Raw genomic sequence first — 144,179 nt, 5'->3', positions numbered from 1 at the left:
ACATGACATTAATGTAAAGAAAATGCTCCCAAAGCAGAAGGTAAACTAAGTCCTACTTTGAGTAGACCAATTTAAATGAATGAGCCTAAATTAGTTACCTGCCTCAAAGCTACCTGTTTCTTTTGGCTTCTTTTTTTAACTGGAATAGGTGACATTTCTTTGAATGGGAAGAAAATAGAAGTGGCTGCCATTTTCTTTTTCCCAGATAGCCCTATTCTGATGTGCTTATTGGACTTTTGGAAATTTACAATGTCCACCATCATAAACACACCCCACGGCCAGTGGCTGCCTCATTTGCCTTTCACTGGGGACTGTCATTATAGTAATTTTTTGTTTGTTTAGTTGCAAAGTTATGTCTGACCTATCACAATCCATGGACAACATTCCATCACGACCTCATGGACAACATTCCTCCAGGCTCTCCTGTCCTCCACCATCCCTCAGAGTCCACCCAAGCCCACACCCACTGCCCCAGTGACTCCACCTAGCCACCACATCCTCTCCCATCCCCTTCTCCTTTTGCCGTCAATCGTTCCTAGTATCAGGGTCTTCTCCAGTGAGTTGTTCCTTCTCATTAGGTGGCCAACGTATTTGAGTTTCTTCTTCAGAATCTATTATAGTAAATAGCAGTGGACTGTTTACAGAAAAAAAACCACATTTTACTAACTGAAAATGGTGTTAACTCCAGCAGTTCCTCTGAAGGAAGGGCAGCAATTGAATACTGCCTAGTCCAACACTGCCTGTTGACTTCTAGGCAAGACAGGGATGGCTTCCATGAGTGCAGCAGCAATGAACCATGGTGAAAATCTGTACTTTGATTTCAGTGAGTCTTCAATGTGTACAAAAATAAATTGGCTGTATTTTTGCTTTACAGGATGTTTCAAATATTTGTGTGCCAGTAACAGCTACAGGCAGAGGGGAATTTGGTGAATCATCTGGTAAGTAAATGTTAAACTGCACTGTAATTTTAATCCATGAAATACTGCTTTTTATTGCTTAGTTCTCAGAGAATAATGCAAAAGGCTTTGAGATAGATGACACTATTTGAGAAGAATCTGATTTCATGCCCTTGTTAATCAACTAGGTTTTTTTTAATTCTGATATTCCTGATGAAATAAATGGACCTCTGTTCCATTGGAATTAGTGCTCAGCAGTTGCTCTTTTTGCATATGGAGCTCTTTGTAAAGTTAGCTTTCCCTTTTAGTCCGGAGTACTAGTCAGCTACAGAAACCAAACTATGCAAATTAGATACATTGGATTGCTTGGAAAGCTGGGAATGTGTTTTGCTGGTGGATTTATATATGCATGCTTCCTTTGCTCAATGTACATGAGATGGGAGGGCTACGAGTCTACTGTATGAGCCATTCTGGGTGATTTTTTTAAAACATTGCATTTCATTCCTATACTGCCATATGTCCTATCTCCAACCCAACAGTATTTGTTTAGTATCCCATACAACTGATGAGGTGTAGTCTTGCTGAAGGGCCAGAGCCCCCAGCCTACATAAAATGGCTTTGATAATTCATGGGGCTAGTCACATAATGGCTGCCATGAAGGCCTTACTAGTTACAGGTGAGATAAAGAGGCATTGTGGGTAGAGAAATTATAAGGGAATTAATTGGCTGAGATGGACTGAGACATGGAAAGGCAAAGGGTGCTTTTTCCAGAATTAAAATAGGGCACTTTGTGCTTTGATAAGCGGTGAGTTCACTATGGCTTATTTAAACCATGGTATGTATGGTACATGTCAGTGGAGATTATGCATATTCAAGCCAGAGCAGGCTTATTATAATGTCCAAAACTGGCAAAGGGTGAATTGTTGCTGTGTTTAATAAACTGCCTAATAAAATCAGTCCATGGGTGGTTTTTCAATCACAGCAACAAATTACCCTTGCTGGGCTTGGATATTGTGATAAGCTGTGGTGAAGCCCACCATACCTTGAATATTTACAATGGCTGTCAGCATGTACCACAACCCCAGGATGCTGCGGTGGGTTCACACTTAATGCCTTGGGATGCATGCAGCCCCCCAGGTCACAGTCTGTATACTCCTGGTAAAGGGTTAGGGAACATCCCAATGAGACTCGCTTACTGCAAATTGTCCAAGATTAATAATTTGGATAGTCACATTGTTTGTTTGACCACATTAATTGGATGATATACAAACAAAATTGATGAATTCATCCTAGCATTGGTTAGTTGACCAAGATATCTGAGGACTACACAGATCACTGAGGTTCCTCTGAAAGCAACATGTAATAACATTGATGCTGGTGTTTTTACAGAAATCTATACAACTAAGTATGCAGATGGAGGCATGGTGAGTACCGGAGTCGAAGAAACAACAGGACTTGGCACAGCTAAAGGCTATGGAACTACTGCTGGTTATGGAACAACTACAGGCTATGGAACAACAGGAAGAAAAGAAACATTTGGAGGGACAATAAAAGAATACAGAGAAAGTGGAGTGAATATGGCTTTCTTAGACAGTTACTTTTCTGAGGTAATCCATGTTTGTTTGCTTGTTTTTAATATGCTGAAATTAGAATTTTTGCAGTTGACACTGGTTCTTATCACATGTGCAATGTCCATGTTGACATATATATTGGACTGATTTTAATTTTAGCTGAACAGGGAAATATTCAGGGACAGACAAGAAAGGAAGTATTTTCAACCCTGAATGAGGCTGCTTTGCCAAATGGTGTGTGTGTGCGGGAACAATTTATAATGTTCTCCAAGGATGCTGCTGAACCTCAGGAACCACCAGAATGTTTTCTCCAAGAGCTCCTGTGAAATTGTATCTGACTTCCTGGTTGGAAGAGTACAAGATCCCTGCTCTAAATACAGCAGAGCTGGGCAACATGTACAGTCCTATGAGCTGCATATGCTGTTAGGTTGGCAATCATCGTACAGAAAGATCATTGTCTTTCTGTAGGCCCATTTTCGTGCAAGCAAGCAGAGCTCTCTCACTTGCTGGCTCAGTGACTAGGTACATCATTCCTCCCTTCCTGGAAAAGGAAAGAGAGAAATAGAAATTTCCTGCCGCACATCACATGGCACAACTAAATTTAATTACAATGCTCAGCCTTCTTTTCCCTCACCTAAACCAACTGCTTTCTTTTCCTCTCCCTACTGCTAAAGATTGGCAAAATGTCCCCTAACAATTGAGGGTGTGCATCTTGTAACATATCTAACTTTTGCATAAGTCACAATATGCCATTAATAAGACGGCTGTGGTTATTTGGAAGCAAAATATCCCTATTCAATTGTAATGAATACACCATGGACATCGCACGTATTTGTAGTAATGAAAAATTTGTTGCCTTTGATCCCTTGGTTACTCTGTGAGCTAGGCAACTAAGTTACAGCATATCTATTTCATTTAAGGATTCCCATCTCTTTTCAGTTAGTTAACAAACCAGAGATAAAACTACAATTTGGTCATGATTTGTTTTAATTCATTAACTCTGGTTAAAACAAACCCTAGTTTGCCACATTAGTACATAATGGGAAACTGTGGTTTGTTCTAAAGTCCAAGGAGAGCTGAGCACATAAGCCTGAGGTTCATGCAGGCTTCTTTGTGATCACCTGAACCAGGGGGTCAGTGACTTTGGCAAGTGTGGCAGCTCTCGGGGACAACTGCTACAACTGCACTTCCAGAAAAAAATTAATGGCTGCAGCCTGCTCAGTTATGACAACAGTTCCATGGAAGTGCAGAAAAAATGTAACTTGCAGTTTGGGACACAGGATTTAGTTTGCTAGTATTCAGCTTCCTGGGGGTCTTATCTATTTTTTCTTTCTTCTGAACAAGAAGTCCTTAAGCCCACAAAAGTCTGTGGGAAAGTATTCAGGTAATGTCTGGTGAAGAAGACAACATGGACTCTAATTCTATTTTGCCCTTCCTTTATTTTTAGAAAGCCTTTGCCTATGCTGATGAAGATGAAGGCAGACCTGCAAATGACTGTCTCCTGATATATGATCATGAGGGTATAGGTACTCCTGTTGGTTCTATTGGCTGTTGCAGTTTTATTGGAGATGATTTGGATGACACCTATCTGGATACCCTGGGACCTAAGTTTAAGACCTTGGCAGAAATCTGTTTGGGTGTAGAAATTGAGCCTTTCCCAGATGTTAATGCACCTAGGCCCTCTCTGCCCAATCCTGATATTGATTTAAATCTGCCACCACCTGGATCTACCATTGTCATTAATACTTCTTCACCTTTGCTTCCACCTACTGCTGTTGGTGGCACAACCGTTGTTACTGAAAACACTTACACAGCTTCTTCTACTGTACAGCCTCCAGTTAGGCCTATCCCTGACCCTGTGCTCCCTGGTAATGTAGTGGTAACTGAAACGTATACATCAGGGCCAACACTAAAACCTCCCACAATCAGTGTGGATCCTCTCTCTGGCTCAAATGTTGTGGTAACAGAAAGAGTGCTTGCTCCTGCCGCAGTAACTGATTTGCATGGCATGATAGATATACCTGATCTCCCTGATGGGTCAAATGTTGTAGTCACAGAAAGGGTCATTGCTCCAAATTCTAGGATACCTGCTTCTATGAGCATTCCTGATCTAACTGATGGGTCCAGTGTAGTTGTGACGGAAAGAGTGATTCGGCCTGCCACTGGCATACAGGGCAATCTGAGCATTCCTTCGGAATTATCTACTGGACGCAATGTGGTGGTTACAGAAAGGGTGGTGTCTGGGGCAGGAGGAATGAATGCAGGGGTTGGTGGCATGAGTGGTGTTGGCGGTGTAGGTAGCATCACAGGTCATATGCTCGGAACTGATAATCTCCTTAATCAGACAATTGGTTCTGTCTCCCCTGGTACTTCTCGCAGAAGGGTAATGAAGTACAGTACTATACAGTATTCTAATCAGTAAGACCAATTACAGCTAAAAATTGTGGCAAAAGTCCCCAATGTTTTTTTTAGATTTTCCACCAAAGAATATTTTTATTATTTATACATAGCAAATTGCACTAGAGTTAAAAACATGAATGATTATCCTATAAAAGATTGTCTTAAATCTATCCCAAAAACAAATACAGAAGTAAAATTCTGGTACATTCCTCCTGCACCATGAAAAAATATATACATAATTGCAGAAACCATTGCTACAGACCCTTGTAGATCACATGGTGTTGAAGAGCATTGTTCATCTATCCAATCTCCAGTCATTTAATGAAGTCCTCTGTATTTGCTTGCTGTATTGTTGTTGTTAATATTAATTTCTTCTTGTCCGCATGACCAGAGTAGCTTCTAGGAATAGCCTTGAAGCCTTGAAGCAGTGAGCAGTTTTATTCAGTCCTAAAACTGTTTGCCTTGTTTTATAGCAGTTGCAGAGAATCTGTTCCAGATAATAACCCAGTATGTAACATGTAGTTCAGCTACTTCTTAAAGCTCTCTAGCTGGTGGGCATGAAGCAACTATAGAGATAGCAAATGGTGAGCTGAGTGTAGTCTGGAGGGAGAAGAAAACATGGACTACATACATCTCATGTGACTGGAATATAACAGATAGTCAACAGAACAGGTTTTATAAATGGGGAGATTGTGTGAATATTTAACTCCCCATTGCACATCATAAGTAATCAAAACATATTACTATTCTTTAACACCTTCTGTGAAGAAGTGTTTGAATACAAGGTCTTCATAGCTAGCATCGGGAAGACTTTGCAATTTGTCATGGAACTCCTAGTTTCATTAAATTCTACCAAAGTAAAGCTCTACCCAGTTTTTCATGCAAACTATTACCAAGTACATTGCTAGCTTTCTACAAAGTGTACTATAGAATTTACACAGGATATTGGCAGGAAAGAAAAAGCTACTTGGCCTTTTTAAATAACATTGTTATCAAAACAAAAAATGATAGGTAATAAAGGAATAAATGAGACAGTATATAGTAGTTTTATTCTGAAAGCCAATTGGAATATGAAAAGGTATATCAAGAAACCTTCCCTGCCAAATCTTTATTTTCACAATAACATTACATCCCCAAGTACTTGCTATCATGTTTTACATGCTGCTGTAAAGTACCAAGGCTGAAATCCTAAGTATGTTTACTCAGAATAAATCCCACTGAAAAACAGTGGGATTTGCTTCTATGAAAACATGAATTACTCATGGAGTAAGTAATGGATTGCACTGCACAAATCTTTTCTATGTTGTTTACTATTTTTATAGAAGCTTAAAATGCATAAGTTGAATCATTAAAACCCTGAAAATATGTACTATGTTGGCCAGGATCCAAAGACCTGCTTTAGTCAAGTCAGAGTCTTGCTTGCAACCAGCAGAACTTTGAGCTTGATCTTTGCAAAGCAGATCCCTCTGCTTTATCCCAAATGGCAGTTTATCAATATATGATTCTGAAGATAACACTTTTCCTTCCATGCACAGTTAAACCATTACTGGAGAGGATCTTTCTGTTTCCAGTCAGGTTTCCCAGGTGCAAGAGCTTCCAGTTGCTTAAAGGATGCAAATCCAATCCTTGGGCATGTCAAAAGCAGAGACGTAGTTCTTTAGATCCTGCTCTACTCACTTTAGTTATGTGCCATGGATAAACTGCAAGTAACTGCCATGTAGACAACATGCCTTGTGGTTTAAATATAGTTATTCACATTTTTCCCACCAGACCATAATAATCTACTTGTTATACACTTTATGAGCTCATTATTTTGGAAGGCTAACTTAAAAAAACTTAGGGATTTTTTTAAAGGTTTTACAGCTACTTAGATCTGCTTACAATGTTTCATTTCCTGACTTTTGTTTTCAAAATGTGTGCAGGGGAAAATCCAAAAAATAGCTACATGCACATATGTTACTGGTGTCAGAAGAGTCAGATATAAATGCAAAATCCATTTCTAGCACATCTATTTCTGCCTTATCTATTTGTGTTGCTTGTGACCTTTCCAAAGTGTGCACTTCCATTATGCTGCCACTTCCCTACAGACATCTTAAAAACATGAGGAAGATAATGTAACTTCAGAAGCACCTGCTAGTTTCTTATTTTTTTCATCTCACCAACCTTGAAAACAACAGGGGCATATCTGCACAAGCTTTACACTCTAAGTGTAAAGTTTTCTCCCAAACAATCTTGAAAATTATACTAGGACAGGGGTGCTGAGAATTGTGTTTGGTCTTTCTAGCCCCTCTTACAAAGTTTTCTAACCGGTCCCACAAGTACAATTTCTTAAAATTATTTAACTGAATGAGCTGATATGCTGTACCTTGGACGGGAACCACACTTAGCCATACCTACAGCAAACTCCTTATAATCAAGCAGACTTTAGTTGTGACCCGTCATTCCAAAGGACTTGTCATTAATCACTGAAGTGTGATCGAACCCATAGCTGGTGTGTCAGTGATTCCCAGTGTCAGTCCTGAAAAACCACGAATACTATTCTCATTTTGCATAGTTCAGTTGTCAAGATTTTTTCCATAATATCACAATAATACATTGGGTTAGATCCAGACTTAGTTAGACTTGCCCTACTGAAATCAATGGAACAATGTGATAAGTCCCATGGATTTCTGGGGATTTACTATGTCTGTCTGCAACCAATTATACTTAAAAACTTTATTTGGTAGTTTCTTGAATGGGGTATAATTACAAGTGTTGATAATCATCGCTATGGAAACCTAATGGTTCAAAGCCCTGCTCAAATGGACCTTAACTGTACTTATGAATAGTATGATTCATATGTGGCTTTCTGATTTGGTATAACAAACTAACATTCAAGGCACATATTTCCCTTTCAGTAAAAGAAACTGACAGTGAAACAACTTCCCCAAGTATGTATCTCACATAAATTATGATAAACATTAACTATCAGTTTGTCAAGAGCAGCCAAGCTGAAAACATTATGATTTCCATAGGACTACATGGCTGCAATTTACAGAGCCCTCATTATATACATTTTCTTAACACTTTATGAAAATGACTTATTAGAACTAATGTCTGAGAGTAAAATTATTCCAAATAAAAAATGTAACTTTGAACATTTTTGAGGTATAGCAACTTTCTTGTCTTTAGTGTTCACTGATACTCTGTGCAGTATCTTTTCTTTACTGTTTAATAATCAGCAAATATACTTTAACATTTACTTTTCCTCTTATCAAGAATAACTTCATGAAGTTGCATGCCCAAAGCATTTCTGAGAATTAACTCTTATTACCATTTTCTATTGTGATCATTTTGTAAAAGAATTGTTTTGTTTTGTGAGTGAACTATTAAAGCTCTGGGGTTACAATGGATTGGCAGGTCACATCTGATTATGTAAAATAATATTCAGTTAATAAAAACTTCTGATCAAACTATGTTGTTAGATTTATTTACTATTAATAGGAGCTTCAATCTTAAGTACATATTCTAGAAAGCAAGATGTCTTATTGTTATTCTTTCTCCAAGTTCCTTAGAAGCCAATCAGTTCCATTCAGTTCAAAGGCACTCTGAGAAGATGGGCTTTGAGTCATAATGGATGGGTTGGTTTCTTTCCATCATATAAACAAAGGGTGTTATTTCTTTTTGTATTCGATAATGTTATACAAGAATTTCTCAAAAAAAAAAAAAATGAAACCGCGAGACAATAGGTAGGATCCAATATTTGAATAAGTGGAGTTCAGTTAATGTGCAACACTCCACTGAAAAGAGTGGGGAGGCAATTTTTTTCTTATTTCTCTTCCCCTTGTACCCTTGTACCACCCCCCCACAAAAAAAAAAAAACTTTCTTTGGAGGGTTAATATTCCCTTCCTCCTCCAAAAAAATATGGGAGCAGGTAACAAAAAAAGACTGCATTAGGAAAAACCATCCCTCTCAACCTAGCTGGATCTGAGTCACTTCTGCAGATGGAAGGAACCCTTTTATTTGTCCATAGGAGCAATGGGGAGCTGACGCCTCTAGAAGGTGGGATTGCGCTGCCTACAAGCCCCAGCATGTCTGCCAAACTACCCCCTCCATTGGCTCAAGCAACTCAAGGCTTCTACTGCCAGGAGTACCTTTATAACCATAAATTCAAATCCCAGATAGCCATGGTAATAAATGGAATCACCATGATCCAAGGCAGTATTCATCTGGATACAGATGCTGGGACAGGCAACAGAGACACCCTGTTCTCTCAATGAGTATCCCTACCAATAAGCTTTCCAAAGTAGAGGAAACAGCCAGTGGAGGCAACTGGACTAACTGCAACCAGGACCTTACAAGATCATGAATCTACAAAGATTTCCATACACTGAGCATGGGATCCTACTGCTGTGGGAAAGCCAGAAAAAAAGTGCAGTCACTGAAGTATGAGCAGTGTGGGCTTCCAGCACCAAGTTCACACAGCAGAGTGGGAGTGGTTGGAGTTATGGTGGCTTCTTTTTCACACCACCAGCCTACTGAGCCCGCACCATGCAAAATTGCCCATTACGCCATGCTATGCAGGTTGTTTTGTCATCTGAACCCAATGTGGTACACAGCGAAGTGACTACCATACTTCCCCAGAATACCTATCTTGTGGTCACCTAAGCCAAGCCAATGTCTGAAGTATGCATGCTTACAGGAATATTCCTATGTGTTTAAAATAACCAGACCTATAGAATTCAAATCTGCATAAAATTGTATATGCTAATATTATCTATGTGTATAAATCCTTTGCTTCCATTGTTTTGCATTGTAGCATATTTTATTAATTAAAATATTTGAATTTTGTTTGATATGTCCTCCCTTTGCAAGGGAAAACAGAAATGGGTTTGTTTAGGAAAAAAGGTTGACTGAACAGCAGTGTCTGAAGCTGAGTCAAACTAATGCATGAGTGTATGGCTTTCCCTTTCATACTTGAGTGTGTCTGGAGCTCCTCAGCTCTACAATCATCTCTGTGGAATGCCTGCTTTTCACACATCCCACATGGCCTGATTCTGGTGGGTGCATGGCACCTCCTGGCACCAGGGTTACATTAGGCTAGAGAAAAGTGAGAACAGCTGGGAGGATGTTAGGTTTCTTGCTCTTTTGTGGCACCTTAAAGACACATAAAAGTCCTGTGGCATAATAAGCTTTCATGGACTGGAGTCTGCTGTAAAGAAAGTTGAAGGGAGCTGCTTTTCATGTAACTTTTTCAGTTACATGAACTGAGATAAAGATGCAGGAGCTCTGATCCATCTGACCCATCTAGACTAGCTGGCATTTTGCCCACAGGTATTTCCTCTCCTGCTACTGTTCTTTAATCTTTCTGCCTGAGGTCATTTTCTGCTGTTGTTATGTGCCATTAAGTCATCTCTGACTCATGGTGACCCTATGAATGAAAGCCCTCCAAAATGTCCATTCAGCTCTTCCAAGTTCAAGGCAGTCAATCCATGTCATATTTGGTCATCCCTTTCATCTTCAGCTGTCAGCTTTCTCTAATATGATCAGTTTTTTTCCAGTGAGTCTTGCCTTTTCATGAAGTGTCCAAAGTATGACAGCATCAGTTTTGTCCTTTTCTGCCTCTGCGGCTAGAACAACTTGACCACCTTTAAGCAACTTGACTGGTTGGGGTAGCACAGAGAATGACCATTTTCTGTTCTGCCACAGGCTGCATAATCTCTTGAGGTTGTCAAGAGGTGGGGGGGGGGGGCATTCTAAGAGAGTTTACTGGGGGGTTACAATCAAAGGACACTTGTGTTTTTCTGTATGACTGAATAAACCATATGCTCATGTAGGCAGTCCCCAAGGAACAATAAAGATGGAGTCTGTAGGAGAAGATTTTACAACCTACTAGTTACATACAGTTTAGAGGAAGGGTTGGGAATCAGATGGGGGAATGACATAGGCAGATTGCTAATGGCACATCAAATAAAACAATAAGGGATAAATTCTCAGGTGGGGGATGAACACAGTGCAAAAGAGAAGAACCTAAAGAAAAAGGCAGGCATTAGCATGTCTAAGAAGCAAGCCTTGCAACATGGATTCCAGAAGAGCAGGAATTCCATCTTAAGTCTAAAAGCAGTTCTTACAGTGTTGGGTTTTCAGAAACCATTTTAGGGCAAAGTTTTTGCTCATTTTGTCCTGAAAAGGCCTTGCTGAGGGGAGTGTGAGGCCAGTGAATGAGATCCTACAGGAAATTTGCAGGGAATCAACTCAATAAAGAGAGATCTGCGGATAGGAAAATGTGTTCAAGATTACTTCAAATTTACTGTGTAATCCTAAAGTTCACTCAAAAGTCATACTGAGTTCAAAGGAACTTATTCTGAGATAGTTATGTAGGATTAGAGTCTTATTCCTTAGCAAATGCACTGCATTAGTCATCCTGAAGAAAGTTCCAGTATCTGGATCTAGACAGAACCCCGAGTTTTGATGAACACACACACACACACACACACACACACACACACAGAGAGAGAGAGAGAGAGAGAGAGAGAGAGAGAGAGAGAGAGAGTAGGGCATTACCTATATTAGAAATTTTGGCAGGTCCTAATAAAGGGATCCAACCATGTCTTTTGGTACATTAAGAGTTGTATATTGATGAGGCTTCTAAGAACTTAATATTGCAACATTCAGTGTACATTTTAGGATGTTAAGAAGTTAGACCTGTTTTTAAAATTTGTTTTGCAATCCCAGGAACTACAAAAAATGAAGCATTTGAAAAAAATGAGGAGCCACAGTTGGCAGCAGCTCTCTCTGCCATCTCTCCCTGTCCAGGGACCAGGAGCAGCCACCATCCACCAGTCCTAAGGCTTGTGTTCAGTTCTGTTGCACCCCTTGGGGATCTGGGGCAGAGCAAGGGAAGCAAATCGCACTATTTCCAATGGGATTATTGTTCTTGTATTCTATTTACATTCTGCCATTCCCTTTGCAAGAAGCTCAAGCCTTGCATGGTTTTCCTTTCCATTTTATCCTCACAACAACCATGCTATAAGGTTAGGTTAGGCTGAAAGTTCATGACTGGGCCAAAGTCATCACATGAATTTCAGGGGCGAGTAGAGATTAAAACCTGCATCTCCTGAGTCCCAGCCCAGCAATCTTAACCACAGCACACTAGCTCTGACGATTTCTTAGAAATTGTGTAAATTCGCAGTCTAAAACTGTGTGCTATGATAATCAACAATACATTTCCATACTTTCCCATGCCTGGGTATCACATTCAATTTGCAATTAATCAATAAATATTTAAGGTACCACATTGCACCTTACTGATCTCAGACAGTCCATTCTCTCTATCTGGTCTGAAATACCAAGACAAGTGTTAGTACATGGAGAGTAATTTTAAGCAAGCACAATTTAGGACAGTGGACAGTTCTGTCCTCAAAGCAAGTGTCAAGACAAAATGAACGAAAGCTCTGCCATAATATGGCTGCTAAAAGCCTGACACTGTGAGAGCAGCTTTAGATGTAAGATGGGATTCCTGATCTGATCAGGAATCCATGTGGCAAGACTTGCTTGCCACACAGACATGCTAATGACTGCCTCTTTCAGCATCTGGGGAACGGGCAGCTGACTAACTGTGGGCACCAGGACTCGGGCAACTAGGCTAAAGTCCAGGCTTCAATCCCTTTAAAATCCAAATCTTTAACCAACAGTCCAAGGTCAGCACCTGAAGTAGACAGGAGAGCAAGGTAAGTCCAGGCCAATAGGCAAAGCATAATCAAGCTGGCCAGGGGTCAGAAACCAAGGAACCTATGCAAACAGGAACTGGTACCACAGGACTGGAGCACAAGCACAGGTTCCAGGAGACAGGTCAAAGTCCAGGAACCCAGGCAGCAAGAAACAAGGACCACTGCAGAAATCCAGGAAACCTTCATTGCCAAGGCAGCTTCCACAGGCAAGAGCCAGTTCTTACATAGCTCTTCCCCCAGGGTTTGCAGGCAGTGCTCATGAGGGCCCTGGCAACTGCAATAGACCGAGGGAGGAATCCTGCAACTACTAGGGCTGCGATTCTGGTGCTCAGCAAGCACAAGGAGCCCTGAAGCTGCCCTGGACACTGACAGTCTGTCCTAAAACTTCATTTCTTTGAATTGTGTTTGGCCCAATTATTCCTCTTGACTTCCATCCTCCCCAAACTGTGTATGTAACTGATAGGTTACAAAATTATTTTGTACAGACTTCATCTTTGTAGTCCCTTTGGGGGTTTCCTACATGCTGCATGTATTTCCTGTATGTTTGAATAAACTGAAAATGTTCTTTGGATTGCACACCTGCAGCATACAAGGTCTCTCTGCTTTTCTTGCCACAAGCAAGAAATTAATTAGCTTGCCTTCTATGAAAATTAAATTATAGTAATTATTTATAATTGTACTCATATATTTGCATATTTAAATTAAAACAAGCAGATTTGTGCAATTTGTGTTGTCCTGTGGAAACAGAAAAGGTCACAGCCAGAGTAACAGTGCAGTACAGCGGTACCTTCGTTCATGAACTTAACCCGTTCCATGACTCTGGTTGTGACCCAAATTGGTTGTGACCCAAGTCAAATTTCCCCATAACATTCAATGTAAATAAGGTTCATCCGTTCTGTAACTATTTTTTTTTCAACCAGAAAAATTTGAAACAAAGTGACAAAGAACAACAAAGTAACAAATACTGTACAGTACAGTGGAGAACACTAACCTAGATGTGGGGGAGGTTATTGTTTTGAGGGAGAGTTCCCCTTCATAAGGACACTGGGGAGATCCCTTTCAGGGGTTTCCTCTCTTCTTTGTCTCTTAGCTGCAGGGTCAATTTTGGTGAACAACCTGTGTATAGTCACTTGTTTTTTCCTGCGCTGCATAACCCTCCGGAAATGAGAGACCACATTATCGTTCATCAGATTCAACAGTCTGTTCGCTATAGTTTATGTTGGGGTGGTGCTTCTCAAAGAAACCCTGGCATGGGCGTGCTCCTGCAGGAAAGATGAGCCCAATCTCGGCCATCCCCCTGCCCCAGGCAACCAGCACGCTCGGAGCCATCTCCCCCTGCCCCAGGCAACCAGCACGCTCGGAGCCATCTCCCCCTCCCCCAGGCAACCAGCACGCTCGGAGCCATCTCCCCCTGCCCCAAGTGGGGAAATGGCCACGATTGCAGTCGTGTTCGTGCAGGAAAGACGTGTGTGATCATGGGTGGGCTCCTGCAGGAAAGACAGGTGCAGCACAGCACAGCCACAATCACACACGTCTTCCCTGCACGAACATAACTGTGATTATGGCCATCTCCCCCCTCGGGGGGAGGGGGGAGATGGCTGTGATCTTGGTCACCACCCAATGCGGAGTTTGCGACCCAAGTCAAAGTTTTCATGAAATTTTTGTTCACGACCCGATTTGGTCATGAACCAAGGCGTTTGTGAGCCAAGGTACCACTGTACTGGGAACACCACAGAGAACAAAGTGCCATCCAGCCCTAATGGTTAGCACACAGGGACTATGTGCCATTATCAGCTATTATCATATTCAAGAGGTGCAGTTTGATCCCACAGCATGATTGTACAGTGATAAGAGATGCTATACCTGTTGAATTTAAGGTGCAGAGCCTCTGTCAGATTATAACTTAGGCCACCGTTTCTCATTCTCCACACTTTCAATCACTTCCTCTTCTCATAACCATGAGATTTTGAAATTTGCTATTCTTGTAAGGAAGGAAGTGCTAATTTATTTTACAGTAATTTCATCCTGTATCACATTCTGCACTAAAGATTTTGCTGCATGGTTGCCAGTAATCTCAATTCTAGATGTCATTCTAGAATTAGTTTAACCATTTTGACCAAGTTTTTCACTTTTTCACTTTTTCCCAATGGAAAAACAGAATTGTGCAGGACTGCAAAAAGCAAAATGTTAAGTTTGTCTTTAAAAAAAGTCCAGATCTCTCCTCTCTAAGTCTTCAAATCTCTGGTTGAGAAGAGCATACATTGATCTCAGCTCTATTTTTCACATGAGTCCAAAATCATAACCAATCATAACCTGTTATTCTAAGCATGTTTGCAGTTCAATTCTATGTATGTTCACTTGATGTGTGCATTGGATCTCATCCTACCTACGATGGGGCTTAATTCTGTGAAAACATATGCATACATAGTATGTTTAACTGTTTTCTTCATCCACATTTTCCAGCATGGATTACTGGATCCATGATTCATTAAATTAGGAACTTAATCATATTACTCTTAGTGGAATAAGTGTGGATGTTCCAGTGACTTTGCACTGACTTATGTGCCAATTCTTAATAAACAGTTTGTTCCTTGATCCAATTTTTATTTTCTGTTTTTGAGTTCTGAAGAAGTACAACCTGATGTTTTTGTGTTGGCAGGTGCCAATAATTATCAGTTTTTAAACAGGTTACTCAATCACCCAAAGAGGTTGTTCCATTTCTGAGTTTTATAGAAGCACAAGTTGGTGGTTATGTGACTTCATGCAGAGATTTATTGTACTTATTTAAGGTGTAATCCTATGCATGTTTAGACGGAAAAAGGCTCATGCCCCCTGGCATGCTCCATGCAGCACGGCTGCTTGTTTTTCTGTCTAAACATGCCCAGAACTGCACCCCTATTTATGATTCTATGGACCATTTAATATTTAAAATCCCTAAGAGGTTCACATTAATATGTGTTTATAGCACAATAGGACATCCAATAGAAAATAATAAAAAAAACTTAAAACATATGTGTCAGTTTTAAATAAAATAGTGGGTTCCTTGTTAATAATGTGCAATCCAGACTGAATATGAAATCCATGGTCTCCATTTTTCCAGGGTACATATTGTGCATTTGGAGCATAATGTGTTGCAATAATGTGTGCGCATAAGCTCCTGTGAAAAACATGTGGCGGTCATGAGTAATGAGAGGGTATAGCCAGCAGGCGCAATCCAAATGCCAGGGTAGACAGACTCTTGCCTTCTAGATGTCTTGTGGACTTCAGCTTCCATTACACCAGGGGTAGCCAGACTTGCTCAACAAAAGAGCTACATACGGTAAATGTCAGGTGTTTGAGAGCCACAAGACATGAACAAATATTAACTATTACTATTAATTATTATGACTTTATGAAAGTGTACTTATGAAAGCGTTCTTACTCATAAGTGTAAGACTTTTAAATGTGCATAATAAGACACATGGACACCTGGAACACTAACTGTGGGATGCCCTTTCCAAAGAAATGGACCTTTAGAACAAGAAGCAAATGTCATGTTAATCAAAAATAGCAGTGGGGAGAGGTTGTTGTTATCACAGACAGAATCCTGGCAATTATAGTTTAGTAAGAAGTGCTGAGAATTCTTTGTTAGAATTCTAAGTTGAAGAGCATGTCCTCTGAAGGATCTACAGAAGGGTCAAGCAGCAATGGGATAGCCATCTTCACAAATTCTATTGGAGCTGCGACTGGTCCACACTGTGCCCACATTCAGAAAGGGGGTCTTTCGAGGCTTTTTAAAGGTGGCAGGAGCAGTGCAGGGCATGCTGGGGCAAGTTCTTGCAAGGCCACCAGCCCACCCCATTCTCTTCCCGAGGCTCACGAGAGCTCACCCCAGCATGCCCTGCCCACTCCTGCTGACAAGCACAAAAGCACTTGGTAGTTCTACCTCTGCCAATCCAGTAGTGTTACTGGAATTGGTGGCAACGTTGGTGTCTTCAGCAGCTGCCACTTTTGGCTATGACCGTGTTACCTACAGCCCCTCTTCCTCTTCCACCCCAGCACACCACACACTCTCAAAGGCCTGAAGAAAGAACTTGTGGTCAGCCATCTTTGGCTTCTTCATCAGGGGTAGGACTGCAGCAGAGGTGGCTACCACCTCCAATAGCACCATCAGATTTGTGATCTGGAGCAGAGGTAGAACCACCAAAGTGCCTTTGCATTTGTCAGTGGGTGGGGAATGCTGGGAAGAGCTCTGAGCCTCAGGAAGCACGCAGGATGGGCTGGTGGCCTCGGGAGAGCTTGCTGAAATCTTGCCCATGCCATCACTAGGACCCAGACTGGGAGGGAATTGCAGGAGTGCTCCAAGCCCTCTGCAAGCCACAAAAGAAGAGAACTCAGAGCCACATGCAGCTGCTGAGCCTCAGTTTGGCCACCTTTGCATTAGACCCTGCCAGGATGACCAAGAGTCAAGAATTATAGAGGGTAGCCACAAAAGTCTCAAGGGCACTAAGTTGCCTACTGCTCTTCTACACCATGTCTATTCAGTCCTGAAACTGAGTGAGAATCAAAAGCCATTTTGCTTGCACAACTCTCAGAAGCAACCTCCAGGAAAGGGAGATAATGAGTGTACTGATTGCATTTTAATTGATGAATTACTGAGAAGGGTGGAAACAGATGTGCATTTCCCAGGAATTTCAACAGAACAGGATTTTGATGCAGTTCCTTTCCCTTTATGCAAACTAGTAATTGAATAATACTGGGTGGGGTGATGGAGGTTGTACTCTTAAGACATCAGAAATACACTAGGTTAGAAAGGCTGGTATAGAGCATGGGAGGAGCTTTTAAAATCCAGACCATGGCAACATGACATATTTAAACATGCAATAAAAGCTTTGGAACAGATGTGCTTTAAAAAGTGAACACCTTTCAAATAATTATTTTAACAGCCTAAAAACTATGCAATGAATTTTACCTGCCCTCCCACTTTCATGAGCTTCATTCCCACCACTGACAGAGCTATTTGCTTATTTTGGCAAAATAAAACAGCAGAATTTCATATTCAGAGGAACTGATTTATTTATTTAAGAGAGACCTCCCCCTCCCCCACCAAAAATAAAGCATTTTGAAGAGTCCATCATTAATAACATTCAGACCTATAATAAAGTAAGTCTGAAATATATCAGAGGCAGGAAATCAGCTAGGAAGGAAGTTGGACCATTCAATGACAAAAGAATTAAAGGAGTGCTAGAGAAGGATAATGAGACTGTGGAGAAGCTTAATTAATTTGTTTCACCTATCTGACCATCTTAATCCAGTTCTGTCTGGCTTTAGGCCTGGGTTTGGCATGGAGACAGATTTGGTCACTCTGCATAATGACCTTTCCTGGGAGAAAGACAGGGGAAGTCTATCCCTGTTGGTTTTCCCAGACCTCTCAGCAGCTTTCAATACCGTGGACCATGGTCTTTCTGGAAAGGCTGGCCAAGTTGGAGTGGGAGGCACAGCTTTGACTTTTTTCCACTCCTACCTGGTCTGCCATTTCCAGAAGGTGGTGCTAGGGGAGCAAGAGTTAACGCTATGGCTTTAGCACCATGAGTGCTGCGGGGATCCATAGTTTCCCCCTTGCTGTTTAACATCTCCATGGGACCACTGGGAGAGGTCATCCAGAGATTTGGGTTGAAGTTCCATCAGTGTGATGATGATACTCAACTTTACCTCTCCTTTTCATCCGATCCAGTGTAGCTAGCTTGGCTGAACCAGTGACTGAGGTAATGGATTGAATAAGGGCTAATAAACTGAGACTTAATCTAGACAAGAAGGAGGTCCTTTTCGTAGGTGGGTTCCTTGTCCAGTTGGATGACATCTGCCCTCTTCTGAATGGGGTTGCACTCTTCTTAAATGACAGGTTTTGAAGTCTGGGGGTGCTTTTGGGGGGTGCTGACTTTAGAACACCAGGTAAGCTCTGTGGACAGGAGTGTCTTTTATCAGCTTCAGCTGATTTTCCAACTTTGTGTCCTCCTGGACAGGCAAAACCTAGCAAAAGTGATCCATGCCCTGGCAACCTCTTGCTTGATCTGCTGCAACACACTCTGCATAGGCCTGCCCTTGAAAATGGTCCAGAAATTGCAACTGGTTCAAAATAGAGCAGTTCACCATTTAATAAGAACACCAAGCCATGAGCATATTACCCCATTGATATGCACCTTCACTGGCTGCCTGTTGAATTCCAGGCTGCTTTAAGGTACTTACAATAACTTTTGTTGTTGTTGTTCTTGTCGTTAGTCACGAAGTCGTGTCTGACCCATCGCAACCTCAGGGACAACATTCCTCCAGGCCTTCCTGTCCTTCACCTTCCCCCGGAGTCCACCTAAACTCACGCCAACTGCTTCAGTGACTCCATCTAGCCACCTCATTCTCTGCCATCCCCTTCTTCTTTGGCCATCTATTGTTCCCAGCATTAGGCTTTTATCCAGGGAGTCCTTCCTTCTCATTAGGTGGCCAAAGTATTTGAACTTCATCTTCACTATTTATTTATTTTATTTATTTATTAAAACATTTTTATGCCGCCCCATTCGCCGAAGCCTTGGGGCGGCTTACAACACTAAGTTAAAATAATTATAATATAAATTAAAAATATAAACATTAAATTAAAAATACAAAAATACAGTATAAAATAAGCCGCCCTAGCCAGATAAAATCCAATAGTATTAACAGTTAAAATGCCGCTTGAATAAAAAGGTCTTCGCCTGGCGCCGAAAAACAAATAACGACGGCCTTCTTGAGAGCAGTCAGGGTTAATCTCCCCCAGAACTGACTGGTTTGATCGCCTTGCGGTCCAAGGGACTCGCAGGAGTCTCCTCCAGCACCACAATTCAAAGGCCTCAATCCTTTGGCACTCAGCCTTCCTTATGGTCCAGCTTTCACAGCCATACTTTGCAACTGGGAAAACCCTAGCCTTGACTATACGCACTTTGTTGGCAGGGTGATGTCTCTGCTTTTTAGTATGCTGTCTAGATTTGCCATAGCTTTCCTCCCCAGGAGCAAGCATCTTTTAATTTCTTGGTTACAATAACTTATAAGGCCCTAAATTGTTTAGGACCTGGTTATCTAATAGAACATCTCTTCCCATATACACCTGCCTGGACCCTAATGTCCTTCTCCAGGACCCTGCTGTGAAGGGCATAAAGAGGACCTTTTCAACCATGGCACCCTGGTTATGCAACCAGTTCCCCAGAGAGTTGTGCCTGGCACAGACACTATATGCCTTTTGGCACCAGACAAAACCCTTTTTATTTTCATAGTATTTCAATTGTTAAAATTGTGCATTTTAGCTTATGTATTTTACGTGACACTGGGGTTATTTGCTTGTTAAATCTGTTTTGATTCCATTAATTTTATAATTATTTTTATTAGATAATATTTTTACTTTTACATGTTTTCTTATTACTATTAGTTGCTATACTCCTTAGCATTTTCTTTCTTGGGAAATGAAAAGTATATTCAATGTTTCCAGTCTGTGGATCATTGTTTTGTTTTCAATATTTGTTGACATGTTCTTGTTAGTGTTTGAACTGACAAAGTCTCTACAGCTTGACATAGTTATATTGTTATCTTCTTTATTCCAGGTGTTTTGTTCCTTCCAAGTGCTTTTATGACAGTTTGACTTCACTTTCTAGTATTGCAGGTTCTTCCTCATAGATTTGTCTTCAAAGGGGTCTCTTCTACATAGTTCTTCTATGTATTCTTTCCACCTTCTCTATATTTAATCAAGGTCAGATAAAATGTTCTCCTGTTGGTGTTTTACTATTCCCAATCTAAGTTAGACTTTCACTTCTGATTTCTTGGATCTTCTGGAAAAGCTCTCTTATTTTTCCACTTTGTTGTTCTCTTCTATTTCTTTGTACTGGCTATTGTAACAGTTCTTTTTTTTCTCTCTACTTGTCAGTTGCATTCAGCATTCTGCCCCTATTTCTGTTACCTTTTGCTTTTCATCTCTCCTTAGCAATCGTGGATGTTTCTTCTGTTATCCATCTAGGTTTTTCTTTTTAATTCAGGAATTATATTTTTACATTCTTCTCTAATAGTATATCTGATTTCAGACTGATCGCTTCAATAGAACCGATCAACAGAATTCAGGAATGTATATCAGTTCTTTATGTGGACTTTAAAAACCTCAGGAATGTTACTAAAGTTGTATTTTGGCACTATGCTTGCTAGTACTCTTTTCCAAATTTATGCTGATTTTTCATGTTAATAGTTCATGGTCACTAATACAATCTTGCTTTGGTACTAAGGATATACCTCTCCATCTACCACTTCCACTTACATATTCTATTTGATTTCTATATTGGTAATGTCCACATATATAGTCATCTGATCAGTTGCCTGAAGTATATATTTGCAATATATAGATCATTACCTTCAGAGAAGTCATTATCTTGCTTTGTTTTGGACCCTATGCCAAATTCTCCCACCACACTGGATTCTGCTTTGTTTGTACTTTTTTGTTCCAGTCATGTACAATTTTTAGCATGTCTTGTTTCCTATTCATATATGGCCTTTGTTCTTCCCCAGTAGCTGGCTGAGTGCCTTCTAGCCTGGGAGAAGGCACTATCTCGTTTAATTTTGGACTGTTCATCATAGGGTTCACAAGATGAGAAATTTTCAGAAGTGCTTTATAGTTGCCTTATTTTGCACAGTGCCAACCAGAGTTAGTTTGAGCGTAACTGCCATTGTCTGTGAAAAATCAGTACTTGACGGTGACCACCGGTGTCACCTTCAAGTACTGTTCCTGCCAACTAGCTGCCCTTCAGGACTTTCTCTTCTCACATTGCCATCAAAAATATCCCTCCTGTTCTGCTGAAGTGACTGTTGCTCCTGAGGAGGGTGAGTGCACCTTAGTGTGGTATCCCAGCTTTGACCATTCCATCCTGGGTGACCCTGCCAGGAAACCAGCCTAGTGAGGAAGGTTGGACTCCTTGGAACATTGTTCTTGGCTTCTCTGACACTTTCAACCCCCCTCACCACATGAAGGTGTGCATTCAAGAAATGGGGTTGATACACGGATATAGATCAGGTTCACACGATCAGCACACTCCACTGCAGTTAAATAGCTATAGCACCCATTGGTGCCTGATGCTTTTCTGGTTTCTTGTTACATGTGAACCTAAGAAGAATGGTTTGTTTTGTGTTTAACAAGCCATCTAGAACCAATTGGCTGTTTTAGGCATGTGTATGGCTTGTCAACCAAAATTGCTATTATGGGTTCATGCATAATAGCAGTTTGAAGGGGGGCAAATGTAGGGAATTGTCAGGATGACTGCCTACATTTCACCATTCTTTGTATTCTTCCAGTTTTTTTCCAGCTTTTTCCTTACCACAGAAAATTCCTTGTGGGAATGGGTAGATTATGGAATATCTTCACAGTGCTTCCTGAGTGGTGCAGTGAGGAGGCTTCCCTCTGGTAGCACCCCCTTTCTGTCTCTTTCAGTAAAATTGCTCGAATCTTCCTAACATTTAATAAAGATGAAGATGTGGGCTGGGGTGGAAATACTGGCCCTATGTAGGAGGCACTTGTTCAGATTTTTTAAAATAATAATTCTGTTACAGATAATAAAATGCAAATATACCTTGATAAATTGGATAAGTACAGTAATATAGTACAAAACTGGTAATATTCCAATATAAACAGATAGCAAACTGTCCAGTGTTTCTGCATAATGCTTTAAAACAAGAAACAACTAAGTCCTATCCCTAATTGCTAACAATATGTAAATTTCATCCTGTTTTAAGGAGCACCTCTGTAATAAACTAAGCATTTTACATCTTTTCTATTAATTCAAACAAATTAACATACTTTTAAAGTTCCCTGATTTCCTAAGATACAGTGCTCTGCAATGCTCCACCTTTACAAAGAATCTACATTGGAAAACAATGTTGAAAACATTGGAGCAGTTCTAAAGCATACCAAAACAAAGGCAACTCTGTTGGCCTTGAAATATATGGAAAAAAAATCCAAAATCCAACTGAAAGATTAAGCCACCCAATCACCAAAAAAGGTACCAGCTTTCAAGAGCTTGAATTCTAAAGCAAGAGCTGTTGGTGTGAATCATGTCCCAGCAAGTAATGGCATATCTTTGGCTTCCATAATTTCTACGTGTGTATTATCTTTCCCCTTCATATTAAGTGCACAAGTGGAAGGTGGACCAATATGTTTCAGTGTATCATCATTTCCAAATAGCAGGGTTTTTAATCAGGGTTCCAGCCAGTGAACCATCCCTACTGCTAGGTCTTCATAAGTTATAAGGAGGTGAAACAGGCCAGAGGGAGGGAGTGATTCTCCATGTTTTCTTCAGTATTTTGTGGTTAGTCAGCATGGTCTGTACTCATGTTTTCGGTTGAGTGTTGTCTCCTTGTTGATTTTTCAGATTTGTAGTTCTGCAAATCATTCTTTTGTTTTTTCAGCAGCTTCATTTTGGTTTTGACTCCAGTCTTATTGACACTCACCACTGGTGCTCTTTATTATAAGCAGTGATAAGAATTGGCTTGCTGGATGAATTTAAGTTCTCTCAAGGAACATGACTACCTGAGAGCAAGAAAATGACTAACACTGAACATAAGGCAGGATCATCTTCCCTAGAGAAAGAACTAGAAAGGCTGGGGCTGTTATACTTCAGGGAAAAAGGGACAGAAGAGCAGGCAAATAATAACACTTTAAGAAGCAATCCTTAAGGAGCAATCCTGTGGCTCCTAGATGGTCTTTGTGGGACCATAGATTAGGTTGAATTCCAGCCCCATGGTCAAGCACTCCAGTCTTGGAGGGGGAATTGGAAATCCTTCTTCCTCTTAACCCACTTACAGCTAGTGCGGAAAGAATTGTCCTGCTGGCCTCCAAAGTCATGAACTACAGGAAGGAGGAAAAAGAGGTGCTCCAGTGCACAGGGAGGGAGGTGACTGGAGAAACATCTGCCAGCCTTCTTCTTTCCCCCTCCAAAACATGGGCAAAACCAGCTATGTAGCAGGAAATGCTGGACTGAAGGATGTGGGTGGGGTAAAACTTGTCCCTGCAGCAATTCCCACCCTGCATGGGAAGACTTGAAGCCTCCCAGGTCAGGGGCTTGATCATCAAGGGCACAGCCCATGGGATTGCACACTTACAGTGTTAGGACCAGTCAGCCGTGTAAAGAAAGGGAAAACGGGGAGATTCTTCTGTTTCACAGCTCTGGAACTCACTAAATGAAATCTACTGGCAGCAGCTTCAGTGTTGTGCTGCCTCAGATTCACAAACAATCCAGACACTCCTTTGGGTCAGCAATATTTATTTTAGGAGTGGCAAGGGAGCGGCACTCCTCAAAGTTACATTCTAAGAGTTACATCCCAGAATCTCTTTGATCACTTGGGTCAGCAAGGCATCTTTCTCCAGCCCTGAATTCAGGGTGGATGAAAGGAAGCATCGGACTTTACTGGCCAAAAGCTCAAGGACAAAATGCTACACATGTTTAAACACAATAAAGTCCCACAACTCCCAGCACTGCCCAGCCAGCACAGTTGTGGGTCTGTTTTCTGTCTAAATATGGATGGGATTACACTCTAAATGGCTTGTTCAGAGTTGGAAATGGAAAATCCATGCTCACATGACACAGAAAGTCCCCTGACCTCTGGGCTTGAAAGATACCCAAACAGCCCATGGCTTGTGGTAGGTTTTGGTAGCCATCCCAGAGGTTGTTGTGTCATCCAAAAGTAAATACCTCAGCAACCTCTGGGTTAACTGACCTTGCCAAAAAGGCTGCTTGGGTGAGCACCATTGACAGTCACCCCAGTGTGTCCAAGCAGCACTTGGGGGCAGTTGTCAGCAGCAATTGTGCCAAGCTCCCGCTGATTCCAGCAGACATGCTCATCAGCAAACTCACTGGGTCAGCATGGGCTGCCTCAAACTCCTCCTGCTGCTGGCAGAGCCTACTGCATTGGCAACATTGGCACAAGCTCATGGCCAACATAGCAGGCTTCCTTGCAAGCAAGGCTGCCATATCAGCAGTGGCAACAGCCAGCTGCATCCCATCCACCCATGCCTGCCATTCAGTGGGGGCAGCAGTGAATAAGAGAGAGCTCCAGCCAGCTATGAAGAAAGTGAGCTATGCACATAGCTGGCTGGGGCTAACTTCTGTTTCCTGCTGCCCAAGCAGGCAGTTTTGAGCCAGTGGCACCAATGTCTCCTAGTGGCTAATCCAATTACACGAATTTTCCCAAACAGAGAAAGGCATGCAATGCAGCAATATTTTATAGTGGCTATATTCTATTTTGTCTGGAAGTCATTGCTTGTGGATATGTTCCTGCAAGGAAAATAGATGTACATGTGCTTTTAAATTATGTTCATGTGATGTGAGGCTGTCCAGAAAAAGTAGATATTGAAAGCCCCTGCAGTTGCAAAGAGACTTCTATTCCAGACTTGGAAGGAAGTTCATCCAGCACCTATCCCTGAATGGACTGAAGATCTCACTGTTCTTGCCACATTTGAATGCCTCTCCTACAACCATCAAAGTCACATGGATGCCTATTTAGCTATATGGACTTGTGCATATGTGCCCTCACATAGGCACATGTGCAGAAAAAGTTCAATCCTCTTTTTCCCTTTTTTGAGTGGAAGAAGTTTTCTCTTTTTTCTTCTCCTTTCCATTTCAAGAGTAACGTTCATGATTACTATGCATTACAATGTTTTATGATCCCCTTTTGCTTTTGTTGTTGCCACTGTTATTGTTGTGTTGCAAATAAAAAAGATCTTTAAAGAAACAGCATTCACTATTTCAGTTACCACTTTTTAACAGACTTCTGTTTTGTTTTGATTTGTAGTGTTTTTTATGTTCCAGAGATATCCTGGAATTTCATGCATCCCCCACCCCCTCCTGCCGCCACCACACAATCTCCAGCCCTGGTCAGTCATATTGTATTTCTCCTTCTTTCTTCAAAGAATCAGAAAGGAGATAAACTCTGGATAATCTCCCTGACTTCTATGAAGCACAGGTTTGGCTTCACTGAGGGAGCTGCTTTCCTGGGCAAACCCCACCTTCTGATTGCCATTGTGTCCAAAGCAAATAAATGAACAACAACACACCAAGGCAGGCAGGGTGCTACCATTATCAGGAGCAAATGAAAAGCCACAAAGATTTGATCCAGCTGGAAAGTAAGGACAGGTGTGGGCAGGACCAAGATAAGGAATTCCAGGCAATTCTGGGAAGGTGTGAAGCACAGAAAAGATCTGGGGCTCAAGACTGCTGGATAAAAAATACATACAAGTACACCTCTCCATAGGCTAATGCACATATGCTGAAAAGTCTCTCCGTGTGTGTGTATAACGATCTGCCTCCTAAGGGCACCCCTATGTGAAAAGGACTGCATGGACAAGGGAAAAGAGGATTTCAGGCAGAAAGGTACAGGGCTGCGGGGAACAGGAGGTGAAGTACATGAGCACACAAACCCATCTGATCCAGAGGGCTCAGTTGCCACGGAGATCACCAACCTGAACAGCAGGGTGGAGGGGCAGATGGCGTCCCAGCGATTCGGGCCTCAACTGGGCAATTCTGCGCGCAAGCCTTAGGGCCGCTTCAGTTTCCAGGGCAAGATGTAAAACGAAAAAGCACCCCGTTCCTTTGTGATCGTTTGTGAGGAGAGAGGAGGCAGGAGAAACGTTACGCCGAACTTGGGAGATCAAGCCGCGCTGACTGCGGACGGCTCTCAGGTTGCACCCGAGGCTCCAAAGGCGGAGAGCCGGGCAGGCCTCTCCTGCTAGGAAAAGATCAAAGCCAGGCGCAAATCTCCGGAAAGGCTGCCTTCAGGTGAAAGGGCGGCGATACCCCACCCCTGCCTCCGCAGAAGCTCGCTGGGCGAGTAGGCGGTGTTCTCCGCACCCACCTGGTGACCCTCCCAAGGCGGGCTACTCCGCCCCCGAGAGTCTCCTGCCTCTTTCCCCCACGTTTTAAGTCTCGGCCCGCCCATTCTATATTCGCCACCCGGAACAGCAACAGCCATCAGGAATCCCGCAGCGGCGACCAGAGTCCACTTCGGGAGGACACACCGGGCTGGGCTTGCGGGGCTGGCCTTGGTCACCGACATCGGGCTGCGCGCAGAGCGAACGCCAGGGAGAGGGGCAGAAGCGAGGCTCGGGCCATGGCTTGGCCCCTCGGCGCCGCGGGACCAGGCGTCGCGCTGCTCTTGGTGAGTCCGCGGCCGCTGTGCGCCCCGGCGCCCGGGACCAGACGCGCCGCCCGCCGTCGATGGGGGCCGTTCGGGCTCTTCGGGAGGCTGCTTGGTTCGGAGCGGATCAGCCCGGGACGAGTGCGAAGGGAAGAGCTGTGCGAGAGCCAAACTTTCCGCTTCGGGTTGCTACTTTGATTCTGCTCGTTTTGTAGTTGGGTGCGGGGTACGTGGCGCGTGCCCGCCTGGGAAGAAGATCGCACCTCAGGCGAAGGAGAGCGAGGCTGAAAGGAGTTGCGCCGGCGCCCGAGCGCCACGCCCTGTGCCCGAGCGCACTAGCCCCGGCGGGGAGGGCTCGGCAGCCTCGCCAGCGGCTGGGTTCCTAAAAACGCACCTAGGGGAGGGTCAGAAATCTGCATTGGAGGGACACAGATCTACATTGCGCCCCCGCCCCCCCCAAAAAAGCTCAGCTCTTGTCTTTCGTGGAAGTAGAAGCATTGGAAGATCTGGAGGCTTTCGCTATTTTAGAAAGTAATGTGCTACAGACAATCCAAGGCTCATAGCCAGACAAAAACCATGGGTTTTGTTCATGATTCACAGCTGGGTTCTCACATCATGACAACCCAGCTGCAGGGTCAATTTTGGTGAACAACCTGTCTATAGTCACTTGTTTTTTCCTGCGCTGCATAACCCTCCAGAAATGAGAGACCACATTATCGTTCATCAGATTCAACACTCTGTTCGTTACAGTTATGTTGGGGTGGTGCTTCTCAAAGAAATCCTGGCACAGGCACGCTCCTGTGGGAAAGACGGGCACAATCTCAGCCATATCCTGTCCCCACAAGCAGCACAATCACAGCCATTCCTCCTGCAGGAAAGACGGGCACAGCACCACTGTGATCACGCACGTCTTCCCTACACGAATGCTACTGCGATCGGGGCCATCTCCCCACTCAGGGGGGTAGGCCACAATCATGCTGGTTGTGGAGGGGTGGAGATGGCCATGATTGCACCCATCTTTCCTGCAGAAGCGTGCCTGTGATCACACACATCTGGGGGTGGGGGAGATGGCTGCGACCTTGGTCGCCACCCAATGCAGAGTTCACAACCCAAGTCAAAATTTTCATGAAATTTTTGTTCGCGACCTGATTTGGTTATGAACCAAGGCATTTGTGAGCCAAGGTACCACTGCATGTGGGACCACAATCCAGCTGTCACTACAGTCCAACACATCTGGGGTATACTAGGTCAAAGACGGTTGATAGATGGTGTGGCCCATGTGGAATCCTGCATATAATTCTGGTCACCCCACCTCAGAAAGGATATTTGTAGCACTTGAAATGGCACATAAAAGGGCAGTGAAAAGTCTCAGGGGATTATGGATCCTTTGGAAAGTGGCTATTCTGGTAGGTGCTCTTCCACTTGGATTAGTGGAACTTGAATCCAAATTGAAATTGGTTGCCATTAGATTGTTTGGCTATAGATAAAAAGTATTTCATTGTGCAAACACACTGTTAATTTCAACTGTTGGTTGCCAAAGGTACGGTGTGTTGCACACTTCCTTGAGTACCTTTAAAAGTAGTTCAGGTTATCCTCTCCAGAGCTATTGTCCATGAGTGTTGTATGCTATGTTCAGACTCAGAGACTCTGGCCCACTGAAAACTAGCTTCTGGGCATCAACAGCAAGGGGAGAGGGACAGTTTTCTTCATGCCTTGTTGGTGGATTTCCTGAAGGTATGCAACAGGATGACTCCAAACTGTTGTTCAATGAATGCACACCTTCCTCACTTACTATGAATAACAAGTATCATCCTCTGTGATCCTTTCAGGGATGGGAAGAGTAGCTCTCCTTTGGAATATCTAGCCCCTTTCATTTCCTTAAAAGTTTTCATCTGTAGAGTGACCAGGCACAGAGGCAGTGAACATCAAGACATGCATATGAGAACAATAAAGATATCCAGATATCCAGATAGTGACACAATAAAGGACCCTTGGAGGGAAATCTTGAGGTGTTTCAGTACTTTGTTGTTTGTTGGAGATTAGGGAAACAGAAGTGGTTCTAATAACAACAGGAATCTAGGTTTATCTTGGCTGTTCTAGGGCATTTTATTTTATTATTTTATTTTATTTATTTAAAACTTTTCTAGACCATCCCATTACCGAAGTCTTGGGATGGTTTGACAATTTCCAGGATGTCATTTTCCTACACTTAAGGAGTGTTTTCCTTGATCCTCCAAAACATGGTTTTCAGCAGCTTTCCCCAACTTGGTGCCCTCCAGATGTGTCATATGGCAACTGGCCAAGATTACTGGGTGTTGCAGTTAACAACCCTGGAGGACACCAGGCTGGGGGAGACCAGTTCTGGAGGGTTCAGAATATGCCCTCCCGCCCCTTGAGATCGGCAACAGATGCCCTTCTCCGGGAACCCTCCGTGAATGATATTAGGAGGGTGAGTACCCAGAGGAGGGCCTTCTCTGCGGTGGCACCCCACCTATGGAATGCGCTCCCCAGAGAGGTCCACCTGGCACCATCATTATTTGTTTTTCAGTGCCAGGCGAAGACCTTTTTATTTAAAACTTATTTTAATTGTTAACTTATTATGTATTTATAGGTTTTTAAATTTTTAAGCCGAGATGTTACCGGGTTTTTTAATTTTTAATTGTATTAATTTGTTATGTATACGTTTTAATTATGTTGTGCGCCACCCGAGGCTTTGTTGAGATGGGGGCAGCATAGAAATGTTTTAAATAAATAAATAAATAAATAAATACATAGAATGTCTTAGGCTCACCCACTCCCTTTCACCTTTTCTTCCTTTATAACGCATGCCACAGTTTGCCCTTACACCTGAACCAGCAGATTACCATTTGCTTTGCCATTCAAACTATTGTTTGAGAACTGGTGTCAGGGGAGGGAAGTTCCCTTTGTGGTACTTCATTATTGGAAGAACTTTGGAATGAGAAGGCAAGAATATGAATTTTATGAATACTTTCCATTTTTGTTCCTTTCCCCCATATTATTTTGCTTTGGTTTGTCAATCTGCACCATCAATAGCTGAAGAATGGATATCCTTTTTGTTTCTTAGATGGTATAAAAAGTCTTTTGCATATTTGGTGTGCTCAGCTTACATATATACAGACTTCTTTGCAACTATACCCACTTATTCCCAAGAAAGTATGAATAGGATTGTGTCCTTAGGCTGTTTCCTCCAATTAAAAGAGCAAGAGTAATTACCTACTGTTCCACAGGAATGTCCATAGAATCCATTTCCATTACCTAACCAAGATTGCTGGGAAAAGTCTCAGAATGTCTTGGCAATAACTAAACTGGGTTAAATACTACTATCATTGTGGAAGCCATAGTAAGGGAACCTGCCATTGAAAGGGAATTTTTCAGACAGTTATTAATTATTGGTTTGTTCATTCATTCCATTTATAAGGTAAAGCTCTCAATAAATACAAATGCAATAAAAATTAATCTGGTTACAGAGTTGTTTAGGTTTTTATAACCTGTTCATTAGCCCAGGGCTCTCAGAATGGCTAAACAGTAAAACCCAAGAAAATAGTATAACAACAACAATCAATTTAAAATAATAATATCAACATCAACAGTCAATTAAAAAGTAAGTTAAATGAATATTCCCACAGTGAATCTGCTAGAATATTCCTTCATTTAAAATTGTATTTGTGGTATTAAAAGAGCTCCATGGACTTTGCATACCTACCAGGCTGTTTTTATTTTGCTTGCCTATTTGGCAACATTCTGAAAAAAAACATTCTCAGACTTTTGGTCACCTCTCTGTATTAAATGTCATAATTTGATCAATGTGATGCCCAAACCTGGAATGTAAGCTTATCTCATCCCTGAAATGCCAGAGTTGGTTCCCAGCGTAACAAGCCCCACAGAAATGAAATGGGTGGATGCTCGCTGTCACTCAGATGATCCAACTGTTTTTACAATTTTCTTGGGCAATAATAACCAATTATTTACTCAAATAAAGGAAACTCCTAAGGAGGGAAATTTGTTAAGTTACGGAATGCACTCAGAGATTTTCAGTTTCCTCCAAATCTTTACATGAGGGCTTGCAACATACAAAATGTGTTTGATTGTCATCATCTGCTGAATTGAGGAAGTGTAAAAGGAAATGACTTTGCCTTGCATCCTGAGTAATAAAGCATTTCTCTGTCGTTTTATTAGTGTAATGCTCTCAAAATGGTTTAATCCTGCCAAGCCTTTTCTGTAAAGCAATGCTTAATATAACCAAAACTATATCTGCATACTTACCTGGAAATGTCATTCTTGACATGAAAACAACAAACTGCTGCTTTGAGAATAGCTAATCTCTCCTTTCTAAATGTAGGTTTCAAGCAAGGCACCCGTCCTGTTCAGAAATTAGCCCTGCCCACTCTGACCCAAGGGTCATGAGAGCCAGCAGAAGCCTCTGTGCAATCAGGACCTCTGATCAGGACGGGTCTCTGACAGAGGAGATGCTTCTGTTCATGCTCAGCCAAGGTATATATAAGTATTGGGGGTAGTCACAGCACACATGCCCCTCTATTCCTCCATCTGCTGCTCTTGCTTGGTCAGATATAGTGATCAAATGGGGTTGGGTTTTGTGCTGCTGGTCATGGTTTTAATGAAATCAGTATTATGCCCACTGATTACATATAGCCTCTGGTTGGGTCACAACAATCAGATAAAAGCAGATACAATTTAAAGCAGAAACATCAACGAATTACCCACAGACTTATTGAGGAGAAACCCTTCAGTTGGCACTGAAATGAGTGTAGCTTAGTAATCAACCATAGCTAGGAGGGGAGATAATTTCACAATCTGGGTATCACTACTAGGAAAGTGAGTTATCAGATTTTCAAACCTTTACCAGTGATGTCATTCTCAGAAGGACCTCCCCAACCGACTACCTACCTGGTCAGAATCTGATACGAGGAATGCCTTTCCTCCTGATATGAGGAAAGGCATTCCTTTAGGATTTGGCATGCTTCCCAAACCCATATCAGCTACTGTTTTTGCAGGTAGGGATGCTTTTTGTGGTTTTGATATTCAATAGCCTTAAAAAAAACCTTTCAAAAGGAAGACCTCTGTGTTATTGCATAAATTGCTGGAACGGCTGAGGTCATTTTTTATCCAGCAGATGCATGTTATGCAAGACAACAGAGATGTCTTTGTTTTGCTTTGACATACATCCATTTTGCTATAGTGTACAATAAGTGATCCTTCTTAGTCATATTTAATTGAAAATGAGTTTGATTGAAATTAATGAGACTTCCTTCAAATTAACCTGCCCAAGCTACCCATTATGTAGAGTTCCATCACTGTTTTAAAAAACCCAAAGCCACTTGACTATGTTGTTCTGTCCTGAATGAAAAGGGGTATGAAGAAGCTTTTGGCCCTTTTCCAGCTCACTATCATTTCCCTAAGTTTCTTTTCACACCTGGAGAGGAACTGAGATTAATCTTGCTCCTCCATTAGTGGTACTTGCCCTGCCTATGTGGTTGCAAAACTTCAAAACCTACAATAGTGGTTTCTCCCATGGCACATGTTCTATCATGGTAGTGGCATTGTTTTAATGTTTCAAAAATACCTCAGTAAAAGACAAATTGTGTCAAAACAACAGTCTTCTTCATGAATTTCACAATGAAATACAAATAGCAAACATTATTGAATATGTTTCCCATACTTCTTCTGAGACAGTTGTGGCAAACTTCTCTCCATTAATAATGATAATGGCCTCACGTATCTTTCATTGGCCTTTCTAAGTGTGGTGTTTTCCTGATGTGACATGTTGCAACTCTCATAATTCCCAGCCAGCATGGCCATGTTGGCTGGGAATTATGGCATTGCAGTCCAATACAACTAGAGGACATTGGACTGGGGAAGGTGATGTTAGATAGTAGCCAAATTACATTTGCAACAAAGTTTACAATTGACACCCAAAGTGTTTTTGCTGTAATAAACTAACAGGGCTACCCCCATGGAAATTGAATGGTACATGTTTTTGCTTCATTTACACATGTGTTTATCTACATTTGTTTGTATACCCTACTTAGTAATTTCAGGTGGCTTATTTAGGTACAAAGTATCCATATATGCAATGACATATATGACATTTAAACATAAAAGAGTTTCTGTTGCAGATTTAGAATCTAAAACCTAATGGCAAGAACAGAGAGAAAATGGAAAAGGAAGGAAAAATCAGCACTATGATAGAGAAGGAAAGAGTTAAGTTCTTCCTTTCTCTTGATGTGATTCCAATCATTATACTTCCACACCACAGATGCTGCTTGATTTTTAAATATCTGCATCTCAAATGTAAGAATTCCTTTAATTTCAGGACAGATTTGGCCCTCAACAAAAAATAAAGGAAGGGAGTTGGAAGAGGGTCAGACATGCCAATGCCAGGAATTTTCAGTGTGTAAAGGAGACCTTACTATTTAACTGTGAAGCTTATTTCTCTCGTGTTTAAAGCCAAGCTACACATTATTTTGAAGACATAGGAGCTTCATCTTATGTACTTTAAAGCAAGCTGGGGGGCCTCATCTGGACTGGGACCCTAGCAAGAGGGCTTTCACCTTTTGTCCAATCCAGATTTTGCAAATGATTATCCATTTGTAAAAACAGAACACTTTGGCAATGAAAACTACAGGCACTAGCATCCCAACTCTAAGCTACCAATCTAGATCAGGAATATAATGGAGGCAAAGGTTTAAAACCCCACTACCTTCCTACTGTCAAGCTTCCCAAACCAGCTCCATGTCCTTGTAATAGAATAAAAATGACAGAGCATCACAGGAAGTTTGAGCCTTAAGACAGTGGAATTCTATGGGAAAGCAGTTGTGCGTCAAGTGTTATGAACAGCTCGTTTTTGTATCAGTGTTTAGCTACTATATAAAGTGTAATGCTGAATTTCCTGTTAGTTTGGCATAAGGTAATTTGCTTGCTCTCAGAGTTAAAATCCTAGCTCAAGCCGGCCCTAGCTTGGACTCTTGAAGAATTGCTTGCAAGAGAAGGAGTGTCTGCACTGTATTTGTGCAAATGCTGGTGCAGCGCCTGGGCACATCTCTTGGTTTTGTTTCTGCTGTATTTGACTCTTTTCTCTGAAGTTCTTTCTCTCCTGAATATGAAGAGCTTTTAAAATTCTTATCGGAACTGAACTGAAGAAATATTCTCCCCCATTGCACCAGCCAAGCTCAACAAGTAGAGCTTTTTATTCCTAGTTTGGAGGAAACTAGGTTGTACCTGCCTGCTATGAAGCTGTTCATATAAGGGGGGGCCTGTCAGAAAAAAAGAGGTGGCAACTATAACTCAGGCTAAAGCCCTGAGATCCTTGGGCCTTGATGGATGCTTTGGCTTTTTCCACATTCCATTTTTAACCCTCAAGGTGAGGGAATTTGTTTGTTTGTTTGTTTGTTTGTTTGTCTGGACTGTGGAGAATTTTACAGATTTTGGTAAATTCTTATCAAAACTGAACAGAAAGTTTATTCTCACACATCCCTAAGATAGAGATCTTCTATTCTGAAACCAAACTGCCAGACAACCTGTAAGGGATCTTTCTCCTTGTTCATGCTTGTACAGTCCTGAAGGTGTTGAGTCAGGCTTAACCATGCCGTGACAGAACTGTTCGTCATGTAAGGGAAGGATAGACTTTGACACTGAACAAAGCATTTCTTATCCAAAACAAAGATATCTACCCGGAAACAGAAACTTCTCCTGAGCTGGCACACCTCCTAGGAACCTACTAGGACTTGAGAAACAAAGATTTATTGTTGGATACATAGAGCTCTGCCCTGAAGACAGGGAGTGTCTCAAATAAATATTACATACTCTGCTGGATTCCTGTATAACACAGTATTGTCCTATGTCCAGAGTCATATATGGGCATGTATCTTCCCAAGTTAAAACCCAGAACATAAAGCACATTTCCCAACCCCTGAAAATATAGAAGTGGCTGTAAGCTCTGCCTTTTCATCTCAGCATGCTTTTCCTTTTAGTGTATTGTTGTCTATGAGAAATCAGACTGGGTGGAAAAGGAGTTTCATATAAAAAGAAAGGTCAAGAGAATGATTGAAAAAGCAAAAGTATTAACAATATGAACAAATGAAAGCTAATTAATTTAAATCAATTTAAAATATGTTGACCATTTAATCATATTGCTGGTCCTTAAAGGTGAGCAGTGAACAAATGAACATGCTTTTTGTTCTGTTTGTAAAATCTCATTTCATTTAGGTGTCATGCAGGTAAGACGGGCTCACCATAAGGGGCTCCTTGTATGCAGAGTGCAAAGTTGCCAGTTCAGTTTCCTCATATTGGTGCCTTCCAGATGTTTCAACCTCCTAGTTGGCTGGGGGATGCTGGGTGCTGTGGACTAAGGCTTCTGGAAGGCACCAGGTTGGGAAGACTGTGGTAAACTCAGGAATGCTGAGTGGAGCATTTCCTTTTAGTTGTAGGAGAAAGCAGGACCATGTACCCAGAGCCTGCCTGGAGAGTCTCCCATCTCACCTGTCAGCTCTCTGCTGTGAACTTCCAAACCCCCAACTAAAATATGGGCGTAATAAACCTGGCCTCCTTTATCTTATAGGTCTGTGCGAAAGTGCTGTTTCTTTATTTAAAACAGTTTCTTTATTTAAAACAGAACTGTTTAACAGTTAAACAGTTCTTTCTTTAAACAACCTCTGATGGATGACATCTCTTAAGTTCAAAAACAAATAAAACCTAAATCACCAAAATCTATCACTGTCATTAAAATGGCAGTTAGACATTCTCCAGCAATGAAGACAGTCTAGTGCAACAAGTTAAAACACAGTTTAGTGCAGGCGCTTAAAACCATTCACATCCTCAGAGCACCCCTGAAAAGGAAAGTTTTAGCTGTGAAGCAAGATGAGTCTCATTCAAGAGGGGGAATCTAAAACTCCGACACAGCCACTGAAAATCTCTTGTGGTAGTGCAGCTCCAGGCCAGGGTTCATGCCAGGTTCACTGCTTAGTATCTCTAGCTAAGGTAGAGTTTGGAATGTTAGAGGAAATCTTGCTGAGACCTATAAGACCACTGCCAGTCAGAATATACAATATTATACTAAATTAATGATTCTACATGTATGATAGATTCATATGTTAGTATATCTTAAAGCTGAAGCTTACAGAGTTTAATTATTCCAAGGGCTTTACTTTTAGACCTAATTCAAGGTTTGAAGGAGGCCTGGGAAAAAACTGTTCTAGTAAACTTCCCTTCTCTGTCGGAGGACTATGGTGGCAGTGGTTCAAGTGATACTGGGGACTGGGTCTGCCACTCTTTAAATTTTCCACAGAGCCTCATAGGTGAAAGCCATTAAGGGACTTGGTCCAGCTGCCTAACACTACTCAAAGTGCTGGGTCAGAGGCATGGGGTGGCAGGTGGGGGGTGGGGAACCAAACCTGGAAGGCATACCCAGGACAGCAGTTAGCAGTGGGCCAGCTAGGATGCTAGACCTTGGCATGTGCCCAGATATGGTAGGCATTGATGCCAGCCCTGTGTTCTAACAACTGAGGTCTTGCAAATGTTTGCATTGCTTAACATAATTACACTTAACATTGTTCAGAAATCTGATTTTGAAATACTCTTTCCAGGAATTGATTTTAAAACAATGAAGGTGCAGCACAAGTCAACAGACTAGAATGTTCTAGTAGACAGGACAAGGGAAGAGAACAATTCATCCATTTGAACATTTTGGATCATTTCTTTATATTTTCTTCAGTTTATATCCTCTTCAGTGCCATATGCATTGGACACCTGATCAACTTAGTACATCCTTGATCGCACCATTGTATATATAATTAAATGTTCTCAGGGCCTTGTGATCATGTGGGGATTAGGCCCATTTTGCTCAGCATACAACATTCCAAGCTGGAAAACTCATACTCTGAAGGTGAGCTAGAAGGAAAGGAGAGGTTGGATTGTGTAGCTGAAACCCAAGGTTAATGAGCAAAAGGAGCAGCCAGTGAGAACCAGGCTGCCTCTGGTTCATGGGACTGTGTAGAACAAGAATGGTTGCAGGGTAGAGGAGTGAGCTCATCAACCCACTGGTTCCTCATCAAGCCAAATGAAGGGAACAATTAAGTAATGTTTGGCTTTCCCACTGTTTGGCCCATAATCTTTTAGTGGACTGGACACAGAACAAAGATACTTCAGGTTTCTATGGAGCCTGGCCCTTCCTTCTCCCACCTCTTTCTTCCCATTATTTTATTTAAGGTAGGCATGCTTAGGAGTCAGTGACTGGCCCAAAGTGACTCAGTGAGCAGAGTGGTGACAAGAACCCAGATCTCCCCTGTCCTAGTGCAACGCTGCCTATCTAGTGTAGCCTACCTGATGCATTAATACCACTATCCTGACTGTTCTGCCCCACTGCGCCTAAGTGGTTTCTGCTTGCAGGCATGGGAAACCCTCAGTCCCGTGACATCAGAAGACAAAGTAAGCTGTGCTATTCTGTGCAGAGAAGAGAGGAAGAATCTCCACATCAAGCTGCTGTTTTGGCAACAGTTCTGTGTTTATCACAATGTGTAATAAACGTGTCTGTTAGAGAAAAGGCAGAGGTTTGTAGAGGTTTATTCTCAGTGATAACCCAGTTGGGCATTTTGCCTCATTACTATTTCAAATCTAACAGTGATTTGCCTATGAATCAGCTAGTCTTTAATCATAATAGTTTATTTTTAAATTTCTGGGTGGGGGGAATGGGGAGGAAATGCATTTACTGAATCTCATCGCCACAAAAATGATGCATGGTAAGTTAGTTGTCCTGCTTGTTTTGTAACTTGGGTTCTTCGTCGTGGCCTCTGTGCATCACACATATGGGTTCTGCGCCTGCGCAGTGCCTTTGGCCGGAAGATTGATAGCTAACGGTTTCCTTTTCGGCGGGGACTCTGCTCCCCCCCCCCCTTAGCAGTATATAAGGAGCAGAGTGACCACCATTTTCCAGTCTTTGCGACCGCCATTCACTGTGCCTCATGCCGCTTCGCTCTCGCTAAGATTTATTACTTACCTCGTTCCTTGTTCGAAAATCCTTGCCTTTTTTCTCTTATCAAGTTGTATTCCATGTTCTTGTTGTTAGTACTTCACTTATATTTCTTTTAACGTGCACTATTTTTTCTTTCTTCTTATCGTTCCTATAAAAAAAACAAAAACAAAAAAAACCAAAAATATTGCTTTCCCGCTTTACTATCTTCTTTCTCTTCAAAATTTCTACGATGGCGCAACGGGTGGCGTTCCGCAAATGTGGAAAATGCGGCTCGAAAATGCCCGCAGCAGATCCGCATGATCTGTGCCTCCTTTGTTTAGGGGAAGGACACAGAACCGATAAGTGCGGCCATTGTTTGGCCTTCTCAAAACAAGCGAGAAAAAATAGAGAGAACCGCCTTCGAAAACTCCTGTGGGACCAGGCTCTTCTCCAATCGGACTGCCTGGTGGCTAAGTCTTCCACTGTTGTGGCCCCACCTGAAGGCCGTCCAACTTCGGCTGATTTGCCGCAATGCCCGGCCTCCTCCATTGCTCCGCCTTCACGTTCCTCTCAGGAAGGCGCACATGCTATGGCCGACCAGCCTGTTTCCCTGCCGAGGAAACAAAAGGAGAAGAGAAAGCACAGTGATTCAGATAAACACCCTGTGCATAAGAAGGCCAAGAAGGGCAAGACGAGCAAACCGACTAAAAAGCCGAGGAACCCTGAGCAGGCAAAACAACGCCATTCGGGCTCGGCCTTGTCTTCGATCCCGATACCGGTCTCGGAACCGACTCCCTCAGTACCGACCATCCAGGAGGCTATGAGGGTCACCCCACCGGGTTCACCACGCTGGCTGGCTGTCGAACCCGTCATGGAATCGAGGAGGGGTTCCATCTCTGATGGGGAGATAAGAGACTCTCCACCTAGAGCTCGATCACCAACCCCAATGCCGTCGGTACAGATGGATACTGGTATCACCATCTCCCCTCCAGGAAGCCGTAGGAGCCGTTCCTCGGATGCGAGATCGGATGATTGGTACCACTCTAGATACTCCTCCGTTCCGAGATGAGAAGAGTACTACTCTGCAGCCTGCTTCCCGACCAGGGAACGATCTTCGCCACCAGCCCATCGGGAGCGTTTCCCTTCGACTCCCAGAGATGCCCCGAACGCCCCATCTAGAGAATGTGGCAGATCGGAGTCATCGGCTGAATCTTCCTCCAGTGTGCTGGATTCGACGTCGGCAAGAGCCTTTCTTCCTCGAGACAGACGATATGCGATTGCTCATTGCATTACTCGAATTCGGCAAGCAAGAACCGTTCCTGCCCGATCTATTCAAAGCCTTTTGGGGCACATGTCTGCTTCCATCGCTGTGGTCCCTCATGCCAAGCTACGACTACGTCCCCTTCAACTGTTTCTCAACAAACTGTTTCGGCCACAGATAGACCCTCCTACCAAACGAATTCGACTATCGGCTTCAGTTCTCCAATCCCTGCTATGGTGGATGGATCCAGCCAACTTAACCGTCGGTGTTCCATTTCAACCTCGGTACCCTACAGTAACCCTCGGTACCGATGCGTCACTGCTGGGATGGGGGGCCATCTGCTCCAATCTAAGTACCCAAGGGAGATGGAGCCATCGGGATGGCAGGAATCATATCAATTTTCTGGAACTCCTTGCCGTTTTCAAAGCACTGCAAGCTTTCGAGGATCTGCTCCTCCATCAGATCGTTCAAGTGACCTCCGACAACGTGGCGATGGTCTTTTATTTAAACAAACAAGGAGGAACCCGATCCCGCAAGCTAGCCCGTCTCACCATGCAGATTTGGGACTGGTGTGTACCAAGGGGTATCACTATTCTAGCAGTTCACCTTGCGGGCACCGACAACCAATCTGCTGAGCAGACACATGTCATGCTCCCACGAATGGGAGTTAGACCGTCGGGTTCAAAACATGTTATTTCACCGATGGGGTTGACCAGATATCGACCTGTTTGCCACTCAAGGGAACAGAGTGTGCAGGACCTATTGCTCCAGAGCGGGAGTGGGTCAGGACTCCCTGGGCGACGCTTTCATGATTCCATGGACAGGCATGATTTTTTATGCTTTCCCTCCGATCCCACTTATCATGAGAGTGCTTGCAAAGATCATTCACGAAGGAGCTACAAGAATACTAATCACTCCATGGTGGCCACGACAACCATGGTTCCCAACTCTCCTTCAAGTTTCCAGGGAGGATTTTCTTCAACTCCCTCTTCTCCCTTATCTAGTCACCCAGAAGGAAGGCACAGTTCGTCACCCAGACTTGCTATCGTTGAAACTGACTGCATGGCGGATACGGTGACCCGGGGTGATACATCGGTATCGACACCGCCTACCATCCCGACCATACATACCCAGCAGAGCCTGCACCCGGATCTGCAGTATATTCTTGAATCTGCACTACGACCATCTACCAGGAAGTCGTACGCAGCAAAATGGAAAAGATTTTCTAACTTCGCCAATTTACACTCTTTTCCGGCCTCCTCAGCCTCCGTTTCACAGATACTTCAGTTCCTTTTTGAACTACATCAGTCTGGACTCAAACCTTCATCTATAAAGGTTTGTACAGCAGCGCTCTCCCACTACAGAGGAGCTATACATGGTTTTTCCCTTTTTACTCAACCTCTAATAAAAAGATTTTTGAGAGGCTTAAGTAATCTGAATTCCACTGTAAAACCCCTAATGCCTACATGGAGTCTCTCGGTGGTTTTACAAGCATTAACTCGATCACCATTCGAGCCCATGGCGACAATTGATTTACGCCTCGTTTCTTGGAAGACAGCCTTCCTCGTGGCAGTGACTTCAGCACGTAGATCCTCTGAACTATGCGCTCGAGTGGATCCCCCTTTTCTAAATTTTCATAAGGAAAAGGTGGTTCTTCGTATGGATCCGTCTTTCCTTCCGAAAGTTGCTACCTCTTTCCATATGCAACAGGAAATTGTGTTACCGGCGTTTTTTCCGGTCCCTTCGAATCCGATAGAAAGATCTCTACATATGCTGGACGTCGGTCGCTGCTTAGCCTTTTATAGATCCAGGACTGAATCCTTTCGACATTCAAATAGACTCTTTGTGAAATATTTGGAGCACGACAAAGGTTGTCCAGTTACCTCTCAGCGCCTTTCGAAATGGATAGTTAATACAATTGTCCTAGCTTATCAGCTAGCCAAGTTGGACTTACCATCTACTCCAAAAGGTCACTCCACAAGAGCTGTCGCTGCCTTTTCAGCCTTTGCATCAGGAGTTCCGTAGAGGATGTGTGCAAGGCGGCCATTTGGGCTACTCCGTGTACCTTTGCCAAACACTATAGGCTAGATGTCCGTGCCTGACAGGATTGCTCTTTTGGCAGAGCTGTACTTTCGTCTGTCCTTCGATGATGACACCTCCCTCCTCCAGTTGGGGTAAGCTTGTTATTCTACCCATATGTGTGATGCACAGAGGCCACGACGAAGAAAAGCAGGTTGCTTACCTGTAACTGATGTTCTTCGAGTGGCCATCTGTGCAGTCACACAACCCACCCTCCGACCCCTCTTGGTGTCATGGGTGGTTCGATTATTTTTACTTAGGTATTATAATCTCTCCTATGTGTCGTACCGCTACTTCTTTAAACTTCTTGTACTAATGTGCAATGTCATAGGGAACCAAACGTCGGTCTTTCAAAGACTGGAAAATGGTGGTCACTCTGCTCCTTATATACTGCTAGGGGGGAGGGGGAGCAGAGTCCCCGCCAAAAAGGAAACCGTTAGCTATCGATCTTCTGGCCAAAGGCACTGCGCAGGCGCAGAACCCATATGTGTGACTGCACAGATGGCTACTCGAAGAACATCAGTTACAGGTAAGCAACCTGCTTTTCCTAAAATTTGCGTGTATTATATATGTTTCTTTCTTTGTTTTCTTAGAGCTGTGTAATCATTGGAGATGGTCTTCATGTGGAGGTAGGTAGTTAAATGAAATTGCAATGAATTAATATCTCTGTGTAGATATCGCTTACCATGGTGCAGACTTCCCCAGCTTGGTATCTTGCAGATTGTTGGACTACAATTCCCAACATTCCCTAGCCAGCATGGGAGTTCTGGTCCAATACATCAGGCTGTTGAAGGAGGACCAAGCTGGGGAAGGCTGCTGTAGTGCATAAGAGACAAAGGGGTCTGGCCAGTTTGGCTGAATGAAAGGGTGGGGGAAAGACAATGAAAGGGAGTGCTTGACAGTGTTCTACATTCTGAGAACTATTTTAAGTGCTAGGAAAAGTATAAACTATTATTATAGTTCACTTACTGACATCTATGTAGCAAGATGCCAGGTGTTGTATGCAAAACTTATCAAAATTACAGCCTTTAGCCAAAAACACCCAATCATATGACATTGCTGGTGGCAAAGAAGCTGAACAGGATAACATAGTACCAAGAATTCCTGCTTCCTCTGAGTGTTCATTGGAGATCATTTCTGACTCCTGTAGCATGTTTTTCTCGCTTTTGTAGTTTGGCATTTCTGGACTTCTGTCTGTAAAATAGATGGTTCAAATTGTTTTGCTACCTATCAGACTTCTGCTGAAATAAAAATAGAAATAAAAAAATTGAGCAAGTTTACTTGAAAATAAGTTGTGCAAAATTCAGCAGGACTGGGCCTATAGTAAGCAAGTGTGGGATCTCATTAAACATAGTGAACATTTCTGAGAAAATATGCGTAGGATCATTCCCTTCTTAAAATGGTCCATATTATCCTTTTAAAATGCAGTCCTGTGCAAATTGAGACAGAAAAAAGGTCTAAAACAGCATGTTGGAAATTGTAGGCTTTTTTCTGTCTAAACTGGCATGGGATTGCAGCCTTCAATTACTTTTATAATCTACTCATTAAATAAAAGGTAGGAATGCACATTTTAAAATAGTTTGTTAATTTTGACTTGATGGCAGTGCATTAAAAAAATGAACCATAGATTCTCAAAGTATTGCAATTAAAGGTTGGCTTTTTTGACAGATTCTTGGTGGCAAAGATAATCAACTATTCAAGAAGGACCATGTAATTAGACAAAAGCGAGAATGGATTGTCCCTCCTGCAGTCATCTGGGAAGAGATAGACAATTCCAACAAAAATCCCATAGCCAAAGTACGTTGGAACCAAACAAAATAAAGCTTGACAGATTTAATTTGTTCACTATGTTGGGTTGGTATGAAAACATAATCTCACTTGGACATTGTTGTGTAGCATATCCTAATCTTTTAAATGAAATAATACTAACTAAATTGGATTGCTGCCTATCACTTGTCATGACTAAATTATAATGCACTGCAAGTTAAAATCATACCTTTTTAATTGTACTGTTTTTAAAGGTGTTCTGTTCTGACAGTCTTCTAGTGGAAATAATAAGTACCACATTGTGCATGCATTCCTTGGATTTACTTTTCAGCCTCATCCTGTCCTTCCTTTCCACTGTACATCCTACCTGTGGCTTCCATTCTACCAAGTTTCCCATCCCAAGGACTTCTGCTTTCTGTATGGACTGCATGCTTTCTCCCTTACCATCACTTATGTATGGTGCTTTTTCTCAGAATAACCACATATGACACCTCTCTCTTTCCTTCATGCTGTTGCTCAATACCTGACCTCCTGGGGAAACCTTTGACCTAACTCCTTTGTCTTCATCTTTAAGAAAACTACACTTTGCTATGTACAATTGCCGGTCCTCACTTTCTCCCATCGGTACCTTTTGCCTCTTCAATGTTCCTGCTCTCGGTTCTGCTAGTTACATTTGTCCATCTCTCCCCTCTCTAAGATAGCTGAGGTTCAATTGATATAGTTATGAGTTGTCTCTGCAAATAACTGCAAGACCAATAATATAGTCAAGTAATAAAACATTAGCAAGATCCTCTGTAGTTCAGGTTATGTTCACTACAAAATGCTGCTTCAGCTGAGCTCCTCTGTGTGCTCTGGAAAGGATTCAAATGGGGCTCATTTTATTAAGATCAGCAAGGAAGGCCCTTTTTGAAGCATCCTCACATGTAGAGGCCTGTTTGTCAAGCACACAAAAAGAGATTTCTCCTGTGTTGCTCCCAGATTCTAGAATACACATCCTTAATCTCTGTTTTACTATGTTTTTGCTTTATTATGGCTCTAATGTTTTGAATGGCTCTGAAACTGTCTTGGGGGGTTACAGAAAAGCAGTACAGAATTGCAGTTGCTGTTGTTGTTGTCATACTCATTATTATTTCCTCTTATTATTATTTCCACTGAGTTCTTCTCTGGCCCGTGCAGCTGCACAGTTGGAAGAATGAATCAACTGTATTTTGATGAACCATTTATATTAAATTTTCTCTTTAATGGAGAAACGGTAGTAGCAACCTTAAATTATAAAGTGTCTTATGATGTCATGAAGATTATGGATATAATACTACAGATTATGAAAGTACATCCCCATTCATTCTGGCTTTGTCCACAGAAGTGTCTTGTATTATTTTTCAGAAATGTTAAATTTCCAGAAATGTTGAATTCACCTTCCTCATGTTCCTTACAGATACAATCTGATTATGAAGCCAATATGACTATTACTTATGCCATTACTGGCCAAGGAGTCACAGAACCACCATATAAACTGTTTGTGATCAATGGAAAAACGGGAGAACTGAATATTACTGGAATAGTTGATAGGGAGAAAACACCATTTTTACATGTAAGCAAAGGAATTTGAGTGCCTTTTCCTGTTGTTGTTCTTGTTTATTTCATTTCTATACCCCCATAGCTGAAACTCTGCAGACAATTTATGACAGTACATGAAATCAATATGATAAAATACAAAAAAATGCCATAAAATCTTATCAGAAGAAACATTTTAAAAGAACAGCTAAATATACAGGAATGAAAAACAATGTAAAAGAAAAACTTGCGATGAGTAGTCCCCTTAAGCCTGGATAACCAAGGGGTCCAGGAGTAATGGGTCACACCCCACATCTCTCCCAGCGTAGGTCATCATACAGGATAACCAAGGCTGTTTCTGTGCCAAGACCAGGTCTGAAGCCTGACTGAAATGGATTCAGATAATCCGTCTGATTGGTTGGCAATCACCTTGCTCAAGAGCCTTGCCCAGGAAAGGAATATTTGCTACTCGCCTGAAGTAACTTAAGTCATCTGGGTCAAGGGAGGATTTATTCAGAATTGGAGTCACTTTCTCTTGTTTCTTTGCCACCTTCACTGCCCAGTTGTAGGCACACACTAGGATTTGATTGTATGCACTGGGAGTTTTCTTCCATCAGCATTCAGACCATCTCCTATGTTGTTCCAATGCTCTCAGTTCCAGGGTACACCACAGAGCTGCACCAGCTCTACAACAGAGCGAGCAGGTAGGAGCAATTATGTCAGCTGCCTGGGTCATATTTGTGTTCCACAGCTCAACCAGGGCTTTAACAGGAGTGCCAGCCATATGAGCCAGATCATCGTCTGCCCCAAGGCCTTTGGGAAGTATCCAGAACCATCTTAATAGGCAGGGAATAAGCTGCCAACAGTCTAAATTTCAACAGGCAATGATTGTGACAACGGGACTGAGTCAAAGTCCCCCACCCTCAGAGAACCATCCTCATATTTGGCTGAAAATACCCAAGCCTAGGGTGTGCCTGATGACATGCTGGGAAAATCCTTTGGTTGTCATGGACACCATGAAGTCCTAGGTCACTTGCCCAGCATTCCCAAAGCCATCTCACCATTTCAGGATGCCATTTCAGAGACCGCTCAGCACTATGAAGCATGTCATTTGCCATCTCCCAGCCTTTACTGTATTCCATTGTCTTGTATAGTATTTCATGATTGTATGGCATAATCCAGTTATATGGCTATTTTTTTCTTTCCTGTTATTTTATCTATTACAATTCCAGCTGAGAGGTTATGCAATGAATGCGCAAGGTGTCAATGTGGAAAAGCCATTAGACCTGAGAATTAAAGTCCTGGACGTTAATGACAATAGTCCAGTGTTTTCACAGGAAGTTTTTTCTGGTTCTGTTGAAGAATTGTGTGCTGCAGGTAAGTCCTAGATTTTTCTTAAATCATTTTGACTAAACAGCAGTTCCTACATAATTATTTTGGCTTCATTCATTTTTCCTAACCATTCTTACTTCTGTACCCTTGTATAATCTTACATATTGTTGAAACCTTGACTTCACACTGATTTCACAGCCATAGCTAGCTCACCTGGGATTCTAGTATGGTCCTTTGAGAATTCACAGATAGCCACATTCCCCTAACCATCAGGTTTTTTGGATTTTGTGCATTTTACCCAATTCTAAAATGCAGAAATGCATTTCTTAAAGTAGTTACTGGCAATAAGGGCTTTAGGATGCAATCCTATGCATGCTAGGGATTGTAGTACTTTTCTCTGCCTAAACACCTGCAGGATTGCACTCTTAAAACTACTGACGTTTTTTGTACTTATGTCCCTCCCCTTCTGCCTTTGCATGCCAGACCCGCAAGAGCTTCGCTAAATTTGCACTGGTCCTCGGTCTGAAAGAAGCTCCTCATTCCTGTAGTTTTAATTTATTTATTTATTTATTTATTTATTTAAAACATTTCTATCCCTTCCTTCATGACAGCATCTCAGAACGGCTTACAAAGCTTAAAATCAACAACAATAATAAAAAACAATCAATAATACAGTAGACAATAATAAATAGTAATAATAAATACAATCAGTAGTAAAAACACAATCAGAGTTAAAATAATAAATAAAAATGAACAAATCACTTACAAAAGAAAAAGAAAATATGACTGTTAACTTAAACATCTAAAATCCCTAATTCTTAAAATGACATTCAAATAAAAAGGTTTTCACCTGCTGCCGAAACAAGTATAGGCTTGGCACCAGGCAAACCTCTCTGGGGAGCGCATTCCACAGTCTGGGCGCCACCACAGGGAAGTCCCTCCTCCGAATGGACACCCTCTTTACCTCCTTCAGGGAAGGTTCTTGGAGCAGGGCCTCTCCTGCAGATCTTAAGGGGCATGAGGGCATAAGGAAGGACATGTTCCTTCAGGTATCCTGGTCCCAAGCCATTTAGGGCTTTATAGGTTAATACCAGCACCTTGAATTGGGCCCAGACTTCAATCGGAAGCGAGCGTAGCTGGTAGAGGACCAGCGTTATATGAGAATAACAACCAGTCCCCGTCAGCAGCCTGGCAGTTCTATTTTGTTCCAATTGAAGTATCTGGACCGTTTTCAAGGGCAGCCCCATGCAGAGCACATTCAGCCGGCAAGTTCCCAGGCATGTATCACCGTTGCTAGGCAGTGCTTGTCCAGGTAAGGATGCAGCTGATGGACCAGCCAAAGCTGGAGGAAGGCGCTCCAGCTTAAATTTATTGCAATTTAGTTTTGCAATAAATTGGGAACATCCCACATTTCATTGTAGGCCGATTAGGGGGAAACCGTAGAAAATCTAATAAAAAATAATACTGCAACAGACACAGAATGGATTACAAAAAGCAAATGTATTGCATTTCCATTGCATAATTCTTTCCAGACCACTGGAGAGGCCATTTGCTTTAAACTTTAACTGGGTTTGCTTCTCCTGGCTTGCGTCTATGGCAGGAAGACAGGGATGTAGCTTTTTTAGTACAATCCTGCCCAAAAGAACACCCTGCAGGTAGAACCATAGTGCAGTAGGGGTAGTACTGAGCTGAAAGATTTATCTGAAAATAAACTCTGTAATGGATCCCAGCTAAACTGTATAGCAGGGGTGGCCAAACAGAGGTTCACAAGCCCACATGCGGCTCTGGGTTTATTTTGCATCTCGCCTCTCATCACCCACAAGCACCCACTTGCCACTCACTGCCTGCCACTGCCACCCACTTGCGGCTCTCAAACACCTGACATTTTTCACATGTGACTCTTCTGTTGCACGAGTCCAGCCACCCCTGCTATACAGCATACATTATTGTTTTCACTCATTATGAACATATCATTTATTTTAAAATTATGTGATGATTATTTCTAGCACTTCCTTCATTGCCAAATCCAGTGGACAGAGAACAAGTCCAAAAGTCTTGCATCATTAAAAACATCTTTAGGGTTTAGCTGTCTTGCTCTTATGTACACTTTTGATAAAGCATCCATACTTGAATTAAGGGTGTACTTGAATCTGAGTGTGTACTTCTATTCAAGTTTGGACAGAAAAAAGTGCTACAGCTCCCATATTTCCCCACCCAGCATGGCTGATTGGGGTCTTCTAGGAGTCATAGCACTTTTTTTGGAGGGGGTGTCTGAACAGGAATGCAAATGCACCCTGTATAAAATTTAGAAGAGCAGTATTCAGATATTCAGTAACCTTCAGTTCAGTCTTGTCCGTCCAGCAGCAAAGAGTATTTTGCTTTGTTTTAATTTTGACTCTTAGGTACTCTGGTCCTGAGGATAATTGCAACTGATGCAGATGAACCAAATAACCTCAACTCCAAAATTGCTTACAAGATCGTTTCACAACAACCGAGTTTTCCTGCTTCCATATTTCAAATTCACAAAGAAACAGGAGAGGTTCACACTACAGTGTTCCAGCTTGACAGAGAGGTAAGCTTTTCCCCCCTCCTGGTTCTCTTTTAATGCCCATCCAGTGTACTTGATCCAATTTTTCACTTACAAGGTAGAAGTGTGATAGGCACTTGGTGGTTTCCCAGCATTGCCCACTATTCCAAAAGGCTGAAATGGCTTTCCTGGAACTTAGTTACAGGCAGTGAAAGTTCTAAACAAAAATATGCTGCTAGTTTTTCATATTTTGGCCTTTTTCTTTTGAGTCTCACCCACAATTGGAAAACAGCCCCGAGGGCTTCTCATAACTGAATTTGGCCTTCAGGCTGAAAGAGATGCAGCACCACTGCCTTAGGGGATAGAAGTGGGGTAGTGTCCTTGGTTTGTGGCCCTTGTTTCCCAGCCTCTCGCCCTGCAGCTCCTTCTCCCAGGACCAAGGCAGCAAATATCACCATCCAAATGTGTGCAAGGGGTGACATGATGAAGTACTTGATGAAATTGCCCTGCCTCTGACTTGAAGGATGCCACATGTTACGAAACCTCTAGTTTAATTTTTGATTTTCATACCCTTTCATTCACTTATGCATTCCTGTTTGGAAATTCATGTAGACACAAAGTAACTACTCCTTAATTGTGGAAGCAAAAGACTATAATGGGCAGTCAAGGGGGATGAGTCAACAGACAACTGTACAGATCAAGATTCTGGATGTCAATGACAATGTTCCTGTTTTTGAAAAAGCTGTGGTAAGTAATTTGTCTGCAAGGCTTGCCTGTTTTTGCATGCAAATAGCAATTTCTGTCTTGATTAAAATGGACAAGGTGTTAACGGGCTTGCTCATTTGCAGTATGAAGGAAGTGTTAAAGAAAACACAGCAAATGTGGAAATTATGCGACTGAAGGTCTTCGACAGAGATGAAAAATTCACCGATAACTGGCTGGCAAAATTCATGATTTTGTCTGGCAATGAAGGAGGCTATTTCCACATAGAAACAGATTCACAAACCAATGAAGGAATTTTGACACTGATTAAGGTTAGTGCAGAGGAGTTTCAGCAGTAACTCAACATGTGTTCCACTGGCCTTGATCCAGATATTGTCGTGAGCTAGGCATCCCCTCCCAAATGAGACAGGCACTTCAGCAATTATTAAAAGAATCTTTATTCCATACAGAAACATCGTATTCACAAGCCTTGAAACACACACTCCAGGTGGAAAGTTGACCCCTCGCTCTGCCCCCCCTCACCCAAAGCTTTGCTTATGAACCCTTTGGGGCCAGCCTCTGGATGGGAGCATGCTATGGAAGTGACCACATCTATGTTCTTCCCACTGAGTCCCTAATTGGTCTAGCTGGCTGGGACATCGACGGTCCCTTGCATCCTCAACTCCTGGGTTGTCAAGTTCTCCTCCTGAGAACCTCTCCCCAGCCTGTTCTCCACCAGCTTCTTTCCCACAATTGTATGGTTGCCCTTGAAGTGCTTTGATCCAGAGCTGGCTTGGGCAGGCTCACCTGGAGAGTTTGGGCATGTGGAGCCTTGCTAGTCTCAACAACTCCAATATGAGAGTGAGAACTCTGAGCCACAGCTAGTTCAGCTATCCACTTCCCCTCTTCCGAGTCTGAGCTGCCATTCCCACCAAAGCCCTTTATCTCTCATGCACGCCTGGGAATCTCATCCGAGTGCACACGCATGACAGATATGCTTCCACATATGCAACACAAGAAAGTATGAAGCACTGTAGGAGGCAGCTAGCAGACACAGGTTCCTGTGGATGGGTTTCCTATTGTTAAGAGGACCAATGTGTTCTTCCAGATTGGTAGTGGCATCATTTTGACCACTTCTCTGCAAAGAAAACAAAGTAATATTTCTGTTCTGTTCCCCCATTACTGTGAGGTTTTGTGGCATGGTAGGATGATTTGCATGTAGAGCAGCTGTCCCATGTACACAGCTTCCAGACAGCACATGAGTAGGAGTGCCTGAATTTTTCTATCTGCTGATGAGTCATAGGCATTTCAGACATGTCGAAAAGCTCCTTTTTGGTATGCTTTTACCCAGTTCTACCCAACCACTGTCAGGAGCAGAGCTAGCCCCAGCTCCCCTTATTTAAATATGGGTCTGGTGAGTATGATGTCAGCCAGTGGCTAAAGCTACAAGCTGGAAGCTAAAAAGCAGGAAGTAGTAATATGCCTGGACCTGGGAAAAGCAGCTCTTTATAAAACATTTCTACACTGCTACATTTCTACACTGGCCCTTGCTTTCTGGTCATGGGAGATGATGTCTGATCACCCTGTGCCAGTCTGTGTTTGGGCCTGGCCTCACATGCTGACAGAATTAGCCTTCCAAACTTCAGAAGTCTCTGATGTTCATCACAACACTTGGCTTGACTTAAGAGCAAATTCCTGTGTGTGCTTTACATATGAAATGTCACTGGATTTTGGAATTGGTATGTATGGTACTCCCCTACTGAGAATACAAGTAGGTGTGTAAATTGGATAATTACAATTGACATATCTGTAGGCTCCCTACCAGATAGAAATCCTGCGATGGTATCTATAAATATGTTAACTTACATTACACAGAGAAGGGACTTGATTGTTGATTGTTGGCAGAGATGGTTGTTTTGCACAGAAAAAAACTTGTGTAGTCTTTGTTAATGTCATTGTGAATAATAAAGAAAACCCCAAATATCTCTGTACACGCTCTAATTAGAGGCATTTGTGCATTTTTGCACACTTAAAAATGAGGTATTTTGATGATGATAAAAGCAGAACTGAAGCGAAAATGACTGTTTTGACTAGTTGTAGTTGTTGGATTTGTTAGGTTTGGGGAGGAACTATTTGCTTTTTCCCCATTTGGCATATTTCACAGCAAAATGTCCCTGTTTTAATTTTTTAAAAAGCTTTTGTGTAGAATATTAGTCATTATTCAAGTTAGGATATACAGTGCACATATTCTAACTTATATGTTTTTTCTCACTTTCTTTTTAGGAAATTAATTATGAAGAATTGCAGACAATGGACTTGAAAATTGTGGTTTCTAACAAAGCAGCATATCACCAATCCATTATTAGCCAGGGCTACCAAGCAAAACCTATTCCAGTTAAGATTAATGTAGAAGATGTGAAGGAAGGCCCCATATTTAAGCCCCAAACACTGGTGATTAAAGTAAGCGAAACAATGAAATTGAACCAGATTATTGGAAGTTACCAAGCTTATGATGAAGATACTGGAAAAATAGCAGAACACATCAGGTAAGAGTCCTGATTTTTATCAAGTTACTGTAAAGCAGTCAGTAATCTAAATATAGTTCTCTGTGATGGTGGGATGCAGTTGGTGTCTATGTCTTTCACTTCAAATATCCCTAGGATGCATTCAGACTCTTACATAACGAACTGCCTTATCCATAAGATGTAATGATTTATGAGTGTGATGTGGCACCACTTTTCCCTTCTAATCCTTCCAATTCCTGTGTTTTTATGGCATGCACATGTATAGGATTTTTTTTCAAAATGACTGTATTCAAACTTTTTGTGCTACATTACTATGTATCTTCTTTACAATGTGAGTGAGTTTTAAAAACTACATGAAATCACGTTGGCAGAAACATGGAATAACCAAATGATCATGCTCAACTATATACCAAAACAACCAAATTAGTATTTTCTTGCCCTAAACTGCTTTTATATATTGGTGGCTGTGAATATTCTTATATATGTTTAACATTTGCACAGGTATGCCAAATATCAAGATGTTGGAAACTGGTTTTCAATAGACTCTAAAACTGCTGAAATCAAACTTATTAAAGTGCCTGACTACGAATCATCATTTGTTGTCAATGGGACTTATACTGCATTGATTGTGGCAATAACTGAGGGTACGTAATGCCTCCCTTTCCCCTTCTTCCTAAATAATGCATCAGCATCTCATTCATGCCAAATGTTCATTGGCTTGCTAGAACTGAACAAAGCTAGACTTGGGAACTGGCAGTAACATTGAGGTAGATGAGCTGTAATCATTTATCAAATTTTGCTTCAGCTTACTGGATTGTTTGGTTTTTGTGTAGAGTACCTGATGCATTGGTGGCATTGAATAGATAACAGTGGAGACCTCTGATAAAGCCATTACATTGCTTACTTCAGGAAGACCAAACAAATGGGATTGCACTCAAATGTAACCCCATATGCTTGTAACAATAGCCCGTAACTTAATTAACCCATGCCTTGTTAGCTCACAAATCAGCTGCCAGACAATCAAGCACATCAGGGGTTGTTTTTCCAGAGTAGGAGAGCCTTATCAAAGACTGCATAGTAAACCTCATTGACATGGTCTTTACGATGCCAGAATGAGCCAAGCCCAAAGAACTAGAGCACCACTATGGTAATTCCAATAATTGACAAACAAATATATCCATGAATATGGACTGCATTCTGTAGTAAGCAGTACAGCCAAGCTAGACAAGAACAAGGTCCATCCAATCCAGCATTCTGTTACACAAACAGATGCAAACAGCTGCCTGGGGAAAGCCCACAAGTAGAACATGAATGTAGCGCTCTCACTCATTTTCCCTAGCAGCAGCTGCACATGGACATACAGCTTCTGATATTGTATGTAGCAATAACCCTTAGGACCAGTAGCCATTGGTATCCATCTTCTCTGTCCAACCTCCTTTTAAAGCCATCCAAATTGGTGGCCCCATGACATTATGTGGAAGTGAATTTTTTAATTTAACTGTGTGCTGTGTGAAGAAGTAGTTCCTTTTGTCTGTCCTGAATTTCTTACTAATTAGCTTTATAGGATGTCCCCAAGTTCTCATATTATGAGAGAGGAAGAAGAATTTCTCCCTATCTTCTTTCCACACATCATCCATCATTTTGCACACCCTATCCTGCTTCCCTATGCTTTCCCATTTTCTAAGCTAAAGAGTCCCAGCTGTTGTAACCTTTCCCAGTTGCGCTACTGAAGCAAACTGTACACTTCTTGCAAGCTACACTGAGCTCATGCTAGAATGATGGAAGCAAATGAACTTTTAAAAATCAAATCTGTATTTTTATGCAATGTAATGCTAACATTCCACCCTGTCCATTTTGCAGACTTCCCTTCAAAAACAGTTACAGGTACCATTAATATTCAAGTGGAGGATGTTAATGATAACTGCCCAACTCTTACAACTCGAGAGACAACTGTCTGTACAGATGCAAAGTTCATTAACATCACTGCTGAGGATAAAGATGCTCATCCAAATGGTGGCCCTTTCACTTTCTCTATCATAAATGAGCCTGAAAAGATGACGGACAAATGGATAATTGGGCAAGTAGACGGTAAGTAAGAATCAGTATGGCCTGCTTATTGACTTGTAGTGATTTTCCCAATATATATCTGGCCTTTCACATCCAAGAAAATCTTTTTCAGAGGAACATTCCATGACAAGCTGCACACAGGGTCATGGAGGGAAGGATGTAGTGGGGCTTGGTGACTGCTTGTGCCATTGAAAGACAGATTTAAAATTATGCATAAATTATAATACATAAATTTGAAAGAGAAGTGATACATTTAAAAATATGCATTAGTTAATAAATAATGTGAGGGGCTACTGCCCCCCACATGCCACTTCCCAAAATATTTTACAGTAATTCAAGGTGCAAGATTGCAGGGAGTGAGGAACATAGACATATTTAAAGATGAGTACCTCATTCAGCTCCCACCTGATGACATCCTTGCTAGCCCATTGCGGCAGGAGAAATCCTGGGCAGTCAGGTCCCAAGTTGTCCATTTCCCAGGAGTTAAGTAAGGAGTGGAACAAAACTTAGACAAGTATATTGCCCCACTATTCTCTGTTAAGGAGATAAGAAAAGTCAGGCTTTTCTTACCAAGAAAAGTCAGGATCTTAGCAAGGGTCTGTCTAGTCCAGCATTCTGATTGCATGGTGGCCAACCAGCTGTTAGCAGGAAACCCACAAGCAGGACATGAATACAACAGCACCCTCCCAACCGTGTTCCCCAAAAACTGGTGTACGGAAGCATACTGCCTCTGATACAGAAGTAGTATATACCATCAGGAGTACTAGCAATTGCTAGCCTTATCCTCCAGGAACTTGTCTAATCCACTGTTAAAGCCATATAGATCAGCAGTCATTTCTACATCTTATAAGAAGTAAAATGCATAGTTTAACTATGAATTGTGTGAAGAAACACTTCTTTTTATCTGCCCTGAATCTCCCACCAATCGTCATGGCAAGACTCTGGGTTCTTGTATTAAGAAAGGAAAAGAAAAATGCCCCCTATTCGCCTTCTCCACACCATGCATCATTTCGAACACCTCTGCCTAAGTTTACTCCTTTTTTATAAGCTATAGAAACTCACTTGTAACCCTTCCTCATCAGATAGCTGCTCCAGTCCCTTGATCATTTCAGTTGCCCCTTTCTGCACTTTTCCAACTCTACCGGATACTTTTTGAGTACAGTATTCTAATTGTGGTTACACCATAGATTTGTATAAACACAGTATGATATTGGGGCTTTTATTTTTAGTTCTATTCCTAATTCTGCCTAGCATGGAGTTCACCCTTTCTCTAGCAGCTGCACACTGGATTGACATTTTCATTGATTTCTTTCTTGGTCAGTCACTGCCAACTCAGTCACTACTCAGTGACCCATCAGCCAGTACTTGCAGTTGTGGGGATTGTTTGCCTTACTGTGCATTACTTCATATGCTTACTTACACTGAGCTAAATGCCATTCTGATGCTCATTCCCCCAGTTTGGCAAGTTCCTTTTAGAGTTGCTGAATATTTCTTTGTTTATTTTTATTGAATGATTTGGTGAGGGTAAATAAATTGAGAATCAATCCAGACAAAATGGAGGTATTTTTAATAGCTGGTTCATCTGCCCAATCTATCCTGGAAGATAGATTTCACATCCTCTAAAGCTAGCTCTCAGCTTCAAAGAGATTTGAGGCTCTCCGCATGCCCACTGAAGGTACATATGGCCTCTGTCACACAGAGAGCCTTTTATTGTGTTGTAAGCTACCCCGAGGCTTCGGCAAGGGGCAGCCTAGAAATGTTTTAATAAATAAAATTGGCTGAAATATCAGCTAGGACAGTGATCACCTGACTATATCCATAGTCTGGTAGCTTCTAGTTTAGAAAACTGCACTCTGTTATTTGTGATTCTGCTCTTGAAAAATGGTCCAGAAGGGTCAGCTCATCCAAATTAGGGAGCAAGATTGTTAACAGAAATCAAATGTAAGATGGATGATTGCCTTCCATTTGAGGCCTGATTCAAATTGCATCCCCAAAAAGATGTGCAATGGTTTTAATTGTGCCTAAAAAGACATGGAATAGCATTCTATACCGTGTGTCACATTAGCAAGCGCTACTGATATTGTGCACACATTGTTTTCTGCTAGCACAGCATCAATAGTGCTAGCAGCTGGATGCCACTGCATATTTCCCTCAGTTCTTTAGAAGAGGGAAAGGAACATGTCAACACCCCCCCCCCCACCAATGTTTCTGGTCAGTCCTCAACCTTTGGAGAGCTGCAGGTTCCTTGGCCCTGCTTTAGAACATCAAGTTGAAAGCCCTAAAGTGGCTCCTGCTAACACTTTGTTAACTAAGATGAGATGTCTGTTCCATTGCCTTTACGCTGCTTTGCATTTGTTGGTTTCTCCCCTGTGAAGGATTTAGAGCACAGGTTGTACCACAGACTATAAAGCCTGGCTTCTACGAAGTTCCACTCCTAGTGAGAGATAACCAAGGCCTCAGCTGTACTGAACCGCAAATCCTAAAGGTGCACGTGTGTGAATGCGTAGAGGGTGTTGGTTGCCGCGAGAGCATCGTCAGTTCCTCAGTCATGCTAGGACCTGCAGCAATTGCACTGATGATTCTGGCACTTTTGTTGCTGCTGCGTAAGTAACCAGTTATTCCGTAAGGACTCAATGCATGTTGAGCACTGCACAAAATTCTGACAAAATGAATCCTACATTTGGCAGCTTTCAGACTTTCCACTAGATCCTGCCTGCATTAGTCTTAAAGTTGACCCACTGAAATCAGTGGAACCTGAGTTAATTATTACTAACTTTAGCCCAACTGATTTCAATACATCTAGTCCAATCATGACTACGTTTGGACCTAATCCTTTCACTTTATTTTTAAAAAGGATGCTGTAGGCATGATAAGCCATAGTTAAATGCTTTATGAATTCTCTCCCACTGAAACCGATATGCTTTAAGAGTATGTAATATTTTGCATATAATGCAGTAAGGAGATAGGAATCATTACATTTTTCTTTAATATATACTTAAAGTTTAGAACCCTCATTCCTCTTGTTTCTTGCTAATACCTCAGTTGTCTAATTCTGCAAAATGCCATCCAGCAGCTTGGCAGAAAATCCAGTAGGTAGCCAGGAACTTTTCCAGACATGAAATAGAAACGGAAGCAGCTTATTTTTTCTGCATTTGCTCACAAGGACATAGGAGCACAAGAATGGCTCACCTAGTCCAGCATACTTTTCTGGCAGTGGGCTACAAGATGCCCCACTGAAAGTGCCAGAGGCAAGACCTGAGTGTAAAAGCACCCTCCTGTTTGTGTTCACCAACAACCAGTATTCAGGGGTGTACTACTTCTGATATGGGAGGTAATGTACATCCATCAGGACTAGCAGCCACTGATACCATTATCTTCCCTTAATTTGTCTCATCCCTTTTTAAAGTCACCCAAGTTGATGGCTATTATTGTTGCCTGGCACAAATCAATGTATCAGGTCAGAGGATACTAAACACCTATTCCCTGCTGGCTGGAAATATTGCTGTGCCTCTGAGCTGGAGTCTGGGATTTCACAAGTTGCACCTGCCCTCATATTTTCAAGCCTCCCTTCATAGTCATGAGGGCTAGAAAGTTTGTCTTATCCATTATTTATTATTGATGAAAGCTGGGGTTTTCAAGGTGCTCGATTTTGCACCTAGTAAGAAATTTTGTATTTGGATGGTACTGTGGGATGTGTACAGTCCTGAACAGGTAGAGCCTGCTTTAATAATAAACAAGTGGAAAAGAATAGAGATTGTCTGCTACTGTTAATGCTCAGTTCTAGGGTGTTCTTACTGCATGTGAATGTTTAAATGTACTGAGCTGCTGAACAGTATATATCCGGGCACAACTGAGACAAAACCTGTTTGAGCCATGTTTGATTAGATGTAGATTTTTCTAGAACATTTTAACAGTTTGACTAGTTTATGGGGTACTTGGTTGTCTAACTGGATGGATTCAGGCTTTGCCTTGAGAAATCCCAGCACTTTCGTGACTTTCCCTGATATTAAATCTTTGGTTACTTATTGATTGCTGTGTCCCTTTGCAGTTTTGCCTCTTTTACTGTTGGCATGTCACTTTGGATCAGGCGCTGCAAAAGGCTTTGCAACAATTCCTGATAACAGTGAAGAAATGTTGCGCGCCTGGAACAGCGAAGGGGCAGCACCTGAAGACAAGGTACCCTTGGGTCTTGGCCTAGCTTGGCATCCTTGATTTTGCGTTTCCTGTCTGATAGCACTATTCTGTGCATGCCTACTCAGATGTAAGTGGCAATGAGTTCTAGGGGTCTTATTTCCAAGTCAGTGTACATGGGACTGCAGCCCAAATGTCCATTTTAGACAATAGATTAGTAGAAGCAAGCATGTGCTTTTGTCTTGTATCCATCACACTAAATCAGTACAGTGTAATGTGTATGCAGAATGAGAAAGAAGGAATATGGAGGTTGTAGTACTATTGGTGATGGGAGTGTGAAGGCCCACAGTCCTACCTGGTATCTTGGTAGCGAATCCTATTGAAATCAATGGGACATAGGCCACAGTCCTACTGGATTACTTGGGTGTAAATCCCTCTGAAATCAATGAGGCTTACTTCTTAGTAAATGTGTGTAGAATTGCTTTGTTGGTCCCAGGAGTTGAATTCAGGTTTAATCCTATGTAAAACAGACCCTTTGACAATCTAAAGGCCCATTCATTTCAATGTGTCTGCTCTCCTTCTGTACAGTCTGGACTAAACCCAGATGAACATAGGCAGGATCAGGCTGTGCAGAAGCTATTCTCATTTTTTTTCAGAACAGATGCACTGACTAAGTCTAATGAGATCTGGGGTGCCTTTATTGAGTTTGTGCTAAAAGGGGGAAAGGATTTGAATTGTCAAAAGAATCATTGCAATTTTGGAAGGGGGAAATGTCCTGAAAGAATGTCTGAATGAGTTTTCTATCTGTCACATGTGTCCTATTGTCCTGGTGGTAGAGGGCACACTATTGTCAAGATTTATTTTAACTGTATGTTAATTCTGTGTTTTTATTTTGGTTGTATATTTTTTCTTGGTTGTATTTTAGGTTGAAAATTAATTTTAAAATATTTTAAAAAATCAGAACAGCTGTACTGATGTGAATGGGAAGGGAAAATAGCTGAGAAGCTCTGTTTAATCCACAGTTATTCTCACTGAACCAGGAAGTCGCTAGAGTTAGGGTTACAGCTAGAGCTGTTGCTCTGAAAAGTGCTTGAGGGAAATGCAGGTGTCCATACCTTTGGGTAATTTTACCAGTGTTCTCAGCTATTATAAATTTCTTTTCTCCAGACAAGAAATGCACAAAATTGTGATAGCAACTGCTGTGTTCTGTTTGCTGGTCTCAGCATGCCTTCTTCATTTAATATTCCATTTTTATTGTTACCTTTGACAGTTAGGCCTCAGCTTCACTGCTTCTCCTGCATCGGACAACACCGGCTCAAACATGGGAGTTGGAGCAGCAGTGACAGATGGAGCAGCCTGCAAATCGGCGGGTGCCAGCGGCTCTTATTCCATGACTAAAGAACACTGCAAGTTTGTGGATGGGCAGTGGAAAGAGACACAGCATCTTCTTTCTAGTGCCACTCTTGGAGGCAAGGGGGCGGGAGGGGGGTTGGGCATGAGCGCAGGAGGCGGCATGGTCGAAGGACGGGCCACAATCACGGCTGGCAGAAGAAGCATGCTGATGGAAAGCGGGGGCGCCATGACTGAAGAATTCTTAAGGAGTTACTTCTGTGATGTAAGACTCCATGCTCTTTGAGAAACTCACTCTCTTGATTCACAATTGTCACCGTTTTGAAATTGTGGGGCAGTTTTTATTTTTCACACACACATCCCCCCTCTTCTTTTAGGATTGGTTTGGTGTGTGTCGTCTCGCTTCTTCTCACAGAGCTGAGCCAGAAATGCTGACTCACCTCTGCACTTCCACCTGCTGGACATAAAAATGACATGGCATACTCATTGATTTCTGAGGGGATGGATGATAGAAGTTCTTATTTTCAGGAGATGTGGACAAGCGATAGCATTTCAGCATGTTCCCCCCATTTTTGACCGTGCAGCTTGGCAAGTGCAAGCAGCAGTGGCTTTCTTCATGACGACTTGGTGATCTGCCATTTTCCCCGTAATGCATCTCATCAAATTACACATAGCATCCGTTGAGAGTTATGGTTGATAATACAATACCTGTCACATGATATTGTGTCAGGATGTAGCATCATTTGAAGCGAAACATTATGAGGAAATGCGGCTGCAGAAAAGAAGCCCACTGCTACATAGCCACACTCAACTTTTAAAAAAGGAAAAGCATCACTGATAACACTTGTTGGATTAAATGATGCTATCAGTACTTGTCCTGATAGGGCACACCATCCCTGAAAATGTGGATTTCTTCACATTCTTCACTACATCTTCCATGCCCAGATGGGTGGATTTTTCTTTGTCTTTTATTAATACTTCAAATATAAAAAATTAAAATGACAAAGCAGAACTCCCATTGATTCCAACCAAGACTCCCCCCCACACACACGTCCTTCTTTTTAATCTGCATATGTCATAAAGAAGCAAACCAGAGGGAACATGTACTCCTCCCTGTGTAGTCCTTCTTGCCAAGTCCGAATCAAAACTATGCACATTTACTATCAAGTTAAACAAAAAGGCTCAGCTATGCAGTACTCTTGTAACATAAAGTAGTTTGACCTTCAAAGTCAGGCTTGCCTCATCTGATGTTTTCCAGATGTTTTGGAGTACAGCTCCCATAATTTCTGACCATTAGCCATGCTAGCTGAGGCTGATGAAAGATGCAACCTAAAGTATCTGGTGGCACCAAGTTGGAAAAGGCTGCTCAAAGTGATATCCAATGTGTACACAAACTCAAAATATGGTTTGGTACAGTTTGCCAGCTAGAATTTATTGGAATCATTTATTTGTTTGTTTGTTTGTTTGTTTGTTTAAAGTTTTTCTATTTCGTCCCCTTGCTACATAGCCTCGGGACAGCTCACAGCAATAAATAAATAAAACAAGTACAATTACAATTAAAACTTGGAAACACACTGGCTGCACAATTAAAAACTATAAATATTAAAGATTACTAAAATACTATTTGAATAAAAAGGTCTTGGCCTATAACCAATGATTATTTTAAAATGTGTCATATGATCTATACAGTTTACCTGAAAAGACCATTTAAATCTTGGGGGATCTGGGCAGAGAAAATTGGTAATCAGTAAATTGTCAGGAATTACTAATGTGAAGAGCCTTCTCCAACTTGGTGCTCCCAAGATATTTTGGATTGCAACTCCCAGTATCCTTCGTTATTAGCAATGCTGTCTGTGGTTTTTAGGAATAGGAATCCAAAACATCTGGAAGACACTGAACTGGGGAAGGCTGGTGTACAAGGCTGGAAGTTCAGCAATTCAGAAAATGAAACCGTTCTAGAGGATTTTAAACTTCCAGGAATCCTGCTGCCAGACTTTGAACTTTTGTGGTTCATGGTTTGCAGCCATGCTGTTTCTAGATTAAAGCCTAATTTGAACATGTTTATGTAATTTTGGTGGTTAACTGGTGTTTGAGTTAAAGAAAACTATGACTTCTGAAATGTGAATATTCACAGTTCTTGTTCTTCTATGTTTTAGAAAGCTGATGCTTTTGCTGATGAGGATGAAGCACATCTTGCAAAAGATTGCCTACTAGTTTACTCTCAGGATGAAGAAAAAGATTCTCTCCATGGCTCTGTTGGCTGCTGCAGCTTTATTGAGGGTGACTTTGATGACCATTTCCTGGATGACTTGGGTGACAAATTTAAGACTCTGGCAGAGATTTGCTTGGGCAAACGTATAGTCACGGAAGTTGGACAGCACAGCTCTCTAAACCGTAAAGACGCTAGTCCTAATTCTGCAGTGAATGAATCAGATGCACAGTACTTACATCAGCAGAACATCTCCAGTTCCCAACTCACTTATACTTCAGGCCCAGGCTACCAAGTACCTGAAACTATAAGAGGTTTAGGTTCCGAGGCTGTCACCAAGGTGTCAGTAAGAGCTATTCCTGACCCTGTGGTTAGTAGCAGCAGTGGTATAGTGACAGAGGCCTCTTATGAGGCAAGACCCTCAACAGAAATCCTTAACTCTCAGTTTAAGGAGAATGTGGTAGTGACAGAGAGGGTACTTGCCCCAACTTCTGACTGGCACGATATGCTAGACAGTTCTGATCAAGGTTTCCCAGACCTCTCAGATTCAAAGTACGTCCTTATCAGAGAAAGGGAGAGGGTCCTTGTACCCAGCTCTGATCTAAAGGCTTCCTTAAGCATCCCCAATTTATCAGATGGAAAGAATGTTGTAGTAACTGAGAGGGTGCTGGCTCCCACCACTGGGATGAGGAGCACAGCAGAAGCAGCTACTTATTCTGACACTGATAAACAGGAGAAGATCCTTATCTCTGACCCTTTCTTTAAGCAAGATGGCCCACAGGAAGCCCTTTCCTCTGGGTCTACCATTAGCAAGTCTTCAACAGTAAAACAGTACAGCTCTGTGCAGTACACACACTCGTAGGTGGTGTGTTCTCACCACCAACCCTTTGTATTTTACGTTGACCACTGAAAGGGTTGAAGCAAAGATGAGCAGCCAGCAGCCCTAGGAGAGCATGTAGCCCTCAGCTAATTTCACAAGTCCTTTGCCTACAATCTACTCAGGCTTCTGAGAAGAGGGATCTGTCCCTTCTCTGGAATCCCTCTGTAGAGGTTACACATGTACTTTTGGTTCTTGCCCTGCTTACATGCCAACATGCTGCCCCAGACCAAAACAAGTTACCCACTCCTGGATTAACTAATGGCTTTCTCAAGGATGGCTATATCTGCTTTCCTCACAGTAGTCTCTATAACAGAAAGCTCCATAACAACCAAAGAAAGTATTTCAACCCTAAACACACTTACTAAGGAGTAAGGCCCATTGAACATAGCAATACTTATTTCTGTGTTATATTTCCTAGGATTGTACAGTTCTTTTTAAAAAAAAGTACTACAAGGCACTACTCAAGCTGTGGAGCTGTAAACCATGTTCAGTTGATTCAGCTCATTATACAGCAAACTTTAAATTGCTATTCTTCACTAACCTGTAATGTGGTTCTTTAATGTGTTGTTTCAGAATTAAATTTCAATGAGTTTATTAGAGTTATTCCCCAGTAAGTGTGTTTGGCATTGTAGCCCAAGGCCATTGTATTCTAATCCAACAATGAAACATATTGCCTTCAAAGTTAATTTTTTTCACAGTGCAGTTTTAAGCATGTTTGTTCAGAAGTAAATCCCAATGCGTTCAATGGGACTTACTGCCTACTAAGTGTTTTCTGGAGTGCAACTTTAAGGCTGTTTTAACAGGCTATTTAATGGCAGTAGAAAATATGCATGCTACTTAAAAAGAGTATCTCACTTCATTTCTAGTGCTTTAAAAAAACAAAAAAATGCTCCCACAGATTTTCACATGCCTAAACACAAAGATAAATTTTAAAAGAGGTGGAGTGAACATGAGAATCCAGTCTAATCTTGTTTCACATATTTGTTACCCACTTCAAAGATAAGCTTGATTTATCTGTATGCAAATATTTTGGAAACATTGTATTTGAACAGGCTATCACATCATTTCTGAGAGTATCTGAAACAGCAGTAAGTATTACAAAGGACAGGTAGAATTGCAACAAAATGCAGCAGTGTGCAGTGTGTGCAGAGGAGGCTGAACTGAACAAATCTGGAGTTCCATCTAGGTGAGTCTTGTATTCATAACAGATACAGGACTCCTTTTGCCATATGCATATCTAGCTTCAGTCGCTTGTGCAGAGCACCACAAAACTTGAATTATAAACTTAAATTAGATTTTTGAATCTGATATGAGCACAAGACTTCCATTATATCCATAGAACTACCAAAGGTTCAGGGCTACCCTCCTTCATTTCAGTGGAGGTATATGAGCTGTATGTTCATCTGTGAATGCATATTGGCTTCATCCATTAAAATACATGGAAAACTCACATACATGAAAACATCCTGTGTGAGCATCTCCAGGCTGCCTTAGAGTTGCATTTTTCACAGGACGTCAAGCAGTACTTCAGTATAGTGGGGTATAGTGGAAAGAATATAGGACTTGGACAATGACGAACTGGGTTCAAACTCCTATCCAACTCATCAGGCAAGGTTCTCTGACCATATTTAGTGGGCTAGAGGGGCTCCTGGGGATAAGAGGGTGAGAAAGTTCGCTTCTGCTACCCCAATTGCACAGGCCTACAGCAGGATCCATCATACGCTTTTTATGGTTTGCATCATACATTTTGTAAAGGCTTTGGGCTGCTAAGTGTGATAACTCCAGCTAGCCACTTTCCCTCTTTCCTTTTGTATATAACATGCCTACTTGAACATATCAGGATAAATGCATTCTGACTCTTGGACAGCACTTGTTGGTCACAGTCCCACGGGCTGCCTATAACACTCTGATTTTAGAGGATTGCAGGCATGCTGTGCGGAGTGGGAGCGGAACAGCTTTCCCACTCCACAGCCAATTTTGGCTAAGTGCGGCATGTTGGAGCAGGAGAAGCACAGGCTGAGGCACCACCATGGATCCATTATATCTTGGTGGCATCTACCCGAACCCCACCATTTCTGCCTCCCTTCTCCAAGGTCACCCTTAGAGCCTCAGAGAAACAGCCAAAGCAGTTATTTTTATGTGGGCTGTGAAGTAGGAAAGGCACCCCAAGTGCAGATCCCCAGTGCTGAAGATGCAGCTTTTTTCTGACCCTGTTACTGCAAATCCACACTGTCCCATGACCTTCTGAGTGCTGCAGAGTGGGCATAAGATAACATTGTAAATATGTTCTACTTTTTGGACAAAACTGGCATTTAAGAGCATCTTAATGGCAAAAAGGACATCAGGCATACTGTTTTTTAATGCAGTTATGTGGTAGGTGGTTATAAGAGGTACAAATGCATACTGATACAAAACCACAAGGGATTTACAGATAATCCCTATTCTTCCCATCTGGAATAGGGATATAACCTTTTCGACTGGGCAATACAGTTTTCAGGGTCTTTAGCATAGTAGTATTGTTTATGTTTTGCACTGATTTGATATTAGAAGAACAGACGGGTTCTGGTGTAATTTTTTGTAGATTTTCAAATAAAAGAAATAACTTGTGGCATTGAGTTACTTTATCTGGGAAAAGGGGGTAATGGCAAAGTCCAAGCCACTGCCAAATCTGTAAGTAGTTGCTACCAGCACCCACTGAAACCACATAATGGGACAGGCACCCAGGTTTTTAAAGTGTTTACTCAGAAATGGGTCCCACTAAGTTCAGTAGGACTTGGCTTACAAGTAAATGAGTTTAAGATTGTGGGCTTAGCAATAGTTTGTCATTGGAGTCAAAGCCTGTATTCTGTTATCTTTAAAAGCACACAGAGGAGAAAGAAGTTTTCTAATGAGAAACAGACCAAACTGAACATTTTGTTAATTATTGATAGAAGTGTTGAGACAGGGGTCGAGTTCTCTGCTTTGTGATAAGCCTATGGCTGGCTATGTATGTTGAGGGGGTGGGGTGGCTATCATTCATGTTTACTTTGCCATCTGTCACTTTGTTCAATGGGGCTTACTCGACGTAATGGTTCATAGGTGGGAGTCTGTCCAAGGGAACGTAGTGGGGCTTGCTAGGCAAAGGGGGTGCACATACATTTTCCTCAGTCATATCTCTAGGAATTGTGCAGTAAAAGGGAGAAGGGAGGCTTTGGACTAGATGCTATTCGAAGACCAGCATACACCAATCCAGTACACACAACATTCACAAGACCATTCTGTCGAGAAATGTCCTTAAGAACATAGGAAATTGCCTTACACTGAGGCAGACCATCAGTCCATCTAGCCCAGCATTGCCAATGCTTGTTGGCAGCAGTTCTCCGGAGATTTTTCCTGCCCAGCCTGTAGATGCCAGGGTTGAACCTGGGACCTCCTGTATGCAGAGCACATTCTCTACCACTTAGCTATGGCTCCTCATGATGTGGTGCTGCAGGGCCAGGGCTGGGGGCTGTGCAAATGCAGCAACCTGATGGAGTCCTCAACTTTTCTGCATCACCAAAACTATAGGTCAAGGACACAGGAGATCTGCCATTGTGTCTCCCAACTTTTCCCTTCCAGAAGCAGCCATGAAGGATCACATTTAGGATCTGGGTGTAGGGCATAGGTTGGCATGTACCCATTGTGCAAATCACATGTACCACAGCTGCAGCTAGCTGTGGAGGTGGGAATGGACAGCAACAGTTATGAGTGCCTATGGGTCTTTCTCCAGCTAATTACAGGCTGCCAAGTGGGAGGCAGCTGAAAATTTCGTATAGTGGAGAAAGGTCGTTCTTTTATGCAATGACCCTGATCCAGGAAGGGGCGTGCGCACACCCGTCTTGCTGCTTTGTGAAAACAAAAATGACACCGGGAGACCAAATCATGGGCTTTCCATTTCATGTGTCATGTGTTAACTAAACAGCAGAAATCAGTAATTTTCTAAGGATTCCCAAGCTTTCCTGTTTCTGTCAGTGTAGTTTAGTTCACCTGTTTTTTATTATGCCTGTGGGATGAAGAAAAGCATAGTACCAGCTTTCAGATCTTGTAGATCTAAGATTTAAATATTTCATATTTTAAGATTTGGATGAAACTAAATTTGCCCAAAATCAAGTAGAAAGGGATATTGCTAAATCCAAATTATTTCCAATCCAAATCTCTTGTCCCAACACTTTTCTTTGTACATGTTATTTCATGCCACTAGATGGCACAGTCATCACATTTGCAAAAGTTACCATTGCCCAGATGAAAGCTGAGTTTCTGCATAGCTCTGCCACAAAACAGCCTTTCTCAGTCTGACGCCCTCCAGAAGCTTTGGACTTTGACTCCATCAGCCCCAGCTAGTGTGAAGGTTGTAGTTCAAAACAACTCAACAATACCAGGCTAGGGAAGACCAGCCTAGACGTTTGCAATACACAACTACATGTAAGAAACAATCTGTTTTTGAAGGCAAAAAGAAAAACAAATGACACTGCCTGTACATGCTAGGTTTGTTAGAGCAGTCTTTAGCAGTTAAGACAAAATAAAACAAAAAAAGGAATTGCCGCACTGTGAAAGCAGATAGAAGAAGTGAACACTTGAAGAAAGAAAGACCGTTCTTTGTGGTCACCATGCGAATCACACACCAATGGGGCTTGACACGAAGTGTAGGCCTCATCCGGTGGAAACTTTCAGAGCTGGTCACCATGAAATGGGCAGGAGCAGGGACCGCCCTGCCCTCTGAGTGGTACATAGGCTGCGGTTCCCACCCATTCCCTCAGTTCCTTTTCGACCACACTGGGCTTCGCTCTCTGGATTGGACCTCTCCAAATTAAACGCTTTGCCATTTATTTTTTTCTTTCTCTCTTGGAGCCTCTCTGTAGTCCTGCTGGCCTTCACAAAGAGGCCCTTCAAACTGATGGCCACAACAGACCTTAGGCTCCTGTCCTGGAAGACTGCCTTCCTGGTGACCATTACATCAGCCCGACGTGCCAGCAAGCTAGCAGCCCTTCATATCGACACTTCCTTCATGACGTTCCACAGGGACAGGGTTGTACTTTGTCCAGACCCTAGCTTCATCCCAAAGGTGACATCTTCATTCCACCTGAACCAGGACATCATCCTGCCTGGCTTCTTCCCCAACCCGTCCACTCCCATTGAGGCCACCCTGCATCTACTAGATGTCAAAAGGGCCCCTTGCCTACTACAGGTCCAGGACTGAGACCATCCGCTGCTCAGAGTGCCTCCTCATTTGCTATGAGGGCCCCAAAGCCAGGGAAGCTGTCTCCAGCCAGAGACTATCCAAATGGGTCTCCAACTCCATCACCCTCACCTATGAGATGACCAAGATCCCAATAACTGGACAGCCACGGGCGTACTCCACGCGTGCCCCGGCCACATCCACTGCTCTACTGGCTGGCATTCCCCTTCAGGAAATTTGCAGGCAGCAACATGGTCCACACCATCTACCTTTGTGCGCTACTACCAGCCAGACAGGACTGCACTTTTGGAAGGGCCGCCCTGTCTTCTATACTGCAATGATGATAGCCTCCCTCCTCCTGAGGGGCCAGCTTGCTAATTGCCCCATTGGTGCGTGATTTGCATGGAGACCATGAAGAAGAAAGGCAGGTTGCTTACCTGTAACTGTTGTTCTTCAAGTGGTCATCCATGTAGTCACACAACCCACCCTCCGCCCTGCTGGCTATCATCAGCTTCCGCCCCATACGGGCCAGGGCAAGGCACTATAGCCGATCCATACATGGTGCTCGGATCCCTCGCATGCCTAGGACAGCACGGTCTTCAGGCACTGAGGGAATGGGTGGGAGCCACTGCCTATGTACCACTCAGAGGGCAGGGCGGTCCCTGCTCCCACCCACTCCATGGTGACCAGCTATGGAAGTTTCCATGGGATGAGGCCTACACTGTGTGTCAAGCCCCATTGGTGTGTGAATTTATGGATGACCACTCGAAGAACGACAGTTACAGGTAAGCAACCTGCCTTTATCATCTAATCCTCCACCTACAGTGGAGGCATCTTCATATATTTGATGGGAGAGAATGAAGGGCATCACACATGTCCTATGGAGAGAGAGAGAGAGAGAGAGAGAGAGAGAGAGAGAGAGAGAGAGAGAGATCGTGCACCTGAGAGAAGTGTTATGGCCCTCTGTTGGTGCATTTATGACAATAGCAATTGCTGTCTTAAAGCATAGCTGAGATGTTAATTTGCTGGATTTCTTGCACCTTGCATGGATTGCTTTGGGCAACCTACAAAGCTGCCTCCTTTGAGTCTATGAATGCAGACAGAACAACTGGGAAGTGGAGGGGAACGTTGTTACAAAGTGAGATCAGGAAAGCCAGTAATCCAAGATGTAGATGGGTTACATTAAAGAAAACAAAGTTCAGCCAAAAAGTAAACTATCCGAGTGGAAGTGAACAACCTCCAAACAGTGATGATTTGGTGAAGCAAGTTAAACAATGTCCACAAGGTTGCTTGCAGAGAGACAATTACTTGCTATAGTTTCCCAACTACTCCTGGGATTTCTTGAGTCGAAACCTGGTCAAGGTGAATTCACAGATTAATTCCACCTCAACAGCTTCACATGTTGAGCATCTTTCTGAAGACTTTTTGATGAACTATTGGTGCCTTTATCTGCATATTTGCCAGCTAAGGCAAACACCTCAAGCATATGGCCTTTGAAGGCTTTTACCATGAAGGTGTGACTAGTTTTTAAAGATTCCATTAGAGTTCTCTGTTGTGTGTATCATGTGGTCAAGTGATGCCATCTTTTTCCTTCCAGTTCACACCCTTCAGGGAACTGTGTGTGTGTGTGCGCGTGCTCGTGCGTGCACATGTGTGTGTGTGTTGTCATCCCTCGCTTCACTAGTTTTGTATGGTTTGACCTTGGGCTGGATCTAGACTTTCAACCAAGAGAAGGCTCATTGAAATCCATGGAAATTAAGTTGGTCATCATGAGTTTGCTCAAAGCAAACCTACTATTCTCTAAAAGTGGGGGTACAACAGCATTTCTGCAAAGGTGAGGAATCCATGGATCTCTAGTTGCTGGACTCCAATTGCCTGAAATGGATGTATGAGAATTTCATATTCACTTGCAAAATATATGCACATTATCTGTTCACAACTGCAAATGTTATCACCAGAAGGAATATAAGCACACTTCCATCTAAAATATCTCAAAATTTCTGAATATGTGATCATGCTTAAAATGCACGTGTAGGCATTCACCAATCCCAAAAGGGAATGGGAATCAGGCACAAGGCAAGTGGCGAGCCACATCCACATATCCAGCAACATTTGGAAGACTACATTTTCCCCATCTATGGTTTAAAGATTTTGGAGTCATATGAATGAGCTAGATATTATGGAAAGGAGTCAACTAGAACAAGCTATTCTTCCTCCCCACCTGCAGTATGATTTGATGGGCCGTTCAGAAAGGTAGCCTGACCAGAGACATACACAAGCATGCAAAGTTAGGCCTGTTAGGAATAAGATTTCAGTTTTACATGCATTGCAGCATTAGGCAAACTGACATTCTACCTCCATAAGCTCCAGGCAAGTATAGCAACACAGCTGGAGTTTTTAAAGGCCTGGTGGCCTCATATTCCTTTTCCAAACAAAGCAAGAGGGCTAAGACACCATCTCATGCAATAATCACACAAGCAATGAATAGAGAAATCAAGCTGACCACCAGAGGAGGAACTGAAAATAGTAAATGAAATTTATAATTACACAATCATACCGTTAGCCAATCTAATTCAATTTATGATCTGTTAATCTTCTTTGTGTGGCACTTAGCAACGGACTTACACACTGAAGCCAGCAAGACTGATTTATTTATTTCTCTGCAAAGGCACATTTCACCAGAGTGAGATTTGGTTTGCAAATTCTTCTCCCCATTCCCCCAGCACTCAGGCTGCAGGACAAAACTGTCCGTTACCCTACAAGCATGGATGCTGAATATCACATGTAACCAGAGGACAGTATCCTATAGCACTGCTCTATTTCTGCTGCTTCATTTGTATCAGCAGGGTCAGAAGCAAGTGCTTGGGCCACAGGGCTCTTGTGGTTCTTAGGATTCCCCCAGGAACAAGCAGAAAAGCTCATTTCCAGATTGGGGTATATCAGTGGGTCACCCTCGGAGCACCACTGACCAATCTCATTCTAGACAGAAGCACAATATCCCCATTAGGGAAGTGGCTTGTTCCACTGACACAAAGGAGCACTAGAATATTGACTGTGGTATCCTTTTGCTTGTGATGCAGCAACAGCACCTCCCTCCTTCCGCCAGGAAAAAGGGTGAACTGGAAAACAGAGATTTAAAAGCATCTAGAAATGGACACATATGTCTTGAGCACACATGACATTTGGAACACAAAGGGGCATCAGCAGACCTGAGACCAGATCCCATGCACTAGCCAAGGGGGAGTGGGAGGGGGAGGGGAAGAGGAAGAGGAAGAGGAAGAGGAAGGAGAGAATCCCCATAAATCTGGTGTGGAAACCCTCTCCAAGCAGACCCTTTCTTGTGGAAGACAGCTCCTGGATCCAGTCCAAAATGGGGGATTGCTGTAGTATGGAAATAGCTGACCCAAAAAAGCTCTATGCATATGTTTATATGAATTGAGTAAAAGAGGTGGCTCTTTAGCTATTAATTCGATTGCACTATATAACTTCTTCCATTCCTTAACTCACTTGTGCTTCATAATTCCTTCTTTATGCCTTAAAGTTTACATCAGAAACCCTTTCTTAGTTCTAAAACAAAAACACCAATCCGTACCCTCCACCAATAGCTCTAATCCTTTTTTAATATTTGCAAGTTCGTTGCCTTCTGCAGCTGAGCTGATTTGATTGCTTCTCAGAGATTTAGCATTTTCAAACTGAGTAAAAGTTCAAGAAGAACAAGAAAGTACAAGTGGAACCTGGCACAGAAAAATCAATCAGAAATGGCATTCAGTCTGCTAGAGAGAGGCAAACCTGCACTGCAAAAGCAAGAAAGGGAGGATTTGAAATCATGAATGGAGCATTGTTTTGCCATTTGGGATCGTGGAAAGAACAGGACATAAAAGGCAAGTATAGCAAGTCAATAAATGAGTCCGGGAACTTAAAGAAAGAGTTGCACCAAACTACATGAGACAATGGAAAGCTGTGATTTGATATCAATTGTTTAAAATAGGGAAGGGGGGAATGGCCAGAGGGAGGAGGAGTGAGTCAAATCTAAACTGGTGTTTTAACTCTTCCCCTGCATATGCCATTTTTTCCAATGAAAACTATTATCCTGTTATTTGTTCCATCTCAAGGAGAAGTGATCTTCCTTAGAAAAACAGCACGTAGGAAGCTGGTATCATGGTTGTCACTCAAATTGCCCTCCCATTTTTTACAATTAATGATGGGAGTACTGGTGCCTGATCTTCAGTGTCTCATCTATCTTGGCTTTCTCTTAAATGAATCATACATTCATAGACTAGTAGAGTTAGAAGGGGCCTATAAGGCCATCAAGTCCAAACCTCTGCTCTGTGCAGGACTCCAAATTAAAGCATCCCTGACAGGTAGCTGTCCAGCTGCCTCCAGTGTGGGAAAGCCCACGTCCACCCTAGATAATTGATTCCACTGATATACTGCTCTAGAAGTCAGAATTTTTTCCTAATATCCAGCTGGAAAGTGGCTTCCTATAACCAGAGCTTATTATTCTGCGTCCTGCACTCTGGCAAGATTGAGAAGAGATGCTGACTCCCTCTGTGTGACAGCCATTCAAGTATTTGAAGAGTGCTATCATATCTCCAAGCCAACATGCCCAGTTCTTTCAATCTCTTCTCATGGGACTTTTGTTCCAGTCCCTTCATCATCTTTGTTGCCCTTCTCCTAACTTTTCCAGTTTGCCTGTATCTGGACACTATACTCAAGATGGGGCCCAATCAGTGCTGAATTGAGAGGGGGTAGTATTTTACATGACTTGGAAGCTATACTTCTATTAATACAGTCCAAAGGAGCACTTGCTTTTTCTGCAGCCACAGTACATTCTTGACTCAGATTCAAGATCTTGTGATCTTCAACAAACCTTCTGACTTCTAGTATTGTTGAGCCAAGTTTCCCCCATCTTGTAAATGTGCATTTGGTTCCCTTTTCCTAGGTGTAGAGTTGAGCATTAGTCCCTACTGATTTTAATTCAGACCATATCAAGAGAGTGTTGAATTTTGTTCTTGTCTTCCAGGATATTGGCTCCACCACCCACCACCCATCTACAAATCTGATCAGCATTTCCTGCACCTCTTCATTCAAGTCATTAATAAAAAATGTTAAAGAACACTGTTCCCAGGACTAAGCCCTGTGATACACTGCTTGTTACCTCACCCCAGACTGTGCCATTGAGAAGCAGTCTGATTCTGTAACCAACAGTAGATACACTTGATAGTTGTTCCATCTAGTTCACTTTTAGCTTTTTTAGTAATAAGAATGTCATGGGGTACTTTGTCAGAAGCTTTACTGAAGTCAAGATATAAATAGCTACATGATGATCTAGTGCTGGACCCAGATTTTGTCATAACCAAAGTATGGTGTAACACCATGGTGGGTAGAGATGGGGTGGAGAGAGGGGCATGGAGGTGAGATGTGAGGCACTCCCATTTTCTGAGAAATCCTGGCCTTTCCTCCTCACAAGGAAGGGGAAAACATTGAGACTCCTGAAACTGGCTGTCTAAATATTTTGGAGGACAATGGAAGGACTGAGGCAATCCTAGCCTCTATGTTGTTCATATATGCCATCAAATCATCATCATCATCATCATCATCATCATCATCATCATCATCATCTCTATACTGCCCTGTAGCCAAAGCTCTCTGAGTGGACAAATGCCAGTCCTCCAAATTTGGAGGGTTAAGAGCAGTCACTCTGGATCCTCCCATAAAGGTATATATTAATGTGGATTTTGTCATTTTTCTGAAGGTCAGCATCAACTATTTTTGGAGGAGGTTCCAAGTAATAGTGCAATCTTATACCTATTTTGTTAAAATTAAGTCCCATTGATCTAACAGCTTATCAGATAACTGGATATATAATTGTAGTCTGAGCCTGTTGTATTTTGCTTTTTAACATCTCAGCAACAAGATAGGACTTTGCAGTGCCCACCTAAGCCACCAAAAATGACCTATATATAGAACTCAGTTCCTATAGCCAATTCTATACAAATCAAGCTAGTAGCATTTTAACAATAAGCCATGCAGTTAACAGAAATACAGAGATGAGGGCTGAGATAATGCAACTGACACAGCAAATTGATTTATATTTCCAGGTCAATTGTCTAGACAGAGTGAGCTAGCAGCCTGAATATTTATTAAAGTAAGTGAATAGAATGTTTTGTCTAATAGAATTATTTGGAATAGATAGGCAACCAGAGAAAAAACAGTGTAACACTTCAGAAACAATTAATGATCCTTTTCTACCAGAGTCCTTCAAAGTTAAATTGTTCCATTTCTTTGCAGGGTCAGTGCCAGAATGCAAATTCTATAGATTTGAGCATCTCAAAACCATTCTGAAGGTTTCTCTTTCTGAGCTGGACTTATGCCAAAGGATTCATTTATTTAAATGTGTTTTCTCTTGTCCAAAATTCCTGGGAGCTCAAAAGCTATTGTTGATGTGACAACACTGATTTATAAATAAGAATAGAAACATCATATATCTTCATATATAAACATGGTGGAAATGGTGCAATTCATTTGCTTTCCTTGGTGCTAATCCTAATCATATATCAGCTATTATTATAATACATCAAATTATAAATATGCCTGCTAAACATATTTCCCATTGGACACAATGGAGATGACTTCTGATTAAACTTGCATAAGATTTACCCATGAATCAGTATTAGACTCAGTTGAGTCTACTTGCACTATATCTTTGTATATCTGCTTAAGAGATAGTCCTGCTGAATTCACTGACTGTCAGATAACTGAATCTAGGTGTGGTACCTTCTTTGTGACTTATGGCCAACTTAAATTATTTTTATATTTCTTAGAAATGGCTATGCTGGAGCAAAAGATGACTATCTCCATTTCAAAAAGGGTTTCTTACAATCCAATCATATACAGTTCCACTGAAAAGTAAGTCTCATTGAGTCTTGCTCCCTAGCAAATATGAGTAGGGTTGCAGTATTAGTAAAAGAAAGTATTTGCTGACATATGTGTCAGATTCAAATGTGATCATAGATACCAATCAACAAGCAAATTCACTTTTCAGTGGATATATCTTATACTGCTTTCAGGATATATGTGTGAATAGACAGATGAACAAAATATCTTTCAGGATATATTTCAGTATATTCATGACACCATATAATAAAATATCATTAGAAACCTATTCCTCAAGTATCTGACAAAAGCCCCAATCCCCATCTACTACTGGAGACTTACTGTTGAGCATCTTGAAATTCCTTGAATAAAACATCAGCTTTAGAAACAAAATACAAGAAAATGGCCAACAGGATTACCCATGCTATACCCAAGTGCATAGCAACTGGAAAACACCTTTGATGTAAATAAAAGAATTAAAGAAAAAATCATTTTAAGAACAATACTGACTCCCAGGGAGGTCCTGTTATTAGAAAATAGTGTTCCAAATAACAGCAGGTGGATCTCAAATGCTTTGGAATCCAGATAATCCACTAGATGTTTGAATATTTGTGGATTAGTCTGTTTCCTTGAACACCGCTCCTTTCCCCTGTGAGGAAGCCTGACTCTCCACACTAATCCTTAGCCCTTCATCTACCTCCCAACAGGCAACTCTTTTCATCACAGCCCTTAAGTAGACTAATTCTACCTACGTTTAAACCATGTTTTTGTCTTAAAGAAATAATGAATACCACCAAAGTACTACAAAAGCACTTTCTTTGTGATATATACACACTACGCTGAGGCAGTAGTGTGTGTAAACAGATCTCAAGATGTTTTAGACATCAATTTTTCCAACATTACAAATCATTGCTTATGCTAGCAGGGACTTCTGGAAGTTGAAGTCCAAAGCATCAGGACCTTCTGCCCTACTCAGTCATAGGAACTATCATTAGTATGGAGATCAAAGTTAATCCCAAGTAATATTGGGGCCCTTTGTATTTTATTTATTTATAATAGTTTTGGTATGTCATTTACTCAGCTGTGATGGCTCTCTGAATGGTTTACAGACAATAAAATACAGATATAATACCATATATTATATTGCATTATGTGCTGGCCATGGGCACTGCAGGCTTTCATTTTGACTTTGGTGGTGAGGCTGGATGCTCATATATTTCCCACTTCATGGGAAGTTGCTCTATTTAGCTCGGTATGTCTCCTTCCATCAGTGGCTCTTCTGGTTTTCAAAAAGGAATATTTCCAGCTGTAGTTAGAGATGCCAGGTGCTCTACCATTGAGCTCTCCCTGCCTGCACAAGTGAGACTGTCATACATACCTAGCAGACCTTAGGATCATTGGAAGAATTCTTGCTGGCCATTCCAATATTACTGAAACATCACCACGTTAAAATCTTGACAGTGGGCCTTCTCAGGGGGAAAAAATCCATTGTGCAAATTGAGAAGCAGAACATTTGATCTTTTTGTAACTCCTCCTGAAATACAACAGAAGTAGCTTTCAAACTGAAGTCATGTCCCCAAACAAAAATAGTTCTTACCTCTGTTTTTTTGTTTGTTTGTTTGTTTAGGGAATTAAAATATGAAGAAGAGCTGAGGAATTAGACTGAAGTTGTCAATGCCTATATTCAAGTTGGTGGTAAATACTCAGGGGTAGCAACAACTGATAATTTTCATTATGTGCTGTCCATTATTCCATATCAAGGTGTGCTTAATGGATTTAGGGAGGTCTAACCAAAAATAAGGATGTTGGAAATCATTATTGGTATTATTATTATTACCACCACCACTACTATTAATAAGCTTGTTATAATAATAATAATATACTTCTTCCAACAGAATGCTGCATCAGTTGTGCAAGGTAAGGAATGCTTGCAAGGCTGTTTTAATGGTACTCTAATTTCAATTACAGGTCCTTTTCACTGAAACATCTGACTCCCACACAAGAGTTTATGGGAGGATGTTGAAAGAAGGCTTGTGGCATAATTGTACTATGACATTTTCTCAGGATACATTTGGAGGGCACTAGGTTGAGGAAGGTTGATCTACAGATGCAACAGCTTGCATTTTTTTCTTGCCATGGAACTAACCATCATCACTTGCTTTGAGAAGGCACTGGAACAAGAGGGATGTTTTACATGTTGCAAATGATATGGCAAGATGGAGCCAGTTACTCACTGGTGGTGGAGGAGGTGGATTCCCCTGAACTAGCGCAAACAGTGGTACCACCCAGAACCCCCCATTGTTAATTGTTTTTATGAAGGAAAACTAAGGTATTCTGTAATGTAATCTTTTTCCAAACATGAGCTCAAGGGTTTGAAACAGGCAGAAATAACCTTCTCCCAGGCACCTTGTATGGATGAGCCCTAAAGAATATTATGGTTTGAATGAAGGTCAGTCAAGATGGTCCACCACAGTACAGTAGGATCTAGCATGAAAAGCACTCATATCAAGCAGAACTGAGTCCATTGCAAGTCTCCACAAGCAAGAGCAGGATGGCTATTGTGCACTGCTCCATGTATGAAACAGCAAACATATTGTGTGCATTCTACAGGCAGTCACATCTAAGCAAACAAGAGTTGCTTAACATCTTTTTCCACTTGTGATGTCCTGACAGCCTAATCCGAATAGGCAAGGTTCATGTTTGTGTGGGTTACTGATTGTCTTACTTCCAGCACCTGTGCAGTCTTTCCTTCCACATCTTATAATCCCATGGATTTCTGTGAGAGGCCAATGGATAGAAAAACTACACAGCTGGACTGCTTGCTAAGTAAATAATCAGAATCAGCAGATTTAGAGTCATACGGGCACCTGATAAGTAGCCTGTTTTGTAGTGGGATGGAGTATAAAAACCTGAATCTCAAGAGCCTTTCGCTGCTGGCAGAGGTTCACCATCCACACACACAATGGCCTCCTCTTCTTTGCTTCTCATTTGCCTGGCTGCAATGGTGTATCTCACTGAAGCTGCACCACTGGTAAGCACTGCATTAATTGTACAAGAGCTTGGAGGTGAAAGCATAGTTTTTCCACCAGTGTATTAGAGAATCTGTGCTGTAGACAGATATGCTGATCCATATCTTTTAGGTACATTTTGGGGACAAATTCCTTTGATGAAAATAACAAGAATTCAGCTGCCAACAACTGATAATTAATGGTGTGTTGAGGGAAAATGGTTGAAAGATGTAGCTTGAATTACTAGCATATGCCTGCCACTGTCTATCAGGTACAAATATGGATGCCAACGGTTTCAGTTCTCAAACAAATATCTGTTGAATGAACATTTCAAGCCCTTTTATTGTATAATGCAGAATATTGTATCATTTGGAAGATCTGCCTTCTATAAATGAAAAATTAGATACATGGCTTAGGTTTGTTGTCAGTATTAAAAAATCAAGCTCTGTACTGGTGTTTTATATATGTATATTTGTATGTGTGTGTGTATCTTTATATACTCATTGCCTCTAAATCTTAAATTTCTGCTACTCTTTGTGAAACTTCCCTATCTCTTTCCCTGCTCTACTATATGCTTTTATAAGTTGTTTTTGGAATATTTTAGTTCAAATAATTTAAGGAGTTAGAAATAAGGCAAATGTCTTTTGTTGACTCCTATATATTTCAGTGTCATCTATGCAACAGAGAATCTGTTCCATGTTTACTGTTGATCCTCTAACATCATTTTAAACATGTTTTTTATACTTCTGTCTACAAGGAACAGTGAAGTTTGAGTCTCTCTGATTCACATCATTAATCAGATAATTAAAAATCCATGGCACAATGCTCAAAAGACATCTAGCATACAGTTTGTAAGGAATAAACATTCTTAAATATCTCAAGCCCCATTGAGGGACTGCCTTTAAATCCATGCAGAAGGAAAAAACTGGTATTCTTCTTCAGGGAATATGAGTCAAGCAATACTTATTTGTTAAAAGTAAAGCTTAAACTTACCTATCCACCCCTTTCTTTTGTGCCTGCTTTGAAATATTTGAATTAATAGTTGCATACTGTGGCTTTATTCAAGAGAACATCATTTGCACTAACTCTTAGTTCTAGTGAAGTTCCCCACCACTACCATCAGCCAAATCTAGGTGGTGTACAGGCAGATGAATAGTTTGTGTTCCTTTGTGCCCACAAGACAGTGGACCCATATGCAATCACTGATAAAGTGTTTTCTTCTGCCTTATCATCAAGATATCCCATGGCTCCATTGATTCCAAGTGCCCTCTTATGGTGAAAGTCCTTGATGCAGTTCGAGGAAGCCCAGCTACCAACCTAGTCGTAAGAGTGTCTAAACAAGCTGAAGATGGAACCTGGAAGGAGTTTGCTAATGGGTAATTTATAGTGCATGTACAATGTTTTGAAGAGTAAGTTGAGTTTATTGAGCCTGATTTCCCAAATTGCACAAAATTGTAACACAAGCCTGTTCCCCACAAACCTTCACTTGTACACCTTACTATTTTTAAAGGTTGTATAAATTACCTGTATTTTCCCAAAGCAATAGGGAAAACTGTTCACCTTAGCACTAGGGACACTACCTGTGATCCCATATCAGTAAGATGAAAACTGCAGAAAAGTGACAGGGGTGCTTCTCCAGTGTTACATAGCACAGCATTGATTGAATGAGCACCATGCCTGAGTGTAATAAGATCCATATTTGAAATTTACTATAATCACACATTTCTAAAACACAACAGCTACATAAGAACCTTGGGAATTACATAAAGTTTGGGAAGGGCTGCAATTTGCCAACACCCACTCCAGAGCATCCAAAGTTGTGTTGAATTACATAAGAATGACCTTTTCAATGTTATCTACAGACAATAGATGGGAAATAGACACCATCAATATTTTTAGGCATAAAATGGATATGTTAGGGAAGGATGTGAAGCACGGACTCTGTCCAGAAATGTTATTGATGCTATCAGCTAGTGCCACATGTGTTCCATAAATGTAGATGTTAAAGCTTTCCATTTCCTTTCTTTTCTTAGCATACATATTTTCTCACCAAATCAAACAAAGCTCAGTCTTCATTATTTTAGACTGAAAATGGCAAAATGCTCTGACAATGACAAACAGAATTGCTTAACCCTGACATGTTTTCAAATGTATTTTGAAAGCAGCTAGTTCTTGAAATGAATCAATTTCCAGGCAAACCTTGCATTCTCCCTGAATTCGGTAGAGTATACCCCAAAATAAATGGAAATAGATTATAATCTAAAACATCTGAAATCTGGGCTCTTTATTATGTTGATTCATGTTGTTATTTCAGTACAACAACAAAAAGTTGGTAGTTCCCTATGCCTCAGGTCCATTGCCCTAAAAGGCATAAAAACAGTTCAATAAGCACAATGGATTAGTCCCTCATGATTTGGTTTCCCCATTTATTTCAGTGAAGGGCAGTACTGCACAAAAAGGGTATGGAATGAAATACATGGAAACAGAGAGGGAGAGAAGAAAAACCCTGGCATTTCATGTATGAATCAGAAACCCCTACACACACAGGATCCAGATTTAGAGTTGCTGTAGTTATGTTGTTATGTGCCATCAAGCCTTCTTCGGCCTTGGGTGACCTTATGAGCGAAAGCCCAACCAAATATTCTGTCCATGACACTCCATTCAGTTCTTCCAAGTTCAAGGCAATGGCTTCCTTTATAGATTCAACCCATGTTATATTTGGTCTTTCCTTTGAACTTCCTTCATTTTTTTTCTAAGATGAGTGTCTTCTCCAGTGAGTCTTGCCTTCTCATGATGTGTCCAAGGTATAACCTACTGAAATCAATTCACTTTGATTATTCTGTCAATAGGAACTACACCAGGAATGACTCAGTTTGGATCCAATTGATGATATAAATGTTAGAATAAATGCATATGCCATAAGAACAGATTTATTTATTTATTTAGGATATTTTTATCCTAACTACTTTTATATATCCTCATTATAGGAAAACAAATGAATTTGGGGAAATCCATGAACTTACAACAGATGAACAATTTGTAGAAGGTCTGTACAAGGTAGAGTTTGACACCAGCACATACTGGAGGGCACTTGGTGTTTCCCCATTTCACGAATATGCTGATGTGAGTATTTGGAAATATATCTTTTCATATCTAGCATAAACTGATAAAATAAAAATTTCTTCTCCCTTATCATTAGTTTCTGAAGAAACAAGTAAGAATGTGGAATAGCTTCTTACTGTCAATTATGCCAAAGGACTGGTCTGAGGAGTGGGAAGCCTCCCCAGGTAGCAATGGCCCTCCTTGGGGCAGCACTTCTCACATGCCCACAAATAGGAGCATGAAAGCAGCCTTTGATGCCGCTTCTGTTTGTTTTTATGTCAAGCTTGCTGAGAGGAGTGGTGGGTATACTTCTTCAGCTGTCCCTAGGTGCTGCTTGGATCCTTTGTGGTGCCTGGGAAAGACAATCACCTGCTGCCAAGGAGATCTTCAGGGTTTTTTGTGTGCTTGATTTTTTATTGTTTTTGGCTTGGCCATGGCTTATTTTGTTGTTTGTTATAACAAACCATGGTTAGTTGGGCTCATGTATAAGCCACCCCTTAGGAAAAATCCTGGGTTTGGATGCATCATAAAGCACTTTAGCTAATATACCATCATGACTTAACATGTCATGCTAATCCAGTCATACCTTAAATTTAAAACAATGTACTTCACTGATGAAGAACATTCCTAAACAGAGGAATGCTGGGAGTTACAAGACTTTTTCTGTTTAAGCCCACATTGCTGTGAGAGTAGAGGACTGAATTCATAGTCCCAGATCTGACTTTCAAACACATTTTCAAGGTCATTGCTGGAATTATGAATTTTACTGAGGCTATTCAGAGAGTTTCTATTGACCATAGGATTGTGCCCTAATGAGACACATTTCTCATTGATCAATGATGACAGAGAACACTATAGGACTGAATTCTTCAAAATTATGTTCAGCCTAAAAAAATCAATGGGAGTTTGGCAACTGAATTCAGGTTACATATGAATTCATTGTATCACAATGACATTCCACATTTTAATTGTGTTAAGTGAAATGTAAGTATATATTATCTATAAATAGTTTATTTTCTTGATAGCAATTTTGATATAAACATATTACTTCTCCCACTTGCAATCAAGGAACCAGTATCTATGTTACTTTGTTTGTATAAAGATCTGTTCCCTCTACTGAAATTAATTTGGCAGTCCAAGGATGCTAGACCAAGTCCACATACAGATGGGAATGATTGGACAGTGTATAAATCAGGTCAAGTGATTATTGATCCTTAGTTTTTAATGTAAGGGTATTATCCTACCTCTACAGTTTTTATGGAAACAGAAAGTATGTATGCCAAACTCAGTGTTTTCCTTTTACAGGTGATTTTTACTGCTAACGATTCTGGCCATCGTCATTACACCATTGCTGCTCTTCTTAGTCCCTTTTCTTATTCTACCACAGCTGTTGTCAGTGACCCAAAGGAATGAGACCATACGCTATTCTTACAAGGTTCTCTATGCTGTTCCATTTGTGTAGCATTATTTTAAAGGAAGCAGTTAACATGTATAATCAATGGCTCATTTACTATAATAGCATCTAGCACTGACATCTTGGCTAAACCTTTTATGAAATGTATCAATAAATATTTCTTCTCTAAACATTTTGTGTCATTCATGTTTGTGTGTGAGTGCATGTGCATGCTATGAACAAGTCGATTCCATTTAAACGCACAAGTGAAATGCACAATTCCAGCAATACAGCTCAATCCCTAAATTCCATTGCATATTCAACACCCAGATGCCAGCATAAGTAGTGAGCTCTTGTTTGCTCATTTGGTCTGTATAACTTTACAGGATCTCTGGCTGGTGGGGGTATTGGAGGCCTAGAGAGAAGTAGCACCTCTGATAAGAAGGGAGCCTTGCTGGTGACAGACGGAAAGTATATAAGCACCCTACAGCAGACATGGGCAACATGCCAACAAGTCCCTACAATCCTGGCCAGCAACGTCAGTGGTAAGGACTGCTGGGAGTTGTAGGCCAAAACATCAGGAGAATTGCATGTTGCTTACACCCATCCTACACGGACTTCTTCAGGGCTCTTTTGTAGAGAAAAACGTAGAATATTACTGTTGCCTATACCTTGTAAAGTGCTGGAAAATGCTGCAACTAAATTGTTGCAAAACTAAAGAATCCTATACACATTGGCTTATATCCTACAATTTCACTCCATGATAGGATGGAAACTTGTGCTCACAAAAGTTCCCTTTCATGAAGGCAGGGCAAGCAACTATCTCCATTTAAATCTAGCAGCACTAATAGCAGAAAACCTAGCCCAAAAATACCACAGGACATCTGAAGATAGTTAAATAGGTATAGGTATGTACAGAGGAATTTAATAACTGATTATCTGGGCTATAATTTTCTAATATTATGCAGTTTTGGTAACCCAGCTAGAACTGACAGTACTTTTAACATTTGAAGAGGCAAGTCTCTTTTAATTTGAACTTTATAGCATAAAATTTACAGCTACATGAAAACCTTTAACATGAAAGAATGTATTGTTAGTAAAGTCCATCCAGTAAACAAATGGTAGGTTACATGATATCAAAATAACTTCTGAACAAAATAAGCATTTAATGTATTTATTTATTTTTATTTTGCATTTATATGCCACCGCCTTCTCCTAATGGATACTAGCCTTTAGGATACTAAATTTCAAAAGACAATGCATTTAAAAAGTACAAACATTTTAATGAGCAACATGATAGGTCATAGCATGATTCAGTACAATTCCTAGTTTGTGTGTGTGTGTGTGTGTGTGTGTGTGTGTGTGTGTGTACACATGTGCATGTGTGCACACATATTTAATAAGCATTTCAAACCTGGAAAAATAAAATAATGTTAGTATACTTTCTTTAATGTGCTACTAGTACTTTTTAACCATTTATAGTTAGCAAATAAATCACAAACTCAATACTTCACTGAATTAAAAACAGACACAGATATCCAAGGCAAAAAGAGAATAATTTATTATAGATATTTCAATGGTTTCTCATTTTAGCTTAAAATATTGGGGAAAGGAGATGAGAAGTTTTAAAATCAATCATTAATACTCCAAATAGACTCCATTTATTACATTATAGCTATTGCTTCATTTAAATTATAAATCTTCATTTTAAATTCAAAAGTCTTATTTTAAATAAGAGATAATTGCAAACAGCACTAAACTAGAAAGCATATTTAATTTGTCAATGGCTTCACAATGAAGTCCTGGATAAAGATTGTGAATGGCTCCCAGCTTCATTTGTAAGCTACATTAAAGGCACATGGCATATTAAAATCTGCTATAGAATAGCATATTTAAGCAGGAAAAATTGTACATCATATTTTGGGGTTTTGTATTCTGTCAAGTTAAAAATTTCACTTTATGCCTAAAGGCATAATATCTTCATATAAATAAATAAATATGCACCTTTATAAAAAGTTATGCAATGAGTTGTCAACAATTATTTATTCAAATAAGGTGGCCATATTAAATCAGGACAGTACAGAATAAATTATTAGTTCAGATTTACAAACATCCATAAATAAACTGGGGAATTAGGAGAAAAGAACACAAATTTAAATACTTTTTGTATGCATAACTTGTGTTATGTATTTTTAATATTGCAAGTTTATGGGCAAGATCTATTCATTTTTATCTCTGTAAATTTGCTAGCCCTGTGATGAACATAAATTATTTGGAAGTGTCCTTTTTTAACCTCTAATAACAAACAACCTGAAATAAAGTATTATACTGAGGTTTTTAAAAAGAAATTGAGAACAGTTTTTACTGATTTGATAAAGAACTAGTCTAGGATGCAAATAAGTGTTTTTATTTGCATTCTTTTTGTTCTTGATGCAAATGCTTATTTGACACACTTGCTGTAAAAAGAAAACAAACAATTCTTTGGTTCTCCCATTGCTGAAACTTGGCAACAGTCAGCAAAATAATAGCATTCAGTATCTAAATGCCTGTGTTTCAAATTACAGCAGAAAGTGTCATGCATTTCACATCATGTTAATTGCACTAGTATGTAAATATAATTAAGAACAGTGCTCATAAAAAGGATGCTATATGACAATCTTCACCCATTGCACAGAAACTGAGGGATATACAGACCCCAACTACATGCGTTGGTGCACAAGAAACAGGAGAGAACAACTCCACAAAATGGTGAGAACATTCATCCCTTCAATCAGTCATTAAGAGAAGAGACTTGGCTTTAATAGAAAAGCAGAGAATGTTTACAAAGGAAGGAAGGAAGGAAGGAAGGAAGGAAGGAAGGAAGGAAGGAAGGAAGGAGAACTTTAAGTATTAAAGATAATTAGTGTAAGGGGTATTTTCTAGGCATTCCTCCTTGGGCTAACTCCATTCCTTGGGCTAACTCCTTGGGCTAACTCCATTAATTTATCGTGAATGCCTGGAATATTCTACTCTTTACATATTTATATTTATATACTTATATCCTTCATTTTTCCCTCTTGCAAGGGACCCTAGGTGAATGACATGGTCCTCTTCCGTTTTATCCTTACAACTTACGCAGTGAGCTTCATGACCTAGTGGATGGCTAGACCCACAACTCCGGAGCCACAGTCCAATTCTCTAACCACTACACCACACTTGTTCTCATGTGAAATCTTTTCACCAATGCTCCCTACTCATTATCAGTCATTAACCTTCTAATAATGACACTTCTTTGCTCTTCTGATTGTGGAAGAATTAGTGATGGTTTGTTTTGTTTTTAATGAAAATGTCTACAAAACAGCCATATAAAACCTTAGCTAATATATTGGTTAGACATTGTTCCAACACCAAACGTACTGCAAAAGCATCCTAATGAAATGCAATATCTTTGATGAATTCCAAAAATATACCTGTCATATACATAAATAACATTATTTCAAGCATCATTAGCATTACCTGATAATAAAACAAAATTTAAAAGATTATTCCCATAAAATGTTGTGGTAAACTCACATAGGAGTTACTGTACGGGAGGTCTGTAGCTCAAAAGTAACTGTTTACAGTCAGTACTAGCCAACACTTATAAATTGGTCTGTTACTATAAACAGGTCAAAGTCTTTGTCTAGAATCAACTGCTTAAATATGATCTCATGCCAATACAGAAACTCTGGAGAGACCGAACACAAATACTGTTAAGCACATGCAGAACGCTTGAATGCTGCCATATTCAAAAGCACATAAGTTTATAACTGATGCTTTACATAACATGTAAAATATATTTTTAAAACTTAATTTTAATTACACTTTGTTGAACACACATTTACTGAGAGAAATGTTTCTCCCTTGCTTCTAAACAAGCTACAGATCTGTTTTCTATGGTTGAAATGTGTGGCTTTAGTTGAGAAAATGTGATCAAACAAGGCTTGAACATTGATTAGTTTCATGATGTAAACTTTTAAAGTAGCAGCCACCAGTATTTATTTTCAGCAAATGATGCACAGGCATACATCACTTGACTTCTTCTCTTTAGTCATCAGAAATACCTGATTTGAGGTCTTTAAAGCATCACATTAGTATTTTCCTGTGTTATACATTTTTGATCCATGACTTTAATCTGCTCTTCCATCAGTAGTCTTGAACAGGAGCTAATTCTGGCACAAGATTTACAGTTATATTTGTATATAATTTGCTGACAAGAATAGTTGGTGTATATAACAGATTATTCAACCCATCAATGTATTGACGTTCTCGGGAATATCTTAACAGCTTGTATCTATGGAGGAAAAGTATAGAACATTGATAAAAGTTATAGAACCCAGGTTCAATTGGTTATACCACAAGCTATATTTTCAACCATAAAAGGCGCACAATTGATTATTCTGTGACAACAGTGAAACTATTTAACAAAGACATTTAAAGACACACAAACATATATTTACAGCTTATAATCGTAAAAAGACTTAACATTGCAATCCTATATGTATCTATTTAGGTGTAAGTCCCATTGAGTTCAGCAATGCATATTCCCAGGAAAGTAGGAAAAGGATTGCACCATAAAGCTGGGGATAAAGAAATGCAAAATGTCAAGACTACAGAATGCTTATTTTTACATCTAAAAGAGGTCTGTAGTATCAACTGTATCATCTGCAGTATCAAATCTGCCAGTGTACTAATAGAAAAGCTACAACCTGTAAGCCGTCCAGAGACGACAGTGATGGACGGCCTGTAAATGTCCTAAATAAATAAACTTATACCCTCTAATATACTTATAGCTTATCAATCACTGTTTTTAAGTGCACACTTAGTAAATTTTCATATTACAAGCAATGCTTGAAATGACATTAGGAGCCTAAAAGCTGTGCACAAACAATGCCATTGTTGCTGTGTGCCATCAAGTCATCAAGTTAATTTGAACACTAGAAATAACAATGGCATAGACCAGGCATGTCCAAAGTCCGGCCCAGGGGCCAATTGCAGCCCGTTTCAAATTTCGAGCGGCCCACCGCCTCTTCTCCCCATTGGCTCAGCCTGTCACTCATCCCCGCCAGCTGGCGTTTTTCCCTTCACTGCACAGCGGTTCCCGCAGCTGTCCCCTGCTCCCTCCTGCTCCTTCAAGGCTGGTGGTTATATTTCACCAGAAGATGGCAGTAGACCTGAGTCAGCACTCTCGCCTCGTGACCCTTGTGACACAAGGCTTGTGTGCCCATTTCTAAAATGGCGACTGTAACTAAAAAAAGGAAAGTTGACAGCGAGGGCCGCTGCTTCCAGGACAAGTGGAAATTGGAGTATTTTTTCACTGAAATATGAAACAACTGTGTCTGCCTAATTTGCCAAGAGACTGTGGCTGTTTTCAAGGAATTCAATATCAAGAAGCACTACTAGACGAAACATGCTAACTACGACAAGCTAACTGGGAATGAACGTGGCGAAAAATTGAAGGAACTGGAAGCTGCTTTAACGGCACAGCCGTGCTTTTTCACAAAAGCCCTTGAGTCAAATGAAAACGCCACAAAGGCAAGCTACGAGGTGGCAACGCTGATTGCCAAGCACTGCAAACCTTTTACTGAGGGTGAATTTATTAAAGACTGCGTGATGAAAATGGTGGAGAAAATTTGCCCTGAGAAGAAGCAAGAGTTTGCCAATGTTTGCCTGGCTCGTAACACTGTGGTACAGAGAATTGAAGACATTTCATCTGATATTAAGAGACAGTTAGAGGCAAAAGGAGTGGAGTTTGACTTTTTCTTGTTAGCCTGTGACAAAAGCACGGATGCATCTGACACCGCTCAGTTATTGATTTTTTTTGAGAGGAGTGGACAATGACATGAACATGAGTGAAGAGCTACTTGACCTCCAGAGCCTTAAGGACCAAACAAGAGGAACAGATTTATTTGTTTCTGTTTGTTCCGCCGTAGATGACATGAAACTACCGTGGAATAAAGTCACTGGGATTATTACGGATGGCGCACCTGCCATGGCTGGCGAGTGAAGTGGATTATCAACCCTAGTCTGTAACAAAGTCAGCGAAGGAGGAGGCAAAGCTATAAAACTCCACTGTATTCTTCACCACCAAGTTCCCTGTGCCAAACATCTGAAATATGATCATGTTATGAAACCAGTGATGAAGGCTATTAATTATATTCGCTCCGAAGCCCTGTGCCACCGCCAATTTCAACAGTTTCTACGCGACATCCAGGCTGAATACGGAGATGTTGTGTATCACAACAAGGTAAGATGGCTCAGTCGGGGGTCTGCATTGCAGCGCTTCTACTGTCTTAGGGAGGAAATCGGACAATTCTTGGCAAAAAAGGGACAACCGATGCCAGAGCTATCTGATCCTGTTTGGCTGGCTGATTTTGGATTTTTAGTTGACATAACATGACATCTGAATGTGCTGAACACAAGCCTTCAGGGGCAAAATGCAGTAGTAAGCCAACTGTATTCACTTATCAAAGCCTTTGAGACCAAGCTGCTACTTTTCCAAAGGCACCTGTCACAAACGCAGCCCAATACCACACATTTCCCATCGCTGCAGGAAATAATGACCAGTTTTCCACAGAACAATATGAGTGTGCAAATAAGGAGGTATGAAGCAAACATCTCATCTCTGGCTGAGGAGTTTCAACAGTGCTTTTGGAATTTTGCAGCTATTGAAAAGGAGAGCACGCTTTTTTCATCTCCTTTCTCTGTGGACCCTGATGACGTTCCAGACCACCTGCAGCTGGAGCTCATTGAGCTGCACTGTGACGCCGAGTGTTGCAGTCGGCACCAACAGCTCCCTCTTGTCAACTTTTACCACCAGCTGGATAAAGACAGGTTCCAAGAGATTCGAACATTTGCTAAGAAAATGCTGAGCTTGTTTGGTTCGACATACTTGTGCGAGAAGACATTCTCGGTTATGAACATTAACAAGAACCGCGTAAGGACAAGACTAAGTGACTTTCACCTGCGTGACATTTTGCGCACCAAAACCACTGTTTTTGAGCCAGACCTGTCCTATATAATGCAGTCGAGATCTCAGTATCACCCTTCACATTAGTTCAGTTATTTGTTTAGTCTTTCATAAAATAGTTCATTTGCATTTAATGTTAATGGTTCAAAGAATGTCAGGCTGAATGGTCAGCCCCCACACATTTTCACCTCACCAAATCTGGCCCTCCTTGCAAAAAGTTTGGACACCCCTGGCATAGACCAAATAGGAACAATTAATAAACATGAAAATTTTGCATATGAATAGGTGTGTCAGGCCTTCTTGCAAGATGTACCATATATTGAAAATGAAACCTTCTGTTAGTATAGTGATCCTTAACCATTATTCTTACCGTCCTAAGAACTGAACTTCTCCTCTGTGGTGATGAGGAATAGACTTATACTTTCCTAGTTCTCCTTCTGGTCTTGTTACATTGTAACCTACATAGTGAACCCTGTAATTCAAATAAGGAAGGAAGGAAGAACAAAACTTAAATTTAAAATTTAATCCACATATAAACCACAGTTCTATTAAACAACATGCACAAATAAGGAAATCTGTGTGCATGCAAGGTATTTTTGAAATTTCAAAGGTTTCTTCCATGGCTGAACAGGTAATATGGGCTATAAATGGTACAGCTCCATGAAGCAGAAACAACTGAATGAACACATTTCCTCTTGCATGGTCACACATCTTTGTAGGATTGGGGTTTACCTATATGGAAGAGGTGTGTGTGTGTGTGTGTGTGTGTGTGTGTGTATGTCTCAGTTTTCTTTTATTAAAAAAGTGACATAAACCTTGGTTTACTTGTCCAACTGATAACAGTCTCAGAAGATGTTAAAAATTCACATAAATGCACAACATATTCAAGAAATCAAAACAAAAATTCTGGCAAGATTCTAAAAAGCTTCCCATAAACACAGCAGGAAAAAAAATTCAAAAAACAGTGGCCAGTCAGCAAGAAAGCTCAGGAAAATAAAAGAGTTTCCCAACATGCTGGCACTGGTCACAAGAAAACAGAAGAGAAGAATAGTATAGTATAGTATAGTATAGTACAGTACAGTACAGTACAGTATAGTAGTAGAGCTGGAAGGTACGTAGAAAGCCAGCAAGTCCAACCCCATATTCCAATCCCACACATGGTCGCCCATCCAGCTGCAGGCCCATGCCTTTCCAACTTAGCAAAGGTCACTCAACATGCTAGACTGATGTTCTCATAGCTATGCAAGGTAAGGCATTAATTCAGAGTGAAAATGCTTGGGAGGCCCTGGGCGGGGGGGTTAACTGTGCTCATACTCTCACACCATGACTGTGACATCTTTGTCATTCACAGCACCTGTCCCACACTTGGCCCCTACAAAAGTCACCTTGCACTCTCTCACAGTCAACCACCAGTGACAGACACACTTCAGGGACTATCATTGGTTTGACATCCCTTTTCTAAAATATAGAATGAAATTTATGTAAAATTTATTATTTTTTAAAAATACTTTAATTTAGTTAAAAGTGTTTGGGTAGGTACAAAAGTGTGAGCTGCCCCATTTAAAGAAGCACAGAGTTTTGACAGCTAGCTCTCAAAATTCAGGCTTCTTTCAAAATTACCTTTTTGATGATGGTAAGGCTTTTTGAGAGGGGTATATGTGCATAAATATGTCTACACCCTGCTAAAAATAAAAAAACTGGGTTGCATTTTTGAAGAAACTGTTTCAGAAAGAAGCCTGAGCTTTGAAACCATGCTGTTTTCTCTGTGGGTCCATAAATAGAGCAGTTCTCGCTTTTACACCTTCCTGAGCACCTAGAATCTCAGGAAAAGGTGGAAAACTGTGGGGACATTAGGAACACTGAGAGCCACATCCCAAAATTAGAGAATCTCACAGTGAAAGGAAAGTGCTCAGACATACAAAAGCTGCACAAGCAAGAAGAATGAGCATCAAGATCATTGAATGAGCACTTTTAAAGCTTATAGGATTCTAAAATTTTTATTGTTGTATTCTTGTACAACAGATTGTTGTATTCTTGTACAACAGTCCCCTGCACATCTATGTAAAGTTTCATTTCAGTGCCTGCAACAGATAGCTTGCATGGGACTTCCATTTATTAATCCATGCTACATATTCTTTGAATGCTCACCTGTTCCAAAGGTCATCATCTTCTCCACCCCATCCCCAGAAAGCATTTGGAAATCCATTAATTTTTTTGAATTGCTCTACTGTTAGTCCACTAACACCACCAAAAAATTCATTGTATGGAAGACTGAAAATGAAAACAGGCAAATTTTAAACTGCGTAGTTTATTTAAATTAGTATAATTGTCTCTTCCAGCAAGAGATTCCATATCTCATATACAACTATCTTAGCTTAATAAACCACTTAAGATCAGTGGCTCCAAGATTTTGTGAAATGGTTGTGCAATATATAGATGCTTAGAAGCCAAATACACCTCTGAAAGATGAAACATAGCTATTTCTACAAACACACCATCTCCTGGAAGTATCACTAAAGCAAATTGATTAGCATACAGTGGGATGGCTGCATTTAAAGGGCTTGCATCTGTGAAAATAAAGCTTTGGATGTACATACTAGCATCCCAAGCATGGCAAACTACTTCCATGTGCCTAAAATGATCATGTGGCAACAGCCATAAAAACATAGATTTGAAACTATGGCATGCAAATTGAGTATTCATGTGTGGGAGAGCAAAAGCCTAACTGGGCATGCATCTGAAGTTGGTTCTTTAATGGGGCGGGGGTGGGGGAGTTCCCATGGGGGCAATGGTTGGAGGCAGTGGGAGCTACTTAAGTTCCATCCTGAAGTGCCAGAGTCCTTATTCCAATTGGGTATGGATGGATTTACATGAAAGTAGAGGAAAACAGCAATGTCAGCTACATTGTCAACTGTGTAGTTTGGCCCTTAATCTAAAGTATGTCTTACTATAAGAGTTTTGTTTCCTAACAAATGCTCAACATAGAATTTTAGTCTATTTACATGGCTATGTAACCAGCTGCCCCAACACAGTATCAATAAAACTGTAACAAAAGACCTTCTGAAGCCAAATTTCAACCAGTTTCAGAGAAGGAATATAATGAAATTGTACATAAATTGTCAAAGAATTCAGACCCGTAAATTTAGAACCTAGTGATTAACCTTTATGAGAGAAAACAGGATATGTGGCATATAGCCCAAAGCAGTGGATTACGCAAACAAAGCAACTTCACCATTGTTTCTATGCTTAAAGCTACCTAGGCCATGGTAGCTTATGCCAATGCCTATGCCAAGCATTAAAAGCCTTTAAATCACTAATTCCATTCATGTGAATTCAAGTAGTTCCAAGAAAAGTCTGGTAATATCAAAGGAAGCGCAATTTAAAATGTTTATTTTCCAATATTATACCATTCTTAATTGCAAAATTATGTTTAATTGCAAAAATAGAGGGATTCAGAAATAACTTTCTACACGTTGCAAATGAACTGGCTACTTACATGTACATGTATTTGTCCAGCTTTGTGGCAAAGTGACGCGGCATCTCACCACACCCATAATAATTTCGATCATTTTCAGGTAAGTGATCCACATCATGAAAGATTACACAGTCCCACTCACCATCCCTCACAGCTTCTTTGAAGCCAATGTTAAATAGCATTGCTCGGTTAAAGGGTTGTGTTCCAGTCTTAATAGAAGGGGAAAGACAGGGTTAAATAAAAAGACTAGCATATGTAGGTTAGATGCATACTAGCCTAATGCTAAAAGGGTTCTAGACAAACAGATGAATACAGATGGATCTAGATTTAGACAACAAATATCCAATGAAATAAATAGAACTTTCCTCATAACAATTTTAAGTTTTATTAATTTCAGTGGGTCTACTCTGTATGACTAAGTCAAGGTTCAATCATAGTTTAGTACATCCCTGCTAGCAGAAGAGAAACAGAAATTTTATTTAAGACATTTGACCGAAGACCAGACTCCCAAAAACACAGTTAGAATGTATAAATGATCATCTTTTGAAGCAATGGAAGTAAGTGTATTACAGCCAATCAAGGATTCCCTATAAAGAAGCAACACTCCTCATGAATTTTGTCTTAATATCTCAAGAGCAGCTGTTCCTAGCAATCATAATTTACAGATAACACTGAATACTCTTGAACTTTAATTCAAATATATATAATACTGCATTTGAATGTATGCTGAAACAAATAGAAAGCAACTTACCTGTTCAACAACATAAAATGCAAATTCCAGCCTCTGGTTTTGCAACATTGGTATCAGGTGTCGGAAAAATATTGGAAGATGTTCACGGCGATTGCGAAAAGGGATGAGTATTGCAACCTTTAAAAACATAAACCCAACTGAAAGCTATTATGTTAGCAGTACTGAATTACAGAACTCTTTTTCCAACTAATAAATCTCAACAAATAAAAAAGTGATAAAAATAACGTATTAGAGTTTTCTTACAGTTGGTTGCATTTGCAATGTGTGCTCCTTATATATTTTACACATGGCAAAATGTGCTACTGTTCTAAGCATAGTTATGCACAAATTTCAAAAAAGGTAGAACAAATATTTTGTGCATTCCTATAATATACGTAAAAAAACAGCCATTCAAAAATTGAAAGCATATGTCCTCATTTGTCCTTCCAACTTTGCAACATTGGCCTTTTTGCTGTCAAAGAGAATCCATTTCCTTTGACTTTGCATTAAATTTCAGGGAACAGGTAGATAGTTGAGCATAACATGCACATCAGAGCTTTTCATTGCTAAATTTATCCATAATATTATTTTCCTATGTTATGTTGGACAGAAATGTAGTGCATGATCTTGATATTTAGTGTTTTATATTTGTATGCATGCTATATCTGAAGAAAAACAGTCTGAAGGTTCAGATATGCTTTTAAAAGAAGTTTATACCTATCTTTATATAAAGATAAGCAATGTAAGCAGTAAGAAGTTTAAAATATGACATTTTAACCATTAACATAATTTCAGTTGATGCCTGAATACAACTTTAGGTTTTTGTCTTAAAAAACTGACAGGCTATGACCAGCGTGCCTTAGGGCAGGAGTTCCCAAATGTTTTGTGCCTATGGTCACATTTGAGAAACTGTTGTGGACACATAAAATCTAACCAGTGGATTTCCACTTTGGCATCTACCTGTTGTGTTTAGAGATCTTAGGCTATCTAATAAAAGCAAACAAGCAAGCAAGCAAGCAAACTTCATTACCTGTCTATTGGAAACACAACATCCCTTTTAAAAGGAATTATCTAATTTGGTTACTTGCTAATGTGCAATACAACTAATGCTTCCTTTAGAATGCAGTTGAGATGAATGGGAGCCTCCAAACTTGCAGACTTACATTCATCAAAAGCTGAGTGGGAAGAACAACAGAAGCGATCTTTGCCTGTCTGCTCCTGCTGCTCTGTATTCAGCCATTTAGCAACACCATCTCTGAAGGGGGAGGGGGGGAGGAGACTGGAAGCACAACAGGATACCTTGCATCTTGGCCTCCATATCTGCCACAGCCATGATTCGAGGCACAGACAAGATCAAACATGAGACAGCAGTCAAACAGAAACAGAAAGCAAAAGGCAGAATCAAATGGAAGTTCAGGGGTCAATAGCGTAAACAGGATCAAGGAAACAAGAATACAAGGCACTGCAAGCTGACGTGCTGTGTTTCCAACAGCAATCAAGTTCCATCTGAGAGCTGATTTAACTAGAGCTTCCAGAGTCCTAACTGGATTCATCAAAGACTTGGTGCTGTGGCTCTTGAGGCATGTGCTTTGCCTCCAAGTGGGGCTAGGCAGATGCTCAGGCTCCTCCTCAGATTCTGTGGAAGAAGAATAGTTCTCAGGGATTCTTCAGTGTTTACCAAAACTGGGAGATCTGGTGTAGCTTACTTGGAGATACCTATGAGTACCAGAATAAGGATGATGCATCAGGTTCTAGACTGCACAAAATCATCTACTGGGTTATCATAGGTTAGTTAGGCATAACAACCAAAAACCTGACAGATGGGTTGAATGCTGACCAAAAAGCTTAGGCTCAAGCTAAACAAATGAAGGTCCTGTTGGTTGACATACCACTGCAGGATTGGAAGTACAACTTGCTCTGGATATGGAAGCACTTCCTCTAAAGTTTCATGTATGCAGCTTAGGGGTTTTCTTGGATCCAGAATTGTGCCTAGACAATCAGAAGGCAGCAGTGACCAAGAGTGCCTTTTCCATCATCTGGTGGTATGCCAGGAATGCCCCTTCCTGAAGAAGGAAGATCTGACCACAGTAATCAATCTCTTAATTAACTCATGCTTAGATTAACTCAATGTGGGTTGCTTCTGAAGAGCTCAGGCTTACTTAATGCAAAACACCCATACTGGGGTGTGCATTTTACAAACTACGTAATAGTAGTCTTGAAACAACTGCACCAGTTTTCCATTTGTTTTTGAGCTCAACTCAAAATGCTGGGTTTTACCTATAAGCCCTATATAGCTTGGACCCAGGGTATCACCATATGAGCCTGCCTGGAATTGGCAGTCATCATCTGAAGTTCTGTTTCACATCCCATCTTCTAGACAGGTAAGATTGGCTAGTATTTATAGCAGAACCCATTTGTGGAATACCCTCCTCAAGAAGTTAGCCTCCTTTTTTAAATGCCCTTCAGATGGTTTGTGAAGACTATATTAGTCTGCTGAGCTTTTAATAGTTAATTTTGCCATCATTAATCCCTATTTTTAAAATGTGTTAGGATTTGTATTTCTATGTATTTTAATCTTTGTATTCTTACTAGACATCATCTCAAGCTGAAAAAAGACAATGAAAAATATTCTAAATAGAATATCTAATTTGATCTTAAGACAGTTAAACTTGTATCGCCAGTTAATGAATCCATTTTTCTAAAAAGTGCTTTTGAAAAGCCTCAGAAAAGATGGCTTTCTTAACCTGTGAAAGGATGACAGATTTGGCACCAGCCAGGCTTCAGTGGGGAGGTTATCCCATGGATGGAAGGCAACCACTGAGAAACCCTCCACAGTTGCCACAGATTGCAACTTCTGAGAAGGATTCTTACAAATTGTAAACAGGTTAATGGAAAGTGGCTTCACCTCACCTTCCAACGTGGTTTGCAGTCTTTTGGCTTCCAATGACCACCTGGTTCAATGTCTAAATCTTTTGCAAACATTTGCTGAATGTCATCCAAACTAATTTCACTCATATTGGCATCAATAAAGCCTCCTAGGTAGCAAGAAACATAAAATATTAATTTTGATTCTAGTTTTTGCCCATAGTTATAACTAATGGATATATTCTACATAGCTAATATTATGCAGAGAAGCAATATCCTGTTATCAATTCATACAGACCTCTATCGAATGCTGACTGTCCATCAATGATCTATGATATATGGATGTTATCAACTTTGTTCCATCCATCTGTTTCAGATTGTCACATAGTTTTAATTCTATCAATTTAAAAAGGTCCACAAGCTCATGAAATCCACAGGGTGGATTTCTGATTGGAAAATGGTAGTCTGTTGGAGAATCAGTGCACCAGATTCTTAGAAATTCAAACCCATTTGAATTAACAAATTCATTAACATCCACTAGGTAGAACACAAGTCATTGGAGGAACTGTTCTCCTCTCATACCATTTAACCCCCAGGTTGGAATAGTTTAGGAAGGCACAGGAGGAATGCAATGGTGAGGAAAGCAAGGCTGCCTCATGTTCCATTTTAACCATTGCCTTCCAAATGCTGCTGCTTTGCAATTCAAGAGAAGACAGGATTCTGCTTGTCAAGTGTAGAACATCCAATAAACATAGGAGAGACATATGTGATACTACTTTGTTGAATTTCCTTCAGATTAATGAATGTCACTGGATATTGTTCTCCCCTGCCAATAGCTGAATTGAGGGGGGAGGTAAAACCCCCTTAACCTAACTTTAAATGTTAAAAAATCTAAAACTTTCACTGTGCCCTCTTGCCACTCTGACTTGTGCTACACTGAGGACTGATTCATACTTTAAAGCATAGACATTTTCTGCTTCAGTGCATTATTTGATAACTATCCCAAATGAAAAGATAAAATTCATTTTTGTAAACATGCACTAGATACAAACCAGAGAACTTCACCCAACTCTGATTTTTCAGGACGTGGCATTGTGTATTTACACAAATATCTATCCCCCCTGCCGTTTACTTGAATTTATCACTGCAAACACTGGCCTGGTTTGACTATAATCCTAAACTGAAGTTGAACATTATGCATACAAGCCTGCTACCAACTCCCTGCACCACAGCCACAATGAGATCAGAGCTTCTGCTTCCGTTTTCGGCCATGTTTGTGTGATCAAACAACCCCTGTTGACAGGGTTATTGACACCACAGTGGGCTGTGGCATGTGCCAGCACCCATTTTTAATATTCAAGGAATGAATGCCAGCTTGTTGTGTTGACTTTTAAGATTCCATAAGCATTGTTTAACCTTAATGCAACTGACCACAGTAGAGTTCAGATGACACAACACGCTGAGGTTGTAACTTAAATTTTCAGAATGATCCATAGTTTTAGAACTTGATTGAAGGACAGTGTTTTAAAGTCATTTTAATATTCTAACAGGTTATATAGTACAGTGAAAAACTTACTCATATAAGGCAACTTTTCTGGACAAGGTTGGCAAGGAGAGTAAGTGAAATTTTCTGGAAGATACATCACAGTCTGAGCAAGGTTATCACTTGTGTTGTTGCCTTCAGGGTAATCTTAATAGAAAGAAAAATAAGAAGATGCATTGTTCAGCTATTTTGATGTTTGCTAGGCAATATCTTCACATAATTCTAAAATCACTACACCGATTTGTATGTAAATTGCTTCTGCATATTAATTATGTGTTTCTGAACTTAAAATCATCTGTCAGGAAAATTTAAAAATGAAAAACTGTACATTCTTACCTGTGCCATTTAATGTAGCATTTTTGTTAGTGTACAACCTGATCATATGTCCTATTGTTTTTACATTTTCTCTCAGCATTATACCTCGTGCTTGTACCATAAATAAATATGTGTTTGCTGTTGAGGAAAGAAAAATCTAAATTAGCTTTCATTTGAAATATAAAATTGAATACACAATGCTTTAATTATGACCCCAATGAACATTTCAGGTGAATCAACACAGTTGAATCAGTTAAAGTGCTGACAAAAATGCAGGGTCTATGAGCTATGAGGGTCTTAAGAATACTTTGAATATGAAATGAACAAAGTTCAGTATGAAATATAGAATAGAAGCCTTTTTTTCTCATTAATTCTGCAAAACTCTATTAGATGTGAAGAGTGTTTCTGAAATAAAAGGGAAAAAAGGAATAATTATGTGTAGCTCCAACATCTGTTCTTCTCACAGATCCAACAGGCACTTGATGCTAATTGCACTGATAATCTGTCTGGTAAAAAATATGCAAGCACAAAAGAACATTCTTCTGTACAACTCAATCCCATGATGCACTAGTAATAACTATAAGCAGAAAGCTGCATTTACTGGGTAACTCACTGATATGATACCTTGCCATGTCAATATCTCTCTCCAAGGAAAAAAATCACATTGTTTCTGATCCATGCAGCTTTCTACTTACACATACACCACAGGTATGGTATCACTTCTACAGCATAGGATTAAAAATCAGGTGAGATTGCACACAAAAAATACCATACCTTTTATCAACCTACCTTTTCAACAAGACAAAGAATCTTGTTGAAAAATGAAATTACAAATAGAACAGTAACAGTATGTATCACTACTTGAAATTGCATCACTAGCATGAAGAATATAAAGTAGATAAAAGTATAGCTTTAATTTACATCCTATTAGACCCTATCAGGCATGCTGTAAACAAATTTATTAAATAGAATGTATCACAGGTAGAAACCTATCACAGCAAAACCACTACATGAAACAAATCACATATCATACCCAAAGCAATATCAAACAGTCATGAAAGATTCCCAGTAGGATTATGCTTTCACTATATTAGTTAAATTTAGGTTATTCACACGCAGGCAACCCCTAAAAAAATATTCTGTCTTAGAAACCAATGCAAAATTAAACTCAGTCAGGCTGGCTGTTTTATCTGGCCCATTCCTTATTTTTTCAGGAAAGTACATATACCAATAAATATGCCATTTACCTGGACCAAGAAGCATGAAAACCAAAACACTGTTAATAAAGATAGCTAGCTGCTGGATACAGTTCTCAAATGCTAAAGGCTTTCAGAAGACATTTCTATGAAGCATGAACAGTAAGACCCTGTCCCCACATTTCAACTTAGCAGTACCACAATATCATAGACTAACATCTTAGGTAATGCACATGACCAGCATCTTCTCTTGACAGAAAACAGTCAACCAATCAAGGTGGCAGCACAAGTATTTTTAAGCCCAAACAGATGAATGAAAAGCAGTTCACTTCAGCATCAGAGGCCCTCTGCTTCTTCCCTTCCCCCTTCTTTTCCGTTTCCTTTCAATTTCAGACATCTTCACCAAGAGACCTTATCTTTCTTCTGCTGCTATCATCTAACTCAAGTCCCACTAATTGCTTCTCAGTTCTGCTAAATATTCCAAGTCTTCTTAAGACATTCAAAACTTAGCTGAGGTCTGCTTTCTGTTCCTACCCATGGCAACATCACACAAGAAGGTTTCTCCTTGAAATCCTTCTCCCTGCAGGCCTTCCAAATCTTCTCCAAAGGGTGGGGATACCATTCAGAGCAGAACTGGAAGGTACACCTGAGGGATGGGGAGGGCAAAACTATTCTGCCAGTGGTTTCCATTCTGCAACTTCACTTTCAGCTGTCCCACCAATGTTACACAAGTTATAGGTTCCCTTTATGTAAAAATGGGTTTGTGTGCATAATATTTTAGCTCTGCATAGTATTTTATCCTGCATAATATTTTAGCTCTTATGTAAATAAGGCTGGATAAGCCTCAGGCTCACATATGCACCAACCCCTCTTCTCTTCAGTTGACACAAAGGTCAGAAGCACCCACTTTCCATTTAAACTAGCTTGATTTGTACATTCAGCAATAACAAACTGTGGTTATGCAAAGGTCAAACTGTGACTTGGAATTCTGATTTTTTCAATAAACTTTAGTTTAAACTAACTGCAGTTCTAGGTTCATACATTCATGACAAACTGCAGTTACTTTATAACATGAAGTTATATGGTTCCAGCCCCCAAATTGTGACTAGAACAGAAGTGGGAAGGAGAGAGGAAGTACATGGTCCTTAGGCTCATACAAGTATATGCATAACTCACCAGTGAATTACAGGAAAGGAAAAAGATGAAATGCATTCATTACGAAACCAAAAAGAAAAGTCTGTCTAAAAAAAGGTCATGCATTCCCACTTCCTCAATTTAATACAATCATTATATATGAACGTCAGAATCTTCAGAGAGCTATTGCTATTAGTTTAAATAAAACTGCAGCACTAAGTGTACCTCCTTGTAACAAGAGCCAAGATCAGTGTGACAAATCAAATCCTGATGCAGTATCTATTCTGCCTTTAGATTAACTGAATTCATACAACAGGCAAACTTGTATGGTTACCATGGTTCATGGGGTTTTTTTACCTTAATCTAACCAACGGACAATCAAGTGGTTTCTATTTAAACAGGGTTGCCATCCTTTCTGCTGAGTCCTCCCATGCTTGGCAGGTATCCCATCAGCCACTGTGCCAGAAACTCAGTCCAAAGGTGCATCACTCCCTGTCTATGTTGCCTCCCTTTTCCTTATTAGTCCATGCATAAAGGCTAGATAACTGGAGCAGCTCCTGCAGTTGCCAGTCTCTACAGAGGATTCTGTGGTAGTAGCATACCATGAGCAAGGAAACCATGCACTTGGGTTCAGACAACATGACGAGCCGTGGTAGTACAAAGAAACCATAGAACAGGCTATGGTTTCTTATTGTGGCTTCTAAAAACCAAACAAACCATGCTGAAATGCCATGACAGGGTTCCTATGACACAGTAGACCATCCTCCACAAGAAATCAATATGACTTGTCATGTTGTGCAAACCTGCACATTGAGTCCAGATTGAAGCATGTGTTAGGTAAAAATTCAACGTGTTGGTTTTGTGACCTTGAAAACTATAAACTGTTTGGGACCAGATTATCTGAAGGATTATATGAAATTATATGAGCCTGCCTAAGCACTGAAATTAGAGCATAAGGCTTATTTTCTGGCCTACAGATAAAGAGTTTTTATGGCTTTGCTATTGCTAATTTTTAAAACTTTAAATGTTTTAATTATACTATGTTTTATCAATTAATGAGCTGTGGTTGAATAATCTTTTCTTCAGATTTCAAGTCAATGTTTTTAAAATAATGGTTAAATTGTAATTATTACTGTTTGTTGTTATAATAATAATAATAATAATAATAATAATAATAATAATAATAAAACTGCCTGGTGAGTATGCCATAAATGGTAAGTTTATTTTTAAAAATACACCAATAAGCTATATCAATGGGGGAAATGTTGATTTGTATTCTAAGCTGTAGTCACACTGTTTCATCAGGATAAATTTGCTTTGAAATGACTGCCATTGAGCACTTCTCCCCATCTTGGATGCACTCCTTAACTTGGTGAAGGCTTTGAGAGTGTCAGGGAAGCCAAGAGCAATGCTGCTAAGAGGTCAGGCTGCCCCCTAGGCAGAGTTATCCAAGGTGAAATGATCAAAATGGGCACACCAAACTAGGATGCTCCCACCTACTTAAGGAGTAACAGTCACAATAGCAGAAGAGAAAGGTGATGCAGGCAGAGGAACTCCTGAAGGAGAGCTATTGCACAGCATCGATAGCTGAAAGTAATACTGATGGAAGGGCTTTCACAGACCATGGCAGTTATGGTCAATCTAACTCTGGATAGTACTGTGCAGAAGAAGGCAGAAGCAAACCACTAAGGCAAGATGCTGCATAGACCATAAGAAAATATAATGCAAAGTCTGGCTTAATAATATTAATCAGAATTCTCAGAAAACCTATCAACATAACCATTGTTGAAGTCTACACTCCAACATCTGATGCTGAAGAAGAAACTGTAGCATCCAAGAAGAAACTGATGACACACTGAAACAGGACTTGTTGATAATCATAAGTGACTGTAACACAAACATATGAAAAAACCAGACTCAAATGTTGTAGGAGAACCGATGACTGTACACAAGGCCATCAGCAACTGTTAATACAGAAATCAAAGAACCCACATAATTGGAAGTACATGATGGATAAACTGTTTTCTCACTGCCCAAACAAGCGATTGTGAAACTGACAGAGAACAAGTGACATCAACAACCAGAGCAAAGCTGAAAAAGATGGAAGTATAGTACCAAAGAACATTTTAAATCATACTCCTGATGAATGCAAAGTCAACATAAAGAACAGATTTACATTACTGATCTCAACAAACCATGGCCAGAAGAATTGTGGGTTGAAACCAAATATTTTATTAGGAAGAATGCAAAACTACAATTTACTGTAATAAAAAAAGGGTGGGGGGGGGGGGAGAAAAGCCTAAGTGGATGACAGAAGAAATACAGTTGCTAAGCAGAGATAAGAAGCAAAAGCAAAAGATAGTAATAGGATCAGAAGCATGAATGCAACAGAAAGAACTATTATAATGGACCATGCAAAGAAATAGAAGAGAACCAAAAAAGAAGAAAAACAAAGGACCTCTTCCAGAAGATCCAAGAAATCAAAGAGAAACTCAGACCTAGATTAGGAATGTTAAAAGACCAAAAAGAGAGCATACCATCTGACCAGGACAAAACACAGAGAAGGTAAAAACAATCTACAGAAGAACTATATAGAAGGGATAAAAGAATTCCTTTAAAGAGGAACCCATGAAGAAGAGCCTGCAATATTATGAAGGTCTCTCCAAAACCACTTGGAAGGTGTAAGGCATCCAGAGTAGATACCAAATATAATTATGCCAGCCTATCAGTCCAAATCCTAATAAGAATATGCTAACAAATATGGAAAAGGCCCACAGACCAGAAACATCCAATATACAGTTCCAAAGAAAGGGGATGCTAAGGAGTACAACAACTTTGCCACTATTGCATAATTTTCTATGCAAACAAAGTGGTGCTTAGGGTGAAATTTACTCTATGTGGAGAAAGAAATGCCTGATAATCATGCTAGATTCTAAAAAGCAAGAGGCACTCAATATCATATCATAAATATCTGTTTGCTACTGGACCTCATTAAGGAATTTCAAAAGATCAATCTACACTTTATAAACTACAACACAGTCTTCAGTGTGGATCATGAGAAGCTATGGGTGTGCCTCAGCTCTTGATTGTTCTGACATGTAACCTGTACTGTGGTCAAGAAACTATTGTCAAGACAAAATAAGGAGAAACAGAATGGTTTCCTATAGGAGAGGATCTCAGACAATGGTGCATTTTACTTCCCTGTCTGCTCAATCTGTTCACAGAACATAATATAAGGAAAATTGGATTACGATTGGGCAAAAGAGTGAAAATTGACAGAAAATACCTCAATAATTCAAGCTATGCAGATCATACCACTTTGCTGGTAGAAAACAGTGATGATTTGAAACAACATCAAAAATCATTGCTAGAGAAGACTCACACAGCTTTATCATCCACAATAAATAATTGTGAAAGATTACCTTGGTCAATTATCAATTTTAAGGGAGACTGCAGCCATGAAATTAGAAGACTGAGACTTGAAAGTGTAGCAATGCAGGAACTAGAAAAGATCAATTGTATGGATGTTTCACTGGAGACTAAGGCCAAGATCATCCACACTACTGTATTGCCAATCATATGTACAGGTGTGAAAGCTAGACAGTGAAAAAACCTGACAGGAAGAAAATTGATGCATTCATAACATGGTGCTGAGGGAGAGCTTTGTGAATATCCTGGACTGACAAAAGGACAACCAACTGGATCCTGGATCAAACTGAGCCAAAACTTGCCCTGGAAGCAAAAATGATTTCATATTCATATTTACCATATTTCAGGGACTTCATGAGAAGGCCAGGCACACTAGAGAAGCCAATAATGCTAGGGAAAGTTAAAGGCAGAGGAGGAAGACCATATGAGATGGCTTGATTCCATAAAGGAAGCCACAGTCCTGAGTTTACAAGAGCTGAGCACGGCTGTCAAGGGCAGGACATTTTGGAGGTCACCCATTCATAGTCACCACAAGTCAGACTTGACAGCATGCTACAACAACATAAAACACTTCTGCAGGAAAACTCCAAGTTAAATAAATAAATTTTACAGCTGTCGAAAGCAATGCTTGGGTGGGCTGTTCTAGTCACAAATTTTGTCACAGGTATTGTCATCTTACTCAGCCATCTTACACAATAACTTACACAGTCATCTCACACATTTAAGCACCACCACCAGGAAGGTGGGTGTGCTTTTGTCAGCAGCAACAATTCCCAGTTGGAATGCTGATGAAACTGATGCATCCTGTTCCTTGAAGCCCCACTCCTATGGTAACATTATAGACAGATGTGCATCACCCATAGCAGGAAAAAAACCAATCCATGCTGTAACCCATATAAGCCTTTGGTACTTGGTTTATTCCTGGGAAGGCAGGGAAGTGGGTGGTGTGTGTGTGTGTGTGTGTGTGTGTGTGTGTGTGTGTGTGAGAGAGAGAGAGAGAGAGAGAGAGAGAGATCATCATATGTTTTGGTATCTTACAATGAAACAGTAGCAATTTATGAGTTCCTGCAGGCCACTTTGTGTTCCTTGCAAGTGGAAATAGGTGGGATATAAATGTAATAATTAAATATCTGTCCCTGCCTTAATAGCTGCAATAACAGGTAATGACTTCCATGTGTGAAAATAATCGCTACACAGACTTTCCCATCATCTCCCATAATTTTAACAACATATTTTCCAATGGAGAGAACAAATTCCACTATAAATCACCTCTGGAGGGGAAACCCAAGATAATGCCTGCATAGTTGCATCGATCAGCCCCAAACGAATCCTTAGGAATTGGGCAGGCTTAGAGTGGCACGTCTTTTAAACCCACCCACCGACCTTGTGGGGGGAAAAGCCAAGATCTCTTCTTACCTATTCCAGGAGCCACATATATGAAATAGAGACAGGAGGAGGAAAAGGAAAAGAAGAAGAGGAAAACGAAGATGGAGCGGTTGGAGACTCGCAGTGCCTTCTTGAAGAGAAACATCCTCCTCTGCCAAGGCAGGGGCAACCCCTCCCTAAACCCAGCGGCTGGCGGCGGCGGCGGCGGCGGCACTTCCCAGGCAGAAGGTGGCAAAAGCCGCCCACGGACTAGATTCCAAAGCAAACCAGCCGCTAAGAAAGCCAAAGGAGGCTCGGCTGGGCCCTCGGGATGGCAGGAAGCCCAAGCAGCAGCAGGAGGGATGGACGCGTCGACATGATCGGAGTGGTGAGGCAGCCACAAGACGGGTGGGGTTGAGAAGATCCCACGCAATACGGGACACCGAGGGAGGGGGGGAGGTCTTGCATTCAAACACCAGGGAAGGAGGAGGCTGCCGGGGAAGCAGCGATGGAGAAGGGGAGATCGCGTGGCGATGGACGCGGGAAGAGCGGGGCAGGGCTTCCTGGCGCAGGAGAGAGTCCGCAGGAGGCTGGAGAGAGGCGTCCAGAGCTTTTGCGCCTCAAACGCTCCCGGGCTCGCCCTGGCCCCAGCTGCGTCCGCCAGAGGCGGCGCTCCTCCCGGCCGACGCGTGGGTGGGCTCTAGCGGTGCCTGTAGAGGTGAGGCAGCTGCTGCCGATTGGCTCCGGGTCTCCTCAGCCCACCAGAAGCCGACTCAGCCTCCTCCGCCCTCGTCCTCTTGGCGGCTGGCAGCGTCGCCCGTGGCCATCGCGGCATCCCCGCAGCTTGCCGGCTCCTGCCCTCTCCCCTGTCAAGCCCTCCCGCCGCTTCTCGCAGGGGCCGGGCAGGTGCCTCTACTGCGGTGGCGGCGAAGCGGGGGCGCGCGCGCGCCGGAGCTTCCCAGCATGGCCACGGACTGCAGAACTCCGCGCCCCGAGGGAGGCGGAGGAGGAGGCGCGTGCATGCGCCGCTCGCGCGCGCCTCGGCTGCAACCAGGTGCGCGAGCAGCAGCGGTGGTCCCTCGGCCGGGGGGCGAAACCTGCGCCGCCCTGTCTGCATTGGTCGAGCGCAGGAGGCGTCTTCTGCACCGACTCCGAAGAACCGGGATTTAGATGGGGAAATCTGGGTGCCGTGCAGATCACTTCGGGGCAGAAAAGTTACTTCGATAATCCAAATAGCCTGTATTAAGATTGTCTTTAGTGGGTTTATTTAGAAATTCTTAGTAACCCTGCTTAAAGCTGCAATCCCCGCAGCTTCTAAAACCCTTTTAGAGTGGACAAGTTTAGCTTTGATTCCCAAGGGGTTTTGTTTTCGCTTTGCTTTGCTTTTATCCCCTAAACGTAGCTGGTAATATATTCAGAGAACCTGAGACAGTACTACTTGGAAGTGGGTAGGTATGCATCTGCTTAAACGCTGCTATGTTGACAGACCTGAACAACTGGAAAATACGTATTTCAGTTCCAGCATCGGATGTGATGCTGTGGGGCTAAAACAAGCAAAAGCCAGTCCAGGTGCCTAAAAAGTACCCTGCCGCTTTGCTTTCTGTAGCCTGTCCAGCCTTCCTGGTGTTGCTGCTACCACAGTATATGAGGAGCAGCATTTACTCGATGTGCTCTGGAGAGCTGGAGAGGGCTGTCAGTTGGAGATGCACAGGAAGTTGCAAAGCCGACTCTACACGCCTAGGGACCCTAGCATCTTGTTGCAGATGGGGCCCTACCCACCCGCTGAAGCCAACCTGCCAACTCACCAAAGGCACCCATCCAAGTTACCCACCTGCTCACCAGCTTGCTGGCCAAACACAGAAGCTCCCAGTAAGTCCTCTAGTCTGGTTTTCTTTTCATCCCATAGTGGCAGGCTAGTAAAGTGCTGATGCACCCAACCAGCCAAGCTTGCAGATTCCAAATGCAATTTTAATTCTTTATTTTTTAAAAAAAACTTAGCTTATGGGTAGCAGCAATCTGAACCAATCAAATTCTGCCTTTTGAAGGGGTGGACTTGACCAGTGAGGGCATGGGGGAAGGTAAAGGCTGCCCTATGAGCCTCATTGGCCTTGTAGCTCCCAAACTGCTTGATTAGTTCAGAACTCTGCCATTCAAAATATTTTTAAGCCTTTTAAAATGGGGTGCTGTGGGCCCTGCAATCTTAGCCATGGGACTTCTTTAACCACTAGGGCCAGATGGAAGGTGAGGAGGCTAGCTGCAGCTGTGACAGGTTTAACAGCAGGAAAGGGCTCTTCTGAGCCTCTGGACCCTTGGCAGATGGCTTGCCATGCCAGCACTGACACCAGAACTTCAAGGTGGGCCAATATCCTTGAAGGGTCTTTGCTCCAAAATACAGTCCTACTATTCAGGAAGAGCTTGGCTTGGCAATACATGGAATCTGTTGTCCTTAGCTCTGCAATAGCAGCCACATGTTCTCCCTCTGCATGGGCAACGATAGCATGAAAAGGAATCCTGTCATCCATCACCAACTTGCTTCTTCCCTGGAGGGAGGTGCAAAATGGCCAGATCCCATTCTGGAGTCAAAGGGAAAATGGCAAGGCCATAACAGCAAACATGCTAGTATTTTTAGCTTACAACTCCCATGGTCAGTAGCCAGGCTTTCAGAAAGGCATTTAAACGATTTAGAAGGGGAAACTGCATAAGAGGAACTCATCAAACCATCAGTGGTTAAGGGAAAAGACGTATTTCCATGGAAGTGGGCTTTGGCCTTGTGAGGAATGCTGGTAGGCTGGATGAGGCCCCTAGACACTAGTAAAGTAAAAGCTAGAGTGGCTTCTAAACTGGTGTGGCAATATGTGCATTTACTGAGGGTTGACTACATATGGACTTGTCTAACTTGGCCTAGAAGAATCAGGTTACAAAACATCTTATTGTGTAAACTTGTTTTAAATTTTCTTTCTACTGATTTTCCCTTCATTGGGTTTCTCTGAGCAACATGTGTGCCAACTACTTGACTCTTCTGAGAAAAGTCATGCTATCAATAACCCAGTGTAAAAAGGTAAAGGTAAAGGTTTCCCCTTGACATTAAGTCCAGTCATGCCCAGTGAAGCAATGACAAAATCCATACAGCTTTAGGAATGTTTCAGGAATGTGACATTATAAATGGAAGAAAGGATAGGTGTTGTAAGGGGGTGGAGCAGATACTAGGCATATTGTGCACATAGATACATGATAGTGGCAGCTCATAATGAGGCTTTCAGTGCATAGAAGAGTTAGCACAAAACTTTCCTCAACTTGTTTCCCATGCCCAAATAAAGGTAAATTATGTGGTGAGGAGGGGAAAGGGTACAGCAGAACTTTACCAGGCTTACAAAAAAAAAATCTCAAGTGATCAGAGACATGGCTATGATGGAAATGATAATCAACATCCTGTCCATAGAACCAGGATTAGACTGCAGGCTGTATTTTCTTCTGGAAGCCCATGCAACATTCTACTCTAAAAACATAGATTGACCTGTATCCATGCTTAGCCCTATAGAACAAACAACACTTATTTCTGCATGTATCAGGAATGCAAACAATGTCAACATTGTGTCATTCACAGTTCTCTCATACACACATCACAGACTTGGATAGACTGCATACTCAGTTGACCAGTGCAAGTCCACCACCTGTATAAATAACTGTGCAAAGAGTTCAAGGCTGGAAACAGCTAGGTGAGACGGAGAACAAGATGCAAATTAGTTTGCATGGATTGCAGCAAAGTTGGCTTGGCAACCTTCTTCTCTGGACCACAGGACTAGGCTACAAAAATTACAGATAGTATCATGTAAGAATGCTTCATAGACCTTATGAAAGTAGTACATGGAAAGATCAAGTTAGATCCACACCAAATGAATGTGACCTGCTTATCAGCATTGCATAATGGAAAAATAAAGTTCTAATGCAGCTTTGTACAATGGCTTGGAGGGTCGAATGCCTGCCCCTTTAAAGGAGGCGGTAATACGACCGGTCCTGAAGAAAGCATCACTGGATCCAGAGATGGCCACTAACTATAGACCTGTGGCCAACATCCCGTTTCTGGGCAAGGTGTTGGAGCGAGTGGTGGCGGGACAACTCCAAGCACTCTTGGATGAAACTGATTATCTGGACCCTTTTCAGTCCGGCTTCAGACCCGGGTACAGCACTGAATCTGCCTTGGTCGCCCTGTACGACGACCTGTGCAGGGAGAAGGACAGGGGAAGTGCATCCCTATTGGTTCTTCTGGACCTCTCGGCGGCTTTCGATACCATCGACCATGGTATCCTTCTGGATAGACTTGCGGGATTGGGGGTTGGAGGCACTGCTTTGCAGTGGTTCCGCTCCTATCTCGACGGTCGATTCCAGAAGGTAGTGCTGGGGGACCATGTCTCTACGTCATGGCAGCTATGCCATGGGGTACCACAGGGCTCCATTCTATCCCCTCTGCTATTTAACATCTATATGAAACCGCTGGGAGAGGTCATCAGGAGGTGTGGGCTGCGGAATCATCAATACGCTGATGATACCCAGCTTTACCTCTCGTTCTCCACTAATCCAGGTGAGGCAGTGGCTGTGCTGAACCGGTGCTTGGCCGAGGTAAGGGAATGGATGAGGGCCAATAAACTGAAACTCAACCCAGACAAGACGGAGGTCCTGTTGGTTGGCGGATCGGGCTTCGGAGAAGGTGGATTTGACCTGGTCCTGAATGGTGCAACACTCCCTCTTAGGGATAAGGTCTGCAGCTTAGGAGTATTGCTCGACCCGGAGCTTTCTTTGGAAGCTCAGGTGACAGCGGTAGCGAGGAACGCCTTCCTTCAGCTTCGGCTGATTAATCAGCTGCGCCCCTACCTGGAGTACGACTGCCTGGCGACAGTGACACACGCGCTGGTGACTTCCCGCCTAGACTTCTGTAACGCGCTTTACGTGGGGCTTCCCCTGAAGACAGTCCGAACACTTCAATTGGTGCAAAATAGAGCTGCCAGGTTGCTGACGGGGACGGGGCGTTATGCTCACATGACTCCAGTCCTCCGTCAGCTTCACTGGCTTCCCATTGAAGCCCGGGCCCAATTCAAGGTGTTGATTATGACCTACAAAGCCCTAAACGGCTTGGGTCCTGGCTACCTGAACGAGCGCCTACGTCCGTATATGCCCGACCGCCCTTTGAGATCTGCGGGAGAGTCCCTTCTCCGGGAACCCTCCATGAAAGAAATTAGGAGAGTAAGTACCCGGAGGAGGGCTTTCTCTGCGGTGGCGCCCAACCTATGGAATTCACTCCCCAAAGAGGTCCGCCTGGCACCGTCGTTACTGGTTTTTCGGCGCCAGGTAAAGACCTTTTTATTTAAACATCATTTCAATTGTTAAACATATGATCAGGGCAACTTCTTCTTCCTTCTCTTTCTCCTCCTATATTTTTATTTTATACTGATAATTTTAATTTTGCATTTGTAAATCAATGTATTTTTTGTATTTTTATATTTAATGGTAATTTATTATGTACTATTGTATTTCAATGTATTTTATCATGTTGTAAGCCGCCCCGAGGTTTCGGCAAGGGGTGGCATAGAAATGTTAATAATAATAATAATAATAATAATAATAATAATAATCTATTCTATTTATGAGATATCTGTAGGAAAAGATTAAGAGAGCAGAATATCTTACTATCTGGATTATATATTGCATTCTTGTGGGTAGGATCTAATCTTCACAGTAGGAAAAAGGGACAATATAAATATAATGGGCATTGTAGAAATATGATGGAATGGGGACAACTAGTAGGATACAGTGGTTTCTGGATATAAGCTCTATAGAAAGAGCTGAGAAAAGCATACCAGAGAACAAGTTGCTCTGAAAGCTGAAGGGGGCATAGTGTCAAGTATACTAAAAATTAAAAAGGCAGACTCCTCCGCAGAAGCACTGGGGGGGAGATGCTGGGCTCCAAAAGTAATTAGAACTAGATTATTATCCCCCAGTTCAGGGAGCTCAGCACAATCTGATCTTAGGATATGAAATGAAATTACAGAGTCATCCAAACAAGCAAGTGCTGTAATGATGGTTGACTTCAGTTATCTCCACACTAACTGGATAAATACATGTTCCAGTCATGATGATGTATATTTCTTGATGCCCTAAAGACAGTGCCCTTGTTGAAGAGTTGACTATGAAGTTGACCAGAAGTGAGAAAACCCAGGAATTAACCCTAAATCATGTTCTTCAGGACTTGGTAGAAGATATGTTGCAAACCAGTTGGACAGAGTGACCACAGAACTATTGGATTTAAATCATATTTAAGGAGGAAATTGCCAAGGAAGTTCAATATAGTCATCTTTGTCTTCAAAAAAGGAAACTAATGAGGGAACTGACAAAAAAGAAGTTGAAAGGGAGTGTCAAGAGGGTTTAATATCTTCAAAAAGTGTGGATTTTACTCAAAAACACAATAGACGATCAGCTAGAATGTATGACCAACATTAGGAAAGGGAGCACCAAGTCCAAGAGATCACCAGCATGGTTACTAAGTAGTGTCAAGGAAGCTGTTAGAAAAAAAAAACAAGGATTCCTTTATAAAATGGAAGTCTTTCCTTTCTAGTAGATTCTGTAGTAGTTGCATACCATGATCTGGCAACCATGGACCTGGTCCAGACAACATGACAAGCTACGGTGGTATGGACAAGCCATAGAACAAACCATTGTTTCTTACCATGTTTTGTAAAGACCTACATACCATGCTGAAATAACATGACAGGGTTCAGACAATATGGCAAAACAAAAATGGTAACAAAACAAAAACAAAAACCAGCATGGTTTATTAACGTTGTCTGAAATCAGCCAATACATGCTACCTCTAGTATCAAAGACCTATGCATGGGAATTGGCAGAAGGATGCTCATGCACTTATGTTCTGCCTGTGGGTTTTTCATGGGCAGCTGATTTACCACAGTATGACCAGAAAGCTGCACTTGACACACCTTGGTCTGATCCTTTTTAATGTCTTTTTATGTACTCGAGATGGAAGTTAATCTGTGTCATTACATGCTGCAAAGTTGCCTCCAACTTACAGTGACCCTGTGAATGGATGCCCTTCAAAATTTTTTGACAAATTTGCTCATTTTTTGTAAGCTGTGGCTTCCTTTGTGGAATCAAGACATCTCATATTTGGTCTTCCTCATCTTCTGCCTTTGATTTTCCCTAGCATTATTGTCCAAAGTACAACAGGCTCAGTTTCATCATTTTTTTTCTTCCTGGAAAGTTGATCTAAGACCCACTTGTTTATCTTTCTGTCCGTCCAGGGTATTCACAAGCTCTCCTCCAGCACTGTGTTTCACACACATCAATTTTCTTCCTGTCAGCTTTCATGCTAATTGAGAATGCAATTGTGTGGATGACCTTGGCCTCCACTAAAACATCCTTATACATGATCTTTCCTAATTCCTTCATTACTCCCTTCCACGTCTTAGTATTCTTATTTCTTGGCTGCAGTCTCCATTTGAACTGATGATTGAGCCAAGGTATGCAAAAACTTTCACAATTTCAATTTCCTCATGGTTGACCTTTTGCAGTCATTATTTTTTATTAATGTTCAGCTCCATCCTTTTTCCTTTACTTCTTTCTTTTACTTTCTTTTACTTTTACTTTCATCAGCAGTATCATTTCCATTATATTAAATTACTGAAATACCTTGCATGAATTTTCACTCCTCCTTCCTTTAACCCTCACTAAAATGTTGATGCCTTTGCCTATAGGAAAGCATTCTGTTTCTTCATACTCTGTTCTGACAGTACCTTCCTGTCCATAAAACAGGCTGTGTATCCAGCCTGGACATCAGACATTTCCTCCTCCATATAAGGTAAATCTCTTAGATGCAAAATCTTGAGCATCCCTTTGCTTGCATGAGAAATGAGTTCATTGGTGCTAGAGTTGCTGAACTCCTAACCCTATGGAATACCAAAGCCCAGTGTAACTCAACTCAATCTCTTGAATAAGAATAATTAAACTGGTCTTATCTTGGAGGTTTCTCAGATGGAAACAGAGTGCTAATCATTAATAACTGATGAATGGCTCATTGGCACCCTTTACTGATAAGAAAGTACCCAGGCAAGAGGTGCCAGGTTTTACACCAGTGTGACTGTGGGGTCAGTGTCTATATTAGATTTAAGTAATCTGGATTATGAAAGCAGGTAATAAGATCATATAAAGTAAGAGGAAGGAGTTTCCCTCATCATAAATACAAAGAGCTGTATGTTGAGAAGTCATATTCACAAGACAGAGTAAGATGAAGGAAATAATTCCTGGATCTAGACACATTCCTAACATAGCAGAGGATGTTGGAATATTTTATACTTAACGTTATCATTTATCTCAATGAGAATAATGTTATTTAAATATAAGTAGTAGAAATGTACTCTTAGGAATTTAGCTTATTGTAGTATAATGAACATATTTTATAGCCACCAAAGAGTTATACAAAGAACACTTTGAACATAGAACATGGGGAGCTCTCCTCTTGGATGCTAGATCTCCAAAGCATTGCCTGTAAACTATCTTAGTAATCTTAAAACTAACCCCTGTTGTTCTGCTTAGAAGTCTTGACTTAAAATGATGTTTGTGTTAGGAGTTTCAATCTGTGGAATGTGCTCCCCAGAGAGGTCCGCCTGGCTCCGTCGTTATTTGTTTCGTAGCGCAAGGCTAAGACCTTTTTATTCAAACAATATTTTAAGAACGTATAATATTTATAGGTTTTAATTGTGCAGCCAAGGTGTTTATGGGTTTTAACTGTATTTGTATTATATTTATTTATTTGTGTGAGCTGTCCCGAGGCTATGTAGCAAGGGGATGGCATACAAAAACTTTAAATAAAATAATAGTAAATAATAAATCTACACATGCACAAACTTTGTATTTATCATTGCCATGATGCTACTGTTACATTAAAGAAACAAAAAACAAATCTAAGAGAGCGAGAGAGTCTTGTATAGCTTTTCTTTCTGATGGTTTTTGTTCTGCTTTTTGTATTGCCACTGCAAGTAGCCACTGTAGCAACTGCACTGGCAGCCTTTGTCTTATTTTGCAACTGCCACATTACTCCACACCTGGCAACATTCTGGGGCTTGGGGCAGTGGAATGCAACCAGCACAAAAAATAATTGTGGAGAAAATTCTTTCAGTGCCCTTTTATTTTTTTTTAGGAGGTACATGAGAAAATTAAGATTTCAGGACTTTTCCGAGAAAAAATGCTTTCTGAGAAGAATTGGCTCAGCCCTCATGGTCATTCTTCATGGCTTAGGACCTTCACCAGGACCTTCCAAATATTACATTGCTCCAGGGTAACTGTGGATACCTCTTGTCTCCCACACAGGGGCTGTTAGCACCACTCATTCCCTGCAAGTCCTGAAGTGGGTACAAAGAGGGCAGTGCCACTCCCAGGGAAAGGTGAAGCTAGTGCAAGGGGAAAGTCTGACCTCCAACTACTGTTGTTGACCATCCAAAGAGCGTCAGCTATTGGGCAGTACAGAAATATGTAAATAGGTAAAGTTCCTGAAAGTATTCTTCCCCAGTGAAAAAGGCCCTCTTGGGTTTTTTTTTCTTTTTTCTTTTTTGTTTTGTTTTTGTTTTTTGTTCATTCTCAGACTATTTTTAATTTATATGGTGTTTCTTCAGTGGTACTTTTGACCTCACCTAATCAGCGTCACTGAGGATGTTGTGTGTGCTTTTCTTGCTCTTGCACAGCTCTCCCAGGTTCTGCAGTCTCTCCAGCTGCCTGCACTTCCTGATCTGGAAAAAATGCCTGTGGGAGGAATTACTTCATGATGTCTTCCCTGAGCAGAACAGAGAGATGATAGTACATGAGAAGGCAGTACACATGCACACAATCCTCAGCCACCTGATATGTCAGGTAAGCAAGGAACCCTGAATGAAACATGAAATTCTCTCTGAAAATCCATCTCCTTTGAATTTCTTTTTGAAAACATTTCTTTCCATGAGGCTGAATGAGAACAGTTGAAAAATATGAGGGAGACATTATCAGCACAGCATATAATGCCTTTGTGCATCTGGCTAGCATCTGGAACAAGGTCTCTCCAAGGTTGATTAGGCAAGCATTAGCGTAACAGAGTATAATTAATCTTTGTAGCTGAACAAGCATCCTGCACTTTATCTGCCAATGACTGATTAAAATCCTTTCCTTTAGGAGTGTTGTGCAGTTGATATTGCCAAAGACAGTCATTATTTATTGTATTTTTATAGTACCCAATAACCAAAGCTCCCTGGACAGTTAACAAAAATGCCAGTAAGTGGAGCTAGGACAGATGTACAAAATTATGCATGGTATGGAGAAACAATCTGGGGTCATTCTATGGTGATTGGAGGGAGTTTCAGGACAGGTAAACAGAAATAATGCTTCCTACCACACAAGGTGGAACTGCAGAATTCATTCCCACAAGATGCAGTAATGGTTACCAAAACAGCCCATGGGGGCTGAAATGTCATCAGTACACCGATGGCACTCAGCTCTACCTCTCATTTTCATCTAATCCAGGTGAGGCAATGACCATTCTTAGCCAGTGCCTTGGTTCAGAATGGGACCGGATGTGGACCAATAAGTTGAAACTCAATCCAGACAAGATGGAAGTACTGTTGGTGGGAAGTCTGTCCATCCAGCTGAGGAATTTCCAACCTGTCCTGGATGTGGTTGCACTCCTCCTAAAGGACAAGGTTCTCAGCCTTGAAGTGCTCCTGCATCCTGAGTTGTTACTTGCTTCTCAGGTGGACTCAAGAGCCAGGGTACTTTCTAGCAACTTAGACTGGTTTATCAGCTGCATCCCTACTTGGATGAGTGGATCCTTGCTACAGTTATCATGCACTGGTAACCTCACACTTGGATTACTGTAATGTACTCTATGTGGGGCTGCCTTTGAAAAAAGTCTGGTCACTGCAACTAGTCCTGAATAGGACAGCATGCCAACTAACAAGGACTGGCTTTCACAAACACATCATGCCAGTCATGCACAAGCTTCATTGGTTGCCAATTGCCTTCCAGGGCCAATTCAAAGTGCTTAACATGCAAAGCCCTAAGCAGCTTGGGACCAGGGTATCTGAAGGAACACCTGTCTCCATGTGTCCAGGCTTGAGCACTGAGGTCTTCATCTAAGGCCCTTCTCCACATTATTCCCTACAATGAAATAAGGGGAGAGATGGCTAGGAGAAGGACCATTTTTGCAATACTGACCCACTTGTGGAACATGCTTCCAATTGAGATCGACCAGGCATCTTCTGTCTTCTCATTCAGACGCCAAATGAAAACTTTTCTTTTTTGCAACTATTTCAGTGCATTAATGAGTTGATTTTATAATGATTTATTATACTGGTTTTTATTGCTGGTACTGCCGTATTAGAATTTTAGTCACCAATTTTATTTAAATTATTGTTGCAATTTGATTGTTCATGTGGTTTTATTATTCAGGGAATGTGGATTTTAATGCTTTTATTATACAATTTTATTGATTTTTACATATTATTCATATGGAATTGTTTTATTTGTCATTCCTGAATGTAATGTAAGCCATCCAAAGTGCCTCATACCTATGGGTGTGGCATACAAGTGAATAAAATGCTGCTAATGATAATAATGATGGGGGTTGGGCACATTCCTGGAGGAGAAGGCGACTCATTCTAATGGTGCCTCCAGCACCAGAGGCAGTATGCCTATGTACCCCAGTTGACAGAAGGCTTGGGCAGGGGGATGCAGTTGCACTTGATCCTGCTTGTGGGATCCTGGTTGGCTACTGTGTGAATGGAACTTTGGACTAGATGAGCCCTTGGTTGGATTCAACATAACTCTTCTTCTGTTCTTATGCACTTCCTCTCCCCTGTTTGACTACAGCCAGCAGGACAGAAGGAACAGAAGAAGCAGTCTTTGCCTCCCTGTCCTCCAATGTTCTTTATTTTCTCTAGATGGAGTGTTCAGCCCATCTAGAAAAGTTACATCAAAGGAGGAGAAGGTGCCAGTTAACTCATATACTAGACTGTCCTGTCTCCCCCCATCTACTTATTGGAATGGTCCCTTGTCCCCTCTCTCTGAGGTTGCTTTTCCAGTTTTGGAGAAGTAACCTTGCCAGCTACAAATGGGATGGGTCTAAAATCAGATCTCTGACTTCCACTTCCAAGGCCAGAGCCAAGTCTCTAACCTCAGAGAGGTTGTAAGAGCCAACCTGTGGTCTCTGGGATGCTTTCCCAGAAAGCATAAATTGCTCTCTTACTGTAGGAAATTCCATTGGTTTCAGCATTATGGTGTACTTATGACCTGATTGGTCTCAGCTGCTCTTAGAATGATGGGACTGATAAAACTGTTCTGCACTTGTCATTGTGAACAATTTGCCTTTTCTAATTAGAACATGGCTAGAAGGACAGGAAAGATCCAAAGCTATGACACCACACAAAATGTACAACCTCACATTTTGTAACATTGCTGTTAGCTGATACTGCCACTAGATGCCACCACTTTAACATATTCCAATATTTATTAGTAACAGGTTTAGTTTGAAAATGTATTTAGTTTTTGAAAATGCATCAAGTTTCCATTAATCCTTTTAGGATCCATCAATACAGTACAATTATCAGCACAGAAAAATGAAGATGGAACTGTTAATGTTTGGTAAGCATGCATATTAGGTAAACATCCTAATATTAGGAGCATGCACAGTCCTTCCTAAAAAGGTAAGAAAACCAACTGGATCAGTCCAAGAACAGATATAGACAACATTTTGCAAGAGCAGTGTGAAAACTGCAACAGGTTGGATCTTCCACATGCGAAGGGCATCATCTGTTCACAGGAAGGATTGTTTTACATTGGACTAGAATGTTGTGCAAGCAAAGTCAACAATTATGTATTGCCCTTTTTATAATAAGCAGAATCAAATACTTGGATCAGATTTTACAGAAATTTGTAGGGATGTCCATGAGACTGTAATCTAATTTTAAATACTGCATGTATTCTATGTGCATTAATTGACACCACAGGGAAATTCATAACCAATATTGCTATGCTTTACCAGGGGGATTCAGAATGTTATTATATAGAATTTCTTTTAGAGATATAGAAATATTATTAATTTTGTGTTAACATAAAACCTTTCGAAGGGCAAATGCCATGGAGATTCAAAATGTTATGTTTGTTGTATACAGTTTACGATTGTGTCAAAGTCATTTATGTTTGTGCTTTTATTTAGATTCATAATCTTTGTTAAGTTTGTCTTATGAAGTCTGCTGACTAGATACAAATAAACGAATCTAAATCTAGAAATATTCTTCCCTTGTTTTATTGCTGTGGCTGTTTTCTAAAGATTTATCAAAATTATTGAGAGTTCTGATACAAAATAGTAACAGTTGCAATTGGATTAATGTGTACAGTGACAGATTGGAATAGGCTTGTTTTCTCCCACATTAGAATAAGTGTGAATCAAGAGAGGGAATGTGTGAAATGATTAGGAAATCATTTTTAATGTAGAAGATGCGGATAGTAATGTACCACAGATATCATCCTTTTTCAGGAACCTAAGATATTAGCTGTAATCCAACCATTTTGTTGTTATGTGCTGTCATGTAGTCTCTGACCTATGGCAACCCTATCAATGAATGTCCTTCACCTGTCTTCAACTTTCCCTAGCATGGTTGTCTTCTCCAGTGACTCTCAGGGCCAACTTAACAGCATTATAGGCCCCGGGCAAAGCAGTGTACTAGGGCCCCTAAGACAACTACAACTACTGTTAATTTTGGAAGTTTTCCAATTTTCCAAGGGTTAACATACACAGATTAGTATGGGGCCCACAGGCAAGTGCCCATCAGGCCCATGCATTAAGATGGCCCTGGTGCCTCTTGCTTTCTCATGATATGCCTGAACTATGGTAGTCTCTGTTTTGTCCTGTTTGTTTCCACGACAAGTCTTGGTTTGATTTGATCTAGGACCCACTTCATCTTTCTGTCAACCAGGATATTTGCAAAGCTCTTCTCCAGCACCATGCTTTGAGTGCTTCCATTTTCTCCCTGCCAGCTTTCTTCACTGTCCAGCTATCACACCTGTACACAGTGATTGACCTTGGCCTTGGTCTCTATTGAAAGGTCCCTGACCACTTGAGGATCTTCTCCAGTTCCTTCATTGCTGCCCTCCCAAAGTCTCAGCCTTCTTCAAAATTCTTAGCTTAAGTCTACCTTTGAATTGATGATCGAGCCAAAGTATGAAAAATCTTTCACAATTTCAATTTCTTCATTGTTGACAGTAAAGTTGTGTAAATTTTCTTTAGTCACTATTTTTGTTATCTTATTGCTCAGCTGCAGTCTTGCTTTTGTACTTTCTTCTTTCACTTCCACCCATAATCATTTCAACAAATTGTATTGCATTGTTTTATACATTGTTGTAAACCACCCAGACAGCTTTGGCTACAGGGTGGTATAGAAATGAAATAATAATAGTGAAAACCATTCTGTTTCTCCCTATCCTGACCATATCCTAACAGTAGATTCTTGTTCACAGCACAGATTATACATCAGGACAATCAAGTGCTGAGGTACCCCCATTTCTTTCAGAACCATCCATAACTTCAAAGATATTGCTGTAGTCTATGGAAGAAGACTACTTCTTCTGAAATTCTTTGATGCACTCCAGTCGCCAACGTGTATTTACAGTCTAATCTCAAGTGCCTCTTCCTTTCTGGAATTCAGTTTGAACATCAGGCATTTCCTACTCCATATAGGGTCGAATTCTTTGTTGCAACGTCTTGAACATCACTTGCATGGGAAATTATGCAATGGTGCCAATGTTGTTGCACTCCTTAGGATCTCCTTTCTTGGTATCTGGAATGAATATTGAATATACATTGAATGTTTCCACTCTGTGGGGCATGGTTTTGTTTTCCATATTTGTTGACACATTCTTGCTAGTATTTAGACCAGGGGTCTCAAACTCGCAGCCGCGGGCCAATTGCCGGGATGGGCGGGGCACGGGGGAGGGGCCCTGCGGCCTTCAAAGCGCCAGCGGCGCCCGGGCCAGCCTCCGGATGAGCGGCCCACCACCACCGCGGTGGTGGAATACTTGATGCAGCCCAGCCTCACCCAGACTCTACTTCCAGTGGCCCCCAGGTAAGGTGAGTTTGAGACCCCTGATTTAGACTGACTCAGTCCCTGCAAGTTGGTGTTGTATCTGCTCCAGGTGTGTGTTTGTTTCATTCCAAATGCTTTCAGAGCAGCTTTCATTTCACTTTCTATTATTGCAGTTTCTTCCTCAGGATTACTCTTCAGAGCAGTCTGTCATCTTTTTTTCTCTTCTGTTTTATTCTCACCCACACATAATTCTTACATTTCCATTTAATTTCTTGGATCTTCTGGAAGAGATTTCTTGTTTTTCCTGGTTTGTAGTTCTGTTCTATTCCTTTGCACTGGCCATTTTCTTCGATCTTTTGTTTCTTTGTGATAGTCCCTGAAAAGCTGAAAACTGCTAGGTATCCAGTTTGGGAGAATCATACAGGTTCCAGAGTATCTAGGGTGCCATAGAATTTTTGGAAATCACAGCACTAAGGTCCTCTGAAATTGGTGCTCAGATTCTGATAGCTGTCCTGCACTGCCCTTCTGGGAGAGCAAAAGGGACTCAAGTGGGAGAAAAGGGGTATACTGGGCCCATCTAGCTATGCCAATTCATATTGGCATCCCACCTCTTTCCCTGCCATTCAAAAATACCAGACTATTCTGATCCACTAACTAAGGAGAAGGATGATATTGGACTAGAGGAGGAAGCAGCAAATTGGCACAGGGAGTAGTTTGGCTTTGTAGGTGAAGGGAGATGGAACAACTCAGGTGATATAACAAAAGACCATTCTTGCTTTAAAAGTAGCTAGTTTTCACATGACGGTCAGTGAAATGGCTAAATCCCTGAATAGGCCCTTCTTTAACTTGAGGCTCTCTTTAAAAACTATATAGAAATACAGAGAGTTTTTTCATACCCCAAGGGGAAGAAGGAGTCTCTGCTTCCCACCAAGCAGCTGATTAATGCAATTGCCAAATATAGCTATGTGGATGTAACTCCATTTCCTATGTATGCAAAACATTTGTGTTAGGATCTAATTTGGAACTGCATTTATTGTAGAAGCTTCTTTTGTTGGGTCCAAAAGATGTACAAAATAGAACCTATGCATATGGTATAAATCAGCACAACTCTGTTTAGCAAGACTGCAAAATTAACATGTGGGCAATCAGATTTGGTCCATCATAATACTCATAACTGCTGCAGTTTAGGAACAAGATAGTTTCCTTGCCCTTTGCACATTTTCAAATAACTACAGCCTCTTTAACTGTCACAATTAATTATCCCCAAGTTTTAAAGAGATAAATGCATGCCATAGCTTATCTGGCTTTCGTGGTCAGCTCACCTGGCTCCTTAAATATGAATACATCTATGCAGCTTTCTGCAAACTTGTTTCAGTTCCAAACCAAGCAACATGAGGCTCCACTTTCACACAGAGCTCCTCTCCTCTCCCCAAAAAGGAGAGGCAATGATAATAAACATCTTCTTGTTGGAAATTAATATAGTCATGTTCCAGCTGAATTCAATTTGCATGATCTCTCCTGTCCTTTACTAAAGATAAACAAACAATAGAGAAGACAAGACAGTTCAGTATAGCAGTCGTAAGACCTTTCCTGACCAACTGCAGGACCAGATGTTATTACTAGGACTAACAGAAAAACTGGGCAGAAGTCTAAATGTAATTGAACTAACATTCCATTGCTTCAGTCATATAGTGCAAGCATTACTGGCTATCCTGATTTATTGTAGTGGCAAATATGTGCACACTTCATTAATCCAAACACTAATTCTTTAATTCAACAGTCTCATCCCCACTGGCCTGCATGCAGGGACAGCAGCTTAAAAGACCCCAAAACATCAGCATACATATAGAAATATGCTTCTGCATATCCTTGCTCAAAAAGGGCAATTGTGTGTATGTGTGTGTAAGCACATGTGCATATACATGCATATGTTTGTGCAATCCCATCAAACAATGAGCAAAGGTGCCAAGTTCATCCTTCCAATTGCTATGATGTACCAGCTGTCACTACAACAGTTTATAACCGCCTGCTGATTAATGTAATTCTTTGCCTATTTACATGGAAGTGAGTGCTATTGAATTCAATGGGATTTCTCAGTAGATACATGATTGCACTGTACATGTTATGTGATTGGATTGATCTTCCTACTATAATTACTGGCATTGTCCATAAACCTATCTTCTCATGCCAGCCAAATCAACAGAGATCTCACCCAGTTTGCTATAAATGTAGGATATTTAGTTGAGGTGGCAATTTCAATTGTTTTTCCATTATAAGATAGTTTTCATGTCTGATAATAAGTGTTCTATTTTAGGCATTTTACAAAGATGATTGAAACCATATTGTTTCTACATTTTTCTAAAAAAGGAAAGCTATTTCCAGGGTTGTAACTCAGGCTACATTTTATTAGGTATGACTAATAATACACATCATCATTACTTGGGACTCCAGTTGCCAAATACCACTTCTAATTGCTTTTAGAAGAGCTTTTGGGATTTTTTTGGGGGGTGGGGGTGTTCTACTAAACAAAGATTTGCAGGAGGATAATGTACTAACCTAGAAATAATGAAATAAATACTCCACATATTATTACTGTCCATCTAGGATGGAGTAGGTCAATCTTTCCCAGTCTGGTGGCTTCCACACTGATGAATGGCAGCTCCCATGATAGCTTTTTTGTGGTAGGTCATGGACGGTTTCTCAAATTGCCAAATGTGACTATAGCTCAAAACATAGAACAAAACATAGTCCTATGTTTACAGCATTTTCTCATCGTAAGACTAAATGATTCTAGAAATGTAATACTGAAGTGTTAAGAATGTGGCTTTATTAGTGACATGTATGTGCTATTATTCTGACATGTACATTAATATTTTGACTTGTTCCTCATTATAAAGGAAATGGACTTGCACGAATTCCCCTTATTTTTCTAATGATTGCCTAACTGAGCCATTAATACAGGCAGAAATACCTTCAGTGGCTCTTAAAACAGCTCTCCTAGCAACCCCAGACTAAGTCTTTGTTATGCTGACATCCTCCCCATATTTGTTTAAGACATATTTCAGAAGCCACTACTTTAACCCCATTCTCTGAGGACAAGCACCCTTCTTCAGTTGGCAGACACTGAATGGAATCAGGGCATTCATCCTCATCTGTGGCAACTGCAGCCATATTTACATGGTGCACCATGATAATTGTCATTAAAAAAGAACATAATTTCTACACATGGCAAGGAATTGTCTGAACAAGCAGAGGAAAATGTGTATATTAAACCTACTTGCTATGCCTACTTGCTTACTGCATAAATTTGTCATGGGATGTCATGGAAAGCAAGAGATAATTTTCAGAGAGATGAGTGTAAAATGTACTGATATGGTTGGGGTAGGATGACTAAAGGAAACCAAGAAAAACCTTGTTTGTTCCTAGTGTGTGCTGTTTTTGCTTTAGTGTTGTTCAGCAGATGCTGGTACATGTGGTATGTCCAAAATGGTTTTTTTTCAATTCCCCTCTTTTATTTATTTTTTTTTAAATACAGAAAAAAAAATACAAACATCACAATATCAGTACAAGATCTGGTACACTCAAAACAAAAACATGCCTCAAGGCAATAAACTGAATAAACTCATATGTGATAAAACACAGTATAAGAATGGCACAGATTACAAGTGGCTGTTCATTTTTTCCTGCAAGTACTTTGTTAAAAAGTGTACTTAAGGCTTTGAAATATGTAGATCTGGTTAAAATGTTATGCAAATTATAGTGTAATAGTTAATACCATAGCAGCCTGAGCTCCAAGCCATGACATGCTTCAAATCTTCAGTTAGCCATGAATTCATTAAGTAGCTTTGCACTACAATCCTGAGCACATTTACCTAGTAATGAGCCCCACTGAGCACCGTGTGGATTACTTCTGTGTAAGCATGCGCAGGCTTGCCTTCTTAAAAAGACATTATTCCCTTAACATCATACCGGACAGCTGGAGTGACTGTACTGTAATATATGGAATGATGTATCTTCTACCCTGCATACAAGATACAATATACATGTATACAATAATATATATATATATATATATATTATTATTAATAACACATTTAAATCCCCAGCTGTGGCATCCCAACTTTGGAGTACACATTCAGAACCTTAGCAGAGGTTAGTACCATGTTCTGATTAAACAACATCAGCAACATTGCCAGAGTAAGCTGGGACATTCTGGAGAGCTGTCAGATGCCATGCATTGCAATTCCATTTTTGCTCCCTGATACTTGGTGAAAATGGAAGATTTCTTCTCTATCAGCAATGAAGAGACAATTATGTTATGTCATCTGGAGTCCATTAGTTGAACTGTATGTGGCAGAATAGCATGGAATGATTGCTATTTTTACATTCAACCCATGTCCAGGAAAGTTTTGTCTAGGATTTCCTAGGTGAGCTCATAGAAGTGAATAGGCAGAATCAGATTATATCAGTTCCACAGATTACAGAGCTGCAGATCTCTTGTGTATGTGTATCTGCATTTCTAGATAAATATAACGTGCAGAATGGTAACACACTTGAAGGCATTTATGGCCAAATCACTGTCTCTTGCAAATCAATTTAGTATAGAAGAGTGAGTTCTCTATTACTTCATATAGTGAGTTCTGTTTATAGGAATTCAATCCCAAATCAAGGACTTTTAACCCCCATTTAAATCATTGTTAACTCTCCCATTGAAATGAGCAGCACTTCTAATTCAGTTCTAAAGATGTTTATTCTGAAGTACAGCCCCCTGTGTCCATGGGGGCTCACTGCCAGGGCTATCAGCCTTAGGCTGTGATCACATAAGGATATACTGAATGAGATTTGACAGAATCATACAGGTAGGGCACTAGATCTCTTGCACCTGTAAGAAATATGCCCGTGGAACACCTCAGATACACTGGTGGGACATGCCAGCAGAGACCTGGCACAAGAAATTTCCCTCCAATTCACTTCAATATGAGTGGGGAATCTAAGATATCGCTGCATCCCCCTCAATAGCCACCCTACCCACTTTGCCATGACAAGCAGAGGATATGGTATAATGTGGTGCTCAGTCAAACAGCATACCACTACCGCTATATGAACCCCACACAGCTAGAGTGCTGCTTGGATGACGAGGAGAAGCGCACACTGTGCCTGGCCATCCCATGCTATGCTCTGTGCTCATGATCAGGCTGGAAGTATACATTCTTTCCAGTTTTGTGCCAGCAGTGGAGCTGGCCTGAGAAGCATGTATGAGCATTCTGGGTCAGACCTCCTCTATTTCCCCTTTGTTTTGCTATGGCATTTCCTATCAAGGTCCACTATCCTGAGCAGGGGCCCTATAGCTCCAGGGCCCTGCAGCAAGTGATTGTCCCCTGCTCCCTCCCCTTCCAGATACATCTGGAGCAGCCGAGGGCAATGATGTCCCCGGAAGGAACCTGTGATGGCACCAGTCTGGTGGTGTGTGATGTCCATTACTGCCTCTGAGCAGCCTTTCTGAGGGCTCATCAGCAGTGTCTTTGGCATATCTCTGGGGTAGGCCCTGTCCTAAATAGCCCTGGTAAACCTGGAGACAGGGTGCCCAGACTGTTTCCATGTGCCTGGTTTACATGCCTCAGGAAACACAACTTGCCCATTCACTGATCTGCATGGCTGTTCCTTCTGCCGCCACCCCCAGCTGCTCCATGCTTATCCTGATGAACGCTTCCTGGACTGTCACAGCACACAGATCCTGGCCCTGTCTGGATTTTTACAACCAGGACTTTAGATGCATCTTGTCCCAGAGCTGTGCAGCCAATACCAGTGTATCTATGTGTAGGGCATATTCCCCATATGTGCATTTGAACCCATGTTCTGAAGATCATGTGTGAGTCTGTGTCTGTGTTCCCCATGTGGACATGAACCAACATCTTCCTGAGCGTGTTTGTGTCTGTTTGGCACATCAGGGCTCCCAAGCTTGTTTCTGATGTTTGTTTTTAAGTCTTTTTTCCATCGGGGTGGATGGAGAGGCTGTGAAATACTTTGCCCAGGAGACATGAGCAAACAACCTCCTCAGTGGAGTTTGGTTCCAGCTCAGCAAGACAGCTACAGCTAAGTGAGTAGCAAAGTGGAATAGAACGCATGTGTGCTGAAGTGCCAGCACGGCAGCAGATTCCTCCAGGAATTCCCTTGTGGAGAATAGCTTTTCTGGGGACAGTTTGTTTGGACACCATTGCAGGAAGTAAGAATGCGAGGTGTGAAAAGACCCAGGTGTCCAGTGATTTGCAGCCAGCAATGTTGAAGCAGAGAAGTAAGGGTGATTATGTTTTGCCTTCCAAAGATTGTGCAGTCCCCACACAGAATTGAATCACTCTTCTGTATACAAAAACAGCTGAGCAGACACTCTCTGGACTTAAGAAGGTGGATAAAATTACACTGCTAATATTCCTTTAATTGCCAAACAGAGACTGTTGGACAGCACTGCAGAGTTGTTGGGGGAGTGCTGTGTGTTGACTAGCAACACAGTTCAAACTTTTTTGAGTATTTGGACTTTATTGTTAAGAAGCTGATCAGTTTGGATTAGAAGCTGCAATGCAGCCTTCCAACTCCAGTAATACAGCCCAGGAAAGACCATAGGAAGCTCAATCATGGGCTACCAAATTGGAGAGAGCTAGAGAAGCCGAGGTGCCTCCTCATTCAAACACCTTGGTACTGAGACTTTCTAACTTCTTGTGAAGTTATCTTCTGTCTGTTCCCTAGAGGGAGCCACTTCCTTAATGAGACTTTCTTTCTTGGATTAGAACACATTATTAGATCTATACATTCTTCATAAGGATAGGGTGGCAAAGTGGATTTCCTATTGTGAGGAAAATGTAGGACTAGCCTTCCCAGTATTTAACTTAAACTGAATTGAGTTCATCATGTACTGAGTGTTCATCAGAAGAAATATTGAAGAATGGATTCGACTGGATACTTACCACCCACTAAATGAAAAGTGCAAGAAAGGATGGGTTCCAACACTGTGATCCCACTGAAGCCATCAGTGGAACCAACCATTTTTCTTCCTGCTATAGCCCTTGTCCCTGCCAGCCTCAAAATCTGCCTCAGAAGGCTGGAAAAGCCTCTGCAGCAAGATTTTGGGCAGCACAGACAGCTGCAGGAGGGAGGGAAAGGGGGAGGCACTCCCATCACACTAGCTGATCTCTGCTAGCATGACACTGGATTTGAGCCAAAAGCCTGTTGTGTGCATGATAATGTTGGATATAGTGGCAAAGTGCAAAGCATTCTTAATAAGTTGTATGCCATTTCAAACCACAGTCCATCACAACCAGAAAGAATGCTTCAGAAAGAAAGATCAGCTTCCCAAAGAGACAATTCCAGATTCTCTGTTTGTTAAAATGTGATAGATTTATTACTCATCCTTCAATCTCTCTTTGTAGCAACCATGAAAAACCATCAGCAGCAGCTAATGTTAAAACATCTGCAGCTAAAAATTACAGTGGGTCAAATTATTTGAAAATATGCAGAGTCATCTACAACAGAAAAAAATGTTTTGCAACAAATTTACTTATGACTAGAAAGTATTAAATTTTGCAATATTAGAAATTATTTAGAATAAAACTGAAAATACTGGTACTGACAAAGCAGGAGGACTCATGACTGTTTGCTTCCAGAGCTTTGGAGTGGCTGCTGCAAACTTGACAGCTTAGAAATTGTTACAATAGGCAGAAATATATATCAGTGAAGGTTTAGTACAAAAAATATTTATATAGATATGGCTTGGAAGTCCCTGCTCATCAGCTCATTGTTCATTGATCTTTCCAATACGTTGATTGAGAGTTGCATGTGTCCACAATAACTCATTTCAGAATGGCCAAAATATCTCCCTTAAAAAAAATTCTGGTTTGCAAGACACAAGTGCGCCCTGTGGCTTATTTTATCTGGAGGGCTGTCACAGTGTGCAGCTTGTCATAACTTGCTGTGCTGTGCTGTGCTGTGCTAACACAAACAGTAGTGACTGTTTGAGTATTAGACAACTGTCAGGTAACCCATGGTTTATCTAATCCACAAACAATGCCAGCTACCTGGATTCACAACTCATAATAAGCCATGGCAAGCTGAGTGCCCAGAACTGCCATGCAGAACTAGTGCTCACCATAACACAACAGTCTCTGTGGGTTTATTAAGGCATGGTACACTAGGCTCACTGGCTACATGATCAGTGTGTTTGTGATGCAACATATACCTCTTACCCATCATTTCAATGGGTCTCTTCTACACAGAAAACATTGGATACTGTCCTATGGTTAGGGATCCGAAGGTGGTATTGCAGAAATAGAACCACTTGCACAAGGGATCTCTGATTTCTCCTCTTCTGTAATTTCTCATGCTATATGCCAGTCTGTTACAGAGGGTCCCTCAACCCTCAGGAGTCAATATGGGTGGGCACCACATTCTTCATAAAGAACAGGGAGGCAGAAAAGTCTCACACCTTGAACCAAGTTCTGCTGTATTCATGAAACAGAAGTTGGGATCAAAAGCATAGCCATCCTTATTATTTTGATTCTACACTGGACAGCGAAACCCTTACTGTTGTAAAGACCTCAAGACACATAATTGTATTAAAATATGTATTTCCATATTAGTATTTTCCAATAATCTTTCTGGAACAATGGTAATAAGCAGTATTTTATTTATTATAGTCCAATACTAGATGAAGTTGTTTAAAAGCAAATCCCAATAAGTTCCATGAGACTTACTTCCCAAGGCTTTTCAGCCTTAATTCCACTTTCTAATGGCATATTTTAAATTGTTTAAAACTGGTCAGCTTTTCCTCTTAATTATTCAATGCACTTCAATTTATGTGTTATATCACTTCCAGATGATAACTTGAGGTTTATAAGGAGGTTATACAGATACATTTGGTACTAGAAAGACCTTTTGTACCAGAAGAGCCTGATGCCCATACACTTTTATTTTTTTACCTGCATCATGGAAATTAACAAATAGTTGGCACAAATGGATCCTCCACACCCTTCTGATGTCCAAAAGACTGATATTACAGAATTGGAAGGATCAGTACTCACCTCTTGTAATGCAAATGATTGAGGACCTTACAATGCTTTGAATAATTGAATTGGCAGCACAGAGATATTGGTAGCACATAGGTGTCACCTTCAAAAAGATACTTATTTGGAGATTTGGTCTGCTTTTGCTGAAGCCTGTGTATAACATGTGTGCTTTTCATACAAATCCACATGCAGTACGAATCTTTTTTAAAATGGGGGCAGTTTAGCAGGATCTTGCAGCTGCTTCATTGGACAATCTTTTACAGGTGCCATGCCAACCACAGGTATTGCATTAAGTGCTGTATTTGGTGCTTCACTGGGGACCCCCGTCCTAGGCTATCTCACCTAAGCCTTTTCTCAGTGCTGGAAATTTGGAGTTGGAGCTCCATGAACAGATGGCTGTCTAGTCTCTGCTTGAAGACCTCCAGCAAGGGAGAGCTAACCCATCCCAGCCCCAAGTCACTGGTTCCACCATCAAACTGCTCTTTCTGTTGAGTCATTTCTCCTAATGTTCAACTGGACTCTGCATAGTGGTAGCTTAATCAATCTAGTCCTCCTGACTGAGGTATCAGAGAATAAGTCTTCATCTTACATGAAGATATTTCAGGTACTTGCAGAGTGCTATCATTTATTTCTTTGCATTGTACACCAGCTTTCAATGGTGCCATGAAAAATGACACTTATCAATTCATTCTTCCCACATACTAAGAGACTTCTTCTAAAGGCTAAACTTACTCAGCAGGTATATCCTCGTTCCAAGTGACTCAACTTTGGAGTTTTGTTGTGGGCAAAGCTAGTGGTTCACTAAAGAGATAATAATAATCCTGCAGTGATTCCATGGTGTCCCTTTGCCAAGCTGCTCCTGAAAGGCTAGACTGAGACATTTAACCAGGAGTGGAACTGTCTAGAGTTGCTCCAGAGACAACAAAGGAGGGTAAAAAGGAGCATTTTCCACACCTTGTAAAAGCCTATCGAGGGGCACATACCTCATGCCACCACCAGTATCAAGTATATTATATTATCTGAGAGTCCTTCCAAACATCTGATCTCAGTCAAGCTTTCTGCTGAATATGTAGAAATTAAAGTACATAAAGACAGAATTCAAAGGATAAGACTTCACCAGTATGAATAGTTTTGCTTCTGTGAAGTACGGTGGATACGTTCTGAAACTCAAATGTCAGAAACAAATGAAATGCACTCGTACACAATTAGTTCTGAATGCACAAAAATATGCTATATGGTTAGTGTATGTCCAACAGCCTTTTTAACATAGTCATACTGCATTTCTTCATTATCCTGTGGACCATAAGCACATTATCTGTATTAAAAATATATATTGATTAGAAAATGTTTACATTCATTGAGTCAGATGCAATTTGATTATAGTTCAGAATGTTTGATTAAGTGTATCCTAAAGATTGGAAAATCAAATATTTGTGGATATGTCTTCTAATGTAACTTCTAGGCCATGCATTCCAGTGGGTTTTTGTCCTTGAACAACAACTTTTACATTTCTTTCAGAAGCATATTTTGACTGAAAGCTATTTTCCAAGGATATGCTTTCTTGAGCAGTATGTTCCATAGTATTTAACTTCTCCTGGCAACACCTTGGATAGTTCTTAAAGCATTCGAAGGGATCATCACATTTTTCACAAGGAAAAGAACATCCTTCCACAGTCTGTAACGAGTTTCTGTTGGACTCATGTCATCTTCTAAAAGTTTTCCAGTGGACCTCAAGAACTGACCTATAAGTGCACTTCTGTACACATTTGAAACACAAGTAAGTTTTGATGCATAAGTTTTGGAATACTACAAAATCTCTGGCAATCATGCTTCAGAAGTAGGGCTTTAGAACAAGGTACATGATGGGGTTATAGAGAGTTGAAGACTTGGCAAATACAGCAGGCACTGCAAAGGCTAATGGAGGGATCCTTTCAACTGATCCAAAGGTTGACCACATGGCAATGATGGCATATGGGCTCCACGCAGCAAAAAATCCAATACACAGGGAAATGCTCAGCTGAAAATTTAAAAACAAAAATTGGTGATATTCAAAGAAACCAGAACAGTGACAGTGGGTGAGATCTATCAATGGCCTAGTCCACTGCTTTAGCCCCTAACAGCAACTTAGATCTGATACATCAAAAGTAGACCAGACATTTTTTTTTCAACTAACTTGCTTTGAACAGGTCAAGCACCACTAAGGTTTGCAGCTCTAACATTTTTGGTATCATCCACACCATAAGCATTAGATCAGTTTTACTGCTGTTCAATCTTTCAATATGGTGAACTACTTTATAACTGAAAAGTGGCATAAAATATGGTAAATAAATTCAGGCTATACATACTTACCTGGGAGTAAGTGCCATTGATGTGAATAGAGATTAGTTCTTAGAGGATATGTACAGGAATACAGCACCATGTATTATTTTAATTGTCAGGGGTATATGCAACTTTAGTATAGTCTTCTGTCTTAACAGGCACTGATGTGGACACCACTTCCTAGAGCAGGGGCAGGGAACCCCCTAAAGCTCAGCTCCTGGCAGTAAGAGCTTTAAGTTACAATATAATGGTCTTCTTATAATTCTACCCCTGCCCCTTTTCCTTTGGACCCACCCACCACTCCAGTATGGTCCCCAAGAGTCTCTCCAAAAATGAATGTGGTCTCCAGGTTGAAACAGTCCCTCCCCCAATCCTTGCCTCGGAGATCTTCCTAAAGCTTCTTAATTCCCTTCCACAAATTTATTTGTCACCAGAACCACCAAAAAGCAACAGCTGCTCCTGTCACTAAATGTATATTAGCTCCTTCAGTGCACTAGAATCATTAATAACTTACAAGAGTTTACAGCCAGAACAAAAACAGTAGACAAACAAGCTACAGATGGCCATGAATAAGTAGTCCTCACAGAGCACAGAATTCTATCACAGATGAAGTAATCCAGTTGCATCTTATAAGCAGGGGTATATGAGTCACCAGGGGGTCTCTTGTGGGTCTCCAGATTTTTAGCATACAATTCCCATCCATTCTGGAGAGGATAGTCAGTGATGAGAGTTTATGGGAGTTTAGGCCAGAACAATAGAAGGGCCATAGGTTGCTCAACCAGACACAGCAATACCAGTAATATGAACCAAAAAAGTGCTGGTACCATCTTGGTACCAGTTCATGCAATTTATTTTAAGTCAAAGGAAAGATATAGCCCCAGTTACAAAATACAACAAAAGTATATGGAACTTTAAGGTACTTTTTTTAAAAAAAAAAGGTCACCCAGTTTAGTTGTTTACTACAGAGGATGCTATGCTCTGCCATGCACAGAATCACATGTGTGGTGCTGAGTTGCTAGTATTTTCCATTTTGTTATCTAAACCTTATGGATTTGGAGAATTGCTAAGCAGTGTCAGGGAATACAATCAGGCAAGCCTGGATATAGCCAGCAGGCAGGGTTTCAAAAGCATCATTGCTTTCCATTTCTTGCCAAAAGTGATTAGACATTGTGAACTTATCCCTCCTTGACATTTTCTCCAATCAAGCATTATCTTTTTCATAGCACAGTAGCACTATAAAGAATTAATTTATACATGGTTTTTGCCACATAGAGATAACTGCATGTAATAAAGGTGTGCACTTACATGTTTCATGTGTGGTATGAGAATTTATTTTGTTGCGCATACATGGAATGAATACAGAGTTCATTTCAGCAAAATATTACCTTTCACAGCATATTTTTGTACTTGGTGGCTGCATGAAATGTGGTTGCGCCAGTATCATGCAGCTCAACACCAAACCTGAGTAAAGACCACACAGGGAAGTTAACTGTGTGAATGCATGCATGAATCCGTATGTGTATGTAACTGTGCGACTGCAGAGCCATTTGTCCTGACTTGACTCTTCATGCAAATCCCTGATCAGTCTGTTTCTCCCTTTTTTCTTACTATCTGACTATGTTGGCACATTTCATGACTTTACTCTAGTATGGTCATGCAGACTGCAGTGCAAGAAGTCCCATATTTTTTATTTATTTATTTATTTATTTATCGATTTATATCCTGACTTTTTCCTACAAAGGGCTCAAGGCAGCTTACATCTCTTCCTCCATCTTATCCCCACAACAACAACCCTGTGAGGTAGGTTGGGCTGAGAGTCTGTGACTGGCGCAAAGTCACCCAGTTGGTTCCATGGCTGAGCGGGGACTAGAACCCAGGTCGTCTGAGTCCCAGTCCCATGCTCTTCACCACTACACCACACTGGCTATCCATATTCCATAGATTAGCCTCTATAACTTCATAGATTGCCCTTCATCTCCAGTAATCTGACTTCACACCAGTCCACAGCTGGCAAGTATTCTGTCTTTGTACCATTTTTAAACCACTATTATTATAAAGTCATAGGGTGACGGAATCACTATAGTCTTCATAGTTAGGCTCTTTATACCCATTTTATGTGGATTCAATTACAAACTTTGGACAAGTATCAAGGAATAGAAGTAATTTACTTAAACCAGAATGGATAGGATTCAGAAATGTCACAGAAGGATCATATACCTGTCAAATACCTTGGTATATGGATTGAACCTAACTTTGAAGATTATGTAGCTTCTAATAATAATAAGCTGTTACAAGGAATTAATATTTATCCTGAAGAATAGTCACAGAGTCATTTGTCTTGAGCTAAGAAGCTCCAAGACAATAGTATTTAAGCAATTCATTTCTTCCAAGAATTTAACTTGAATATTTAGGTTCTGAGTGGTGGCAGAAAAGTTCATCTATGTTATTTTGGTTTCAAAAAGCAAACCAAAAATTTGGGATTGCTGCATTCAGCATAAGCTGAAGGCAGATTAAACAAGTCAGGCATTTTACTGCTTTGATTGGCATTCTATGGTTTTGATTCCCTGTTGGAACAAATTAAAGAATTCTTTTTCATCTTTTATAATATCTTTCTATGAAAGCTTTTATAAAATTCTTTTATATCCCTCTTTATTCTTAGTTACCACATATCACACTGGATACGTTAGAATACTTAATACTTGAGATTACTTGAGAATTAATGGGTTTCAATAACTAGAAAATATCTGAATCTTCTTTTAAGGAACTAGACTTGAGTGGATTCAAGACTCTAGAAAAGTTTTGACTCAGGGTCTGTGAGCTACCGTGACCGTGACAAGTGCATCCCTGCTTTACACAGTTAATAATGTAATCTAGATCCATTGATGGACAGAAGCTAGTCCATCAGTTTTGCGTTAGACAAAGAGTGCTGGCTTTGAGCTTTGGAAATTGTCTGGAAATTTGAGATACTTGAGAAATCTGATGTGGGACAGTGGAATCTTTTTTGTAGGAAGGCTATGATAACTGTCTCAACTTAAGCTTAATGAGTACATTTGTAAATAAACTCAAATGTCACATAAATGCCTTAAGACGCTAATTGTTTCTCCTTCCAAAGATAACAAAGCCAAAAAGGCAGTGTCCCTGCTGTTTCTCACTGCTCAGGTCAGTAGGCAGCACGTAAAACAGCTTGTCTCCTGATGCAAGGGAGGAGTCCAAAATACGTTTTTCACAGTGCAAGTTCTGCCCCCTTCATAAATCTTGACAAATGTAAGTTATAGTGCCACTCTTAAACCATTCTCCAGGCCAACCCACTGTATTATCACCTAACAGTGGATTGCCATTATTCGGCTATAAGGAAAAGTAATTCTCAAGCAAAGCACCAGCAAGATATTACCTCTTAAGTATAAGCTATGAATACAAGATATACTGTTAAATAATGTTAAGTTTAGGATCAAGCCAATCCTACCAAACTTCTTATAGTCCAATGGGCATTACTTCATTTGTAATTTGTAATCCATTTAAGGTACAATCCTATGCAGAAAAACAGAAAAAACAGAAAAACAGCTCTGCGATTTCCAGTATTCTTCCTGGTCATGCTGGCTCTGAAATGCTTAGAGTTGTAGGACTTTTTAAATGTCTGAACATGCACAGGATTGTGTTTTCACTATTTTAACATTAAGTGGATTATAGCTTCAAAAGAGGTACTCAGGTGACCATAGGAATCTTGCTAGCAAAAACTTGATCCTAATTATCATTTTAAATTAGCCCAGCCTTCCTGAAAATTTAGTTGAGCCACTATGCCAAAATGTAGTGCCCTGCAAAAGTATTTACCCACCCACTTGGACTTTTCCAGAATTTGTTGTGAATAAAATTATTTAAATGAACATTGATACCACTTTATATACACAAGATACTCAACACCATGAAGGTGCAAAATATTATGGCACAGAAGTAAACAGCAAAAGAAAGCTGGTTTTATAAATATTCACTTTGATAACATTTCGATGTGGCATGCCTAAATAAGTCCTCATGCAACCCACTATTGCCAGGGTAAGTAGACGAATGGAGTAGACTGCAAGTCCAGTGACATACAATCTCAGAGTAAATGCACCTGTTTCTGGAAAGTCCTGCATTTTGTTGGAGAGCATATGTACACAAATAGCATTATGAAGACCAGGCCAAGGAGCTATCAAAAGAACTCTAGGATAAAATTGTGCAGAAGCACCAATCAGAAAAGAATATAAGTCAACCACAATTTTGTCCAAAGAAGATGTCCATCAAAACTCAGTGGCCAGAGAAGAAGGGCACTAGTTAGAGAAGCATCCAAGAGGCCAATAGTAGCTCTGAAGAAGCCAGCGAGATCCACAGCTGAGATGGCAGAAACCATCCACCTCAGTTCCCCACACAGCTGGGCTTTATGAAAGAGTGGTGAGAAGAAAGCCATTGCTGAAACAAACCTATGTGGAGTTTGCAAAAAGGCGAGACACAGCAGACATGCGGAGAAACTTGCTCTGGTCTCTTGCAGCCAAAATTGAACTTGAATCAATGGAATAGCATTCTGCATGGCACTCAGCTGGCAGAGCTCATTGCCTGAGAACAACATTTGTACAGCGAAGCATAGTGCTGGCAGCTTTATGTTGCAGGGATGGGGAAACTGGTCAGGAGTGAGGACAAGGCAGCCAGAGCAATTCTAGACAAAAGCTGGGGGGGAGGCTAATCTTCCAATAGGAAAGCCCCCAATTCCATTGAGAATCTGCAGCAAGACTGGGAGCTTCTATGCACCAATGATCCCTGTCCAACCTGACTGAGCTGGAGCAGTTTTGCCAGGAAGAATGAGAAAATACTGTAGGATACACAGACACGCAGGTGATGGAAACACACTCAGCTGTAGCTGGTGCCAAAGGTGCTTCTACCAAATATTGACCCAGGGAGTGAGTATGCATGCATCCAATCAGTGTCAGTATGCTTTTGTTTACTTATGTGCCACAATAAAAATATTCTGCACTTTCCATAGAGCTGGTATCCAGTGTTTATCAAGTGACAACAGTGCCAATTAAATCCATCTCAATTTTAGGTTGTAAGAGAGTAAAATGTGGAAAAGTTATTTAATTTCTATACTGCCCAACAGCTGAAGTTAAAGTGTGTGTCAGGTGGGGGTGGGGGTAGAGAGGGGTAATTACTTCTGCAGGGCATTGTAGCTTCCTTCCTTAGAATGCCCTTAATAAGGAAGATTATTGAAGCAATGGCAGCTAGATCCCATCAGGGCAATGTTTGTCCATCATTGAAAAATGTGTTCCTGAGCTTAGCTATGAGGGGCGTTCAATGTATTCTCGGTATCAGGTTGATTTTCTATTGATGTGGGTAATTTAATTATTTCATTAGCTAATGACACTATCTGAGGGTATACATGCAAAATTCAAATAAGTGTGATCATTAGTTCCCTAGTAATCGTCAGTGAAAAACAACCATGATGACTGACACAACAATGTTGAAGAAAATCGAGCACCGCGCTGTGATTAAGTTCCTTACAAAACAAGGAAAAAGTCAAAAAAATCATTCACGAAGAGATGGTGGCCATTTACCAGGACTCTGCACCTTCATTATCAACTGTCCAAAAGTGGTCAAGTGAATTTAAAAGGGCAGAAAAAACATTGAAGACAACCCTCACTCCAAAGGGCTGGTTACTGCCACTACAAAGAAAATGTGAAAAAAATTGAGAAACTTGTATTGGACGATGCCCAAATAAAAATCAAAATGTTAGTAGAGATGACAAACCTATCCGTTGGTACCATATTTACTATTTTTCATGACCATCTTAACCTTTCCAAGGTCTGTGCAAGATGGGTGCCGCAAATGCTCATGGCGCCTCAGAAACAAGTGCGAGTCAAGTGCTGTAGGAAGTTTTTACAGCTCTGTAGTGAAGATCCATCGAGTATTTTCGACTGGATTGTTACTGGAGATGAAACTTGGGTTCATCACTATGACCCTGAAAGTAAGCAGGAGTCCATGCAGTGGCATAAAAAAGGTGCTGGCCCTCCGAAGAAATTCAAAGTCACTCCATTGGCTGGAAAAATCATGGCCACAGTGTTTTGGGACTCAAAGGAAATTTTATTGATCAAGTACACGTAAAAAGGTGAAACCATAAACGCAGCATCTTACGCAACCACTCTGCGTAATTTAAGAGAAGCGATTAAAGAAAAAAGGGAGGGGGGAACTGACCGCAGGTGTGTTGCTTCTTCACGACAGCACACCTGTTCACACAGCGCATGTTTTGAAGGCTGCTGTGTGAGACTGTGGTTTCGAAGAAATAAACCACCCACCCTATAGCCCGGATCTGGCCCCCAGTAACTACTACCTATTTCCGAATTTAAAAAAAGATCTTCGTGGAAAGCAATTTTGAAGAGCTCAAGGCGGCAATTAACACACATTATTTAGACAAGGAGGAAGGGTATTTTTTACAGGGAACTGAAAAGTTAATTTCTAGATGTAACAAGTGTATTGAAGTTATGGGGGATTACATTGAAAAATAAAAATTATTTCAATTTATTATTCCTTTTTCTTCATGCTGATACCGAGAATACATTGAATGCCCCTCATATCTTATGTTTCAGCAGCACATTAGCAAAGAAACACCGATGTAGAGATAGGTTTGGGTTTTGGTTTTTGTTTTGTTTGTTTTAATTTTTCAAAGTTGCCTGTTTGCTTTATGTTCTAACTCCTGCTTTCAATAAAATATTGTCCCCATATTAAAATGTTCAAATCACTTGTGCCCCACCTTAGGAGGAGTTGATAAAGGGAAGGCCTGAAAAATCAGCAGAGTGTAGAAGTCCCAGAATCTACACCCAAAATTCTATCTTCAAACACCCATTCAGACTGTCTTCTCCAAGAATGACAAAAGGGAGAAGCTAGAGAACATTTATAGAAGGCAGTTTGCAGCTTATGAAATGTGCAGCTTTGGTGACAAGCAGGTTTGTTGAAATACAGAAGATCCTAATGGATCATTATCAAGAAATATAAATTGCAGGTGCAAGGAGATAAAATGGGATTGGGACATGGAACAGGATAAGGCTAATACCCTACCACCATGCTAGATAGAAAGTGTAAATGTTTGCTATGTCTTTCAAGCAATATCTGCTTTAGGCACAAGTCGCATCTCACAAGATTCCTGGTTCAAACATTTGAAAGCTTGATCCTGGACAGCTTTTGTTTTAAAAAAATCAAATGATGCACAGATTGCCTACCCACTCAATGGGTTTTCAAGCGATGCCATATGGCTGCAAACAAGCCAAGTAGTTCCAGAGCCTCTCCATGGAAACAGAGATGTTGCATGCAATGTCTGATCTGCAATGATTTCAGGACCTTTGGGCAAGGGCCATTAAATAAATGTTTAGGACCAGAAGAAAAACCTGTACAGGTGGCAGCAGAATAATTATAGTGTTGTCTTTAAGCACATGCATTCAATGGATTGGAATCAGGAAGTGTGCAGCAAAGACAAGAAATACATCACAACAAAGAACATTAAAAGTGCAATTCTATGCAAATATTTTCAGACGTAAACCCCAGTTTAGAGGTTTCTCTGTACACCTGCCTATCTGCTAAATCACACGGAGTTTTGCTATTGACTTTTGAGAGGGGGGCTATGGTAGAGTCCAAAATGAAGGGGTCAGAAGAAAGAGACTGTGCCTGTACTCTACTTTGTTCTATTTCTGCAAAATATGAAACCTCTGGAAATAGGTATCTTGCATTGATGAATAATTACTTCTTGTAGTCCACTGAGGGAAATTTCACATAAAAGAAGTTCCAGCTTTCTTTCAATGCATAAAGTCTTAGAGATTTTCTGTTTCTTTTACTGGAAGCATAGAGCTTTATGTAAAACTTTTAGCAATATATAGTAATACCTACAAGCATTATGTAGATAAAAATAAAGCTACAAAATCATATTCATGCTAAATACCAAACCCAACTACTAGCATCCAGCATTAAGCAGCAAAACAACAACATCAAAAGCACTTAATTTTAAACAAAAAGGAAGCAAGAGGCATTTATCCTTATCCTACATTTTGAGATAGTAAGTTAAAAAATGACTTGCGTGTAGCACATTTCAAAGCTGGGCAGGAACATTTACAAGAATGACAGGTATACAGTACAAGCAACAGAACTTACAGCTTTTATTCATCATATTCTGAAAATGCTGTGTTGCCAGTTCATACGTTTGAACCAGATCAGAATAAAGTAAATTTAGTTTCACAATGAATAACATAAAATGATTTTGTTATTATGGATATTCCCATGTATGTGAAATATGTAAACAGCCTGCTTTGTTTCCCCTCATATTTCAACTTTAAGTCATGAGAAAGTTCATGCATCACTCCCAGGACCCAAATTGCCAGAAGAGCAGGGCTCAAGAATTCCTCTTATCAAGAGCCAATCGCAAGTGCACCTTCCCCTCTCACACCCCCTCCCTCCCTCCCAACAGTGTAAGGGAGGCGAGGGGGATGTTTATCTCCCTTCAAGGCAAAAGAAAGTCTTAGAGAGGGTAGGAAGGAATGCAGAAATCAATAATGTAGTGATGGGTGCTCTTATGGACTCTTAAGTCATGGTGCTTTACATTCTACTACAGAATAAGCCCCCTGCCCCCAGAATTCACTGGGACTTGCTTCGGGGTAAAAATGCATAGTCCATGATGTTAGAAGGCAGAAAGATGTCTGGGTGATCACAAAGGACTGCTGGAACCATTTAGTCTAAGGCATAAGCTTACATGATTTTGACAATGCATGTTCTGCTCCTTTCCTCTGCTAAATGAGACAGATTCTTCATAGCCCGTTTGCACACAGTGGCAAAGTTATGACTCTGGCTTGTGAGAGACAAGCCAGAGGTCACACTAACCAAGCCAGGAATGAAGAGTCTCTGGTTTCTTTGATTGTTCCTACTTGCAGGAGGAGCCCAGCACGCCATGGGCACCAGCATGCTGGCTTGTTTATGGTAGCCCAAGATTTAAAAATCTCTGGATTGCCCTGACATGCAAGTGGGGGCCAATGAATTACTTCTGAAGTCAAGACTCCAGCAAGACATCCATGGCTTAATAAATCACAGTTTATTCTAGTAGGAATGAATGTCAGGTTCACTAATACCTGTTCCCTTCATGTACTGGGCTTGGGCCCTTCAATCCTGATTTCTTTAAAGCATGGTTTCCAGTTAAGTCTGAAAGGGTGGTTTAATGGTGATTTAAAGACCAGGATCTGAAACTAGAATCAACATGTTATTTAAGCTCCTAGTTAGTAATCAGACATTACACCACAGTTCACTGCTTCATTTAAAGTGTGTTTAAAGGTATCAGGATTAAAGGTGGGACAGAAATAGCCAGATAGCCTACCTTTTGGTCTTTACAAAAAGATGTACTGAAGCACAAGCAGAGCTACCTTGCATGCTTTTTCTTGCTGCTGCTTACCCAAGTTAAGCTCCTCAAAACCAAATGAGTGCTATTCGGCAGCAAAGAAGCTAGCACTTATAATAACTGCCTATTTTGGAAGTTGCACCCTCTTCCGAGCAACTTCAACAGATGCCAGTTCACACAACCCCTTTAGAATAGCTTGCTTACTTCTGGGTGGATGAGGTCAGTGGAAGAGGAAATTCCTTTCAGCATGGGCCCTACTTCCCCAGAAGCCCTGACACAAGTGAAGCCCATTTTGTCATTTCCTCTCTGGTCTGAAGAGGTCATGCTGATATCGACGGAGACTAAAAGTCCCAACCTGGAAACTAGAGCAGAGCCACAGTCTCCCAGTGCAGCTGGAGCTGACTGTTGGTAAGCAAGACAAGGCTCCTAGACTTATGAAATAACTTTAAATCCTCTTTCAGAATACATTGCCTTCCCAAGGTAATTTACAATTATTTGGACAGAATATAATAAGATTGCACACAAAAATAAAATATCCAAACATAATAGATCATGCTCAAAAACAACACATAACTAATTATGTCAAATAAAATAGTAAGGTAAAAATAACACAGAAAAGCTAGATTAAAAACAGCATCAACACACAAAATAGTTACAGCACAACAAATAATCTGAAAGCTAACTGGAAGGTAGAATCCACTTTAAGGCCAAAAAAAGAGGATGCCAAACTTATTTCCCTGAGGAGGTCATTCCAAAGGAAACAAGGCCACCACAGAAAGGATTCAGTCCCAGATGCTAAACAGCTTAAAGATTTTGCTGATGGACCAGAGAGAAGGATTTCAGATGTTGAACTCAAGGCTCAGGAAGGTACAGATGTGTCCAGGTAGTCCTTAAGATAACCTGGTTTCCAGTATGACTAAAGCTTAACACCAACACCCTAAGCTTCTCCAAGCAAAGGTAGAGCTGGTCACTCCCATCTAGTTTAGGTACAGGAGCCATCTGCTAATGCAAACCATCAAGGCTCCTATAATGTGAATCTCCAGACTGAGTTCCACTGTTCAGAGTGTTACTTTGAATATGAATTCTTGCCTAGAACCTCCATGTGTGCTGGAATTCCCATCTGGCTGTGGCCACCACAGCCTGGAACAGCATACATACATACTCAGGGGTACACCCTGTTGATCCACTGGGACTTACTTTTGCGTAGACTTGGGTAAGAGTCTGTCAAAGCAATACCTATTAAATATATACCTCTGGCTACCTGTTTAAGGTATAATCCTAAACATCCTTACAACTAAAGCTCAATGGAAGTATAATAGGGTAAGACTTTACGGCTGACAATACTGGTCGGCAAGTGCATCCAGCCATAATTAATGGACACCTGAGTCAGAGTTGGCAAGCAGTGAGAAACTAGTAAGCTAGTCTGAAGACTGGCAGCCCCTTAGCAGATAGTATATGTGTATGAGCTCTTTCCACATGAGAACTGACCAAATGCCAAAAGGTGGCTTACTTTAACTTGTTTAAGGTGCAATCCTATGCAGCTTTAGACAGAAGAGAAGCCTATGATTCCCAGCATGCTGAGAGTCCTAGGGCCTTTTTCTATCTAAATTTGCATAGGGTTGTGTCTTTAGTTGACCTTCCCGGTTTGCATTGTGATATATCTGTCTTCCCCTCAAGACAGGTAAAAAACATGATTAACTCTAATTCCAAGAGAATCTTCTCTGGATCATTCTAAGTGAATTAAACCATGATAAGTTCTTCACATAAATGACAATTTCCCTCAAATAAAGAAGAAAAAAAAACACTAAAAGCCACCCAGGAGCTTTAAAAATTGAATGAGCTCGACGTGTTTTGCATCTGTAAGGATGCCACTATGCCTCTTGCCTTATAAATGGTATGAAAAAAATCACAGCAGACTTTAAACAATTGGGCAGTAAATCTGTACATTATTATTATTATTATTATTATTATTATTATTATTATTATTATTATAACACTTCTATGCCGCCCCTTGCCGAAGCCTCGGGGCGGCTTACAACACAATAAAATACATTGAGATACAATAGAGCATAATAAATTACCAGAAAATACAAAAATACCAAAAAATACATTGAGTCACAAACATCATAATATAAAATTAAAATTATCAGTATAAAATAAGTAAATAAATAATATAGGAGGGGAAAAGAGAAGGAAGAAGAAGTTGCCCTGGCCAGTTCATATATTTTAACAGTTAAAATGATGTTTAAATAAAAAGGTCTTTACCTGGCGCCGAAAAACCAGTAATGACGGTGCCAGGCAGACCTCTTTGGGGAGTGAGTTCCATAGGTTGGGCGCCACCGCAGAGAAAGCCCTCCTCCGAGTACTTACTCTCCTAATTTCTTTCATGGAGGGTTCCCGGAGAAGGGACTCTCCCGCAGATCTCAAAGGGCGGTCGGGCATATACGGACGTAAGCACTCGTTCAGGTAGCCAGGACCCAAGCCGTTAAGGGCTTTATAGGTCATAATCAACACCTTGAATTGGGCCCGGGCTTCAATGGGCAGCCAGTGAAGCTGACGGAAGACTGGAGTCATGTGAGCATAACGCCCCGTCCCCGTTAGCAACCTGGCAGCTCTATTTTGCACCAATTGAAGTGTTCGGACCGTCTTCAGGGGAAGCCCCACGTAAAGCGCGTTACAGAAGTCTAGGCGGGAAGTCACCAGCGCGTGTGTCACCGTCGCCAGGCAGTCGAACTCCAGGTAGGGGCGCAGTTGATTAATCAGCCGAAGCTGAAGGAAGGCGCTCCTCACCACCGCTGTCACCTGAGCTTCCAAAGAAAGCTCCGGGTGGAGGAGTACTCCTAAGCTGCGGACCTTGTCCCTAAGAGGGAGTGTTGCACCATGGAGTGGTAGGAAACACATAGGTCATATCATTTTAAACATTGTTTCTATTCCTGTGAGAAGTTTAAAATGGGGGTAATGGTTTTAATTGTATTATAAGAAATAAAGTTTTTAAAGGTTTAAACATTAACTTAAAATAAAAATAAAGAAAAAAACTTTCAATTACCTTGGCTGTAATAGCCAGCACACTGCTCATCCCACTATGTCCCAGCACATGTTGTTCTACTGCTTTCCTGGATTCTTTCACAGTAATCAGAATAAGAATATAGGAGGTCACAATTATTCTGCAGGGGATAATGAAACAGAAGACAAAGAGTGCAATCGTGTAGGACATGGCTGTCTAATTTATATTTGATGAGTGCCAGTCAATGCAACATGCTGTCCCATAAGGTTCAGCTCCATATTCACCCCGGTGAGCAAGTGGGGAAGAGGCAAAAATGGCTGCATAAACCCACGTGCAGGCTATTAAGATTCCACCATGTTCTCGCCTAAATCTATTCCCTGAAATACAAAATGTCCACATTTAAAATGTTTGAGAATTGCTGCTTGAACCAATGCAAACTGGTTTTAAATATACACATTGGAAACACTGGCCTATCTTTTTTCTGCCCAAAGGGCAATCTTTGTAAGAGGCATATACAAACAATTTACAATGTCTTCATGAAGGGATACATATCAGACTTTTGACTTGTACCTCAGGTGATTTGG

At 41.0% G+C, this 144,179-nt stretch overlaps 4 protein-coding genes and 1 pseudogene across 5 annotated transcripts in view; 3 read left to right on the top strand and 2 right to left on the bottom strand.

The window, feature by feature from the left end:
• The window catches only part of LOC123020528 (desmoglein-1-like), a 23,223-nt gene extending 18,334 nt beyond the window's left edge, over window positions 1–4,889 (top strand). The window contains exons 15-17 of the mRNA XM_044424356.1: window positions 875–938; window positions 2,286–2,503; window positions 3,915–4,889. Of these exons, the coding sequence (XP_044280291.1) occupies window positions 875–938; window positions 2,286–2,503; window positions 3,915–4,889 (1,257 nt within the window). The remainder of the gene's footprint in view (window positions 1–874; window positions 939–2,285; window positions 2,504–3,914) is intronic.
• A 21,682-nt stretch (window positions 4,890–26,571) lies between these two features.
• On the top strand, window positions 26,572–64,683 carry LOC123020557 (desmoglein-2-like). The gene is made up of 15 exons (XM_044424429.1): window positions 26,572–26,761; window positions 41,658–41,693; window positions 42,733–42,861; window positions 44,267–44,422; window positions 45,618–45,762; window positions 48,120–48,289; window positions 48,857–48,991; window positions 49,093–49,278; window positions 51,230–51,492; window positions 51,973–52,115; window positions 53,332–53,559; window positions 55,914–56,141; window positions 57,587–57,714; window positions 58,940–59,284; window positions 61,176–64,683. Exons 1-15 carry the CDS (start codon window positions 26,714–26,716, stop codon window positions 62,088–62,090), a joined length of 3,255 nt encoding a protein of 1,084 aa, XP_044280364.1. The 5' UTR covers window positions 26,572–26,713; the 3' UTR covers window positions 62,091–64,683.
• A 12,457-nt stretch (window positions 64,684–77,140) lies between these two features.
• TTR (transthyretin) lies at window positions 77,141–81,799 on the top strand. The gene is made up of 4 exons (XM_044424284.1): window positions 77,141–77,209; window positions 78,423–78,562; window positions 80,174–80,309; window positions 81,594–81,799. The coding sequence occupies exons 1-4, from the start codon at window positions 77,141–77,143 to the stop codon at window positions 81,699–81,701; spliced, it is 453 nt and encodes a 150-aa protein (XP_044280219.1). The 3' UTR covers window positions 81,702–81,799.
• Window positions 81,800–85,845: 4,046 nt separating this feature from the next.
• Window positions 85,846–104,887, bottom strand: B4GALT6 (beta-1,4-galactosyltransferase 6). 2 transcript variants are annotated; one of them, XM_044424197.1, is made up of 9 exons: window positions 104,773–104,887; window positions 97,619–97,735; window positions 97,316–97,429; window positions 95,785–95,909; window positions 92,896–93,012; window positions 92,166–92,353; window positions 90,818–90,940; window positions 89,040–89,141; window positions 85,846–85,993 (listed from the first exon to the last, which is right to left on the bottom strand). In XM_044424197.1, the coding sequence occupies exons 1-9, from the start codon at window positions 104,885–104,887 to the stop codon at window positions 85,846–85,848; spliced, it is 1,149 nt and encodes a 382-aa protein (XP_044280132.1). The 2 variants fall into 2 exon arrangements, with proteins under 2 accessions (XP_044280132.1, XP_044280133.1); XM_044424198.1 differs by lacking the exon at window positions 97,619–97,735.
• Window positions 104,888–130,289: 25,402 nt separating this feature from the next.
• Window positions 130,290–144,179, bottom strand: part of LOC123020493 — a 20,676-nt pseudogene continuing 6,786 nt past the window's right edge.

This window comes from Varanus komodoensis, unplaced genomic scaffold (genome assembly GCF_004798865.1).
Source record: "Varanus komodoensis strain SLA01 unplaced genomic scaffold, ASM479886v1 scaffold14_1, whole genome shotgun sequence".
Taxonomy (NCBI): domain Eukaryota; kingdom Metazoa; phylum Chordata; class Lepidosauria; order Squamata; family Varanidae; genus Varanus; species Varanus komodoensis.
Note: the sequence above shows the minus strand (reverse complement) of the source record. Positions and strands in the feature narration are given on the sequence as shown.

Bases quoted from the DNA above. Each gene is read 5' to 3' on its own strand.
- LOC123020557 (XM_044424429.1), top strand. From the start codon at position 26,714: ATGGCTTGGCCCCTCGGCGCCGCGGGACCAGGCGTCGCGCTGCTCTTG. The intron at 45,763-48,119 runs GTAAGTCCTAGA...TTTGACTCTTAG, and splicing joins TGAAGAATTGTGTGCTGCAG to GTACTCTGGTCCTGAGGATA. The intron at 56,142-57,586 runs GTAAGTAACCAG...GTCCCTTTGCAG, and splicing joins GGCACTTTTGTTGCTGCTGC to TTTTGCCTCTTTTACTGTTG.
- TTR (XM_044424284.1), top strand. From the start codon at position 77,141: ATGGCCTCCTCTTCTTTGCTTCTCATTTGCCTGGCTGCAATGGTGTAT. The intron at 77,210-78,422 runs GTAAGCACTGCA...CTTATCATCAAG, and splicing joins TCACTGAAGCTGCACCACTG to ATATCCCATGGCTCCATTGA. The intron at 80,310-81,593 runs GTGAGTATTTGG...TTCCTTTTACAG, and splicing joins CATTTCACGAATATGCTGAT to GTGATTTTTACTGCTAACGA.
- B4GALT6 (XM_044424197.1), bottom strand. From the start codon at position 104,887: ATGTTTCTCTTCAAGAAGGCACTGCGAGTCTCCAACCGCTCCATCTTC. The intron at 95,910-97,315 runs GTAAGTTTTTCA...CTTGCTACCTAG, and splicing joins AGAAAAGTTGCCTTATATGA to GAGGCTTTATTGATGCCAAT. The intron at 85,994-89,039 runs GTAAGAATAATG...TTTCCTCCATAG, and splicing joins GAAGTTCAGTTCTTAGGACG to ATACAAGCTGTTAAGATATT.